The sequence below is a fragment of the Nicotiana tabacum genome, chromosome 17, assembly GCF_000715075.1.
Source record: "Nicotiana tabacum cultivar K326 chromosome 17, ASM71507v2, whole genome shotgun sequence".
NCBI classification, from domain to species: domain Eukaryota; kingdom Viridiplantae; phylum Streptophyta; class Magnoliopsida; order Solanales; family Solanaceae; genus Nicotiana; species Nicotiana tabacum.
Window position 1 is genome coordinate 92,225,161 of NC_134096.1, and position 144,179 is coordinate 92,369,339.

Below are 144,179 nucleotides of genomic sequence, written 5' to 3' on the forward strand. Positions count from 1 at the left end.
CTCTAGTTATCATCATGTATTTGAGCCTACTACTTATTCTCAGGAAACAACTATCCCTGAGTGGCAGAATGCTATGAGAAAAGAGTTTGAGGCATTGGAGACTAATGGCACTTGGGACATAGTTGAGTTACACAAGGGCAAGAAGCTAATTGGCTGCAAATGGGTATAAAATATTAAGTACAAAGCTGATGGGAGTAAAGAAAGATATAAAGCTAGACTTGTGGTAAGGGGTGATACACAAGTTGAAGGCCTAGATTTTCATGAAATCTTCTCACCTGTAGTTAAAATATTTACAGTTAAAACTTTAATTATTATAGCTATTAAAAGAAATTGGTCACTATTCCAACTAGATGTTAACAATGCTTTCTTGCATGGGGATTTAGATGAAGAAGTTTTTATGAAACTTCCACTTGGTCTTTCAGTATGTGATCTGCCCCCTGATTCTGCTTCCACTGCTTTGGTCTGTAAACTAAAAAGATCTTTGTATGGATTGAGACAAGCTTCGAAACAATGGTATGCCAAAGTGTCTCAATCTTTATCTTCTAGAGGCTATCAGCACTCCTTTAATGATTATTCTCTTTTCACCAAAGGTTCTAGTGATGCTTTGGTAATACTAGTGGTGTATGTTGATGACATTATCATCACTAGGGCAGATCTGTATGAGATTGCTGCTGTGAAAATCTTCCTCCATGATCAATTTAAAATTAAAGATTTAGAAAATCTTAACTATTTTTTGGGTATTTAAGTGTTTTATTCTGAGGGTGGGGTGTTGCTGCACCATAAAAAGTTTGTGCATGATCTTCTCAAAGAGTTTCATTCCTATGATTGTTCTTCAATGATATCTTCTCTTGATATGTATGACAAATTGCAGGCTGATCATGGTGATCCCCTGCCCAATCCTGAGACTTATAGGTGTTTGGTGGGTAAGCTCAATTTCTTAACCCACACCAGGCCTCACATTTGTTTTGTAGTGTAACATTTAAGCCAGTTTATGCAGAAGCCTTGCCTCTCTCACATGTAGGCTGGTTTACATTTGCTCAGGTATATCAAGGGTACTATTGATTTTGGGATCTTCTATAATAAGTCTTCTGATTTTTCTCTCAGTGTCTATTGTGATAGTGATTGGGGATCTTGCCCGGATAGTAGGAAGTCCATTAGTGGTTTTGCATTTTGTTAGGGGGATGTCTAGTAGCTAGGCTAGAAGTCAAAGAAATAATCTGTGGTATCCTTGTCCTCTGCTGAAGCTGAATATATGTCTATGAGTAAAGCCACTGCTGAAATTACTTGGGTTTGCAGGCTTCGTTCTGATTTTGGTGTTGTTTTCTATTCTCTTGTCAGTCTGTTTGTGATAACCAGGCAGTCATTCACATTGCTAAGAATCCTGTCTTCCATAAGCGCACCAAGCACATTGAATTGGACTGCCATTTTATTCGCACCCAATTGAATGAAAGTCTGCTTCAGCTGCTTCACACTTCCAGTGCTAATCAGCTCGCTGATATGTTCACTAAACCTTTGGGGGGAGCTATACATCATCTGCATCTTCACAAGTTGGGGGTTATTTTACCCTCCAACTTGCCGGGGGTGTTGAGATACAAGCAAACACAACAAATTAGCTACTTGGGCTTCTTTTTCTTTTTCTTTTTCTTTTTCTTGTTATTGGGCACACAAGTCCACAATGTAACTATGTATTTATATTAGGATATGTAATTAGTTGAGTGGACATATAAAAATACTGGGTCGGCCCATCTGTTAAAAAAAAGAGAGAAAACATTTTAATATCTTTGTACAGATTCCATCGGTCACTTTTCTCTCAATGCAAAACACATTGAAAAGCTAAAAACTTCCATTTTTCTCTGAGCTGCTTTACAACAAAATCTCAATAGTTTGTGGTTGAATCAAGTTTTAACAATTGTTTTACTATAATTTTGTAAAAAAATCATTTACACTGTCAATCGTAAAATAAGTCATTTTTTATAAGATGTTCACTAGTTTTCGCACCCAAATTAATCATCATATGCTTTTAATCAAACCCTAACCTAAACCAGCGAGCTGGTAGGTGCAAAATCTTTTTATCGCTAATTAAAGTGAAGGTGTACAAATATATTTGATTGTGTTGATATTTTTTTATATAAGTTTATTATGAACGTATTTTATCTGATCTTAGGATGATCATCTGATCTGCCGAGATTTAGGTAATCTTTCAATTTAGTAGGATTAAGATAAAGATTTTCATGATTTTAGGCCTAAATTGAAACGGAAAGAGTATTTTGAAGATACTGAAAGATCTTCAAAAAATATGAAAGCGTACATATAGAACAACGAAAGCAAAAGAGAATTGTTAGAGTTAAGACAATTTGGTTCTTTTTAAAATGATATAATTTCGTAAAATACTCCTCTAAACTTAATTTCAAAAGTACAATAAGTTCAACGCTAATAAGAATGTCCTTAAAGATAATTAAGGAAACAGTTGAAGAAGGAACAAATTCTAAATCTTTTTCCAACTAAATCAATCTTCGCAGAAAAGAAAATGACTCATCGTGAACTCTAAGCTGGCCGTTATATATAGGAAGCGCCCCTTGCTGAAAGATTATTCACCAATAATTAACCAGAGGAACAAAAAGAAACAGCATAAAAAAAATGTCTTGGGTCATTCGTACAGGTGTAAGCCTTACACTGATGAAGAGCAAGTGAAGGGTATACTCAAGAAATATGATAAGAATAGAGATGGTAAACTTAGCAAGCAAGAACTCAGGTTAGCTTTTAAAGAGATGGGTTTGCATTTTTGCCGTTGGAAAGCTGGAAAAGCCCTTCGTTTTGCAGATAAAAATGGTGATGGATATATTAACGAAGATGAGATTAGTGAGTTCGTCCAATATGCTTCCAAATGGGGTTTTAGGATTTCTTAGGCTTCTACGTTGTTTTTAGATCTGTATCTTCTTTTGTTGTCGTCCTCGTCGTCTTATTTTTTGTTTGAGAATCAAAGATACTTGTAGGGTCTTTTGGGAGTTTTATTAAGTATAAGTACTATGTAACTGCCATATGTCGTACATGTCTATGTTTCGCGTTTTCTATGTAAATTTTGTTCTTGTAGCCAAATGATATAAGCTATCTTCGACATTTTCTTCTCAGTTATCCCTACGAGCTTTCTTATCTCCTGTACAGGTGTGCTGAGGCGGATCTAAAAATTTAAGTTTATGAGTTTTTACAGAAATCTTAAGTTAATATACAATAATGGATTAACGGACTGGATTCTAATCTAATTATTCTTATATATTTAATGAATTTTTTCAATACAAATAACGAATCTAGACAAAAGTTACTTGAGTTCACGAGAACTTATAACTAATGCACTAAATTCCCCCTAAGGGTATGTAATATTGAAGTGGAGCTTTTATTTGAGATAGTTTGATCATGTCATACATAGATATTAGATGCGTCGATTTGTACTTGAGAAGGCCATGATGATTCAATTAGGTGTTAAAATGAGATGATGATTCAATTAGGTGTTAAAATGAGCTGAAGCAGATCACCTAAACTAATAGTTCTAAGCTCTCTCCGACTCCATGCAATGGTAAATCATGATCTTTGTCGCGCTTGAGGTTTCCAATATAATGAGTTACATTAAATACAAAAAGTAGGCATTATTGGAACATAAAATGATTAAGTAAATGATTACACACATCCACATATATTAAAAACAATTTTAGAAAGAGTTTAGCAGGGACAAGTCTTATTTAGGTGACCTTTTAGGGTAAGAAGCAATAATTATTACATTTGCTCCCTAAATCACTGCCCCAGGGCATAAAGTTTGACACGTCCACTATCTCAAGTTATTTTATCACCCTCTCACCTCCCTTTTCTATTCAAAGATTCTTGAGATTTTTTCCTCCAAAAATCGTCCAAACTATATGGTCTTGTTGTGACCCTTAATTACCCGTATGAAAAAGACTCATCAAAAGTTGAAATTCGAGGATTTTCAAATGTTGAAACTTGTTCAATATTGAGAATACTAACCAGTTTACAAAGTGGACGAGAAGGAGATTAAAGCAGTGTTAAACATATATTTGCATGTAATTGCCTACAATTTTGAATAATATAAATTCTCAGAATCATTCTCGGCTAGGCGTAGACTACTTTTAGGTTCAATTCACACTTATCTTAACACCAAAAGATACGCAAACGGATTGGGAAAGGGATAAGTTGTCTCTCTCTATGCTACGCTATTACGTGTATCATGCTTGTTTACCCTTTAAAATGGATAACAATTTAATTTATACATGGTTTTAAAGATATGTGAACTAATTCAATACAAGTGATTAATGACGTTAGATAAAGCAAATAAAAAATATAGTAAATAGCCAAACCAATGACGATAGTGAGTCCGAGCTCGGTTAAAGATTTAACAAGAAACATGCCATCGGTTCCGAGTTTGCACTTATGAAGAACTTATGAACAAAAACAATTACTTTGAATGAGTTTTAGAAACAAAGAGAACAGAAGTATATTGTCTTGGTATGTGTGTTAGAGTGTGTGTAATGAATAATTAGCTTTCCCTTTATATAGTAGGGGAGTTTTACCTTAGATAAAATCCTAAGAAAGGTAAAAATCTTCCTTATCGTTAGTCACTGATTTTTCGCCGATACGAGCCGAGATTCATGCTGTGATATCCGGTTGGGCACGGATATTACGGCCCTTTGTTAATCGTGTGCGGCTGTTTGGTAATGCTCTCTGAGGTCTCGAGACTCAAACCGAACCCGGGGGACGTGGTCTCGATGGCTCCGAGGGCAGATATTTTTCTCGGGCCCTTATACGGGAGGCTCCTGATGTGATTCTGATTCCTTACAGTCACGTCCTTACTCCATTTGCCTCACTGGAAATTGGGGTGTTCATTGGATTCGGTTTTACCCGTATACAATACTATACAATAGATGGTGACCTTATTGCTGTTTAGATGGAGTCGCGAGTCAGCAACAAACACGCACATGATTTTGTGCAAGTAGTATCAATCTATGGTATGTGTCTAGGGCGATGAGTACCAAGACTTCACTTAATTCCTCCCCCAAATGGTGTTTATTTTGAAACATTATCAAGAGATTTCTATCTATATTATATATGCATGTACATCCAACGAGTTATTTTAACGATTCCCATGTTCGTGGTTTGAAAAGAAGATTCCCATGCTTGGCCAGGAAATTTATTCGAACCTAATTAAGAGAAATTCAAAACAAGTTACATGCTCGTGCCCCGCAATAACTAATACAGCTAGCATTTTAGAACTACAATTTTGATTTTGGCATATATTGTATTATTTTAAACTAAAAAATTGTTATTCATGTACACACATATTTTCAAACAATTATTTTTATTATGGTGATATCTATATGGTTGCATTTTGTTCCCATTTATATTTTCCACCTATATATATGCCATCCCTTTGTTTGTTGCCATAGTCGTATGGATCATAAAATCATAGTATATCTTAAAGAGATTTTCATTTCCATATAAAATGTGACATCATGTATGATGACATCATCAGGCTTACATATTTCGGCCGATAAAACAAACATACTCCTCACTTTTACTCTAAAGAGAATTGCCTTTATTCCTGAACTATGTGTTGATTTTTGGTCCAAGGAGATCAATATTCATGAACATAACACTAGGGTTACACACGGTGACGGAGCCATGAATTTTATTGAGGAAAGTCAAAATATAAAAAAATAAATTTACCAAGAAGTCAAGGGGTGCCATTATATAATAGATATACATATTTTTTTAATTACCGAATTACACATTGTAATTTTTCGGTGAATGGGATGTCACTTGACACCTCTTTGGCACATGTGTCTCCGCCAGTGATTACACATTGCAATGATTATGAACCACGAATTTCATTCCGCTAGTCACCACTATTTTTTTTTAGGTTAAACTGTCAAATTTTATTTAACCAAGTATAAGTATTTATATCGCTAGCTCAATTAGACTCTAGAGCTAGACCCTATCTACTACCTATATAAAACAATATATCAAAAGAAGCATAGACCAAACATTTTTTTCTACTACTAAGAGTACCTAGCTTTTGTTATCTACCTTTACAATCAACTTAAACTAGCTAGGGAAACTATGTAGCCTTTCTAAATCTTTTTGCCATTTGAATTATGTCTGCCCCCAGATATGCATATCCAGTACAATATCTTTGATCCTCTGAGTGCAGGTTGCCATCTTTCCTTGAAAGCATCGGTGGTTCCTCTCTGCCCAGGTGTGGTAGACCACTGCTGCAAATAGAAACACTAGCATACCACCTGTGACTTTGCTGGTAGCCCTCCTTATTATCCATACAATCTTCTCATCACAGCTTCCTATCTGGTGTTTTTTTTCATATCCACTACAGTAATATAGCCTAGATAATTCTAGAGTAATCACATTCAAACATCATATATTCCATTGTCTCCTCATTGTTCATTCCAAATAATACATATTCACGTCGTACTGATATTTCCCATTTATGTAATTGATCAATATAGAGGCCTTGTCGCAATATAGAGCTACTTACTGCTGAATTTTTCTTGCTTATAGTATTTGGTCAAATCATCAATAGGTCTTTTTAGGATAAACCAGTCCCTAGTATCAAATATCTTCCTAATGAGCCAACAAGCCTGCTTAGGAGTATCCAGAGCCATAACATTTTGGTCTTTAATGTAGAAGCTATGGATCCATTGGATCCACAGAGTATCCTTATTTGTAGTTATAGCCCACAACAACTTACATATGGAAGCCTTATTCCAGGAGTAGATATCAAGAACATTTAGTTCACCTGCTGGCATTGGCATACAAATTGTATCCCAAGCTATCAATGCCCTCATAGATGGTTGACTGCTTCCTGTCTATAGAAAAGTTCTGCAGGTTGTTATAATTAATTTGCTAATCTTCTTTGGCAATAGAAACACATGCGCCCAGTATGCTTGCATTTCAAATACCACACTCTTAATTAGCTGAAATCGTCCACTATATGATAGAAATTTGGCTATCCAACAGTTATGTCTAGCAGTGATCTTCTCAATCAATGGCATCCATTTTTGTATAGACAGTTTTTTAGAAGACAAGGGCACTCCAAGATATTTAAATGGTAACTCTCCTAGTGTGAATTTCATTTCTTGTAGGATCATTTCTTTGAACTCCCTAGGAACGCCATCAATATACAAAGCACTCTTCTTCATATTATCCTTGAGACCTGAGACCTCACAGAAATGAGTAAACCTTTCCAGTAGCAAGCTAATAGAGATCTTGTCTGCTCTACAATATAAAATCAAATCGTCAGCAAAGCATATATGGGTTATGTTATTTTTGGATCATTTAAGATGGTAGTTAAAGTCTGGATTGTGCTTCAAACTCTTCCAAGACCTATTTAGATACTCCATCACCAATATAAATAGGTAGGGAAACATTGGGTCTCCCTTTCTTAGCCTTTTCTTTGCTTGGAATTTAGTAGTTAAGCCTCCATTCAATAACAATGACTAATTGACAGTAGTTACACACTCCATTATCAATTGAACAAACTTCACATACATTCCAAATTCTAGCAGTATCATCCTTAAGAAAGGCCACTCGACTGAATCATAAGCTTTCCTTATGTCTACTTTAATGCAACATCTTGGTGAGACCCCTTTTTGAGTATATCCCTTGACCAGTTTGTGTGCAATAATCATATTATCCAATATGTTCCTTCCTTCAATGAATGCTACTTGAGCAGGTCCCACAATGGAATCCACCACCATCTTTAATTTTGCTGTAATGATCTTTGAGATGAGCTTGTACAAAGTGGAGCAACATGCTATAGGTCTATATTCCTTAATAGATGTTGCGCTTGCAACTTTAGGTACTAACATTACTGTGGTACAATTGACACTTTTTAATAGCTTTCCATTTGTGAAAAACTCTTATATATCTTGTTTAACCTCTCCCCCAATAACCTTCTAGTATGCCTTAAAAAATTCAGCTAGAAATCTATCTATCCCTGGAGCCTTATCATTTGGCAAATATTTAAGGGCCTTGTCAATGTCGTCCTCTGTTACTTATGCATTGAGTAGTTGTTATTGTTCCTTGGTAAGACAATGACCACTTCTAGCTATACCAATATCAATACACGGGAGTTCAGTAGCTGAAGTGTCCAAGATTGTTTGAAAGAACCCTCTAAATTCTTGTTCTATCAATATTGGATCAGTCACTCTAAGCCCTAGGTCATTACATATAGATGCAATTTTGTTCCTAGATTGTTTGTCCTTCAAGTGAGCATGAAATAATTTAGTGTTCTGGTCACATGCTTTTATCCATATTGCTCTGGATCTCTACCTCAGTAACTGTTCATGTACTCTTTCTCATTTTTCAATCTGCATTAGCAACTCTTTTTCCTTCGCTATTAGTTGGATGTTGAATGGATCTTCATCAAGATTTTCTTGAGTATTATGCAGTTGCTCCCTGAGATGACTAATCATTTTTTCCAGTGAAGATATCTCTTTGTTCATTTGTTTTGTCTTATCTTTCAACCTTTGTAACTTCAGCCAAAGTGAGTACATGTTATTCCCCTATACTTGTTGATTCCACACCTCATGAATAACCCCTTCAAACTCCTTATGATTTAGTAGCACATTATATAGTCTAAAAGGTTTTGGTAGGTAGATTTTGTCTAAATCAGTGTTGATAATAATAGGAGAGTGGTCAAATACTCCTGCCATTTCAAAAGCATCCTCTAGGCTACTATAATGTGTATGCCAAGAAGCATTCCCCAAAGCCCAATCAATATTGCTATATATTCTACTCTCTACATCCCATTTATTACACCATGACAATTGACAACCCTTCCTATTCAATTGCCCCAATCAAATAGCCCTTATGCATTCTTGAAAGTCTACAAGTTCAGCTTGGTGCACAGGTTGCCCATTAATTCGATCATTGACAGACATCACATTGTTGAAGTCACCTATAACTAGCAAAGCCTCAAACATATTGCTATGTATTTGTCTGAGCTGCTCCCATAGGTCTTTTCTTCCATTTATTTTGTTCTTCCCATATACAAATGTTATGCAACATGAAAATTTTGATCCCTTATCGTTCACTTGACAGTGTATCAATTGAGTGGTTGCCAAAAGTATGTGTACATGCACCGTGTTTTCCTTTCAAAAGAGCCATATTCTCCCATTTTTACTTATAGTTTCATCTGAGTATACTTTCCAGTCTTTACAAAACTTTCTTCTAACTTTGCTAACACTCCTAGACTTTATCTTTATCTCAAGGTAGCCTAGTAGAGTGATTTTATGTTTTGGTAGAAAGGCCTTGAGTTCTTTCTACTTATAGGGCTTGTTCAACCCGTTTATATTCCAGGAGCTTATATCATGGTGGATTTTCCTCATTGAGGCTAATCCCTTCAGTCACCTTGTCAGGGCTGCTATCTTCTTGTATTCTCAATGGACTATATTTGTTTCGTTTCAGCATATTCTCTAAATCAGTTTTAGTTAAAGCTCATTTTTGTTGTGTATATCCTTCAGTTTTCATCTTTTGCTTCCCTTTAGAGTTTGGTTGTATCTCCATCTATTGCTCAGTAGTTGGCTCTATAATAGCTTGAGTTTCCTGTTGTTTCTGTAGTTGTTCAAGATTCTGCTCCTTCTACACCTGTGATTGCTCAGTAGCCAGTTTCACTCTCCACTGAACAACATGTTATTTTCTGTGTTATTCCTTAACTTCTTTCCCCTGCCTCTGCTGTTGTTTATCATTTTTCTCCAAGTTGCCATTGTTTTCAATGATTTCCTTTTGCTGCCTCACTCATTGAGCCTTCACACAATTCTCAGTATGTTTCCCTATTTGAAAACACCCTCACAAAAAGATGATTTTCATTCATAGTCCAATGTTTGTTCTCTATACTTGCCATCTACTTCTTTGCGCATTGTATCTAATAGCTCCTGCGATATATCCATTTCAACAATCATACGCGCATAGGAAATCCTATCCCCTGTGTTGTAAGTTTATCCGAACATATAGGTTTTTCTATGTAGCTGGCTATACGTCCAAAATTATCCTTTGTCTAGTATTAGATTGGTAATCCTCGGAATATAATCCATATTGGCACATTTCGAGTCAATTTTTTACTCATCTGGAAATGAGGCTCTCATTGCTTCAGTATCATAGGTCTATTATGATATGTATATAGACCTTGTTGTATAATTTTGTTCTTATCTGCCTCAGATCTAAATTTGAAGATAAAGTACCCAACATCAAGTAGGAATACATGTGGTGCAGTGATAAAATTTCACACACCATACACAAATTTTAGCATATCTTTGAAGGAGGGAGTTCCACCCAGCACATGCCCAATTAGTGCTTCTATTCATTTCTGGGTTTGCTCTACTACTTCAACCTGATTAAGTTGCACAATCTTCAATCCTTCCTTCTTTATTGGCAGATAGTATTCCAATTGCAACCCTTATTGCTGAGCTCGATTTTTACCACATCAGCTAAAGTCAGCTTTGGACAACTAGGGTTTGCTCGTTGCACTGAGAAAGTCAGTTTTCTTGCTGCTGTATTGACATCTACCTCTGCTGGTCTGGGATTCTTTTCTTCAATACATTTTAAAGCTTGCATGATTGTTGGTGCGCTTCCCAATCCAGTCATCTAGTGGACCGGTTGCATCTGACCTATCATTTGTGGTACTCCTGATTCCGGTGTTACCATTCTACCTTGTTCATCCGTTTCTGGTATTGTATACGGTGCAATTATCTGTGATTTTCGTCGGGCCATCTTCGTTATGCGTACATTAGCTCTCCCTGTTTAACGTGCGCCTTCAGAGCTTAGGTCATCGAAGGTCCCCCACACGTAATGTTTACTTCTCGCTAGTCACCACTGTTAGACTTCCTTTGACCTCATGATGTACTAGAAAGAATTATATCAGAAAATAAAGTATTAGTAGTTATTTAATCCTTTAATATTTCTAATTTTAGCTGTCTTATTAAATGTTACTCATTTTGCAAAAACATAATATATATTTAAAATCATTTATGTATTTAAGTAAAGCTAATTGTAAATGAACTTTAATTAATATTGTCATTTCGTAATTAGAAACTCAAAAATACTATTTATAAAAATTAGCCCAACACAATTATTTAATATTAAAAAATAATGCTTCTCTTCAAAAGTATTTTCCTGAATAACTTTTTGCATAAAAGAATTTTTCATAAATAAGCAGTTTTGAGAAGTTTTGCCAAGCATATATCTACATGGAGCAAATTTAAATTAACCGAGCCCAGAATTTTCGAATGGAATGCTTAAAAAGAAAAAAGAAAGACGAAGGCTAAGCTATTGGAAGTAGACTCAAAAACTCAACTGCATCCATCCACTAGCACAACTGTACAAGTTGGCAATATTTGTTACCGCAGGACACACGAAAAAGAGAACTACAAAATTCACCCACATATAGATTTTATCATATGTAACAATCTTGAAGGAAAAGAAGCATACGTTAAGTCACTATAATAAGTAATTAACTAGTCACTTCCTACAGCAAGCCCAGTCGTACCTTAACTAAATTTCTTTTGACTAATTACTTTTTGACCGGCGCTTTCTTTATCTTCTGTTATTCCTTCTTTTTTTAAAAATTAAAATTGTATGTACTAAATTGATGTAAAAAGTCCTTTAAATTATGAAATTTGTTAGATGGCCCCTTTTAGGTTCAGAAGTTTCAAAACTTCCCACTTAGTGGAATAAAATTGCAGGTGTCCCTTTGGGTAAAAAAAAAAAAATTATACTATCAAATTTATACTTGCTATCATTAAATCGTGGAGCCTTACCTATCATTCCACTTTGGCTGCCAAAGGCATAGAGTATTATTTAAAATAACCTCTAAAGTTAGCAACTTAGTAGTAGTGTTTTAAAAGGCATTTCTCGGACTCGTCCGGGACTCGCCCCTGGGCGGGGGCACTTGCAAAACACTCTGGGGCTCATGTATGGGGCTTAGTTCTGTGAGGCTTATGCCCCAAGCGCCCGACCGTGCGCCCTAAACACGTCTAATGCCCAACGCTCGGGGCTCGCCTAACAGTTCTAACGCAAATCATGTGTCGAATTTCCTAATTAATATCGTTGACCTTAAAAATTTTTTAACAAATTAATGATAAAATTTCTATTCATCAATAGAAATATGAAGATTCAGCATAACTCTAATAATGAGACATAGTATTGCGAATTTATATCTTCACTTGTTATTGGTCGTGTCTTAGTTCATTTGTCCCTCCTTGTTATACACTTTTATTAATTTGATATCTTAAACTAATTTATATTTATTCATGAAGGAGTAATATTTTAATTATCGTACTAATAAGATTTTATTAATTATTTACTTTTAGGAAGGTAAAATGTGGAGTTTGATCATTTTTTTAAAGAAATTATAAGTTTTTTATAAAGTTGCTGGCATTTTTTTTATAGAGTTTGATCTATTTATAGAGTTGCTGGCATTTTTTTAAATAATTAACGAAAAATTCAATCCGGAATAACCCATGACCCGCGACCCGGTCCGGTCAAGCCCGTTTTCTTTCCCGGATTATTTTAACTCCATTTTTTCGTAATATTTGAAACAACCATGGCTGTTTCTGAAAGCCGCTTCAAGGGGAATGAAAGTAAAGGCCCATTCTCTAAGCACCCATGAAACCAGACGGTGTTCATGGCTGAAACGAACACAACCGTGAGAACCAAAGATGGTTAAGGATTGATTGTGTGACTTATGTTGTCTAGGTATACAACAAAGCTCGACGGTTCAAAGATATCAAATCTACCGATTGACCGACTATATCCGATATAAGTTCACTACGGAAAGTTCAAAGGGAAACCTACTTATCCAGATACAATTAATTCTTGCATGTAAAACACATACGCATCCGTGCATTCCTTTATTTTATAGCCATTCCCCATTCATGTGGGGGATTGTTGGGATTTTAAGCCCTACAATCAATAAACTTTTAAAAGTACCCCTTGATCTATTAAGTAATCCAAAATCTTCCAAATTTCTTTTACTTAAATCACTTGTTGTTCTTCTTGGTCCACTATTTTAATTTCAAAAGTTACTATTAACGTGAATGCTAAAGTTACTAACTTATACAAATTATTCATAATTTTCTTTATTACCAATGCACCCATTTCTCTTTTTGTAATAAATAAAATTGGTTTAAAATTTTATTTATTTTTCAATCATATACACATCGTATTATTTAGTGGGTTTATTTATTGTGTATTATATGCAACTGATCATCATGTATGTACATGTATATTCAAATATATTTTGTCATTTCCTAGTTAGTATATAATTCGATCGACTAACTTAAGAGTGCAAAATGTATAGACATTTAATTAAAACAAAGTTGAATTAGACAATGTATAGCCTCCGAGGAACTTCAACCTCAATCACTAATACTTGCAAAGTCTCCATACATTTGGTGCAATGAATTCATTAAAATTGGGATGTTGTAAATAATTTTAGAATTAAGAAAATCTACATAATTTAGATTTTTTAATTTACTATACTTTGTTTATTCGGTTGTATTATTTAATATTTTTTTCTCTTATTTTTTTTCTCTAATTCAGAAAGCAGGTAAATGCCAATTATTTCAACAATAGTGGACCAAGAAGAACAACAAGTGATTTAAATAAAAATCATTTGGGAGATTTTGGATTACTTAACAGATCAAGGAGTATTTTTAAAAGTTTGATAATTTTAGGGGTAAATATGGCCCGATAATATAATAGAGGTTAAATATAGACAATATATAAAAGTTGAGGGGTATATTTGGCCCTTTTCCCTTTTATAAAACTGCACCTCCTACATTTAAAACTACTTGTTATAAAATATAACTCAAAGTAACAATATAGAACAAGAAAAAACAAGGTAAGAGATATATAGAGAAAGAGAGAAGAGAGTTTTATTTCTTCTTCAATTGTATATATTTTTCTATCTATTACAAGGTCTTTATATATGCCTGAAAAGTGAAGAAAATATGTTATTGAATATGTCATTTAACATAGAAAATATGTCATTAAGCATTTGAGATGAATATCATGGAGGAAGAGTAGACATCCACCATAATTTGATATTTCTTATAACACTCCCCCTTGGATGTCCATAGATAATGTGTCTCGTTAAAACCTTATTAGAAAAAAAAATCCTAGTGAAGGAAAAAGAGTACACATGTTTAGGAATACACTTTTGGTTGCCTCATTAAAAACCTTGCAAGGAAACTCCAGTGGGACAAAACCTTGTAAGGGAAAAAGAGTACACCGCGTATTAACTCCCCCTAATAAGAGAATCAATTCACATCCTTGAGCCTTCGCATCCCAATCTTGTACACTAGTTTCTTAAAGGTTGACGTTGGTAGAGATTTGGTGAACAAATCAGCCATATTATCACTTGAACGGATATGTTGCACACTGATATCACTATTCTTTTGAAGATCATGTGTGAAAAATAATTTTGGTAAAATGTGCTTTGTTCTATCTCCTTTTATGAATCATCCCTTCAATTGAGCTATGCATGTTGCATTGTCTTCATACAAAATTATGGGTAGTTTGTCACACTCTAAACCACATTTGTCTCGAATAAGGTGTATTACAGACCTCAACCATACATATTCTCGACTTGCTTCATGAATAACAATTATCTCAGCATGATTAGATGAAGTAGCCACGATTGATTGCTTAGTGGATCGCCAAGATATTGCAGTGCCTCCACATGTAAACACATAGCCTGTTTGAGATCGAGCCTTGTGTGGGTCAGATAAATACCCAGCATCGACATAACCAACAAAATCGGGACTGCAATCATTTCCATAAAATAAGCCCATATCGTTAGTCCCTTTTAGATACCGCAATATGTATTTGATTCCATTCTAATGTCTCCTTGTAGGAGCAGAGATACATTAGTGTACCAATTGAACTAAGATATAGTACTTCAGGACCAAGAAGCTCTTCATTCTTTTTTTGAGGTCGGAGCGAGTCCTTATTCACATCAACTGATCGAATAACCATTAGAGTATTTAATGGATGTGCTCCATCCATGTAAAACCGTTTCAATACCTTTTCTATGTAGGCAGATTGATGAAAAAAATATCCCGTTTGCCAAATTTTCAATTTTTAAACCGAGACATAATTTTGTCTTTTCGAGATCTTTTATCTCGAATTCCTTCTTTAAATAATAAATTGCCTTTTGGAGTTCTGTAGGAGTTCCAATAAGGTTTATGTCATCAACATTTACGGAAAGTACAACAAACTCCGATGTTGTTTTCTTTATAAAAACACATGGACAAATGGCATCATTTATATAACCTTCCTTTAATAAATATTTACTAAGGCGGTTATACCACATTCTTCCTGATTGCTTTAGACCATACAAAGATCTTTGCAATTTGATTGAAAACATTTCTCTGGACTTTGAATTATGTGCGTCAGGCATTTTAAATCCATCAGTAATTTTCATGTATATCTCATTATTTAGTGAGCCATAAAGGTAGGCTATAACCACATCCATTAAAAGCATGTCAAGCTTTTCATGGACAGTAAGAGATAACGGAACGTTATAGCATCCATAATAGGAGTATACGTCTCTTCATAATCGACACCAGGCCTTTGTGAAAATCTTTGTGTAACAAGGCGTGCCTTATATATTTGTACCTCATTTTTTTCATTCCTTTTACATACAAAGACCCATTTATAGCCAACAAGTTTAACACCATTAGGTGTTTGGACTACCGACCGAAAAACTTCACGTTTCGCAAGTGAATCCAACTCAGATTGGATTGCTTCTTGCCATTTTGGCCAATCACGTTTTTGTCGACATTCTCCAATGGATTGAGGTTGAAGATCCTCATTATCTTGCATAATGCTAGATGCATCATTATATGCAAATACATAATCCACAACTATATTCAATCGATTCAAATATGTCTCAATATCCATTGGGTTTATTGATAGTTCCTTATTTTCTTCAGTCTCAGGCTCATTGATTTCCTCATGATTTTCAGGATTGGTTAAATCATGGGTTTCTTTATGAGACTCGTTCGTAGTTTCATCTTGATAATTTATTTTTCTTTTTCTAGGATTTCGATCCTTAGAACCCAGCGGTCTGCCACGCTTTAGGCGTGCTTTTGACTAATTAGCTATGACACTAGATGATTGTCCAACAGGGACATCAATACGGATTAGAACATTCTCTGTAGGGATATGTGATTTCGTTATCCTATTCAGATCCGTAAATGCATCTGGCATTTGATTTGCTATTTTCTGCAAATGCATAATCATTTGCACCTCTTTTTCACAAATAGAGGCACGTGGATCAAGATGAGACAATGATGTATTTTCCACAAAATATCACGCTTGGTTTCACCAATTTCTCTCCCTTATTTTGGGAAAAATGTCTCATCGAATCGACAATCTGCAAATCGAGCAGTGAACAAATCTCCCGTTAATGTTTTAAGGTAGCGAATAATGAAGGGCAATTCAAACCCAACATATATTCCTAACCTTCTTTGGGGACCCATCTTGGTGCGATATGGCGGTGCTACATGCACATATACAGCGCATCCAAAAATATTTAGATGGGATATATTAGGTTAATGACCCAAAACTAATTACAACAGGGAATATTTATGATAATTTATAGGTCTGAGATGAATTAGCATTACTGTATGTGAAATGGCATGACCCCAAACTGAAGTGGGTAACTTGGTTTACATGAATAATGGTCTTGCTATCAATTGCAGACGTTTAATCAAAGATTCTGCAAGGCCATCTTGAGTGTGAACATGAGCTACAGAATGTTCAACTTTTATCTCAACTGATAAGCAATAATCATTAAATGCTTGGGATAAAAATTCAGTGGCATTATCAAGTCTATTAGACTTAATTGGATTATCGGGAAATTGTGTCCGTAATCGAATTATTTGTGCCATTAATTTTGCAAATATCAGGTTGCGAAATGACAATAGGCATACATGAGACCATCTAGAAGATGCATCTATTAAGACCATAAAATATATAAATGACCCACTAGGTGGGTGAATAGGTCCACAATATCCCCATGTATACATTCCAAAAATGCACGGGACTCAGTCCCAACCTTTGTTGGTGATGGTCTAATAATCAACTTTCCTTGATAACAAGAAGTGCAGAAAAATTCATTATTTAAAAGAATCTTTCAATTCTTTAATGGAAAAGATTCTTTAATGGATGCCCATTTGAGTTCTCTATAATTCGTCTCATCATAATTGATCCGGGATGTCCAATCGATCACGCCAAAGTACAAAAGTATTGGAATTAGTAACCTTTTGGTTTACGATAGAATGTGCCTCAATTGCACTAATTCTTATCCAATACATGCCAAAACATAAAGATGAGAACTTCTCAATAACCCTTTTATGGCCAGAGATATTCTTGGTAACGATAAGATATTAGAGATTATTCTCATCTATTGTCTCAATATGAAATCCATTTCGGCGGATATCTTTAAAACTCAACAAGTTCCTCTTGGAATTGGAGGAGAACATTACATTCTCTATGATAAGTATTGTTCCCTTAGGCAGAGTTATAGTATCTCTTCCAGAACCTAAAATTAATTTTGTACTACCATATATTCATCAACATCTATATGGCAAATATCTCTTTTAAAGAGAAAGTTATACCATTATGGTCATGGTCAAAATTAGATGCAAGATCTATTTCTTGCATTATTGTTGTCCTTTAATAATCATATTGCCAAAATATTTTGGCGTACAATAGGTACATGACCAATGACCATTCATGCCATAATAATGACATTATTTTCTTATTTCATCTCAAACCCCCTTCTCGAGGTGAGTGTGGTATATTTACTACCACTAGCACGTTCATATTCTTGCAAGAATGAATATGTATTCATAATGATTATCACATTATTTTCACATTCACTTCAGGAATGGAACATAATAATCCATGCGTTCTTTATAAAATCTCATGCCATATCAATGGCAAACATCACTTTCACAAAGTGAAGGATTATTTTGAGAGCCATTATTGTTCTCGTTACCATAATGATGACGATTATAATTTCGTCCATTACCACATCCACATCCATTCATACCTCCACGGTAACATCATGTCTTATTTTAGACTTATGGGACGGGTTTCCACTATTAGTGGTGATTGAGTTTAATTTGCATATGCGAACTTTCATTAACTGAACTCAATCAAATAAAAAGTATCAAGCAAATATAGAAAAACACATAATCAATTAAAATCTACATTTCTTTTGTGATAATTATCCCACTTTAAGATGGAAGAGATATGTGATAAAATAGAAACGAAAAATATGTGCTCTCTCAAAAGTCTTCACTTCGTGTTTCTTAATATTAACACATAGGAACATAATACTTGTTATAGGAAAAATATTTATCGTTCTTTACACCAAAAATTCTTACATAATTTGATGAACTTTCAAGCAAAACTTTTCCGTAAAGCAAGTTTCTTTATGTATGGAAACATAAATAGCAAAGTGTAAAAAAATTTGAAAACTAATTAGAAAAGGCAAACTGTGATGGCCAAATATATGCTGGCGTTATACACCTTATACCATCATCGTTCTTACCATATTATTAACATAAAGTGACGCTACCGGCACTGGACGCATCATAACAACTCAGTTGGCTAAAACTTTGTGTTGATAACGTGTTATAAAATATAACTCAAAGTAACAATATAGAACAAGGAAAAACAAGCTAAGAGATATATAGAGAAAGAGAGAAGAGATTCTTATTTCTTCTTTAATTGTGTGTATTTTCCTATCCATTACAAGGCCTTTATATAGGCATGAAAAGTGAAGAAAATATGTCATTAAACATAGAAAATATGTCATTGAATATGTCATTAAGTATTTGAGATGAATATCATGGAGGAAGAGTAGACATCCACCATAATTTGATATTTCTTATAACAAAAATTAACTTTGTTTTAATATTGACTAATATTTTTTAAATATATATATATATATATATATATATATATAGACACACTCCATCCTTTATCTTTTCATTTATTTTTTTGACTACCCTTAATGTTAGTATTCTTGCAAAACTACGATACCATATTTCTTTTTTAGCAAAAAATGAATTTATATAAAGACTAAGGTGCCAAAAGAGGTGCATCGTAAAAATTCGAATTACTTACTAAAGTACCTTATAAAACTAACTTCACCAAATCACCTTTTATCAGTATTTTCCAGTCACCCTCTAATATTAATTAGTTGTTTGTCTTTCACTTCGCCATAAGGCACATAAGAATGAAAAAGAGTACGAGAAAGGAGATAAAAATTAAAGAGTTGAATTTTTGGGATGTTTGATCGGAAGTGGACTTTTTGATATTGGGGTGGAATCCCGATTCCGGAAGTTGGAGTAGGTCCGTAATGTGGAATATGACTTGTGTGAAATATTTGGGGTCAACCGGACGTGATTTGATAGGTTTCAGCATTGATTGTTGAAGTTTGAAGTTTCATGTTCATTAAGTTTGAATTGGAGTGTGATTCGTGTTTGTGTTGCTATTTGATGTGATTTGAGGGCCCGACTAAGTTTGTACGATGTTTTAGGACTTGTTGATTTGTTTGGTTGAGGTACCTGGGGCCTCGGCTTGATTTCGGGTGGTTAACGGATCATTTGAAAATGTGTTGGATTGGCTGAAGTTGTTGCACCCGGTGTAATCGCACCTGCGCACATTGGGCCGCAGGTGCGGCACCACAGAAGCGAGCACATCGAGCCGCAGAAGTGATTATGGGCCTGTCCAGCTGAGACCGCAGAAGCAGTCAGAGTCTCGCAGAAGTGGTGAAAGGAGCACAGATGGGGGCGTGCAAAAGCGGCCCTTGATCGTAGAAGCGATTTTTGAGGAGTTGGAAAGTCGAGGAAAACGTGTTCTTGTTGATTGATTGAGCTTGGTTCGAGGTAAGTGGCTTGCCTAACCTTGTGTGAGGGAAATTACCTGACTCCAAAGGAAGATGGAAAGAAATATTACCCGAAGTCCGGTGGGCATACCATACAACTTTGAAGTCCAGTATCGGAGCCACCCCATTCTAATACCGGTCGGAGAGCCAAGTATTAGATTCTGATATTGTCACGACCCAATGTCATCTATAAGTCATGATGGTTCCCAACACTACAGGTAGGCAAGCCAACAAATAAATTAAATATATATCAATTATTTTCAAAATAAGTTTCTAAGTAATTGTTTTTTTTTTTAGAAATATTAAAAATATTTGAAAAGATACTCATTAACTTAAATCCAAAAAAATAATACAATTCCAAATTCTACCAATGTGTGTGCCAAGACCTGGTATCACAAGTGTATGAGCATCTAGTAGATTATACAAAACTCAAAATACTATCTGAAATAAAAATAAACAGAATAAAATACAAGAAGAGTCACTGGTAGCTTCAGAACAGCTCAGAAAGACAGCTCACTACTACGCCTCTGGATAACGTGGATGTGCAATGATAGGTCCTCCACTAGTACCTGTCTCAGATCCTGCACAAAAAGTGTAGCAAGTATAGTATGAGTACGTAAACAGCGTGTACCCAGTAAGTATCAAGCCTAATCTCGAAGTGGTGGAGACGAGATGGTCGACTTTGACACTCACTAAGGGTCAACAATATTAAATAGAATAAAACAGAATTTATTTAACTCAGCATCATTCACAAAGTCAACAATAATTTTATTTAATCTGCAGAAATAATTAAATTCCCTGAAATGCAATAATTTTCAATATATTAATTAGATTCCTTCAATTCCAATAAATTTTCAATTTATCAATTAGCTTTACAAGCTGCAATAAACTATCCAAGTATTGTGTAATTATTATTATTAGTCACGATTTCTGCCGAGGTCAAACGGCCCTATCCAGAGTGTCCTGTAAACTGTCGAGGGACGTGCGGCGCAATCCATAGATGCATCTATCCTGCCGAGAATGAACAATTTCTTTTAACAGTTCATTAATTTAAACAGAAAATTAATCATACACACACACACACACACACACACACACACACACACACACACACACACACACACACACACACACACACACACACACACACACACACACACACACACACATATATATATATATATATATATATATATATATATATATATATATATATATATATATATATATATATATCAAATTAATATTAATTAAACAAAGAATACAATGTACACAAGTAATTCATGCTTTGGGTCCTAAACTACCCGGACTTTAGCATTAATAGTAGCTACGCACGGACTCTCGTCACCTCGTGCGTACGTAGCCCCCACAATTAGCAACAATTATTACTTTAATTACCTATGGGGTAATTTTTCCCTCACAAGATTAGACAAGAGACTTACTCGTCTTGCTATAATTTAATCCACTAATAGGCCTTTTCCTCGATTATCCAACTTTTATTTGCTCGAATCTAACCAAAAATAATTCGATACAGTCACCAAAAATTATAGAATCAATTTCGTAAGAAAATACTACATTTTCAATAAACAAATCCGAAATTAATTAAAATTTCGTCTGTGGGGCCCATGTCTTGGAATCCAGTAAAAGTTATGAAATCCGATAACCTATTCAATTACGAGTCCAACCACACCATTTTCACTCAAATCCGACACTAAATCGATACCGAAATCTCGAATTTTCGTTTCTATGAGATTTCAAAATTTTCCTAAATTTCAATCTCAAAATACTAATTAAATAGTGAAAACAATGATATATTCGTGTATATTGACCAAATCCGAGTTAGAATCACTTACCCCATTGTCTTTCCTTGAAAATCTATCAAATATTGCCTCTCCTCAAGCTCCAGTTGGTCAAAAATGGCGAATGGGACGAATGCCCTCCTTTCTAATTCTGCCCAGGCAACCCTCGATCATGACCTCAATCCTCGGCCTCGATCGTGGTTTGATAATGGCCCTCGATCATGGCTTTGATCCTCGGCCTCGATCCATGACCTCGATTGTGGCTTCAATCATGGCCTCGATCTTCGGCTCGATCACAGCCCAGAATTTCCAGCAGAAGAGAAACATTGCAGCATCAGTTTTAAGTCCAACTTTTGATCCGTTAACCATCCGAAACTCACCCGAGGCCCTCGGGACCTCAACCAATTATACAAACAAGTCCTAAAATATCATACGAACTGATTTAAAACCTCAAATCACATAAAACGATGCTAGAACCATGAATTATGCTCCAATTCAAGCTTAATGAAACTTAAAATTACCAATTTCTACATTCGATGTCGAAACCTATCAAATCAAGTCCGGTTGACCTCAAATTTTGCACACAAGTCATAAATGACATAACGGAGCTATGAAAATATTTAGAGCTGGATTCCGACTCCGATATTAAAAAGTCAACTCTCCGGTGAAATTTCCAAACTTAAATTCCTATTTTAGCCATTTCAAGCCTAATTTAACTACACACTTCCAAATAAAATTCCGAACACGCTCCAAAGTCCAAAATACCATACAGAGCTGTTAGAATCGGCAAAATTCTATTCCGAGGTTGTTTTCTCAAAATGTTGACCGAAGTCAACTTGGCCTTTTAAAGCCAACTTAAGGAACCAAGTGTTCTGATTTCGACCCAAACACTTCCAAATCCCGAACCAACCATCCCGCAAGTCATAAATCATCAAAAGCACATACGAGAAGTTTTATTTTAGGGAACGGGGTTCGAAAAGTCAAAATGACCGGTTGGGTCATTACATTCTCCACCTCTTAAACAAACGTTCGTCCTCGAACGGGTTTAGAATTATACCTGAAGTGTTGAATAAGTGTGGATATCTGCTCCACATATTTTTCTCTTCCTCCCAAGTCACTTCCTCGACTGGTTGGCCCCTCCACTGGACCTTTACTGCAGAAATCCTCTTAGACCTCAACTGGCGAACCTGTTTATCAACAATGGCAAATGGTTCTTCTTCATAGCCCAAACTATTATCTAGCTGAACTGTGTTGAAGTCTAACACATGTGATAGGTCGGTACGATACTTCCGGAGCATAGATACATGGAAAACCGGATGAGCTCCCGATAGACTGAAGGCAATGCAAGCTCATAAGCAACCTCCCCAACTCATCTCAACACCTTAAATAGGGCTATAAACCTTGGGCTCAACTTGCCCTTCTTTCTGAATCTCATGATTCCCTTCATCGGCGAAACCTTCAACAGAACTTTTTCCCCCATCATAAAGGATAAATCACGCGCTTTCTGATCTGCGTAATTCTTCTGTCTAGATTGCGTTGTACCAAGTCGCTCTTGAATCAACTTTACCTTTTTCAAGGCATCCTTCACCAAATCAGTAACATATAACTTAGCCTTACTGGGCTCAACCCACCCGGTGGGCAAAAGACATCGCCGACCATATAAAGCCTCAAATGAAGCGATCTCGATGTTGGTTTGGTAACTGTTATTATAAGAAAACTCGACCAAAGGCAAGAAACGATCCTACTGACCTCCAAAGTCAATCATAGATTCCTTGAGCATATCCTACAAAATCTGAATTGTCCGCTCTGACTTCCCGTCAGTCTGCGGATGAAAAATTATGCTGAGCTCTACACGGGTCCCTAACTCACTCTGTACTGCTCCCCAAAAATGTGAAGTAAATTGAGGGCCTCTATCTGATATGATGGAAATTGGCACGCCGTGCAATCGAACTATCTCCTAAATATAAATCTGGGACAACCTCTCTGAAGTATACGTAGTCACAACTGGAATGAAGTGTGCTGACTAGGTCAACCTATCGACAATGACCCAAACTGCATCAAACTTCCGCAAGGTCCACGGCAACCCAACTACAAAGTCCATAGTAATGCGTTCCCATTTCCACTCTGGTATAGTCATCTGTTGAAGTAAGCCGCCTGGTCTCTAGTGCCCATATTTAACTTGCTGGCAATTTAGACACCTAGCTACATACTCAACTATGTCCTTTTTCATTTGTCGCCACCAATAATGCAGCCTCAGGTCACGATACATCTTTGTAGTACCTGATGAATAGAATACCGAGAAATGTGTGCCTCCTCTAGGATCTTTTTCCTAAGTCCATCCACATTAGGAACACATAGATTATCCTTGAGTCACAGAACACCATCTGCTCCAATAATAACTTCCTTGGCACCACCCCGTAGTATCATTTCTCGGAGAACCATTAAGTGTGGATCATCATACTAGCGAGCCTTGATTTGTTCAAATAGTGAAGACTGAGCTAAAACACATGCAAGAACTCTACTGGGCTCTAAAATATCCAGCCGCACAAGTTTGTTGGCCAAGGACTGAATATCCAAAGCGAATGGCCTCTCCTCTACTGAAATGAACACCAAACTACCCATAATCTCTGCCTTTCTACTCAAGGCGTCTACAATTACATTTGCTTTGCCCAGATGATATAGGATAGTAATATCATAATCTTTCAGTAAATCCATCCATCTGCGCTGCCTCAAATTTAGGTCCCTCTGCTTGAACAAATGCTACAAATTGCGATGATCAGTGTAAACTTCACAAGACACCCCATAAATATAATGCCTCCAAATCTTCAGAGCGTGAACAATCGCAGCGAATTCCAAATCATGTACCGGATAATTCTTCTCGTGGTGCTTCAGCTGACGTGAAGCATATGCAATAACTTGCCCTTCCTGCAGTAATACACAACCCAAGCCAACGTGTGAAGAGTCACAATACACTATATACATCCCTGAACCGGAAGGCAATACTAACACTCGTGTTGTAGTCAATGCTGTCTTGAGCTTCTGAAAGCTCACCTCACAATCATCGGACAATCGGAACGGAGTACCCTTCTGGGTTAATTTGGTCAAAGGTGCTGCAATAGATGATAAACATTCCACGAACCGATGATAATAACCTGCTAAACCCAGAAAACTCCTGATCTCAGTCGCCGAAGTGGGACGATGCCACTCCTGAATTGCCTCAATCTTTTTGGGATCAACCTTAATGCCCTCGCCCGATGCAATATGCCCCCAAAATGCTACAGACTCTAGCCAAAACTCACATTTAGAGAACTTAGCATATAGATTTTGTTCCCACAACATCTAAAGCACCACTCTTATATGCTCCTCGTGCTCCTCCTTACTGCGTGAGTAAATCAAGATGTCATCAATAAAGACAATGACAAACTAATCAATATATGGCCTGAATACCCTGTTCATCAAATCCATAAACGCTGTCAGGGCGTTAGTTAAACCAAAGGACATCACTAGAAACTCATAATAACCATATCTACTCCGAAAAGCAGTCTTCAGAACATCTGAATCCCGAATCTTCAACTGATGGTACCCCGACCTCAAGTCGATCATAGAGAACACCCTATCACCCTGCAACTGGTCAAATAGATCATCAATACATGACAACGGGTACTTGTTCTTAATAGTGACTTTGTTCAATTGGCAATAATTAATACACATCTGCATTGTTCCATCATTTTGCTTCGCAAATAATACCGGTGCACCCCAAGGTGATACACTCGGTCTGACGAACCCTTTGGCTAGTATTTTCTCAAGTTGTTCTTTCAATTCTTTCGGAGCCATGTGATACGATGGGATAGATATAGGCTGGGTATCTGGAGCCAAGTCAATACAGAAATCAATATCATGATCAGGTGGCATACTTGGAAGATCTGAAGGAAATACATCGGAGAAATCATGAATTAGAGGCACTGAATCAATAGCCATAGTCTCTGCAGTAATATCCCGAACATAGGCTAGATAATCCAAGCAACCCTTCTCAACCATGTGTTGAGACTTTATAAAAGAAATAACTTGATTAAATAAACTAACATACCAACCCTTTCACTCCACCTTAGGCAACGCTGACATAGCCAAGGTAACAGTCTTGGCATGACAATCTAGAATAGCATGATATGGAGATAACTAGTCCATGCCCAGAATAATTTCAAAGTCGGTCATCTCAAGCAGTAGAAGATCTGCTTTAGTTTCATAACCACAGAATGTAATAATACAAGATCGGTAGATCCGGTTCAGAATAACAGAATCGCCCACATGAGTGGACATATAAACAGGAGTACTCAAGGACTCATGAGAAACACCCAGGAATGAAGCAAATAGAGATAACATATATGAATACGTAGATCCTGGATCAAATAATATTGAGGCATCTTTTCCGCAAACAGAAATAATACTTGTAATCACGGCATCCAAGGCCTCTGCATCTTGTCTGATCGGAAAAGAATAGAACCGAGCTGGAGCACTAACTGGCTGGCCTCCACCTTACTGACCTCCACCTCTAGGACAACCCCTACCCACCTGTCCCCCACCTCTTGGTGGTCGGACAACTGGTGGAGCAACTGGTACGGTAATCATAGGTTGATGACCCTGCTTCACTAGTCTACCCCGATGTCTGGGGCAGAATATTTGTATGTGACTGGGATCCTCGCACTCGTAACAACTCTTCGATGCGATGGGTTGCTGACTAAGAGTCTGGCCCTGAGGAACTGAATACCCACTGGAAGGACCCTGAATAGCTAGTGGGCGATAAGAACTCTCTGGTATAGCACTGAGATAGGGTCGCACCAGAGCACCTCGAGAAGGCGGTAGTGCTGGATATGGGGTCCTACTGGACTGCCCTCTTACGAACTGACATTTTCCCCCAGACGGAGAACCTCTGAACTCTCCAAAATATCTAAACCGCTTATCTCTCATAACCTGCTCTCGTCTCCACTGATGTACACCCTTAATCCTTCGGGCTATCTCCGCGAGTAACTCATAAGAAGTACCCATCTCAACCTCTCGAGCCATAGTGGCATGAATGCCAGTATGTAAACCCGCAATAAACCTCTGCACTCTCTCTGCCTCGGTAGGAAGTATCATAAGTGCATTGCGAGATAACTCAGAGAACCTTGCCTCATAATCGGTCACTAGACCCTGCTGGAGCTGCTCAAACTGAAACCTCAACTCTTCCCTTTGACATTGTGGAATATACATGTCCATGAAACTACGGGTGAACCTATCCCATGTCATGGGAGGAGAATCTATTGGTCTGCTAAGAACATAAGACTGCCACCATCTACGGGCTCTGCCCTCTAGCTAAAAAGTAGCAAAGTCTACCCCATGAGACTCCAATATCCTCATGTTGTACAGTCTATCCTTGCACCGATCAATGAAATCCTGGGGATCCTCATGTCGTCACCCCAAAAAATAAGAGGATGTAGTCTAGTCCATCTGTCCAATAGTTTCTGCGGATCAGCGGCTACAGCTGGCCTGGGCTCAGGTGTAGCTGCTTCCACTGGCTGGGCTCCACCCACGGGTAGTGCACCCTGGGTCTGATATACAGCAACTGCCTGTCTATGAGCATGTGCGATAGGTGTCTGTGCTCTCCCGCCCGCCTGGGATGTGGTTGGGTCTGCCGAAAATAAACCTCCCTGAGTCATATTGTCCATGAACCGCAGCATACAACCCATAACATCCTGGAATCACGGTGTATATGTGAAATTCACCGGAGTTGGCTCTGCCACAGGCACCTTACCCTGTTCCTCAATAATGGGATTCTCTGCTGGACCCACTGGCGGCATAACTGGAACAGTCCTCGGGCGTCCTCGCCCTCTACTACTGGCTGGAGCCCTCTCTCGGCCTTTACCTTGGCCTCTAGCGACTGGGGGAGTAGCTTTTCCCTGGTCTGGAACCTCATTAGAGCATGTTCTCACCATCTATGAGAGAATAAGAGAAGGATATTTAGTGCTACATCAACTGAACGATGGAATATGAAGAAAGGTAGTTTCCTAACACCCTATAGCCTCGCAAAGATAAGTACAAATGTCTTCGTACCGATCCGCAAGACTCTATTACGCATGCTCATAACTTGTAAGACCTACGTGAACCTAATACTTTGATACTATGTTGTCACGACCCAATTTCACCTATAAGTCGTGATGGCGCCCAACACTACAGCTAGGCAAGCCAACAAATAAATTAAACATATATCAATTATTTTCAGAATACTTTTCTAAGTAATTTTATTATTTTTCTAGAAATATTAAAGATTTTTGAAAAGAAACTGATTAACTTAAATCCAAGAAAATTATACAATTCCAAATTCTATCAATGTGTGTGCCAAGACCTGGTGTCATAAGTGTTTGAGTATCTAGTAGATTATACAAAACTCAAAATAATGTATGAAATAAAAATAGACAAAATAAAATACAAGAAGAGGTACTGGTAGCTGCAGAACGGCTCAGAAAGCCAGCTCACCACTACGCTTCTGGATAACGTGGATGTGCAATGATAGGTCCTCCACTAGTGCCTGTCTCAGATCCTGCACAAAAAGTGCAACAAGTATAGTATGAGTACATAAACAACGTGTACCTAGTAAGTATCAAACCTAATCTCGAAGTGGTAGAGACGAGATGGTCGACTTTGACACTCACTAAGGGTCAACAATATTAAATAGAATAAAACAGAATTTATTTAACTCAATATGATTCACAAAGTCAACAATAATTTTATTTAATCATCAGAAATAATTAAATTCCCTCAAATGCAACCATTTTCAATATATTAATTAAATTTCTTCAATTCCAATAAATTTCCAATTTATCAATTAGCTTTATAAGCTGCAATAAACTATCCAAGTATCGTGTAATAATTATTATTAGGCACAATTTCTGTCGAGGTCGTACGGCCTGATCCAGAGTGTCGTGTACACTGCCGAGGGACGTGCGGCGTATTCCATAGATGCATCTATCCTGCCGAGGCGTTCGACCCGCTCCACAAGAAAGGAGAACATTTTTTATGTACCTCTGGGAGGAGAGTATATTCATTATAAGATAAATTCGAGAGGATGAACGATTTCTTTTAACAATTAATTAGTTTAAACAGAAAATTCAAGCATATGAGATTTCCATCATTTAATATTTTTTTATTTAACAATTCACAATATATAAATATATATATCAAAAAATATTAATTAAACAAAGAATAGAATTTGCACAAGTAATTTATGCTTTGAGTCCTAAACTACCCGGACTTTAGCATTAATAGTAGCTACGCACGGACTCTCGTCACCTCGTGCGTACGTAGCCCCCCACAATTAGCAATTAATATTAATTAAAAAAAGAATACAGTTTACACAAGTAATTCATGCTTTGAGTCCTAAACTACCCAGACTTTAGCATTAATAGTAGCTACGCACAGACTCTCGTCACCTCGTGCGTACGTAGACCCCGCAATTAGCAACAATTATTAAATATAGGGTAATTTTCCCCTCACAAGATTAGACAAGAGACTTACTCGTCTTGCTCCAATTTAGTCCAATAGTAGGCCTTTTCCTCGATTATACAACTTTGACTGGCTCGCATCTAACCAAAACTAATTCGATACAGTCACAAAAAATTATCGAATCAATTTCATAAGAAAATACTTCATTTTCAATAAAAACTCCGAAATTAATTAAAACTTCGTCTGTGGGGCCCACGTCTCGGAATCTGGAGAACATTACGAAATCCGACAACCCATTCAATTACGAGTCCAGCCATACTAGTTTTACTCAAATCCGACTCTAAATCGATACCGAAATCTCAAATTTTTATTTCTATGAGATTTCAAAAATTTCTCAAATTTCAATCTCAAAACACTAATTAAATGCTGAAAACAATGGTATATTCGTGTATATTGACCAAATCCAAGTTAGAGTCACTTACCCCAATGTCTTTCCTTGAAAATCTAACAAAAATCGCCTCTGCTCAAGCTCCAAATTTTCAAAAATGGCGAATTAGACGAATGCCCTCCTTTATAATTCTGCCCAGGCAGCCCTCGATCCACGGCCTCAATCGTGATTCGATCATGGCCCTCGATTATGGCCTCAAACCTCGGCCTCGATCGTGGATTCGATAAAGGACTCGATCCTCGACCTCGATCGTGGCTTCGATCATGGCCCTCGATTCTCTCTCTTCGTTCATGGCTCTCAAGCATGGGCCTTCGATGATGACCCTCGAGCCCTACCTTCGATCATAACCCTCGATCATGGCCTCGATTTTGGATATCGATCCTGGGCCTCTATCTTGGGCTCGATCACAATCCATAATTTCCAGCATAAGAGAAAAATTGTAGCAGCAGTTTTAAGTACAACTTTTGATCCGTTAGCCATCTGAAACTCACCTGAGGCCCTCGGGACCTCAACCAATTATAGCAACAAGTCCTAAAACATCATACAAACTTTTTTGAAACCTCAAATCACATAAAACGACGCTAAAACCATGAATTATGCTCCAATTCAAGCTTAATCAAACTTAAAATTTCCATCTTCTACATTCGATGTCGAAACCTATCAAATCAAGTCTGATTGATCTAAAATTTTGCATACAAGTCATAAATGACATAACGGAGCTATGAAAATTTTCGGAACTGGATTCCGACTCCGATATCAAAAAGTCAACTCCCAGGTCAAACTTCCAAACTTAAATTCCTATTTTAGCCATTTCAAGCCTAATTTAACTACGGACTTCCAAATAAAATTCTGAACGCACTCCTAAGTACAAAATCACCATACAGAGTTATTGGAATCGTCAAAATTCTATTACGAGGTCGTTTTCTCAAAATGTTGACTGAAGTCAACTTGGCCTTTTAAAGCCAAATTAAGGAACCAAGTGTTCCGAATTCAACCCAAACACTTCCAAATCCCGAACCAACCATCCCGCAAGTCATAAATTATTAAAAGCACATACGGGAAGTTTTACTTTAGGGAACGAGGTTCTAAAAGTCAAAATGACCAGTTGGGTCATTACAAATATGCAACAAAGGAACGAAATGACAAGGAAATGAATGCGAGTTTGGAACTGTTGGATGAAAGGCGCAAAGCCACCTTTGTACGGTTGGCTACCCAAAAGCAACAGATCAAGAGATATTACAATAAAAGGGCCAACCTTCGATACTTCAACGTTGGGGACTTAGTGATAATAAAGGTCACACTTAACACCAAAAACCCGAGCGAGGGAATGTTGGGACCAAACGGGGAAGGACCGTATCATATCATCAAAATCACCGAAAAAGGATCCTACAAGATCGGAACGATGAACAGTGAACAACTATTGAGCAATTAGAATATACCTCACCTAAAACGATATTACTTCTAAGGTACGACCCCATTCATTTTCTTTTATTTATATTTCGGATTAACACTTGCAGGTGACTGACAAGGAGCAGTACAAAGTTTTATGTCTGAAAGCACGCGTTGCACTCTTTTTCCCTTGAATCGGTTTTGTCCCAAATGGGTTTTCCAGCAAGATTTTTAACGAGGCAACAATGGATCGTGCTAACTTAGAATCAAAGAACGATCACAAATCGGTGTCGAATATCACATTAACAGTATCCGAAGCTTCTCTCTATGATCAACTTCGAATACTGGAGGGCATTACCCTCAGATACCGACTTTAGAAAGGAAATTACTTCGTGATTGAAGGGTCTTGATAGGTAGGATTTATTATAAGGGCCAAACGGTCAAATGAACCGTGCCCGCATAGGTTGCTCGAGCCCTATCATAAAGCATGTACATATTATGTATGACTGTTTTAAACAAGAATAAAGAGAAGTTTCTTTCTTGCAATCATCTTGTCTTATAAAATTTTCTTATTTACATTTCTTAAGGAATTCCCTACTTTAGATCCCCTAAAGGTAATGAGCCTAAGGACCGCTTTAACCTGAGATCGAACAATCACTTCTCACTTGGGGACTTCTGTCCGAAAACAAACTCGAACGGTCCAAGCTATTAGACCTCGGGAACATAAGACCTATTAGGCAACCCCCGAATTTTAAAGGAGATGGACATCCCCACTCGGGGACTGTTATCTTAGGCAAGCCATGATAACTCGGGAAAGCAAGCCCATTGGGCGACACCCGAACTAAAAGGCTATGGCCATATTAACACGGCTCGGAGATGTCTTAGATCCGTAATAAAAACAAGGCCTTCGAAAAGAAAATTTTCATAACCGGGTCTAAAGGCTACCCCCGGTGAACTTTAATCTTAACTACTTACTTTGGGAGGAAGTTTCCGGTAACACCGAACCCCCAAATGCATTAAAACAGAATAATGTAAAGGCAAGGTTTGTTTGAATCTTCGAACATAACCTAATTGTTTCGTGCTAAGGCATTTTGATCTTTGTGAATATAAATAAAAAATCAAAGGGAAAAATTCAAAAGCCGTGAAAGTGAAATAAAGCCCTATATATTTATACAAAATTATTTTTACAAATGGACAAATAGCCCAATGAAAATTTTACAAAGGGCGAACGGCCTCAACAAAAGTGCAAAAAACAAAAACATATAAAGGCCTAAGTAGTCTGGTCCTTATCGGGGACAGCGTCTCCACCCTCGGGATCCTCCCCGCCTTCGGACTCTCTTAAACCCTCGGAGTCATTATCCTCCTCGGGATAAGCCAACCTTTTAGCCTCAGCTTTGAGCTTCTTGGCGTTCTCGATCTCAGCTGATAGGTCGAAACCCCGAGCATGGATTTTCTCGAGGGCCTCCCTTCGAGATTGCCATTTTGCATGCTCGGTGATGTCTTTTGCTCGAACCTGAGCAGCCTCGGTATCGGCCTTATTGTAATGACCCAACCGGTCATTTTAACTTTAGAACCTCGTTCCCTAAAATAAAACTTCCCGTATGTGCTTTTAATAATTATTGACTTGCGTGGATGGTTGGTTCGGGATTCGGAAGTATTTGGGTTGAAATCGGGATACTTGGTTCCTTAAGTTAGCCTTTTGAGAAAATGAACCCTAAATCGATCATTTTGGACTTAACATTGGTTCCTTAACATTGGTTCCTTAATTGAACATCGGGACACTTGGTTCCTTAACATTTTGAGAAAATAAACCCAAAATCGGGATTTGACTATTTCAATAGCTCAGTATGGTAATTTTGGACTTAGGAGCGTGTTCGGAATTTTATTAGGAAGTCCGTAGTTAAATTAGGCTTGAAATGGCTAAAACAAGAATTTAAGTTTGGAAGTTTGACCGGGGAGTTGACTTTTTGATATCGGGGTCGTAATCTAGTTCCAAAAATTTTCATAGCTCCGTTATTTCATTTATGACTTGTGTGCAAAATTTGAGGTCAATCGTACTTGAATTGATAGGTTTCGGTACATAATGTAGATGTTGGAAATCTTAAGTTTCATTAAGCTTGAATTGGGGGATGATTCGTGGTTTTAGCGTTGTTTGGTGTGATTTGAGGGTTCGACTAAGTTCGTTTGATGTTTTTGGAATTGTTGGTATAATTGGTCGAGGTCCCGAGGGGCTCGGGTGAGTTTCGGACGACTAACAGATTACTTTTGGCCTTCGGAACACTGTTGATAACTGCTGGTATTTTCTTCTAGTATCCTTATACGCGATCGCGTAAGTTGGTCTGCGATCGCTTAGAGTAATTTAGGCAGAGGTGGATTTGTTCTACGTGATCGCGTGAATAGGGATTCTATCACTTAAGGTTAATTTGGGTAGCTGGAAATTTGTTCACTGCGATTGCGTGGACACATCCACGATTGCGTAGGATTGGCCAGTGTGTGTATCGCGATCGCGTGTCATTGTTTGCGATTGCGTAGGGCAAATTTGAGAGGAAGCTATGCCACGCGTTGTGCTACGCGATCGTGTGAAGAGGGATGCGATCGCATAGAGTCGGAACCTGGTGCATCGCGATCGCGTGGGACTTGATGCAATCGCGTAGGGTTAATGTTTGGGCAGAAACATTTCTGCTACGCGATCGCGTAGAAGAAATCACTGGGCGGAGAGTTTAAGCTCTGAAAATGGGACGATTCCATTTTTAATGATTTGGAGCTCGGATTTAGGCGATGTTTCGGAGATTTTCAGAGAAAACAACGGGGTAAGTGTTCATAACTCAATATTGGTTAAATTACACGAATCCATCACTATTTTTATCATTTAATTGGTGAATTGAGTTGGAAAAGTTTGAAACCCCTCTTGGATAGATTTGAGGGCCGAATTGTTATCGGAATTTAGTGATTTTTATATGGGTAGACTCGTGGTTGAGCGGGTGTTCATATTTCGTGACTTTCGTCGGATTCCGAGACATAGGTCCCACAGATGAATTTTTAATTAATTTCGAAATTTTTATTAAAAATGTAGTATTTTCTTATAAAACTGATTCCTATAATTTTTTGTGATTGTATCGAATTATTTTGGCTAGATTCGAGCCAGACAGAGTTGGATAATCATGAAAAGGGCCTTTTAGTGGATTAAATTGGAGCAAGACGAGGTAGGTCTCTTGTCTAATCTTGTGAGGGAGAAATTATCCCATATGGATTAAATTGAATAATTTTTGCTAATTGTGGGGGCTACGTACGCACGAGGTGACGAGAGTCCGTGCGTAGCTACAATTAATGCTAAAGTCCGGGTAGTTTAGGACTCAAAGCATGAATTACTTGTGTAAATTATATTATTTGTTTAATTAATATTATTTGATATATTTGAATATATTGTGAATTTTTAGATAAAGATATTAAAGGATGGAAATCGCATATGCTTGATTTTTGAATTGTTAGATAAAGATATTAAAGGATGAAAATCTCATATGCTTGATTTTCTGTTTAAATTAATTAATTGTCAAAAGAAATTGTTCTTCCTCCCGAATTTATCTTTTAATAAATATACTCTCCTTCCGGAGGCACATAAGAAAATGTCCTCTTTTCTTGTGGAGCGGGCCGAACGCCTCACAGGATAGATGCATCTATGGATCGTGCCGCATGTCCCTCGGCAGTGTACACGACACTCTGGATCGGGTCGTACGTCCCTGGCAGAAATCATGCTTAACAATAATAATTACACGATACTTTAATAGTTATGTCAGCTTGCGAACCTAATTGATAAATTGGAGAATCCTTAAAATTTAATGAATTATTATTCCTTCTTGTTAAGGAATTAATTGTTATTCCTATAAATGAGATTAATTGATAAATTGGAAATTATTTGAATTGAAGGAATTTAATTAATATATTGAGAATTGTTGCATTTGAAGGAATTTGATTATTATCGCTGGTTAAATATATTATTGTAAATTTTGTGAATCATGTTGATTTAGATATTCTAGTTGTATTTCAATTATTCATATTGACCCATAGTGAGTGTCAAAGTCGGCCATCTCGTCTCTACCACTTCGATATTAGGCTTGATACTTATTGGGTACACGTTGTTTACGTACTCATACTACACTTGCTGCACTTTTTGTTCAGGACCTGAGGCAAGTACTAGTGCGGGGCCTATCGTCTTACACCCATGTTATCCAGTGGCATAGTGGTGAGCTGCCTTTCTGAGCCGTTCTGCAGCTACTAGTGTCTCTCCTTGTATTTTTCATTCTGTCTATTTTTTTTTATTTCAGACAGTATTTGAGGTTTTGTATAATCTACTAGATGCTCATACACTTGTGACACCAGGTCTTGGCACACACATTGGTAGAATTTGGTATTTTATTATTTTTCTTGGTTTTAAATTTTATCAATATATGCTTAATTTATTAAGTTGGCTTGCCTAGCAGTAGTGTTGGGCGCCATCATGACATATATGTGAAATTGGCTCATGACACTTATAAACAGCCACCATCTCATCGGCATTGGCCTTAACTACTTTGGCCTCCGACTTGGCCGCTTCGAGCTCCGTGGCCAGATTTTCTCAATCAAAGATAGCTGAATTCAACTGGGACTGGAGCTCCTCGATCTTCTTGGCCTGCACCAAGGACTTCTCCTTTTATACCTTGGAGCTGGAATTCAGCCGAAGCCCAGTTGGGCCCAGGCGGTCTCCTTTTATGACGCCAGGCAGTCCATGTTCTTTTTCCATTCTTCGGCCTCAACCTTTACCGCATCTACCTCTTTCCGAAGCTGTATGATCTTATCGATCTTTTGCTGGACTTGCGGGTTCGGACCGTTATTCATCGTGACTGACTCGTCATCACTAACATAAAAAATTCTTCTTACATGCTCACCCAGGTAGGAATGCTCTTTTTGAGCCACCTCTAACTCAGCCTGGGGGCCCTTAGCCTTCCTTTTTCTTTGCTCACTCAGAAGTTTGTAAGCATATCTTTTCTTAGTGAGCCCTCGGATCTCGGCCTCGTACTGGTACAGTTCTTCCCGGTATCGGAGGAACGTTTCATGGTGGAGTACCGAAGCCTACAAACATAGAAGGAGGAGTTGCGATCATCTACAAAATAATCTAAGTACACACTAGAAATTATTATGAGGTATCTAAGGTTACCCGATTTAATGCATGTTAGGCTTTGTTGAATCAACAAGGCACTTCCACCTCGTTTATTTTGGCCTGATCCTCTTCGGTCACCAAGCACCGAAGGTAACTGGCCACCCCCACGGGGCCAGAAAGAACCCGGGCATCCTCCGGAAAGGACATAACGATTGACCTCTTTCGGTCAGGATTCAAACTCGGGGCTAGGAACTAATTGACTAGTATAAGGCTCGAGGCAGGTCCACTTGTCCTCGATGATGGACTCTTCTTCGGCACCAGTATATCACCCAACTCGGTGATGTCCTCCGTAGTGGTAGAGTCTACGCCATCAAAGAAGTTTGGAAAGGAGTCTACTACCCCTTGTGGCTCTTTGTTGGGTCGTTCCTTTAGTGCTTGAGCATCGGCGATCATAGACTCAATAAATAATGGCAAACCGGAGAGGTCTATCACTCCGGGTATTCTCTTCGGAGCACTATCTACTATCCGGGAAAAACATGTTACGATCTCGTTATTGGCCTTCTTAGCTCGAGGCAAAGTAGTCTTGCCTGCTTCTGGGTCTGAAGCTCTGCTCATTCTACACTTCTACACATTTTTGTGCAGATCTAGGTATTTCGAAGTCAGTTGATCATTAGCTAGTTGTGCTGACTGTTGCTGTGGAGACTCAAGGTAAACTTGCTGCTGCGTTCGCAGGCTTCGGAGTCACCTTCTGATTTGTATTCATACTGTTTACTTTGTTTCAAACAGTTGTATTTAGAAAATTTTGCAAACTCTGTAGAGCTTAAGATTTGTACTATCAGTTTTGAGAATTTTAAGAGATTTCTATTTAAGTTGTTAGATGTTATTTAAATAATGTTGGTGTTTCAATTAATGTTAGGCTTACCTAGTCTCTAAGACTAGGTGTCATCACGATACCAAACGGAGGGAAAATTGTATCGTGACACTTCCGAAATTGGATTCCGACCCCGATATCACAAAGTCCACTACCGGTCAAAATCTCCAAAAATTTGACTTTCGCCAATTCAAACCTAAATGAGCTACAGACCTCCAAAACACAATACGGACACGCCCATAAGTCCAAAATCACATAACGGATCTAACAGAACCGACGAAACTCCATTCCAGAGTCATCTTCATACAATTTCGACTACAGAATAAATCCTAAGACTTAGACTTCCTTTTACGGACTAAGTGTCCCAAAACACCCCCAAAACCAAAACAAAACCTCCCAACAAGTCACATACGCTGAAATAGATACGGGGAAAGCAGTAAATAGGGGATCGAGGCTATAATTCTCCAAACGACCGGTCGGGTGATTACAAGCTTGATTCCCTATTTATTGTTTTCTCCGTATCTTTTCTGCTTATGTGACCTGTAATGAGGTTGTGTTCTTGGTTTCAGAGTGTTTTGGGACACTTAATCCCTAAAACGGAAGGTTAAGTTCTAGAATTTTTACTGTATTTAGAACTATGTGAAGACAACTCTGGAATGGAGTTTTGACGGTTCCATTATCTTTGTTGGATGATTTTAGACTTAGAAGCGCGCCTAAATTTTGAATTGGAGATCTATAGATGAATTAGGCTTGAAATGGCGAAGTTCACTAGTCTAATAGCCTGTGCAATAGGATATACAAAATAATAGGAAACAAATAACAATAAGGGAAACAAGAACACCATTAATAACGCTCAACAATTTATGAATATAAGTACACCCAATTAAATCAAGTATTTCAGATAAATATCTTTCACATATAATTCCTTCAAATAAATATCTTCCAAATATTATTCCTTTAAATAAATCTCTCTCAAATATAATTTATTCAAATAAATACATTTCGAATGTAATTCTTTAAAATAAATATTTTTGAATAAAAATCCTTCCAAATAAATATTTTGAATATAATTCTTTCAATTAAAAAGTCACCATGTGACACTTCATTTCATAATCATACAACTACGGGTCTCAGCCCATTTTCATATTTTTCTTAAACACGGATCTCAGCCCACTTTCATATTTCCACGGCACTTCGTGCCTATAATTAAATCATCATATTTTCTCTGCACCTCGTGCCCTCATTTTATATCACAAGTGCACGCACAATTCACGTGCCAATATCATCATTATTTACGTACGGCACCTTGTGCCCACATTTCATTTTAGAAAGTTACTATAATGTATCAATTATTCTGAAACACATCAAACCCACTCTAGTGAATAATAAAAGTTACTTTTGTATTTATAGTCCTCAACGATGCCCAAAAATAAAAATGTCAGACACGGGCTCACATATTCAAATCTCCCAATAAGAATAAACATATAATAGGAGGACTCACCTCAATATTCAGATCCGAATCGAATTAAGGGAACTTATTCTTTTATAACAAAATCAGGATCGTACCTGTAACGACACCATCTGGTGTATTGGCCTCAGCCAAATCATAGCGATTATATCAACAGGTCGCCTCCACCTCTTATGCGCCCTCTACCCGCCTGTCCTCCACCCCTAACTGGTTGTGCACGTGGGGTAGTAGCTGTACTGGGGCCCATAGCCTGAGTGTTCTGATAAAATCCACCCCTCCCAAGTCTGGGACAATCTCTCATAATGTGCCTAGTGTCACCACACTCAAAGCAACCCCTCTTCTTGCGTGGCTATGGAAACTGTGCGGTATGGGTACTACGAGACCCATGAGCACCTTAAACACTATGCGAAGCCTGAAGTGCAAACTGAACTGGCTGACTCGCAAAACCTCTAACATGTCATACCCTGCTTCCAAAATAAGGACCAGTAGATCTCTCCAGTCTACGAGGCCTCCTCGCCTCCTTGCCCTATCTCTCCTGATCTTGCTTGTACTCTCTCTTATGGCCCCGCCTATCCACTCTCTCCTAATCCCATATACCCTCTACATGGTGAGCGATCCCTACTACCTGCTGAAATGATACATCTGACTCTAACTCCGGAGCCATGCTGAACCGAATATTATGCCTGAGTCCCTCAATATATCTACGAACACGCTCTCTAACTGTGGCAACAAAAACAGGGGCATGTCTGGCCAAATCACTGAATCTAATGACATACTCTGACACTGACATAGTGCCCTGGCGCAGTCGCTCAAACTCTGTGCACCATGCATCTCGAAGGAATTGAGGTACAAACTCTGTCAGGAACATCTCTCAAAACTGAACCCACGTAAGAGAAGCTAACTCGGATGGGCTACCCAGCTCATATGCCCTCCACCACTGATAAGCCGCTCCCCTGAGCTGGAACATAGTAAATACAACCCCGCTTATCTCCACAATACCTATAGTATGGAGAATGCGTTGACGCTCCTCCAGAAAATCATGTGCACTCTCTGAAGCCAAATCACTGAATGTAGGAGGGTCATATTTCTTGAATCTTGCAAGTCTAAGCTGCTCTTCCTCAGATGATGTTGCCCTGAACACGGGCTGAACTGGAACCACAGGCTGTGTTTCCATGACATGTGGAACCTGACCAACATGAACTCGCTGCTCTGGAGTGTGGGTGGCAGGAGTCTGGGTTCCTCCCCCGGTCTGTGAAATAACTGGTGCAACTAGAATCAACCCCAACTGAGTCAATGTACCAAACAAGCTCAGGAACTATGCTAAATTCTCCTGAAGTCCGGGGGTAATATCAGGCGCCTCTGGTACTAGCTCCCCAACTGGAACTACTGGCGGCTCTTCAACTGTTGCTCTGGTAGATGCTCTGGCTGCGACACTTACTCCTCGTCGGCCTTTGCCTCTGCCTCTAGCGATACCTGCTCTGGGAGCAGTGTCGTCGATAAATGCACCCGGTGTCCTCACCATCTATAAGAGAATGGAATGATAAAAGTTCAAACTCTGATATCAATAAACTCACACGATAGGAATGAAATAAGTGAGATTGTCTTAATAGTTCTGTAGCCTCTCAAAGATAAGTACAAACGTCTCTGTACCGATCCGCAAGACTATACTAAACTCGCTTATGACTCGTAGCACCTATGAAGCTAGAGATCTGATACCAAATTGTCACGACCCAATTTTCCCTCTGTTTGGTATCGTGATGGTACCTAGTCTTATGGACTAGGTAAGTCTAATATTAATTGAAACAACAACATTATTTAAATAACATCTAACAAGTTAAATAGAAATCACTTAAAATTCCCATAACCGGTAGTACAAGTCTTAAGCTCTACAGAGTTTGCAAAAATATTCTAAATACAACTGTTTGAAATAAACTAAACAGTATGAATACAAATTAGAAGGTGACTCCAAAGCCTGCGAATGCAGCAGCAGGTTTACCTTGAGTCTCCATAGCAACAGTCCGCACAGCTAGCTAATGATCATCTGACTTTGAAGTGTAGAATTAGCACACTACAGTGGTGGCCGGTAAGTATCAAGACTAACCTCAGTGGAGTAGAGACGAGGTACAGTCAAGACACTCACTAGTCTAATAGCCTGTGCAATAAGATATACAAAATAATAGGATCATGGAACGTAGGTACATTTACGGGTAAATCTATAGAGTTGGTGAAGATCCTCCAAAAGAGGAGGGTCAATATAGCGTGTGTCCAGGAGACAAGGTGGGTAGGGTCGAGGGAGAGGGAGGTGGACGGGGTATAAACTTTGGTACTCAGGAGTCCAGAAAGGTAAGAATGGAGTGGGTATCTTGGTGGATAGGAAACTTAGAGAGTCCGTAGTTGAGGTTAGACGAGTGAATGATAGATTGATGATTATTAAGTTGGTTGTTGGAGAATGCACCCTAAACATCGTTAGCGCCTATGCGCCGCATGTGGGTCTAGATGAGGAGGTTAAACGGCATTTCTGGGAAGGGTTAGATGAGATAGTGCGCCAGGTTCCGCCTGCTGAGAAGCTATTCATAGGAGGGGATTTCAATGGGCATATTGGGTTGACCGCAAGTGGTTATGGCGAGGTGCATGGAGGCCTCGGGTTTTGGGAGAGGAACGGAGGAGGTACATCGTTGTTGGACTTCACTAAGGCTTTTGGGTTGGTGATTGCGAACTCTAGATTTTGGAAGAGGGAGGGGCATTTGGTTACTTTTCAAAATGTGGTGGCGAAGACCCAAATTGACTATTTCCTCCTCAGGAGGTGTGACAGTGGGATATGCAAGGATTGCAAGGTGATTCCGGGTGAGATACTCACGACGCAGCATAGGCTCTTAGTGATGGACGTTGGTATTATGTTAAAGAGGAGGAAAAGGTCTACTCGAGGAAGACCGAGAATCAGGTGGGGAGCCTTAACTAAGGATAAAGCCCAAGCGTTGGAGGGGAGGTTGTCGGCTATGGGAGCTTGGAGGAGTAGTGGTGACGCGAGCACTATGTGGTCAGCGACAGCAGACTATATTAGGGAGGCTACGAGAGAGGTGTTAGGGGTCTCGACGGGCATATCTGGTGGGCACAAAGGAGACTGGTGGTGGAATGAAGTGGTCCAAGGTAAAGTGTAAGCAAAGAAGGCGGCGTACCTGAAGCTAGTGGGGAGCATAGGTGAGGAGGAGAGGCGAGTGTGCATGGAGAGGTATAAGGCAGCTAAGAAGGAGGCTAAGTTGGCAGTCACAGAGGCTAAGACTGCGGCTTATGGTCGTATGTACAAGGAACTGGGGGAAAAATGTGGGGAGAAGAAGTTATTCCGGCTGGCCAAGTTGAGAGAGAGGAAGGCTGGGGATTTGAACCAAGTAAGATGCATCAAGGATGAAGATGGTAGAGTATTGATGGAAGATGCCCAGATTAAGAGGAGATGGTAGACTTACTTTCATAAACTTCTGAATGAAGAAGGGGATCGGGATATTGTGCTAGGCGAATTGGAGCATTCCGAGAGTCTCCGTGAATTTGGGTACTGCAGGCGTATCGAGGTTGAGGAGGTCGTGGGAGCTATGCGTAAGATGAGTAGGGGCAGAGCGACCAGGCCAGAAGAGATTCCGGTGGAATTTTGGAAGTGTATGGGGAGAGCAGGTTTGGAGTGGTTGACTAGGTTGTTTAATATTATTTTTAAGGGGAAGAGGATGCCGGATGAGTGGAGGTGGAGTACGGTGGTTCCATTGTATAAGAACAAAGGTGATATCCAGAGTTGTAACAATTATAGGGGTATCAAATTACTGAGTCATACCATGAAAGTGTGGGAGAGGGTGGTTGAAGCGAGGGTGAGGATGACAGTGTCTGTATCCGACAACCAGTTCGGGTTCATGCTGGGTCGTTCGACTACAGAAGCTATACACCTTGTTAGAAGGTTGGTGGAACTATACAGAGAGAGGAAGAAGGATCTGCACATGGTGTTTATTGACCTAGAGAAAACGTATGACAAGGTTCCTAGAGAAATTCTCTAGAGATGCCTGGAGGCAAAAGGTGTGCCGGTTCCCTATATTATGGCGATTAAGGACATGTATGATGGGGCTAAGACTTGGGTTAGGACAGTAGGAGGTGACTCTGAGCATTTTCCGGTTGTAATGGGGTTACACCAAGGTTCTGCGCTCAGTCCGTTCTTATTAGCCTTGGTGATGGACGCGTTAACACTCCATATTCAAGGGGATGTGCTAGGGTGCATGCTATTCGCCGATGACATAGTTCTAATTGATGAGTCGCGAGTCGGTGTTAATGAGAGGCTGGAGGTTTGGAGACAGGCTCTTGATTCTAAGGGTTTCAAGATAATCAGGATGAAGACGGAATACCTGGAGTGTAAGTTCAGCGCTGAGCCAGGGGAAGAGGGCGTGGATGGGAGGCTTGATTCGCAGGTCATCTCGAGTAGAGGCAGCTTCAAGTACATTGGTTCGGTTATCCAGGGGGGATGGGGGATCGATGAGGATGTCACACACCGTATTGGGGTAGGATGGATGAAGTTGAGGTTAGCATCTCGAGTACTGTGTGACAAGAGAGTGCCATCGATACTCAAAGGTAAGTTTTATAAAGCGGTGGTTAGACCAGCCATGATGTATGGGGCTGAGTGTTGGTCCGTTAAGAACTCACATATCCAGAAGATGAAAGTAGCAGAAATGAGGATGTTGCGGTGGATGTGCGGGCACACTAGGATAGATAAGATTAGGAATGATGATATCCGGGAGAAGGTGCATGTGGCTCCCATTGATGACAAGATGCGGGAAGCGAGGCTTAGATGGTTCGGACATGTTCATAGGAGAAGCCCAGATGCTCCGGTATGGAGGTGTGAGCAGTTGGTTGTGGATGGAACGAGAAGAAGTAGAGGGCGACCTAAGAAGTATTGGGGAGAGGTGATCAGGCAGGATATGGCGAGGCTCCAGATTTCCGAGGACATGGCACTTGATAGGAAGATGTGGAGGTCGAGTATTAGGGTTGTGGGTTAGGAGGTAGTTGAGTCGTGCCTTACTTCGTACCATTGTGGGACTAGCCATGTAGGGTTTTTGTCTAAGATAGCTATTGGCAATGTTGTGGCTTACTATTTTGCTTTTCCGTGCATGTCCTATTTACTAGCTATCGCTTTTGCTTTGCATCTTTCTTCTAGATTTCATGGTGTTCCTATTTTTCTTATGATTGTTATGGTGATACTAATATTTACTAATATTGTCTCCCTTTGCTTTGCATCTTTCTTCTGGATTTCATGGTGTTCCTATTTATCCTATGATTGTTTTTGTGATACTAATATTATTTCCTTTTTGTCATTTTGTCTTTTTATTTTTTTTTAGCCGAGGATCTTTCGGAATCAGCCTCTCTACTCCTTCGGGGTAGGGGTAAGGTCTGCGTATACACAACCCTCCCCAGACCCCATTAGTGGGATTTTACTAGGTTGTTGTTGTTGTTGTTGTTGTAAATCTTTTTCAAATATAATTCCTTCAAATAAATATCTTTCAAATATTCTTCCTTTAAATAAATATCTCTCAAATATAGTTTATTCAAATAAATACCTTTCGAATGTAATTCTTTAAAATAAATTGTTTTAAATAAAAATCCTTCCAAATAAATATTTTGAATATAATTTTTTTAATTAAAATGTCACCATGTGACACTTCATTTCATAATCATACAACTACGAGTCTCAGCCCATTTTCATATTTTCACGGCACTTCGTGCCTATAATTAAATCATCATATTTTTCCGGCACCTCGTGCCCTCATTTCATATTACAACTGCACGGACAATTCATGTGCCAAATATCATTATCAATGCATATAAGATCCACACGATCAATTTATTTCTGATAAAGTAAGTTTGGGTGAGGAAAATAACATTTCAATTAAAATGAAGCACTGATAGTTGGTGATATGGATGTAAAACCTATAAGAACTAAAGCACACATCAATTTCTTTTATTCAAAATAACTTAACCTTGAAAACTAATAAAGACTAGAACCACAAATCCTCAGAGTCTCGTACAAGATCCAAAGCCAACACATTACAACAAGGGATACAAACACATAATAGAATCAAATATTATATCACAGAAGAACACAACAACTTACCTATCACAGAAATACAAAAATAACCGAAGACAAGTGCAACCATAGAAAATGTCAACAAAGGCACTCCGGAGATACTGTCTCGTAGTCCCAAAAGTAAATTTGCAACAGCAAAAATTCCCCCAGGCCATCACAAGTCATCACAATTCAATCCCCGACATAGCCCACCTTGTCTCGCCACGTGTGCAATAGTAAAGTGAATGTCTGCCTTGTCTCGCCACACGCGCACAATAATGTTCCCACCTTGTCTCACCACATGCGCAAACCCACATATAAATATATAGGCCGCCCTGTCACTCTGCATGTGCATAAATCAATAGTAATAATAGCACGGCAGAAACCTCGTGCAAACACCCGAACATAACTCCCACAATATAACGAGCCAAAATCACATATTGCACATCAAGTGCTCAGATATTACAACTTATCACAAATTGCACATCAAGTGCTCAAATATCACAACTTGCCACAAAAATCAACAATACCTTATTTTCCATAATAAGGAGCCCATGGCTTGACCATAATGTGCAAAAAATATCCAAAAGTGAACAACTCAATAAAATAATATTTCACATAAAAATTAAGGTGGCAATCACATCAAATCATCATGTAAAATTAGTTTCAACAAACAAGGATCTAGGCATGACAAATAGAGGATTTAATAAGTGCCAATAATTTCCAACTTAATACATAAGGGCGTCTACAGATCTTTAATCAATGAAATTTTCACATATAAACCAAGTACTCGTCACCTCGCGTACATGGTTTTTAATTACACAATTTGCACATAAGACTCAATGCCTAAGGGGAAATTCCCCCACTCGAGGTTAAGCAAGATATTTACCTTTTTGAAGTTATAACGATATTCCACAATCACCTTCTTTCATGAATTGACCTACGAATAGCTCAAATCTATCCAAATTAATTGCATAACTTCATTAAAGTTCATCGGAAACAGGATAATAATACGTCGACTTAAAATTTTATTCCAAAAAGTCAACAAAAGTAAACGTGGGGCCCGCCACTCGAAACTCGACAAACTTTTCATGAAATCCGAATACCCATTTCGATATGAGTTCAACCATACAAATTTTATAATTCCAATAACAACACGACCTCCAAATCTTGAATTTTCGTTTTTTGAAAGATTTTGTAAACAATCTTGATTTCTTCCATTTAAATCTGAATTAAATGATGAATATAATCATAGATTCATGAAATATAAACACTTTGGGACATATAAAACTTACCCCAACCAAGCTTGTGAAGAATCCCTCCAGAATCGCCCAAATCCGAGCTCCAAAAATTCCAAAACGAAAAGCCCGAAAATGACCATTTTTGGTTCTTATGATTCTGCCTTGTTTTGCACATGCGGTTACTATTTATGCACCTGCGGTATTGTTCATGCACATGCGGTACCGTTCACGCACATGCGGGTACTGTTCACGCACCTGCGAAAAAAATAGCAGCTACCCAGAAATTCCAGCAGCTTTTCTTCAAGTCCGAATTGATCCGTTAACCTTCCGAAATCCACCCGAGGCCCTCGTAACCTCAACCAAATAGACCAACACGTCCCAAAATACAATACGAACTTAGTCAAGGCTTTAAACCATGTCAAACAATGCCAAAATTATGAATCGCGCATCGAATCGAATTATAAGTTTTTCAAATCTTCCAACTACTATATTTTGCGCCGAAACATATCAAATCATTCCGGAATGACTTAAAATTTTGCACACAAGTCATAATTGACGTAATGAAGCTATTCCCATTTCTGGAATCAAAATCCGACCTCGTTATCAAAAATTCATCCTTCGGTAGGATTTTCCAAAATCATCTATTTTTTTTCAACTTTCGCCAAAATCTGTCGAATTGTCCTACGACTTCCAAATCTGAATCCGGACATACGTGTAAGTCCAAAATCACCATACAAATATATTGACACCATCAAAATTCTATTCCGAGGACGTTTGCTCAAAAGTCAACTCTCCGGTCAACTCTTTCCATTTTAAGCGTCTAAATAAGAATTGTTCTTTTAATTATATTCCAAATCTTCCGAAAATCAAACTCGACCACACCCGCGGGAAATAATACATATTGCGAAGCTGATCAAGGCCTTAAGTCACTGATCGGGTGTAAATTCTTAAAACGACAAGTCGGGTCGTTACAGGAAGTTGAAGTAGTTCTGTAATGTTAAATATGACTTGTGTGCAAACTTGGGGTCAATTGGACGTGGTTTGATATGTTTCGACATCAGTTGTAGAAATATAGAGTTTCAAGTTCATTAAGTTTGAATTGGAGGATGATTCATGTTTTTAGAATTGTTTGATATGATTTTAGGGCTCGACTAAGTCTATATGGTGATTTAGGACTAGTTGGTATATTTGATTGAGGCCCCGAGGGCCTCATGTGTGTTTCAGATGCTTAACAGACTGAGTTTTAGACTTATGCAATTGTTGAAGCTATCGAAGTTCTGGTGTTTTCGCACTTGCGGTGGGAAAATCGCAGGTGCAGGATCGCAAGTGCGGAGAGGCAAGCATAGAAGCGGAAATGAGAGGAGCTGATTGGGGTCGCATGTGCGAAGGAGGTGTCGCATCTGCGATGCCCGCAGAAGCATTCAACGACCAGCAGGAGCGGAAGAAGACCGCAGAAGCAGACATGGGTCAGTAGGTGTACGCACACGCAGGTGCGACCCTTTGATCGCAGAAGCGGACACTGAGTGTTTAAGTAGAATCCGCACCTGCAATGGGTATTCCGTAGGTGCGGTGATGCAGGTGCATTTCTTGGCCCGTAGGTGCGAAATCGCTTGGCAGAAAAGGGCTAAGTGCGAGGGTTTGATTTCATTCTCTATTTATGGACCTAGAGAGCTCTGATTGAGGCAAAATTTTGAGGGATTTTTAGAGGACGCTTGTGGGTAACGATTCTTAAATCTTTTATGGTCATATCTCGTTAATCTATAGTTGATTCCACCCTTTAATTAAGGATTTGAGTTGGATATTGGGTAAAAATGGTAGAAACTTCCTAGACTAAGTTTTTGAGATTTGGAAGGCGATTTGAGGTCGGATTTGAAAAATTCTTGTATGGTTGGACTCGTGAGTGAATGAGTGTTCTTATTTTATGACTTTTATCCGATTCCGAGACGTGATCCCGGGAAGACTTTTTGGGGCGATTTTCTAATTTCTCGCTTTAGCTTTGATTTCATTAACTATATTAGTTTCTTATAGTTATATTTATGATATGTAATTGATTTTGGCTAGATTTGGGCCATTCAAAGTCGGATATTCATGGAAAAAGCATTGTTACAGATTGATTTGAGCTTGGTTCATGGTAAGTGGCTTGCCTAACCTTGTGTGGGGGGAAATCCCCTTAGGATTTGCTGTTGTTATGATATGTGAGCGCCGTATACATGGGGTAACAAGTGCGTACACAAGCTATTTGTGGAAAACCCTGATTGGTTTTTTGTGTAATAGCATGTTTTCATATAATCTGAGTATACTAGCATGTGTAGTTATCCTGTTAGCCTAGAATAACATGCCTACATGTCCTAATTGCCTTTTGAACTCTTTGCAACATGTTTAGTAAGTCCTACTTCTTCCTTGACTTGTACTTAGTCTAAATTATAGGTTTCTTATTGTAACTGTTATATTCATTTGTTTTAGTTGCGTATTTATTTTGGGACTACAGGACGGTATCTCTGGAGATCCCCTAGCATATTTACTTTTGAGACTACGAGGCTATTCCTCAGGAGTTCTCCCTGCACATTTACTTTTGCGACTATGAGGCAGTTCCTCGGGAGTTCTCCTTGCATATTTACTTTTGAGACTACTAGTCGGTTCCTCGATAGTTCTCCCTACATATTTACTTTTGAGACTACGAGGCGGTACCTCGGGAGATCTCCTTGCATTTGTATTTTGGGACTATGAGATGGTATCTCGGGAGATCCCCTGCTGTTTATCCATGTGTTCTGCGTTGCTACTTTGCTATGTTCTCTTTGTTTAAATTCCAGTATCTTATTATATTGTTATATTATCCTGCTTATTTATTATATACCAGTGGGCCTAACTTGACCTCGTAACTACTCGACCGAGGTTAGGCTTGGCACTTACTGGGTACCAATTGTGGTGTACTCATAGTACTCTTCTACACATATTTTTGTGTGCAGATCCAGGTACTTCTTACCAGCCGCATTATCAGTGAGTCGAGATAGCTTTGGAGACTTCAAGGTACATCTGTCACATCCGAAGACCTCGGAGTCCCTTTCTACTCTTCCCCATGTCCATTATCTTTTTATTTTTTTTGTTAGACTCTAATATATAGAGATACTAGGTTTCCTTCTATAGTTTGTGATTCACGATGTTTCGAGTTTTGGGAAGCTGTGTACGTCTAGTGTTTTGGTTATTATATATGCCGAACGACATTATTAGTGGTTACACGGTATCTAATGCAGTTAGCTATTTAGTTTTGCTTCAACTATTGATATTTCCGCAATCTGTTAGGCTTACCTAGTCATAAAGACTAGGTTCTGTCACCACATGTCTCGTAGGGATGTTTAGGTCGTGATAGATCTATTACTCTCAAAACGACTAGCCGAGTCGTTATAGTGACTGGGTGTCAATGCTAGAAAACTGTCAAAATCCGTCCAAACCATACCGATCGAAATTGGTAGGAAATGAAAACCGACCGCAATTAGTCGGAAAGAGTGTAATTTGATCGCAAAAGTTAAAGAACCAATTTCAATTAAACATACCGACCACTATCAGTCAATAAATATGGTCCCATAATATCGAAATACTATAGCATCTGACACAAATCACATTTCCGACCGTAATCGGTCGGAATATGGTCAACATTTAACCAAACGCTTGTCAAACTTGGCTATTATGTACTAAAGAAATGTTCAAATTAAATAAGCTCCTCATTTCCGACTCATTTCGGTCGGAAATTAAACTTTTCCCGCCTATGTTCTCTTTTATTTTTCCATAAAAAATATAATTTTTTTAAAAAGATTTGATAAAGTTTCCGACCGATATCGGTCGGTATTAATGGTCAAACGTAGTCGAACATTTATAGATTATTGTTATCTATAATCTACATATATTTAACATCATAGCATATCAGATATAACGACTACATCAATTAAACTCGATCAATTATATATATAATGTTTATCACCCGTGTGCTTTCGTATAAATTATACTTCATATCTGTATATGTGTAATGGATTCTAATAGAGTGTATGAATTTATTTCATTTATGATAATTTACATTTACATACATATGACTTGCGTTGATGATTTATTCTCAACTATTCATACTTGAATGAATATATATATATATATATATATATATATATATATATATATATATATATATATATATATATATATATATATATATATATATATATATATATATATATATACATACATAATTAATTATATATTATATAGTACCTATAATTAATGTTGGAGCGATCGAGTCTAAGTATCGGCTATAACACATTTAAAAACAAAATGTATAGTGCTATAAGATGTAGTGCTATATTAAAATTTAAGTTGTAGCAACAACAACATATACTCGATCAAATCACACAATTGTGAGTGTGTGTGTGTGTGTGTATATATATATATATATATATATATATATATATATATATATATATATATTCTTAACGGGTTAACGGATTATCCGTTAAGAAAATTGAATAATCCGCCCCCAAACCGATAAGCCGTTAATAAAAAAATTTCAATCCGTTCCCCGTCCGTTAAACCGTTAAACCGATACCAATAAGCCATTAAGCTTCGGTTTCAGTTCGGTTTTCGGTTTCGGTTTGGTTTTGAACACCCCTAAGTACATGAGCATCTAATATGATTACAAGTCTGGAAAATACGGTCTATAATAGTCTGAGACCAAATACTGTAAACAAGTAGATAGGAAAGGAGAGACAAGGTATGCGAAACATGACTGCTACCTCAGAATCTCCGGAAAATCAACTGCACGAAAGGATCAACACCCGCTATGTCCGGGAACACCTGGATCTGCACACGAAGTGCAGGGTGTAGTATGAGTACAACCAACTCAGCAAGTAACAATAATGAATAAGGAATTGAATATAGTGACGAGCTACGCTGTTATAGTTCATTTTCAGTAATTCCAGCAATGAATAGACATGCTTTGAAATCCATCATTTTAAGTCAAATCAATTCTATACAGTTCAAGTTCATGTATTCCGGATATAAAATCTTTCAAAAAATTTTACAACAATGACAGATAGCAACTAAGTGCAACAACAAATGAAAAACATGTACAGCCTCTCAAGACAACAATCATTCACTGGGCTCCCAGCCCTCAGCACTCACACTCAATGGGTACCCGCGCTCACTGGGGGTGTATAGACTTCGGGGGGGAGGGGGGGTTCCTTTCAGCCCAAGCACTATAATCCGCACGGACAACTCACGTGCCATAGTATCCTTACCTCACCGATCAGCCATCGGCCTTACTTAAGTCCTCAAACTCCCTAGTCTCCCGGCTCTCGGAAATCACAAAGATCAGCCCAAACAAAGATAACATAGTGTATCAACAAAATCAAGAAAGACTGAGGTATGATACGCAAGTAAAATCATGACTGAGTACAAGACAACAATTAGCAAATAATTCAACAAGTACGCGACCTTTGCGGGTCCCAACAGTACTATCACATAGCCTAAGCATGATTTCTAACATGATTTACAATCAAATTTCTTCAATACATAGAGAGCATATAGCTAACAACAAGTTATTCAACTTTACAGTTTTCATGGGACGGACCAAGTCACAATCCCCTCGGTGCACACGCCCACATGCCCATCACCTAGTATGTGCGTCACCTCCAAAATAATCACATGTACCCTCAGGACCAGATTTTAAACTGTTACTTACCTCAAACCGTGAAATTCTTTATTCTGCAATGTTTTTTCCTCCTGAATTGGCCTCCAAATGCCTCAAATCTAGCCACAAATAATTCGATTCAGTCAATAAAATTTATTGGAATTAATTTCATAAGAAAATACTAATTTTTCATAAAAATCCGAAAATTAGCTCAAAAATGGCCACGTCTCGGAAACCGACAAAAGTTACAAAATCAGAAAGCCCATTCCACCACGAGTTTACCCATACTAATTTTACCAAAATCTGACCTCAACTCGACCTCCAAATCATCAAATCTTATTTCCAAATTTCTAAGTTCAAATCTCCGATTTACACCTCAAAAACATGTAATCTAGTCGGATTATTCGATGATAATTCAATATTATGGAGTAGAAATGATCACAAGGGACTTACCTCAAGTTTTCCTTGAAAATCTATCAAAAATCGCCTCTCCTCAAGCTCCAATTTGTCAAAAATGGCGAATGGGATGAATTCCCCTGCTTTATAATTCTGCCCAGACAACCCTCGGTACTGCCTCGATCTTGGCCTTCGATCATGGTCCTTGATCCTGACTTCGATCATGGCCCTCGACCCTGTCTTTGATCATGGCTTCGATCCTGGGCACGATTCTGGGCTCGATTCTGGGAGATTCTGGGCTCGATTGTGGGAGAAGGAATTTCCAGCCGAAGGAAATTGCAGCAGCTATTTTAGTCCAACTTTTGATCCGTTAACCATTCGAAACTCACCCGAGCCCCTCGGGACCTCAACCAAATATACCAACAAGTCCTAAAATATCATACGAACTTAATCGAGTCTTCAAATCACATCCAACAATACTAAAAACATGAATCACACATAGATTCAAGCCTAATAAACTTTGAATCTTTCCATTTCTACAAACAACGCCGAAACCTATCAAATCGCGTCCGATTGATCTCAAATTTTGCACACAAGTCATAAATGACATAACATAGGTATTCAAATTTTCAGAATCAGATTTTGACCCCGATATCAAAAAGTCAACTCCCCGGTCAAACTTCTCAAAAATTCAACTTTCGGCATTTCAAGCCTAATTCCTCTACGGACCTCCAAAAGAATTTCCGAACACGCTCCTAAGTCCAAAATTACCATACGGAGCTATTGGAATCATCAAAATTCAAATCCGAGGTTGTTTATACACAAATCCACATCTAGGCAACTTTTTCATCTTAAAATTTTTAATTATGAGACTAAGTGTCTCATTTCACTCCGAATTCCTTCCGGACCCGAACAACTAACCCGATAAGTCATAAATCAATTGTAAGGCATAAATTGAGAAGTAAATAGGGAAAACGAGGTTATAATACTAAAAACGACCGGGCAGGTTGTTGCAAGTATGGGTGAAAATAGTTATTTTGGAATCAAGACGGAGAGTGAGGTGCATAAGATTCGATAAAATCGACTGAGTTTACAAAAGGTCTGTCTTGTAGCAAGATGTAGTGAAAATGTGTAAGGAATTTGGGAAAACTCCAAACACGAAAGTTGTAGCCCTTTAGAATAACGTTCCAACTATATATTATGGAGCCCGAACGGATCTCTTTGCAAAATGTTATGTGTGTTTTACAGAGCAGTGCACAGTATGCACGCCCAGGTGCGCTCCCGGAGGGTCCCGTGCGCGGCCGCGCACTTGTGGCAGTGCTACTGCCATTCTGCGTGTTCAGGTGCACGTTTGGGCCTTTAGGTGTGTGTGGGGGGGGGGGCGCACCCGGGGGTTATTTTTAAACCCCTACTTCGTCCTCCACACCCCAAAACACAAAATTTTGTTGTAGAAAGGGAAGGTCTCAAGAACCTAACTCCACAAAGGTTCCTCCACCATCCAAGGTAAGTTCTAATGATGATTCTAAGTTTATTTCAATTCCCCAACACCTTATTAACATGGGTCAACCCTCCAAATCATTAGATATTTTATTGGGGCATCAGTATTGAGAGAAGAAACCCTAGAACTCGAATTCAAGAGGATTGAACTTCAAAAAGGTAATGTCTTCACCCTCTAATTGATTACACCATTGGATTAATGATTATAAACTCTATGTTCATGAGATATGAGTTGATGAGTTTGATAGAAAAGCATGAACAAATTATAGGTTTGGTTTGTTGATTTTTGATTATTGGTTAAGGGTGTTGTTTATCTTATGGGTGAAGAAGAATGATATTGATTATAAGAAACTTGAGATTTTAGAATTTATCTAGGAGCAAGAGAATGGCTTGTTGGGTGTAGAAACACCATTAATGAGGGCTATGAAGCTTTATGCCTACCAAGTATTTGATAAAATGCCTAAGTGACCAAAACATGAGTATTATTGCTAATATAGAATCCTTTTGACTTGTATTGATATAGATTAAAGTTGAAAGGGTTGGCGAATATTGTATTACGCTCAAGAGCAAGAAGTTAAGGTATGTGAGGCTCACTCTCTATGTTTGGGAATGTTAATGATTCTCCCTACACTACGTTTCTTTTACGACGTTACTAATTGCCTCAGAAATATAATTAAGCCTAGTTCCCTAAATAGTTACAGAACCTCTATTCTCGAGCTTCATAATTCGTTCATGACTTTCATTCCGAACGTTGTGAGCTCAAGGCGTAATAAATATAGACTTGTGTTTAACTCCCATGAGTCTCAGTCTAGATTACCAGCATGTCATAAATAGTTGAAGCATAAGTTCTCATAATCAGTTCATGAATACATGTCTTAGTTCAGTTCTATTCAGCATTCAAGTATCATGTAACTCAATATGGTTTAGTATTTTAGTATCATGTATTACAGTACGATTCTCAGTTCCTATTTTTAAATCCCTGGATGTTGAACACCTGTATTTGGGCCCGAGGCCGCAGTTTATGCTCTATGCATGTTTGGGCCTGAGGCCACAGTTTATGCTTTATGCATGTTTGGGCCTGAGGCCGCAGTTTGTGCACATATATATTGGGCCTGAGGCCGTAGTTTATTTATTAAGATAAACATGTTGTTCATCATTTAGAAGAGGGAGTATTCATATCCTTACTTCCTTTGTTTAGTTCAGTTATTAGTTATCATTTCGCTTTCAATAGTTATCATTTCAGTTATCAATTATCAATTCTCAGTTATCAGCTTAGTTTCAGTTTCAGCATTTATAATTCTTTCTTTCAGTTACTTTACATACCAGTACAATTCAAATGTACTGACGTCCCTTTTGCCCGGGGCCTACATCTAATGATGCAGGTAATGATTTACAGGTTGACGATTCAGAGCACTAGGATTCTCGTATCAGCTATTTGGTGAGCCCTAGTTCTTTCAGGGCATTATCACTACCTTACAGTCTTTAGCATTTTTCAGACAGTCAGTGTTTGCAGTACTTCATTAGAGGCTTCATAGACTAGAGTAACAGTTAGACAGAGTCACAAGCTTTTTATGTTAAGCAATGGTGACTACAGATATGTTTTGTACTTGTATTAGTGTTTCCACACTTTGATTTATATCATTCAAAATTTCAGTATATCAACATGTGTTAGTTTATCTTCCACATTCAGTATGTTATGATATCACATGTTGATTCAGCCATCCAGTTGGTTCGCTTGGTCACATGTAGTCAGGCACCGAGTGCCGTGTTACGTCCAAGCCCAGGTTCGGGGCGTGACATTTATATCTAGTTAGCTGTATAATATTAAATTTTAATTCTAATTCTAATTCTTTATGTGTAATTCTTCATAATATTTAAAACAATTGAGGATATTTTAGTAAACTTGTCAGTTACAGTACAATACGATACAATCAAACCAAATAGCAGAATGTTATTTGACAACACCAAATAATACAATCTATTCAAATGTTGTATTCATAAAACGATACAATACAATATGATACATTATAAAACAATAGGGTAACAATGATCCAAACCGAGTGTTAGGTCCCCAAAAAAATTCAATTATGGATTTTATGATTGTATTTCATTTAGACCTCAAATTGAGGTCGGATTCTGAAACTAATTATATAATCAGGATCGGGGGTGAATGGAAAATGAAATTTGGCCCGAACCTCAGGTTTTGACCAAGCGGGCCTGGGGTCGATTTTTGACTTTTGGGGAACAGTGTGGAAATCCTAAATTTATGCATTGTAATTGATTCCTTTAGCAATACTTGACATTATCGAGTCAATTGTGGTTAGATACGAGTGGTTCGGATACGGATTATAGGGGAAAGGCTCTGGTAGAGCTTTGAGTCGACTTTTGGAGCGAGGTAAGTGTCGTGGTTAACCTTGACTTGAGTGATTAGGACTTGTTTGCCTATTTCTTACTTGTTTAAATGTTGGATACAACGTATATGTGAGGTGACGAGTACTTATACGTTGTTATTGGGTTAAAGCATGCTGGTGGGACTTGTTCTTGTAATTTATCTCTTTCTTTGATCCTGATATCTAGGGGTGTACAAACCAAACCGATAACCCGCACCAACCCGAAAATCCGAGTCAACCCGGAAAAAAAAACCCGACTAGTGATTTGGTTTGACTTGATTTGGTTTTGAAAAATAAAATCCGACCATAATAGGGTTGGTTTGGTATTAACTAAAAAAAGTCAAACCGAAACCAAACCAACCCGACATTACATGTATACATATTTTATATATTAGATATATAAAAATATTTATTAGAATGTAAGTTATAAATATTTCTTAATTTTTTTATAATTTATGTATTTAGCATAATATTTTAAGTTGGGTTTATAGCCCATGTAAATGTTTATTTTTGTCTGGCCCATAAAAAAAATAATTGAGCCCAAACCAAAACCTAGTCCTAAAGCAGAACTAGACTAGTCCTAATTCCTAAAGCTGTTCTAAAACTCTTAAACAATTAAAATCACTTTGTCTCTTCTCTAAAAGCAAGAAACCCTATCGTTTCCATTCCAAAACCCCCCAATTAGCTCAAACCAAATCATCTCAAACTCTATCAACTCTCTTTTGCTCTCATCGGTAAGGCTCTTTCCTTTCTCATTTTACATATTTTCTTTTAGCGGCATACATACGCCTTGCTTTTTTCCAATTAACTAAGGATTTTTTTTCCGATTAGCGAGTTTTTTTGTAAATCTATTATATTCCTCCTTATTGTCGAATTCATTTATTTATTTTGTTTCTCTTAGATGATTAACATGAGTAATTGGCTGTTACTTAAAAAATTATTTAAACTTTTTTACTTATATTTTGAATCATTTGGTTAAATAATATGGACTATGTAAAATTAAGAGTGATGTATTTCTTACATTGTTATCATAAATCTGAAAACTATCATCAACGAGAAGCAAGACATAAATGAAATTGTCTTTGCATCTGTCATTTGCTGTCATAATGCGAAGGTAAAGTCCATGAGTTAAATAGTAAGTGAATATGTTATTTTTGTAGGAACTCTTTCTAAGAATGGAAGCTGCAACTTCTGGAGCAAATGCGGATGTGGTTGTCAATAATCCTTCGCCAGTGGCAGCTCAACAACAAAGTAAAGACACTCCTCATCGATGCACTCCTCCTAAGAAGCAAAAAAGAACGACTCCATCAGAAATTTCTAAATCTGGAAATAGTGGCAGAGAGACGTCCGAGATTTGGAATCACTTCTTCAAATTTCATTATGCCTTTAATTATTTACAAATATTTTAGGTATTGCAAAAATTATCCTAACAGAAAGGATAAAACTGCAACATATCTCCCAAAGACTGGAAGTGAGGTCATTATGCCTTTACAAGTATTTTGGAAACATCCTCCTTTGGTTGTAATGTCTACTAAGATGCCCAACTTCTTAGAGTTTAATATATTTTCTTTTTGTTTATTTTTTAGAACTCTTGGGTATAATGTCTACTCTTAAAAAGTTGGTAATAATTCTTATGTAAAGTGTAATATGATATGCTGTTTATATTTTTGGTATTTTTTCGTTGGCAGAAGAAATATTAGTTGGAAAGCTCAATTATCTTTGGAAAAGGAGGGATGATTGATTAAAGTTTCTATTAGAACTGAAATTGAAACCATACAACCTATTTACTAACATAGTTGAGCTAAATGCTAAAAAATAAAAATATGGTTGTTATTGGTAAAATTATATTTAGGACTATAGAAATATTTAGAGCACAAGTTTATCGAAAAAAATTCAAAAAACCTGAGAAAACCCGATATTGAAAAACCCGACTTTTGTTGGTTTGGTTTGGTCTATAGATTTAAAAATCTGATACAATTGGTTTAGTCTGGTAATTGCAAAATCCGAACCAACCCGACTTATGTACACCCCTACTGATATCCATGCTTAGACTAGTTAATTGATAAATGGATCATTTTTTCCGTACTTATGAGCTATCTGTGATAATTGAGTATTGTTTCTGAAGTTGAGATCGGTATTGTGGAACTATTGTTGAAGTAAGACTTGATATTGCTTATTCCATCTCCCTATTTTTATATGTTCATTGTTCCATGGTAAGGGAGAGTGTTAATGCATGAAGGTTGATGCCATGCCGTATTTGAGTGTTAATGCACGAAGGATGATGCCGTGCCGCATTTGAGAGTTAATGCACGAAGGGTGATATCGTGCCGTATCTATTAATTCATTATGAAATTGAGGGTAAAAGCACGAAGGGTGATGTCGTGCCGTATTTTTCATTTTATGTTGAAGGAGAGTAAAAGCACGAAGGGTGATGCCGTGCCATTATTTTTGTTTCATAGTGATGATGAGAGTAAAAGCACAAAGGATGATGTCATGCAGTTTTATTCATTATGTTTGTTCATTTTGTTGGTTGAAGGTTTATTGATTGTTTCTTATTATCATTCCCTGTTGTAGTTATCGTATCTTGTACCCCTTTCGCATGTCCCCTCCCAATTGTACTTGTTAATTCTCTGTCTGCTGTTATTTTGTACGTATATTTTCGTTTGTACAGGTTTATTTATGTGGGTGTCCTGTCATAGTCTCGTCACTACCTCGTCGAGGTTACGCTCGACACTTATGGAGTACATTGGGTCGATTGTACTCATACTACATTCTGTACTTCTTGTGCAGATTTTGGTACTGGTCCCAGCTATCCGTGAGGCGTACCAGCTCGGATTGGCATTTGGAGACTCGAGGTAGATCTGCTGGCGTCCGCAGACCTTGAAGTCCCCTTCCATTTCCCCTATTTACTTTTTTTTTCATTCGAGACAGTTGTATTTATTTCAAACCCTATTTTTGTAGAGATTCTAGAAACTCGTGAACTTGTGACTCCAGATCCGGGTTGTACTTAGATATTATTGGTTTTATGTCATTTATATTCCGTTTTAGTTTCTCTTCGGCTTAATTGGTCTTACTTAATTGAATTGATTAAAAATTGGCTTAAAGATCCTCTAACGTTGGCTTGCCTAGCAAGTGAAATGTTAGGCGTCATCACCACCCCGAAGGTGGAAATTTTGGGTCGTGACAATTTACCACTTTTAATTTATTGAAACTTTTTTTTATTTAATACATTTTTTTAAATTACTATGTAAAATATTCTAATATTTAAAATTTTAAAATCAATTAAAATTGTACCTTATATAAATTCTTGACTTCTTTGAATTATGTACCAAAATATCTTCCATGCTAATTTTCTAATATTTATGACTCTAAAATTAACTAAAATTTTATTTATCAAATCAAAAACGATTATCAACTAAAATTTCTGTGAGTTATAAGATCTAATAACACCGATAAACATAGGTCCATCAACTGATATCACTTAAACTTTCATATGGTAAGTAAAACTGTCACTTATCAACAACAAATTCGTGATGAAGTCCTAATATTAAAATTTTAATATACTAATTTATTTATTAGAAAATATTAACTCAATATTAGTCATTTTTAAATTTCACATTCTTACTTTATCAATTTTCTTGTAGGTGTTAGAAGGTCAACCTCTTCATTCTCAAATCTCAAAAAAAAAAAAAGATTTAATATTTTAATTTATATAATTTGAAAAATCTTTGAAAAATCGTGATAAAAATATGTTTGTGTTGCTTATTTTGTTTTCATTATTACATCACAAAAATAACAATAATCATCATTAAGTATATCTTCTGATGTTATTAGAAACCACAATAGCTAGATTCATCGTTTTCAAAAACTTACATTTTTTCTTTAGTGTTTCTATTTTAAAACTAAATTACATTGTTTGATAATAGTCTATAATTTTTTTAAGTTGTGTATTTATTGATATAGGGTAAACGTGCAAAGCGCATATCCTAAGACTAGTCTATTAAATTAAGGAAAGTTTTTGCCTAGATCTTTGGAGAAGATATTATCTTATCTTTAACTTCAAAATTTTTGTTTTAAAATTTTTTAAAATCTATTTGAAAATGTTTTGTAGCTCTTATGTAGCAAAATATTTCGGGATCAACATCCATAAAAATGAAAAGATTGGATCAAAACTCTATAGAATTTTGGTAAGATCCTCGTATTGTTAGAACATATTGTTCATACCAAGAGCCGCTCCATAAAATTTGTGGCCTAAAGCCAAATTTTAATAAGAGACTTTGCACTTTTTTTTATTAGTATACACATACATATGCTGGAAAAAAATTGTTGTTGCCATTTTTTTCATACTTGTTATTTGAAATATAACATTCTTAAATTATAAAGCATTTAACTTCACATAATAGTATTATTATTTATATTATTAATAGGTAACTTAAATAAATAAGATGTTGGGCAGGTATTTTAAATATGTTACCTTTGATATTGTTGTAAAAAAATATATTTACTAATATGAAGAAAGTAATTTAAGTGATAGTTCTAAAATATTTTTAGTATTAAGTATAGACAATCTTTCTTTCTTTCTTTCTTTTGTCCAAGTTTTTTTGTACTTTTTTTTTTTTTGCAAACTTTAATATTGAATAACTTGAAATAAAATCATAAAATCTATTATTGAAAAATCAAAGCTTTACTAGTATCCTACTTGAGCCACATGTCCACCCCTGGTATTCTTAATCGAATTTTATAGAGTCTCAGTTAAGATAGCACAACAATTAGTAAATGTGTTATTTAGTTACCAAATGTGAATGAAGTTGATTGAACATCACGTTCATGGGCCATTTAGTTAACACATTCTGCGCTTTGAAGCCTTAAATACCTCATTTTAGCTTTCATCGATTTACGTGCACAGTCAGGGTATTTTTTCTAGAAAGCTTTTATGTTAAAAACTGAGAAAATATAAAATTTTTGCCTTAAGATCCATTTGAGTTGATTTCGGTCAACGTTTTGAGCAAACGGACCCGGATTCATGTTTTGATGATCCCGATAGGTCCGTATCGTGATTTGGGACTTGGACGTATGCCCGGAATTGAATTCGGAAGTCCCTAACTCGAGTTATCGCACTTTGTTGAAATTTAAAATTTAAAGGCTTAATGATTTTGAAATGTTTGACAAATATTTGACTTTTTGAATATCGGGTCCGTATATTTGTTCTGGAATCCGGTATAGGTCCAATACTATATTTATGACTTGTCTGTCAAATTTGGTGAGAAATAGAGTTGGTTTGACATGATTCGAACGTCCGATTGTGAAAATAAAAGTTTCAAAGTTTTCTTGAAAATTTTATTCGATTTGGTGTTCAATTCGTAATTCTAGGTGTTATTTTGGTGATTTGATAGCGCGAGCAAGTTCGTATGATGATTTTAGACTTGTGTGCATGTTTGGTTTGGATCCCCGAGGGCTCGGGTGAGTTTCAAATAGACTACATAATGGTTTGGACTTAGAAAACTCAGTTGCTTCTGCAATTTCTGGTAACCGGTATCTAATCTCGCAATTGCGAGATCATTGTTCGCATTTGTGAACATTCTCCAATCCCGACATGCTCGCATTTGCGAAGAGTACCTGGGTCAGCATGAGTTCGCATTTACGATCAAGAGGTTGCAATTGCGGGGAGGCTAGAGTTCGCATTTGCGAACAATACTTCGCATTTGCAAAGTGGGGCTGGGGCAGGCTTGGTCGCATTTGCGATCAATTTGGTCGCAAATGCGGAAGATCAATGTTCACATTTGCGAACAAGTCATAGCAAATGCGATGAAAGCAGAGATGTGAAGGTCTTCGCATTTGCGATTGATTCTTCGCATTTGCAGGGTTCGCATTTGCCAACCCCAGGTCGCAAATACGATATCTGCAACTGATCAAAATGGGACTTAGACGGGATTTTGGTTCATTCTCTCAAATTTTCAAAACAAGAAACCCTAGAGGCGATTTTTCAATGAACCTTTCTTCCCCAAATCATTGGTAAGTGATTCTAAACTAGTTTCTTTCAACCTTTCACTACATTTCCTAAGATTTCAACCAAAAATCTTGTGTTTCCATGGTGGAAATTGGGGGTTTTGGGTAGAATTAGGGATTTTTGTAAAATGGGGATTTAGACCTCAAATTGAGGTCAGATTCCAAAGCAAATTATATAACCGGGCTCGTGAGTGAATGGGTGTTTATATTTTGTGACTTTTATCCGATTCCGAGATGTGGGCCCAGGGAGGCTTTTTGGAACGATTTTCTAATTTCTTGCTTTAGCTTTGATTTCATAAATTAGATTAGTTTCTTATAGTTGTATTTATGGTATGTAATTGATTCTGGCTAGATTTGGGCCATTAGGAGTCGGATATTCGTGGAAAGGCATTGTTACCAATTGATTGAGCTTGGTTCGAGGTAAGTGGCTTGCCTAACCTTGTGTGGGGGAAATCTCCTTAGGATTTGGTACTGTTGTGATATGTGAGTGCCGTGTACGTGAGGTGACGAGTACGTACACGAGCTATTTATTGTAAAACCCGATTTATTTTACTGATTAGCAACTTATTTTTCCTTTAATTTGAGTTATACCGTTTAAATGAGTATTAGTCTGTTTTCATTCTTAATTGAGATATTCCAGTATCGCATGTCTACGTGCTTACTCTGTGAAGCATGCCTAGTTGATTTCTTGATTTTCCTTGTTCTTTATTAGTATAACTGTAGAAATCCTGTTGTTAACTGTTGTATTTATCGGTTTGAGCTGTGTGTCTACTTTTGAGACTACAAGGCGTTTCTTAGGGAGTTTTCCCTGCACATTTACTTTTGATACTACGAGGCGGTTCCTCGAGAGTTCTCTTTGCACATTTACTTTTGAGACTACGAGGCGGTTCCTCGGGGAGTTCTTCCTGCACATTTACTTTTGAGACTACGAGGCGGTACCTCGGGAGTTCTCCCTGTATATTTACTTTTGAGACTACGAGGCGGTACCTCGGCAGTTCTCCCTGTATATTTACTTTTGAGACTACTTGTCACGACCCAAGATCCCGCCACAGGCGTAGTGATGACACTTAGTCTCTAAGACTAGGTAAGCCGATTTTATAACAATCCAAGCCATTTTTTTTATATATAAACTAACAGCGGAAATAATTACAAATATAACAACCTCCCAAGACTGGTAATACTGAGTCACGAACTCTAACTGAATATATGAAATGATCTCAAGGATCGAATACTCAATACTGTTTGATTAATAACTAACAGTACAATAAAATAAAAAGACTTCAAGGGACTGCGACGACTAAGCAGCTCTACCTTGAATATTACACCCTGTGCATCGCAAGGTGACGTAATGAATATGAGATTTGTTAATCATGATTTAAATGATTTTAAAGTCATAATATAGCTATATATGATGTTTGGATAGAAAATATGAAGTTTGGGAAAAATCGGATTAAAGTCACAGAAAAACCGACTAAGGATTTGCTTTGTAACAAAGCTTTTTGAAAAATAAATTTTGTGTGCTATATGAGGTCTTTTTGGTACATATTATATATCAAATTGAAGGTTTCGGAATGTAGTTTCCAACTCTATTAACCGTTAATTCATACGATATCCGGATAAAGAGATATAAGCATCGGAAAATGGGCGAATGAGAGGGTGTCAAGCTAGCACCTCTTTGACTTTTTAAAAGTTGATATATATGTCTTAACTCGTCTCTCTCTTCATTTTTACAAAGAACCCGACCAGAGAACACCATAAAACTTATCCTTGAGCTGTCTAATAGTGTTTCAAAGAAGATTATCATCCCGGGCACGGAATCAAGAAGCGATAACATTAAAATGATCCCTACGACGTAAGTATCGCTATATCACCTCTCTTTTTATTTGTACTTTGAATTTTGGAAGGTAATTCATAGTTAAGAAAACATGTACTTTCTGTATTTAAGTGTTGAAATATCAAGAAATGTTGATAAATTCGTTTCCTAATAGTTAGAACTCACGGGACGGTGATCGGAAGCCGTGAGTTCGAGTTATTTGACTTATAGTGGACTGTTTTGTGGGCTATTTCGTGTTGCCTTTGGGCTGTATATTGTTATACTGTTTAATGGAGTTTTGGAGGACAAATGGTGTGGAGAAACATCACATAATGATGGAATGGTGGGCTGGTCGTTCGTCGTTACATTTTTTAAGTTGTTTGACACTACTTTGGTTGTCGTTTTATGTATGAAGGGAATAGGGTGTGTGGGCTATTTTGTTGTATATTGTGATGGAGATAAGGTTAGAAAATTATGCTTACATGTTGTTATTGTTGTGTTCTTGTTGTTGGTATATGGTATTGGAGGAGGGCCTAGTTACAGGGGAGATGCTCCCCAAATTTACGTAAACGAGCTACTAGTTTAAGTTGCGGACTTAGCCTTTACTCAGCACTGATTTTGAATCTCCTTATAATGTGGTAGATTGAATTGAGTTGTTTGAAGAATTTCTTGGATGATATTAAGGACTCAACAGAGTTAAGGTATGTTAAGGCTATCCCTTCTTTCTTTTTGGTATGATCCATATGATGCAACGAAAAAAGCAAACACGCAACTTTGACAAATGATTTTATTCCTAAAAGTACTAGGGTTGCCTATGTTCTTGATTTCCCATGTGTCCGATTATTCTATTGTATGTTCATGGGTCTGAGAAAATACATAAGTTGATAAAGTTTATTTCATGATATTAACCGAAGGCATATTGATCTTATGATATTCCGAGAGATCTTACTGACTTACTTCATTATGCATTGCATTCATTTATATATGTACATTGACCCATGAACATATGGCGTTATATACGTGTATATTATATGTATATGGGATACTGAAAAGGTTATGGCGTTATATATGTACCACCACCTGATCAGCTGGTATACGTTGATGATTTTGCCCACAGTGGCTGAGATGATATGATGGGATGCCCTCAGAGGCTTGATGATGTTATGTACGCATGTACCTATACATGGTATGGCATTTATACGCACATGCATGACATTATAAATTTTCATGATTCACAGAGCTATTTAGAATTTCAGGTTGAGTTCTTTACTCCATATTTCTTTTGTGTCTTTTATATACTATTGTCATGCCTTACATACTCGGTACTTTATTTGTACTGACGTCCTTTTTTCCTGGGGACGCTGTGTTTCATGACCACAGGTACCGATAGATAGGTTGAGAGTTCTCCTAGTAGGCTATCAGCTCAGCAGAAGGTGTTTGTACACTCCACTTACTCCGGAGTTGCCTATTTGGTTAGTGTGATTTGAATATGTATTGTTTGGTATGGCGGGGCTCTATCCCGACCTTTATGATATTTATGTACTCTTAGAGGCTTGTAGACAAATGTCATGAATACGGATACTGGTATGGCCTTATAGGCCAGTACGTCATATGTATAAGTCGGTATATCAAGTTGGGTCACCCTATATTGAGTATTTCCTCATGTTTTATTCTACTTATCTCACGACAGCCTCTCCGGCTCAATTACCTATAATAGTATGATACGAAAGATACGTTATGTTGGTACTCGTTTGAGTAAGGTACCGGGTGCCCATCATGGCCCATCGGTTTGGGTCGTGACAGAAGTGGTATCAGAGCAGTTCTGTCCTAGGGAGTCTACAAGCCGTGTCTAGTAGAGTTTTGTTTATGGATGTATTGTGCACCACACTTATAAGCAGGAGGCTACATGACATTTAGGACTGCCACTCTTTCTTCTTACTCTAGATCGTGTGGTAGAGCTCAGCTGTAAGAAATTCAAATTCCTAAATTCTATTTTATTTATTATACAATGACATCTACATCCAGAAAGACAGTTGGTAAGAGATTGAATGTGGTTGTGGAAGAGTTGAGTCATAGGAACTCGATTTTGCATCATACTTATGATGAGTAAATGTAAGGCCTTAAGTAGATATGTGTATACTACGATGCGTGAGCCTCTTGATAAGGATCCCTAAGGCATGAATATCTATCTACCCCTATGGTAAAAATCAACGAGAGAATCAGAAGGTAGATACAAGTTTCAACAAGTAAAAGAAGCTAGGTGAAGAAGGATACGAGGTACCCAGTTAGTGAAGATTATTTGTATTTACAATTCAGGCAGAGAAATATAAGCATTCTGAGTTACTTTCAACAATAACAAAGATATATTCACTTGACAATACCCATTTCAGTTATGCCCTGTGGGAGCTAACAGATATAATTTAAGAGAAGGATGAGATATCAGCATCCAGCTGGGGTTAGAGTAACCCAAAATTGTGGATGGATTGTTATCATTAGCTCACCTTTCCGAGGGATATTGCAAACGTGGTAATGGTTCACCTTGTGAGACACCCAGATAGTACACTCTAGAATAGTACACTCAGATATGAATACTAGAATGTTCAGAAATTTTAGAAGATTGGCATTGGAATCCTAGAAGGGATAAATATTTACCTTTGTATGGCTCTCGTCCCTAGTAAAGAGATAGTGTTAGGCGACCCGAAGAGCCAGTGAGTTGAATCAAGGGGGGATAAAAGTGAAAGAATATTTTGAAGAAGTTTTCATAATAAGGTGATAGACAGAAATATTAGCAGGAGAATAAGAAGAAAGTAAATGAAGCAGTATGAGTAAGATGTGATAAATGGATGATAATGGTAAATCAAAATATGACATGACTACAGATTCTATAGTCAAGTGAAGGAAAAGACAAGAAGTTATAGGACTTGAGACAATAAAAGAGTATAAGCCATAAAGCCATGTCCCCATTTCGAGAAATGAGTTGGTGACTCATACGTGATTACCAGAAGGAAAAGTTAGACCCCCAGAGTAATAGAAATTACTATGGGCTAGTGAATAAGATAAACTAAACATGAATTCGGGACCAAAGGATTTGATAATAGTTGATATCGTGATAATAGTCTCTATTGTTCATAATTGATGCATCATATCATTGTTGTTTGGCTGATTTCATGATTTCTGAGAGCCCGAGAGACTGGAGAGATTTATGACTGAGTGAGGCCGAGGGCCTGATTATGAGATATTATTATAGCACGTGAGTTGTCCATGCAGCACGTGAGATGTCCGTGCTGATCTAGATATTTTACTATAGTACGTGAGTTGTCCGTGCAACACGTGAGTTATCCGTGCGGATCCAGATATTAATACTATAGTACGTGAGTTGTCCGTGCAGCACGTGAGTTGTTCGTGTGGATTATAGCGCTTGGGCTGTAGGAGCCCCTCCGGAGTCTGTACACCCCTAGTGAGTGCGGGTACCCGTTGAGTGTGAGTGTTGAGGGCTGGGAGCTCAGTGAGTGATTGTTGTCCTGAGAGGCTGTACTTGCTTTTCATTTGTTGTTGCACTTATTTGCTATCTTTCATTGTTATAAAATTTTCTGAAAGATTTTATATTCGGATTACATGAGCTTGAGCTGTATAAAACTGATTTGACTTAAACTGCTGGAATTGAAAGCATGTCTACTCTCTGCTGAAATTACTGAAAATGAACTGTAACTGTATAGCTCGTCACTATCTTCAGTTCCCTATTTATTATTGTTACTTGCTGAGTTGGTTGTACTCATACTACACCCTGCACTTCGTGTGTAGATCCAGGTGTTCTCGAACATAGCGGGTGTTGTTTCTCTCGTACAGTTGATTTTTCGGAGATTCAGAGGTAGTTGCCGTGTTTTGCAGACCTTGTCTCTCCTTCTCTATCTCCTTGTTTATTGTATTTGGTCTTAGACTATTATAGACCGTATTTTCCAGACTTGTATTCACATTAGATGCTCATGTACTCAGTGACACCAGGTTTTGGGGAGTGTTTGTATCAGTATTTGTGGGATTTTGTATTGTATTTAAATATTATATTTTTGTCAAACTTAAAGGAAATTGGGGGTTATTGATGTTATCGGCTTGCCTACTATTGAGATAGGTGCCATCACGACATGTCATATTTTTGGTCGTAACAAGTTGGTATCAGAGCTCTAGGTTACATAGGTCTCATGAGTCAAAAGCAGGTTTAGTAGAGTCTTGCGAATCGGTACGGAGATGTCTGTACTTATCTTCGAGAGGCTGCCGAACCCTTAGGAAAATTTCACTTTCTTATATTCTATCATGCAGAATTGATTCAGCTTAAAAAATAACTCTTTGAATTCCTTCCACGCATTTCGTATGCGCATATGAGCATTCGGTATCAATTGTGCATCGCCAGCTTGTGATTCTATGAATGAGGTTCAAGATGTATATTCTGTGTTTTGGTGATGGGCCAATTTGGAGGACTAGAGACAAGGTTTAGACCGCGGCTTAGGCTCGGTAGCTTCAGTTGTAACCTGTACATTTGGACTCATATGTCCGGTAATGTCCCTACGAGTAAAATTTATGGCTCGATGAGCGATGGAATGGCTTTATGATGCGTATGATGTAACTGCGGGATGTGTTAAGACGATTTAAATGTGACGAGAACTGTTTCCTTGAAATGTAAAGGAATTCCATTGGGTGCTTTATTTTCGTTTTGATGTGACGTACAATCTTGAGTGTGAATATTTTGAAAGAGCTTTCACGTTGTTAAATTTTGGGGCAAATTAAATTCTCGTGTCCGGTTAATGAGTTTGGACTCAGAAAGATTAAGTGATTTCATAGTAATTGTGGTTGCGAAAAGGTATAACAAGATGCCAATTTGAGACTAAGCAGGTGGGTTATCTCCTGCGCAGTAATCTATGTAGGTGTGTTCCTTATGATGTGAATAGAGAGTTTCTTTTCTACCAACGGGGCGTATGTGTTGAGATTTGAATATGAATCGGGTTGAGAAAGTTGACTTGATTGTCGTGAGAATAAATGCTAACTTAGCGGATGATTGAGGTATTTTATGGTGGGTGTTGCATAAGCTTGAGAAGAATTTTCGGTGAACTAACTGCAGTATTATGGCAGTAATGAAGTATGGGTATTATGAGTTATCGAGTGTTTTGTTCTATGGCTTTGAGCCAAGTGAGGAGTCTGCTATTGACAATTCAATATCATGGATATATGTTAAATTTTAGTTTTGTTTTGCGGCATACTTGTGGGTTAGTTATGACTTACAGAGATGGAGTTCGAGGATGACTCAGGTAAGTAAATTCATGTATACGGGTTACATTGAACTTTATGAAAATATGAAAATTATGGAATGATTAAGTTGTTATTTTGAAGGATGTAGTGTGCACGAAGTATGAATTCGATTGGTCATGTTAAAGCAGGGTTACTTCTTTAAGTGTTGATCGTGCTAAAGGAGCACATGTCTTTCGGCCCGTTTGGGGCGGAGTAAATTAGATTTGAGCAGAGTGGATGACTGTCGAGAGGGTTCTAATGGATTCAAAATGTATGTGGAAATTGAAATTTTTTTGAATTTGTATATCACTAGAATCAGTTACTTACATTGGATGGTATCGGGATGTGTGGTAATTCTGTTTGACTATGGATTCTACATTTCAGTATAAGAAAGGAAAGAAAAATAAATTTAAATTCGTATAAGGTATTTTCAGAGTGAGTGTTACAGTTGTGGTATTTATGGAGGTGCTTAAGAAGAATACAATGGCTTATGGGCCTTAGGGCAGTGTAGTTTTATGTTAGGATGTCTTGTAGTGAGCTTTGGGTAAAGTAGTGGTGTTCTGACAAGGAGAAATGGCAACTTGAGGATAATCCAGAAGAAGCTCGGAGAAAATAGGATAAATGGGTAACATGCTGGATCAATATGGTAATGGTATGCTCGGTTCTTTTAGTTCTTATGATGAGATAAGGCTTTACAGGTGTTTTGTGGCCTTACTCTCGGACTTGGCAACCTGTGTGGCTTGGTCGAGTTAGAGGAATTCAGTTCTGATAGCTTGGTTATGTGCAAATAGATTTCAAAGTGTTCATGATGGTTTCTACCATGGTTTGAACCGGATATTTTCTACCGGTATGGGGAATATGTTGTGTATTGTGATTTCTTCCTGGAAAGAAGCAAGAGAGAGGTTTCTAACTAATATGGTATGTAATTTGCTGGTGACGCAGAGTTTATAATGAGATTCTCATGCCTTTCACATGATAGATGTGATATGTTGTGCCGGATTTAGATTTACATGTACAAGGTGGCAGTTCATTCTTGAAAGGAAGATCACGAATTTTGGACAGAATTGTCAGTTTTAGATATTTAGATGAATGTTATAACTGCTCGATAATCCCTGAGAAGAGTGCGCATTTCAAAAGGCGCATTGTGTTTTGACTTACGGATGTTCATTGGTATTGCAGTACTCACATGGTTGATAGACTGTTGATATTCAAATTATTGCCATGTGGCACGGAAGAATTATGAAAGTATTCCTCATGGGAAGATCGTGAATGAAAGGTGTGTTAGTTATTCTAGTGCTGGAGTTGGGATCAGTTACGGTCATTCATGTGTTCGATGAATTTGGTGACTGGGAGTTCTCAGAAGTATATTGTTTCGGATTGCGACCTATTTGAGGTGAGTATTTTCTTTAAACTCAATGGAGGCACTAGTTGCGTTAATTATTTGTGATAGCTACGCGCTATAAGTGTGCATATATGTGAGGTTTGAGCCAATGTGCGAGCATCAGGGCAAGTATTCATACTCGAAAGAATGCTTAGGCTATGATATCCTAGAGTTGACTGTTAAGCGTAAAGTTATAACGTTTCTCATGTTCATAACTTTGTTGAAAACTATCTGGGCTACATTTGAGATTACAAAGAGGCTAATTTCCCTGAATAAACGGGGTAGTTACTATTTTTGCATTAAATTGCCGATTTGACGTGTGATAGCAGACTTTGCACCTGCTTACACTATGGCATGTTATTTATACCAGTCCAGGAGCATGAGAATCTTATTTCATTATCATATACAAGTGTACTTATTTAATTTCTCCTGTATGATATGCTGGGACTGGAGGCCTGTGACTATGCTGGGCGATTCATATTATTGGCACGTGAGTCGTCCGTGCCATGCGTGGGAATTTTATTTCTATGAGAATTTATCTGATTTATTAATTTCCTTCCTCTACAATTGTGCATATGCGCCTACGGTTATCCTCTTCACGAAATTTAAGGAGTTGGTTGTAACATTGCGGTTGTAATGGTGCTTGTTGAACTTGCAATACGGTTCTCTTCCTTGAGACATCTCCCATATTTGGGTACACAGATTACGCAGTTGTGGCTTGAGTGATATTGATGTGGCGTGTCTATGGGATAGTTGTGTTTAATAATATAAGGTCATTAGACCTAGAATGGGTACTATCAGGTTTGATTACGGTATATTCGGGAGGATAAGATTGAAAGTCGGCTTAGAAAGTGATTATGGTTATGGTTGAGGCGAGAGAGCTCCATGACTTGTTGCTTTGATAAGGGGTCATGAGATTTCTGCATGTTTCTTTTATTATCAGCAGTGTACGAAGGTTTTTGGAACGAGGGTTGGCTTGATATGAGGTTTTATACTCGTACTTGGTTGGTTTTGAGTAGTTAATATGATCAGAAATGATGTTACGAGTATGCGAGTTATGTAGAATGTTATGCGATTATATCTGAGATTATGGTTGTGGCTGGATACAGCTTGTTCAATCTTATACAATGTGTAACTTGAAAAGAATTCTGGATGTTAGAAATTTGGCTCCACGATTTTTAGGCTAATGTTTAAATTAATGATTTTCAGTTATGTTGTGTGGTCAGGACTATATAGAATAGGGTGATGTGAGATCACCCCCGTGTATGTGCGTGGTAAGTTGGAATAGAGATTTGAAGGTTAAGAACAACTCTTGGCACGTTCGAGGACGAACGTATGTTTAAGTGGGGGAGATTGTAATGACCCGACTGGTCGTTTTGAGCATTTACGCTCCTTTAAACTATTTGAAGTCTTGAATAACTTCCTACGAGGAATTATGACTTGTTTGAGTTGTTGGTTTGGTTTTAAGGTATTTCGGAGTTAGCTTGGAAGAATGAATTTTCATATTGGAAGCTTAAGTTGAAATAGTTCACCGGATATTGACTTATGTATAAATGACCTCAGAATTTAATTATAATGATTCCAATACCTCTGTATGGTGATTTTGGACTTAGGAGCGTGTCCGGAAAATTATTTGGAGGTCCGTAGTGGAATTAGGCTTGAAATGCCGAAAGTTGAATTTTGGAACATTTGACCGGGGGGTTGACTTTTTGATATCAAGGTCGGAATCCGATTCTAAAAATTGGAATAGCTTCGTTATGTCATTTATGACTTGTGTGCAAAATTTGAAGTCATTCCGGATTGATTTGATGTATTTTGGCACAAGATATAGAATTTGAAAGTTCAAAGTTCATTAAGCTTGAATTGAGGTGCGATTCATGGTTTTAGCGTTGTTTGATGTGATTCGAGGCTTCGACTAAGTTCGTATTATATTTCAGGACTTGTTGGTATAATTGGTTGAGGTCCCGAGGGGCTCGGGTGAGTTTCGGGGTGGTTTCGGACCATTTCTAGGTCATTTTTAATTTTTGGTTTCTGCCTACAGAGGTGTGCATCACGATCTCGAACATTTGGTCGCGTTCACGAAGAGCAAACAGTTGTTTGGGGCCCTGTGAATTGCGATCGCGGAAGCTCTTTCACGATCTCGTAGAACAAAATCTATGTTGCACTGACCCAACTTTGGAAGCTTATATCTCGCAATATATAAGGAATTTGGGATGATCCAAAAATAAAAGTTCTAGCCCTTGATGTCTAGTTTTCCTAAAGGTAAACCATTTGTCATTTGGAGTTGTGTACAAAAAGTTATGATAGATACACTATAGGCTGTCTGGGAAGAGTTTGGAAATCTCTGTTGCAAAGGGCTGATTTTGGAAGCTTATATCTAGCAATCTATAAGGAATTGGGAGATGAGAAACAAATGAAAGTTATAGTCCTTGGTGTCTAGTTTTTAGAAAGTTAAACCATTTACAATTTGGAGTTTTGTACAAAGAGTTATGACCATTATATTAGAGGTTGTCTGGAAGAGTTGGGAAGTTTGTTCTTCGCGATTGGTTTTCCGCGATCGCGTAGAGCAATTTTGGGGCTGAAAAAGTTTGTGCTTCGCGATCGCGAAGAGTAAATACCTGGGCAGTAGCTATATTTCGAGGTTTTAGCCATTTTAAACATATTTGGAGCTATGAAGCTCGGATTGAAGCGGTGTTTGAGGCGATTTTCACCATATGGATTGGGGTAAGTGTTCTATATCCGAAAGTGATTATACTTCATGATTATATGGTTATATTCATCATTTATTTCGGATTTAAATGGAAGAAATCAAGATTTTTGCAAAAATCTTCCAAAAATAAAAATTTAAGATTTAGAGGTCGAACTCGTATCGGAATGGGTGTTCGGATTTTATAAATTTTGTCGGGTTCCGAGACATGATTTTTAAGCTAAATTTCAAATTTTTATGGAAAATTAGTATTTTCTTATGGAATTAATTCCAATAAATTTTATTGACCTAATCGAATTATTTGTGGCTAGATTCGAGGCATTTGGAGGCTAATTCACGAGGAAAAGACATTGCAGAGTAAAGAATTTCACGGTTTGAGGTAAGTAACAGTTTTAAATCTAGTCCTGAGGGTATGAAACCCCAAATTTTTGTGCCATGAGATTATTTTGGAGGTGACGCACATGCTAGGTGACATGCGTGTGGGCGTGCACCGAGAGGATTGTGACTTGGTCCGTCCTGTAGAAACTCTAAAGTTAAATAACTTATTGTTAGCTATGTGCTCTTTATGTGTTTTGGAAATTTGACTGTAATTCATGTTAGAAACCATGTTTAGGCTATATGTTGGTACTGTTGGGACCCACAGAGGTCGTGTACATGTTGAATTATCTGTTAAATTATTGTTTTGTACTCAATCATAGTTTACTTGTTTATTTTATCTCGGTCTCTATTGTTCATTATTGATGCATCATATCATTGTTGTTGGGTTGATTTCATGATTTCTGAGAGCCCGAGAGACTGGAGAGATTTATGACTGAGTGAGGCCGAGGGCCTGATTGTAAGATATTATTATAGCACGTGAGTTGTCCGTGCAGATCCAGATATTTTACTATAGCACGTGAGTTGTCCGTGCAGCACGTGAGTTGTCCGTGCGGATTATAACGCTTAGGCTGTAGGAGCCCCTCCGGAGTGTGTACACCCCCAGTGAGCGCGAGTACCCATTGAGTGTGAGTGTTAAGGGCTGGGAGCTTAGTGAATGACTGTTGTCCTGAGAGGCTGTACTTATTTTTCATTTGTTATTGCACTTAGTTTCTATCTGTCATTATTGTGAAATTCTCTAAAAGTTTTTATATCCGGATTACATGAACTTGAACTGTAAAAAATTGATTTGACTTAAACTGCTGGAATTGAAAGCATGTCTACTTTCTGGTGGAATTACGGAAAATGAACTGTAATTGTGTAGCTCGTCACTATCTTTAGTTCCCTATTTATTATTGTTACTTGCTGAGTTGGTTGTACTCATACTACACTCTGCACTTCGTGAGCAGATCCAGGTGTTTTCGGACATAGCAGGTGTTGATTCTCTCGTACAGTTAATTTTTCGGAGATTCAGAGGTAGTTGTCGTATTTCGCAGACACTTCCTGTATTCCTCTTATTAGACTCTGGTGTATAGAGATACTATTTTCCTTCTGTAGCTTGTGACTTATGATGTTTCGGGTTTTGGGAAGACTGTGTATTTATAGAGTATTGGTTATTGTACATGCCGAGCGGCATTGTTACTAGTTATTCAGTTATCCAGTGCTGTTACTTGCCAAGTTTTACTTTCGTTTTGTTATTTTTCGCAATTTGTTAGGCATACCTAGTCGTAGAGATTAGGTGCCGTCACGACATTATACGGAGAGAGTTTGGGTCGTGACAGCCAGTGATCTATAAATAATTATTGATCATTAATCAGGGCGGCTCAACGGAACTGGTGGCTTAAAACTAAAATATATTAACAACTTGTTTGGATGGTTGTTATGTACCATTTTATAATGTATCGTACAATATTGTATTGTATTGTATTGTACTGTACCATTTTAATGTATACAATATTCGGATTGGTTGTATTATTTGCCTTCGTTTCATGATGTCATGACCAACAATATGAACAATAAACTAGCAATATTATAAAGAAAAAGTAAGGAACAAGGTAATCTATATTATATTAAAAGCACGAAGGCCCTTAGCGAAATATCGTTCGTCTTTTTTTTTACTCCTTTAAAATAGAGTTCACACTAGACAAAATAGTCATTTAATTATCTTCCTATATATAGTATTAATCATTCAATTTACTTTCCTAATATTTAAAAATACTCATTTAATTAGTTTCCTATTTAGGACCTTGATTTAGAAAAGTGAAAAATACATTTCTAAAATTCCTACCATAAATAAATGAGAAAAGCTACGTTTTAGAGAAGGAACTAAAATGTCTTCAATTCCTAAAATCATAAGTTAATTAAAAGAAAATATATATTTCAAGAAGGAATCAAATTATTTTAAATTCTAATTTTTCCTATACATAAATAGAAAAGGACAATACATTAAAAGGAAACTCTTAACTACTTTTGTTATGGGTAAATTTCGGCAACTTTGTCAAACAAAAACGTAGAATCCTTTTTTCCTTCTTTTTTTTTTTAACTTTTATATTTACATGTTAAATTTTGAAATGTTATATTTTTACTTTGATCTATATATATAATTATGTAATTCATAAATATAATTATTTAGGAAGGGATTAGGTGGAATGAGTTCTTTTAGAGTATTCCTACTTTCTCATGTGGTGCATAAGTTAGAACTAAATGAAAATCTTTGATATGAGAATAAACATAAGATTTAAAAAAGGAATTAAATTGGGAGTGTCTGACTGACGACCTACGAAGATTACTGAAACACATATAGGTTTACCTAGATTATAGAAGTGTATGGGGTACATGCAGAATAAATTTGTTCTTTTTGTATATATTTTTATTGATTAACACGATAGACACGTGCAACGCACGTACACTAAAAACTAGTATTATTATATAAAAAGATAGAGTAAATGTAACGATCCGACTTATCGATTTGAGTTATTACTCTCATTTCTGCTATTTAAAGTCTTGAATAGCATCAAATGATGTATTATGACTTGTGTGCAAAATTTGAGGTAAATCGGACTTGATTTGCTACGTTCGGCATCTAACCTAGGATAGTTCGACATCGATTCTTCAAGAATATGTGGTATCACATTAAGCAAATGAGATCCAAGTTTGGTTTTGATTAAAGCATTAGATCCGTATTGAAATTTTATAGCAAAAAGAATCGTCAAATTTGGACATCGTATGAGAGAGTTATGTCCATTTCCATGCCGGGAACGATTTTCCGTCGCCGTCAGCGCCCAGGATAGCGTGGGGCGCTAGCCCTGGCACTGGGATGTTTAAAGGTACTGAAAATAGCGCCGCAGGCAGCGCCCCACGCCACTTGTGGTGTCCGAAATAGTTGAGACCCTATAAACGGGGGTTTTCTACCATTTTTTACAAAAATAGAGTTGGGGAGCTCGGTTTGGGCGATTTTCACGGGTAAACATTGGGGTAAGTGTTCCTTATCCTATATTAAATATATTTCATGATTCCATACTCATTTACATCATGAATCCGTTAATTTATGGAAGAAAAATCAGATTTTTTGTAAAATCTTTCAAAAATGTAAAATAAAGATTTGAAGGTCAATTTGATATCGGAATTTGATAAAATTGGTATGGGTGGACTCATAATTGAATGGGTTATCGGATTTTGTGAGTTTCGTCAGATTTCGAGACGTGGGCCCCACGAGCGATTTTTGAGTTAAATTTCGAATTTTGTTGGAAAATTAGTATTTTCATATGAAATTAATTCCTACGATTCGTGTTGAGTATATTGAATTGTTTGTGACTAGATTTGAAGCTTTCAGACACAAATTCGCGAGGAAAAGGTTTATTGGATTCTTGAAATTGGTTGCGAAACGAGGTAAGTATCTTGCCTAACCTTGAGTGGGGGAATTACCCCTTAGGCATTGAGTCTTATGTGGAAATTGTGTAATTGAAAACTATGTACGCGAGGTGACGAATACGTATTTGATTTATATGTGCAAATTATATCGGTTGAAATTCGTAGATGCCCTTATGTATTAAATTAGAAAATTATTGGAACTTCGTAAATCCTTGATTTGTTATGCCTCATTCCTTGTTTGTCGAATTTGTATTTTATATGATAATTTGGTGTTATTGTCACTTGAATTTTTATGTGAATTCGGTGTGTTGTTGATTTGATATTTCTTGGAAATAATCACACTATGGATTTTCATCTGCAAATAAGTTTAAATTGAGGCATTTATATATTTATGAAAAAGTTGGATTAAAGAAGGCGTTGTCCTGTGATGAGTTATTTTCCCATCCTTGTGGTTATTTTTGAGATTTTATATACATTGTGTTAAGCCTTGGACTATTTGTTGTGAAATTAATTGACTTTATTATACCTTTAGAATGGTTGTGGCCTACGGGCAATTTGTAAATACTAGTTGATGATGTTGTGCTGTTGTGATAATATTCTGTGTGAATTGTTGTGTGATTTGGGTTACTGTTGTGCGACATATAAAGGTGGCATTCCATTGTTGACATTATGCGGGCATAAGGGTGGTATTTCACTATTGTTATGTGTGTTGGGATATTGTTTGGGCGGAGCGATAAGAGTGGCTATAGGAGAGATAAGAGTGGCTATATGAGCGATAAGGGTGGCTATTGATATTGTCAGGGCGGAGGGATAAGGGAGGCTATTATAGGAGTGATAAGGGTGGCTATAGGAGAGATAATGGTGGCTTTTGTCAGGGATGATGTGTGATGATGTGGGGTTATTGTGTTGGTAATTTTTATGTGATGTTGTGATTTTCCTTGTGTTCATTTTTATACTTTGTGAAATTTATCTTGTTGTTGGTAAATTGATAATAGTCTGATCTATGTTGAAATTAGGAGCCTGTGATTATTGCCAGGCGAATTATGAAATAAAATGTGGGCACGAGGTGCCGTGAGTAAATAATGATGATATTGGTACGTGAACTGTCCGTGCAGTTGTGATATGAAATGTGGGCACGAGGTGCCGTGAGTAAATAATGCTGATATTGGCACGTGAACTGTCCGTGCAGTTGTGATATGAAATGTGGGTACGAGGTGCCGTGAGTAAATAATGATGATATTGGCACGTGAATTGTCCGTGCAGTTGTGATATGAAATGTGGGCACGAGGTTCCGTGGTTAAATGAATGATGATATTTGGCACGTGAGTTGTCCGTGCGGTTGTGATAGAGAAATTGGCAAGAGGTGCCGTGGAAATATAAAAGTGGGCTGAGACCCGTATTTTATGATATTGAAATGCTTTGTCACATGGTGACTTTTATTCGAAAGAGATTTAGTTGAAAGAATTTTATTTGAAAAATATTTATTTGAAGGAATTATATTTGAAAGAGATTGAAAGAGATTTATTTGAAAGTATTATATCCTGAAGATTAATATTTGAAAAATATATAGGCGAAAGATTTATATTGGAAGGACTTGATTAATTGGTTGTACTTGTATTCATTATTTGTTGCACAATATTTATGGTGTTCTTGTCGCCCTGCTGTGTATATCACGGGTTGATTATTGTTGCCATCATTGTTATTTGTTTCCTATTATTTTTGTATACTATATTGCATAGGTTATTAGACTGGTGAGTGTCTCGACGGTACCTCGTCACTACTCCACTGAGGTTAGTCTTGATACTTACTGGGTACCGACCGTGGTGTACTCATACTACACTTTTGCATATTTTTGTGCAGAGCCAGGTATTGGAGCTATCGGACTCGGACAGAGTTAAAGTGTGATCGCAAGGATTCAAGGTAGAGCTGCTTGGTTGTCGCAGTCCCTTGAAGTCTTTCCATTTTATCGTACTGTTAATTATTAATCAAATAGTATTGAGTATTCGATCCTTGAGATCATTCCATGTATTCAATTAGAGTTCGTGACTCAGTATTACCAGTCTTGGGAGGTTGTTATATTTGTTTCCGCTTTTGGTTTAAAAATAAAATGGCTCGAAATGTAATTGTAATCGGCTTACCTAGTCTTAGAGACTAAGTGTCATCACGACGCCTGTGGTGGGATTTTTGGGTCGTGACAAGTTGGTATCAGAGCTCTAGGTTCATAGGTTTTACGAGTCACGAACGAGTCTAGTAGAGTCTTGCGGATCGGTATGGAGATGTATGTACTTATCTTCGAGAGGCTACAAAACTGTTAGGATATGTCCACTTCTTCCATTCCTGTCGTGCGGAATTTGTTGATCTTGGAATTTGAGCCTTTGTATCTCTATTCTCTCATAGATGGTGAGGACACGTTCTACCGGGTCAACTAACCAGGCACCCGTGCATTTTTCTAGGGCCGCAAGAGGCAGAGGCCGAGGAAGGGCACGTGCCACGACTAGAGCACCTGTTAGAACAACAGTTGAGGAGCCGCCAGTAGCTCCAGTTGGGGGACAGGTACCAGAAGCACATGTTGTTACCCTCGGACTTCAGGAGACTTTAGCACAGTTCATGAGTATGTTTGGTATATTAACTTAGGCAGGATTGATCTCTGTTGCACCAAATATTTCGCAGATTGGGGGAGTAGCTCAGACTCCTACCACGACTCCAGAGGAGCAGGTTCACATTGGTCAGGTTGCGGATGTAGTACCGGTACAACCTGTTATTCTGGTTCAGCCTAAGGTCAAGCCAGGGGCATCAGAAGAAGGACAAAAGAGACTTGAGATGCTTAAGAGGTATAGTCCACCAACTTTCAGTGGCACAACTTCAGAGGATGCCCAATGATTTCTAGAAAAGTGTCACTACATTCTCCGCACCATGGGTATTGTAGAAGTGAGCGGAGTTGCCTTTACTACATTTCAGCTGTCATGCGCAGCGTATCAGTGGTGGCAAGTTTATGAAAAAGGTAGACCAGTCGATGCAATACCACCAACGTGGGCTCAAATTTCGGAAATGTTTTTGAAAGAGTTTGTTCCCAGACTCTCCGAGATGCGTGGCGCATAGAGTTTGAATGGTTGCGTCAGGGCACTATGACAGTGTCAGAATATGCTATCAGGTTCAGTGAATTAGCTATCATGCACCTATCTTGGTTCCTACAGTTAGAGAGCGAGTCCGCAGATTCATTGAGGGTCTCAATTATGATCTTAAAATGTGCATGGCTCGAGAGTTGCAAACTGATACTCCATTTCAGCAAGTAGTGGAGATTGCGACGAGGATTGAGGGTGTTCTAAGTGAGGAAAGGGTGTTTAAGGAGACCAAAAGGTCTCGAAGCTCTGGAGGGTTCAGTGGATTTTACTCTTCAGCTATGACACATTATGGCGGAGGTTCGAGTAGTCGGCCAGCTCAGTCTGCACATCAGATTACTCGAGGGTGCTCCAGTAAGTTCTTATAGTGCACCACCGACACAAAATTCTTACAATGATTATTCCAGTTATCCAGTACAGACTCAGTATGAGCAGCCACGACCTCAGAGGGGTTATTATGAGTGTGGTGATACTAGGCATATCATGAGAGATTGTCCCAGACTTGGGAGAGGGGGATTTCATCAGAACACTCAAGCTATGGGCCCCAATACAGTTACTACCCCACGTACATAGCCAGTTAGAGGTGGAGGACAGGCTGGTAGAGGGCGCCCTAGAGGGGGAGGCCCAGCCCATTGATATAATTGCTATGGTGTGGCTGAGGCCACTACACCAGATGGTGTCATTACAGGTATGATCCTAATTTATTATAAAAGAATGTTTTTCCTTAATTTGATTCGGTTCTGAATATTGAGGCGAGTCCTCCTATTATGCTCCGCTTATGGTGAGCTTCATAATTTTGTGACCTACTTATATGTTGATCCCTGTCGGGAGATTCGATGATGTTAGCATGTGTCTATCATTTTTATTTTGTACACTATTGAGGACTATAAGTCCAAAAGTGACTTTCTATTACTCTCTACAATGGGTTTTGATGTGATTTCGGAATAATTAATTTCAATTTTATGAATTATATGCCCTATTGGTATGGGGGTTCATTATGTGTTGTGAAAATAGTTTACGAAATTTATTGAAAAGAAGAAAGAGAGGAAATTGAAAATTTCGGTTGGCACAATATGAAAAATACTTGTGATTCGGAGTTGAGGACGAGATCCTTGCATTTTTTATGGTGTAAAATATTTAAACTGGGCTACAAGCCGCGGTGAAAGTTATATAAGGACGAGGTCCTTGTGGTGAAAAATTTATGAGTATAAATTCTCCCTTTGTGAAATTTAAATTGTACTATAGTACTTATAGGGAGTCATGCCTGTTAGGCTTATTTGAAAATTCTTGTATGAATTTCTCTGTGCATAATTTGCCATATTCGTGTTGTAATTATTGAGTTTTAGCCTACGAGGTGAGTGCCCAGGTGGCGTTAAATATGACTTGTTAATTTGGGTAAATAATTATGAGGTCTTCATGCCTCGTGTCTCGTTGTTAGTAAAGTGGAGGTTTAAAACGAGATTTTGTTAACATGAGGTTAATTGGTGATGTTGTAATCGATTATGAATAACTATTAAGACCAGAGATTTGGTGATGGGCATACATATGATGTGCTTCATGTCCTGATATCATTATGATAATAATATGCTTGTAATGCTGAGATTAGTGTTATTGATATATACATTGTGGTACTTTGTTGGGTTATGGATGTGTTGTTAGGAGTTATTTTGGTGTTACTCTAGCAGGTGGATATGCCCAATTACAGGGGAGACTCTGCCGAAATTTCTGAAAAATTTGGGAGTTAGTAAAATTTGGGGGATTGAGACGTGCGAAAGAAGAGATAAGTTATATTATGTGTTTGAGGGCGGACTCTACTTCTCACTCAATGGCGAATGATCCTAAGTGGGGGAGAATGTAACACCCCGGAAAAATTTTGAAGTACCTCAACACTATCAAGAAAGTTGATGTGTGCATAGGCACGAGTTGCTATAGCCAGTTGAGACTAATATCGTGCGCTGATGTAAAAATCAGGTCTTTTGAAAATGTTTGGAGTGTAAGAAATTTAGTCTTAAAATTTATAAATATGGATAAAAGGAATAATCTCAGTTGAGATGGTGTTGTTGGGCTTATATCGAATAGGGTGATGTGGGATCACCCCCGGGTATGTGCGCGGTAAGATGGAATAGTGATTTGATGGCTTGGAAAATAACTCTTGGCACGTTTGAGGACGAACGTATGTTTAAGTAGGGGAGAATGTAACGACCCAACTTATCGATTTGAGTTATTACTCTCCTTTCTACTATTTGAAGTCTTGAATAGCTTCAAATAATGTATTATGACTTGTGTGCAAAATTTGAGGTCAATCGGACTTGATTTGCTATGTTTCGGCATCGAACCTACGATATTTCGACATCGACTCTTCAAGAATACATGGTATCATATTAACCAAATGAGCTCTAAATTTGGTTTTGATTAAAGCATTATACCCGTATTGAAATTTTGGAGCCATAGCAAAAAGAATCGTCGAATTCAGACATCGTATGAGAGAGTTATGCTCATTTCCGTGTCGGGAACGATTTTCCATCACCGTCAGTGCCTAGGGTAGCGTGGGGCACTAGCCTTGGCATTGGTATGTTTAAAGGTACTGGAAATAGCACCACAGGCAGCGCCTCACGCCACCTGTGGCGCCCGAAACAGCTGAGACCCTATAAACGGGGATTTTCTACCATTTTTTACAAAAATAGAGTTGGGGAGCTCGGTTTGGGCAATTTTCATGGGTAAATATTGGGGTAAGTCAAAAATGTAAAATGAAGATTTGAAGCTCAATCTGATATCAGAATTTGATAAAATTGGTATGGGTGGACTCGTAATTAAATGGGTTGTCGGATTTTGTGAGTTTCGTTGGATTCCGAGACGTGAGCCCCACAGACGATTTTTGAGTTAAATTTCGGATTTTGTTGGAAAATTAGTATTTTTGAATTAATTCCTACGATTCGTGTTGATATATTGAATTTTTTGTGACTAGATTTGAAGCTTTCGGATACGAATTCACGAGGCAAAGGTTTATTGGAATCTTGAAATTGGTTGCGAAACGAGGTAAGTATCTTGCCTAACCTTGAGTGGAGGAATTACCCCTTAGGCATTGAGTCTTATGTGGAAATTGTGTAACTGAAAACTATGTACGCGAGGTGACGAGTACGTACTTGGTTTATATGTGCAAATTATATCGGTTGAAATTTGTAGATGCTCTTATGTATTAAATTGGAAAATTATTGGAACTTAGTAAATATTTGATTTGTCATGCCTCATTCCTTGTTTGTCGAATCTGTATTTTATATGATAATTTGGTGTTATTGTCACTTGAATTTTTATGTGAATTCCGTGTGTTGTTGATTTGATATTTCTTGGAAATAATCACATTATGGATTTTCATCTGCAAATAAGTTTAAATTGAGGCATTTATATATTTATGAAAAAGTTGGATTAAAGAAGGCGTTGTCCTGTGATGAGTTATTTTTCCATCCTTGTGGTTATTTTTGAGATTTTATATACATTGTGTTGAGCCGTGGATTATCTATTGTGAAATTAATTGACTTTATTATACCTTTGGAATGGTTGTGGCCTACGGGCAATTTGTAAATACGAGTTGATGATGTTGTGCTGTTGTGATAATATTCTGTGTGAATTGTTGTGTGATTTGGGTTACTGTTATGCGGCGTATAAGGGTGCAATTGTCACGACCCAAAAGTAACCCCCTGTCATGATGGCACCTATCGTGGAACTAGGCAAGCCGACTCATTTCCAAAACAAAACGATATTTTCATTTCAAAGATAATTTCAAGGTTATTTAACATAAAAACCTTCATTTAAAGAGTTCAAATCAAAGAAAAACAGAAGTGCGGAAAAGAAAAGCCCGACATCGGGGTGTCACTAGTCATGAGCATCTACTATAATCTGTCTAACAATATCAAGGCTAACTCAGCCTGGAAGAATAGCTAAATACTACTAGAGGAAGATAAGAGGGAGAAGAGCAGGGGCTGCGATCGCCAAACAGCTAACTTGCTATCTCCAAGAAAATCTGCAACCAGAACACTCAATAACCGCTACCGTGTCCAGCCACACCTGGATATACACACAAGGTGCAGGGAGTAATGTGAGTATGCCAACTCAGTAAGTAACAACAATAAATAAAGACTGAGCAGTAGTGACGAGCAATAAAGCATATAATGTTCATATCAGGAAATCTCAGTAAAATACCACATGCTCTTAAAAATTAGGATTTGAATCAAACATCTCGTTTAAACCCAGTTCCAATAAAAATCATTTTTATTTTCCAATAGTTTTTCAAACAAAGGCTCAATGCAAAGGTGAGCAAAAATGATGAAATCATAAACAGCCACTCGGCCAGACCTCATAGTCACTCGTGCCACTCGGGCATACCTCACAATCACTCTTGCCACTCGGGCATACCTCACAATCACTCTTTCCTCCCAGTCACTCAGCACTCGGCACTCGCACTCAGTAGGTACCTGCGCTCACTGGGGGTATGTACAGACTCCGGAGGGGCTCCTTCAGCCCAAGCGCTATAATCTGCCACAACTCACGTGCGATAATAATAAAGTATGCTGCAGGCGGGCAGCCCCGATCCACACTCATCCTCACAAATCAGGCCCTCGGCCTCACTTAGTCATAGGTAACTCAAGCCTCTCGGGCATTTCAGTAAAACAGGGCATTCGGCCCAAAATATTTATATGCATCAAAATAGAGTCATAAAACTGAGTTATGCGGTAAATAAGTATAAACATAACTGAGTATAGATTTTCAATCGAAAACAATGAGAGGATGGTAAGAAACAGCTCATAAGGGTCCAAACAGCATTGGCACAAGTCCCAAACATGGCATTCATCCCAATTTACAGAAATGTTTTCTAAAACATATAAGTATCAAATGGTTTCAACAAAGTATGCAACTTTATAGTTGCTACGGGACGGAACAAGTCACAAATCCCCAACAGTGCACGCCCACACGCCCGTCACCTAGCATGTGCGTCACTAAAAATAGTAGAATGATACAAAATCCGGGGTTTGATACCCTCAGGACTAGATTTACAATCGCTACTTACCTCAAACCGGTCAAATCTCTACCCCGCAATGCTCTTGCCTCTGGACTCGGCCTCCAAATGCTCCATATCTATTCACAATCAGTATAATACCATCAATATACGCTAATGGAATGAATTCCACAAGAAAAGCTTCAAAATTAAACCAAAACCCGAAATTGGCTTAAAATTTGCCTATGGGGCCCACATCTCGGAACCCGACAAAAGTTACAAAATCCGAAAGCCCATTCAACCACGAGTCTACCCATACCAATTTTACCAAAATCCGACCTCAACTCGACCCTCAAATCTACAAATCTAATTTCCAAATTTCTAAGTTTCAATCTCTGATTTACGCCTCAAAATCATATAATCTAGTCGGATTACTCGATGATAATTCAATATTATGGAGTAGAAATGATCACAAGGGACTTACCTCAAGTTTTACTTGAAAATATATCAAAAATCGCCTCTCCCCAACCTCCAATTTGTCAAAAATGGCAAATGGGACGAAGCCCCCGTTTTTATAATTCTGCCCAGACATCCTCGGTTCTGCCTCGATCTTGGCCTTCAATCGAGGTCTTCGATCCTGGTTCTCGGTTATGTCTTCTTCCCAGCCTTCGACCGTGACCCTCGACCCTGGGCTCGATCGTGCCTTCGATCGTGACCCTCGACCCTGGGCTCGATCATGCCTTCGATCATGACCCTCGAGTCTGGGCCCGATCATGCCTTCGACCGTGACCCTCGACCCTGGGCTCGATCGTGGCCCTCGACCTTGAGCTCGATCATGCCTTCGACCGTGACCCTCAACCCTGGGCTCGATCGTGGCCCTCGACCTTGAGCTCGATCTGGGCTTCGATAGTGGCTATCGACCTTGAGCTCGATCTGGGCTCGATTCTGGGCAGAAGCAATTTCCAACAGAAGGAAATTGCAGTAGCTGTTCTAGTTCAATTTTTGATCCGTTAACCATCCGAAACTCACCTGAGGCCCTCGGGACCTCAACCAAATATACCAACAAGTCCTAAAACATCATACGAACTTAGTCGAATCCTCAAATCACCTCAAACAATGCTAAAACCATGAATTACACCCTAATTCAAGCCTAATGAACTTTGAAATTTCTAATTTCTACAAACAACTCCGGAACCTATCAAATCACGTCCGATTGACCTCAAATTTTGCACACAAGTCCTAAATGACATAATAGAGGTATTCCAATTTTTCGAATCAGATTCCGACCCTGATATCAAAAAGTCAACCCCCCGGTCAAACTTCTCAAAAATAAAAACTTTTGGCATTTCAAGCCTAATTCCTCTACGGACTTCCAAATAATATTCCGAACACGCTCCTAAGCCCAAAATCACCATACGGAGCTATTGGAATCATCAAAATTCAAATCCGAGGTCGTTTACATATAGGTCCATATCCGGTCCACTTTTCTAACTTAAAATTTCAATTATGACACTAAGTGTCTCATTTCACCCCGAGTTCCTTCCGGACTCGAACCAACTAACCCGATATAATATAATATAGCTGAATAACACAAAAAGAAATAGGAATGGGGAAAATAGGGTTATAACTCTCGAAACGACCGGCCGGGTCGTTACATCCTCCCGCTCTTAAACATCTGTTCGTCCTCGAACGGGTCTAGAAACATATCTGGAGTCTCAAATAGGCATGGATATCTGCTCCGCATCTCCCGCTCGGTCTCCCAAGTGGCCTCCTCCACAGGCTAACCTCTCCATTGCACCTTCACTGAAGCTATATCCTTTGACCTCAACCTTCAAACCTGCCGATCCAAAATAGCCACCGGCTCCACATCATAAGTTATATCACCCTCTAACTGAACCGTGCTGAAATCCAAAACATGGGACGGATCTCCAATATACTTTCGGAGCATGGAAACATGAAACACTGGATGCACACTCGACAAGCTGGGTGGCAAGGCAAGCTTATAAGCCACTTCTCCTATCCTCTGAAGCACCTCAAAAGGCCCAATGAACCGGGGGCTCAACTTTCCCCTCTTCCCAAACCTCATAACACCCTTCATGGGTGATACCTTCAGCAAAACCTTCTCCCCAACCATAAAAGATACATCACGGACCTTCCTATCCGCGTAGCTCTTCTGCCTAGACTGCGTCGTGCGAAGCCGCTCCTGAATCAATTTCACCTTATCTAATGCGTCCTGGACTAAGTCTGTACCTAAGAGCTTAGCCTCACCCGGCTCAAACCATCCAACCGGAGATCTACACCTCCTCCCATACAAAGCCTCGTGCGGAGCCATCTGAATACTCGACTGATAACTGTTGTTATACGCAAACTCCGTGAGTGGCAGAAACTGGTCCCATGAACCCCCAAAATCAATGACACAAGCACGCAACATGTCCTCCAATATCTGAATAGTGCGTTTGGACTGCCCGTCCGTCTGAGGGTAAAAATTTGTGCTTAACTCAACCTGAGTACCCAACTCTCGCTGCACGGCCCTCCAAAACTGCGATGTGAACTGAGTACCCCTATCTGAAATGATGGAAATTGGGACACCATGCAGGCGAACGATCTCTCGAATGTAAATTTTAGCCAACCGCTCTGAAGAGTAAGTAGTACCAATTGGAATGAAGTGCGCGGACTTGGTCAGCCGATCCATAATAACCCAAATAGCATCGAACTTCCTCGAAGACCGTGGGAGCCCAACTACAAAGTCCATAGTGATCCGCTCCCACTTCTACTCTAGGATCTCCAACCTCTGAAGCAAGCCACCTGGTCTCTGATGCTCATACTTAACCTGTTGACAGTTTAGACACCGAGCCACAAACCCAACTATATCCTTCTTCATCCGCCTCCACCAATAGTGCTGCCTCAAATCCTGGTACATCTTCGCGGCACCCAGATGGATGGAATACCGCGAGCTGTGGGCCTCTTCAAGAATCAGCTCTCGAAGCCCATCTACATTAGGCACACATATCCGACCCTGCATTCTCAGCACCCCGTCATCACCAATATTCACATCCCTAGCATCACCTCTCCGAACCCTATCCTGAAGAACGAGCAAGTGAGGGTCATCATACTGACGCTCCCTGATACGGTCATAAAGAGAAGACCTGGAGACCACACAAGCCAATACCCGACTAGGCTCCGAAATATCCAATCTGACAAGCTGGCCTGCAAAGGTCTGAACATCTAATGCCAAAGGTCTCTCTGCTGCTGGAAGATAGGCTAAACTCCCCAAACTCTCTGTCCGGTGACTCAAAGCATCGGCCACCACATTGGCCTTCCCCGGATGGTACAAGATAGTGATATCATAGTCCTTAAGAAGCTCCAACCATCTCCGCTGATGCAAATTAAGATCCTTCTTCTTTAACAGATACTGCAAACTCCGGTGATCAGTATAGATCTCACAATGAACCCCATACAAATAATGACGCCAAATCTTCAAGGCGTGAACAATGGCTGCTAACTCAAGATCATGGATAGGATAGTTCTTCTCATGGGTCTTCAACTGGCGCGAGGCATAGGCAATCACCCTACCCTCCTGCATCAAAACACAACCAATGCCTATCCTTGAGGCATCACAATACACGGTGTAAGAACCTGAAGCTGATGGCAAAACTAACACTGGAGCCGTGGTCAAAGCAGTCTTGAGCTTCTGAAAGCTCTCCTCACATTCATCCGACCACCTGAATGGAGCACCCTTTTGGGTCAATTTGGTCAAGGGCGATGCAATCACTTGATCACTTCCTTCTTTACTACTTCCTTCATATTCGGGTTCAGCCATCGTTGATGCTCCCTGGAAGGTTTGTGCCCCTCTTCCAGAAGAATTTTGTGCATGCAAAAGGCTAGGCTGATACCCTTTATGTCTGCCATAGTCCAACCAATGGCAGTCTTACATTCTTGCAATATCTGCAATAGTTGCTCTGCCTGCACAACTAGCAAACCAAATGATATAATAACAGGCAAAGTAGAATTAGGCCCCAAGAAAGCGTACCTGAGGTGGGCTAGAAGCGGTTTCAAGTCCAGCTGGGTGGCTCCTCTATTGATGGTTTTGCAGGTGGTGTTGCTCTTTCTTCTAAGTGTAGGGGCTCGAACTGAGGTTAGCATCAATACCTGGCTCTGCACAAAATGTGCAGAAGTGTAGTATGAGTACACCACGGTCGGTACCCAGTAAGTATCAAGACTAACCTCGATGGAGTAGTGATGACGTAAAGTCAAGACACTCACTAATCAATTAACTTGTGCAGTGTAGCAGTATATAATAATAATAATAATAATAATAATAATAATAATAATAATAATAATAATAATAATAATAATAATAATAATAATAATAATAATAATAATAATAATAATAATAATAATAATAATAATAATAATAATAATAATAATAATAATAATAATAATAATAATAATAATAATAATAATAATAAATGGCAATGATGACAACAAGAATAAATAAATGATATAAACAACAATGCAATAACAACACCATAAATATTGCTCAAACGAATAAGGAACACAAATACAACCAATCAATCAAGTCCATCAAATATACATTTTCCAATGTAAGTACTTCAAGTATAAATCTTTCAAATATAAGTTTTTCAATAAAAATTCTTAGAATATAACCTTGTCAAATAAATATATATTTCGAATATACTCCCTTCAAATAAATTTTTTCAACTATAATTCTTTCAAATAGTATTTTTGGATTATAATTCCTTCAAATATAAGTCACCGTGTGATACCTCATTTCATAATCATAAAAATACGGGTCTCAACCCACTTCCATATTTCCACGGCACCTCGTGCCCATATTTCTATCACAACTGCACAGACAACTCACGTGCCAATAATATCAATGTATATAAGATCCGCATGATCAATTTATTTCCACTAAAGTTAGTTTACAATTTTTAAATCAAGTAAGAAATCAACAAAGAAATAAATTTATTTTAGAAATTATTTGGGTGAAGAAAATAACATTGTACCTAAATTAAAGCATCAGATAAACTACTGATTTGGATGTAAAACTATTTAATGTAAAACATAATAATAATTTTTTTTATTTAAATCAACTCAATCAAAGAAAATTAGTAAGAAAAACCAGAAATATACTTTTTCAGAGTCTCGTGCTAAAAAGTCAAAGCCAACACAATACAACTAGAAGCACAAAACACATAATAATAAAGTCAACTAGTACATCACGGAAGAAGACAAGAATTTACATATTAAATTAAACAAAATCACCCAAGACAAGAACATAAATAAAGACATATCAACAGGGCACTCCTGAGGTACCGCCTCATAGTCCCAAATCATATATAAATTCACAATATCTCATTTCCTTATATCACCACGGGAGCCTTCATATTTAATTTTAAAGAAATCATTTTTCCCAAAATAGCATCCCGTGTTTTAGCCACCCTTATCACACCGCATGACTTCTAGTAGTTCCCCTACTAGCCACGCGTTTCAAGCCACCCTTATCTCACCGCATGCGTTTCAACACCCTGACCTTATATTACCGCATGACTTCTAGTAGTTCCCCTACTAGCCACGCGTTTCAAACCACCCTTATCTCACCGCATGCGTATCAATATCACAATATTTCATAAATCGCACCTCAAGTGCCCAAATATCACAACATAATACAACTTGCACCTCAAGTGACCAAATATTACAATATATCACAAATTGCACATCAAGTGCTCAAATATTACAACATATCACAAATTGCACATCAAGTGCTCAAATCTTACAACATATTACAAATTGCACATCAAGTGCTCAAATATTACAACATATCACAAATTGCACATCCAGTGCTCAAATATTACAACATATCACAAATTGCACATCAAGTGCTCAAATATTACAACTTTCCACAGAAATCAACAATACATTATTTTTCCACAATAAGGAGCCCACGACTCGATCATAATGTGTACAACATCTTAACAAAATGTTCGGGAGTGAACAACTCAACCGAATAATATTTCACAATTTGACACTTTGCCTCAATATGATTCATGGCCTTTTTAATTCAATACCAAATTTTCAACAATGTGAATTGAAAAGTAATTCATCAAGGAACAACAACTCTTTTAAATCACAACTTCAAGAAATAAATAGATTTATTCATCTTATTAACTAAATTTTCCATTTAAATTATCTATAGGTAAAATCAATAATGAAAGTGTTTTCCATAAAAATGGCAACTCAAACAAACACAGAGTTCACGTAAAAGTCAAGTGACAATCACACCAAATTATCATATAAAAACAACCTCGGCAAACAAGGAATGGGGCATGACAAATAAGGGATTTAATAAGTGATAGTAGGCTATATTTATGCAATTTAGACACTACTTACACTCTAATTTAGCTGCACTTTATTGATATTTGAATACTAAAAGATAACAAAATGCTCTAATTAAGAATTTGATGCTTTGCAGGAACTACTCCGAGCTAGGAGGGAGCTAACGAGTGTTTTGGAGTCAACATGGAGTATGCAAGGCCAATCGAAGGTTAGCCCGGTCGAAAAAGAGCGAGAAAAGCAAGCAAGACGACCCCTCCAGGTGCGCGATCGCGAATTAGTCCGCGAACTCAAGGCAGTGAGGCAGTGGAAATCCGCGGCCGTATTCGCGGTCGAATCCGCGGCCGTGGACGGGCGAACGAAAGCCAAACACACAGGGTTAATTATGTAATTTCCTAGGCGACTAACCTAAACTCGCCCAGAAGTGAGAGATAGCTGATTTTAGAAGATTTTAGAGGCAAGAACGAGGGAGAGAAGACGGATAATTTCCTAAGAGTTTTCATCTTCTTTTTCATACTTCTATTTGTTGATTATGAATTATTTTAGTGATTTGTTTTCCATTAGTATGAGTAGCTAAATCATTTATCTAGGGTTGATGGAACCAATTGTTGGATGAAGTCTTGACTCTATTTTGTTATAATTGAGCCGTGTTTGTTCTATGATTGTTCAACTACGTATTGTATTGTGGTTAATTGGAAGGGCCCTCGATTAATCGTGTCTAGTTACCTTGTGTTACTGGAGAAAAAACACTTGGTTAGATTGTTGTTGAAAAATACCTCTTTTGGGTAAGTTAAGAGATTAATTACTTGAATTTAAAAGTGGGGTTAGAAATAACGAAGCTTTGGTGGTATAATTCTGAGTTGCATAAATTGTTAACTAGAGTAGTTCGAGAGAATGCTTCTAGTAAATTATCGTAATTGATCGAGAGGTAATTACGGTAGCCCAGAACTCATAATCCTCATAGAGTGTTACGGCGAGATTATAGCTAAAGAGTTAAGAATTAATCCGGCAATTGGGGAAATCAATAGCCCTAGATCCTTTTACCCTTGAATTCAATTTTAGTCTTGATTATTGCTAATTTTATTGTCATTTTTCCTTAGCTAAATAAATTCCATTGATTATTTATAAACCTCTTGTATCCGGAAGTTGTCTGAGCTTATCATTAGCATTATTTAAAGTTGTGGTAAATAGATTAGTTCCCTGTGGGATTTGACTCCGGACTTGGACCGAGTTATATTTGCAGCGACCGCTTAGTCCTTTTTACAAGGCATAGTTGGGCGAGATCAAATTTTGGCGTCGTTGCCGGGGAACTAACGGTGTTATTTATTACAACTTAGAAGAATTTCTAGAATTCTTAGTTTAGATCAATTTCTTACGGTGTTTCAAATTTTTCCATTGAAATTCTCACGTTTGAATTCTCCTGTGACTCAGGTGTATGCCTAGAAGCTCTTCGAGGACCGGTGAACTTTTTGAAGGACTCTCAGACCCCACGAAAGCATTCAGGGCATTAAATCGAGCCAACAAGAAGAACAAACAGTTACAACAAAAACAGACACTCGAAATTGAAATGGACAACGTGGACGATGTCAACGAAAATAATCAGAATAATCGGGTTGACCCAAACAATAGAGTGGTGGCACCTCTTGTGCCAGAAGCTGCTCTTTATGATTGGGCACAACCAACTGCTGATAACTTAGCCACCGCCATTGTTGTACCTCAGATACAAACGGAGACATTCCAGATCACCAACAACATGCTGCATCTGTTGCAAAATAAGGGACTGTTCTCCGGGTCATACATTGAAGACCCACAACAACATCTAAAGAATTTCCTATCAATATGTGTGACCCAAAGACAGTCGAATGTGATTCCTGAAGCCATCAAGCTATTACTGTTTCCATTCTCTGTGACTGAAGAGGCTCAAACTTGGCTGAATTCACTCCCAATAAACTCCATTGCCACTTGGGAAGAATTAGTCAAACAGTTCTTAAACAAGTTTTATCCTCCCAACAAGACTGCAAGGCAGATTGATGAGATATTGCAGTTCATGCAGAAACCAGCTGAGACCTTGCAAGAAACCTGGGAGAGGTTCAAGGGTATACTAGTGAAGTGTCCACACCATGGCATTCCAGATCAGATGTTGGGACAGAGATTCTACATGGGTTTAGCAGATAGTTTGAAGGCCAATGTAGATGCTTCAGCTGGGGGTGAATTTTTGAGCAAGACATTCATAGAGTGCAAGATTCTTCTTGACAAGATGGCTCAAAATTCAGGCTGGATGGCTAGAGGTACGACACTTACACCAATAGTGCATTTTGTTGCTCTTGACCCAAAAAATTCTCATGCAGAGAACATAGCCACTCTCATGACTCAGATGAGCATACTGACAAAGAAAATTGATGAGATGGGTAAAAAGCAAGTGCACATTGTTGATACAACGAATGTAGGATTGTGCACTCCTTGCATAAACCAGTCATATGTGTGCTTCAGAGAAGACATGAATTATGTCAATAATTTTGGAGGTCAGAGGCAAGGTGGGCAACAATGGGGACCATCACCAAACCAGCAGTACAGACCCAACCTGCCACAACACAACCCCAATTCTGGAGGCATACGACCACAAGGTCAAGTTGTGCCTTATCAAAGGCAGCAGGGCTATAATCAACAGTACCAGCAATAATTGGCCTACCAACCACCTTATCAACAACAGGAAAACAACATGGTAGAAATTAGGGATATGCTGCAACAACTCATTGGAACAAATGGTAAGATGCAAGAAAAGTTAGTATCACATGATTCAATAATCAAAGGCATTGAAACTCAACTAGGACAACTGTCTATGGCCTTGAACAATCGCCCCCAAGGAACATTGCCTGCAGATATAAATATTAACCTAAAGGAATAGAACCCAAATCAGCTAATGGCAGTGAGTATCAGGAATGGAATAGATTTACACAGAGAGCAAGAAGTTGCTCAATTTACGAGAGAGACTACGCCAACTATGCCAGTTACATTAGAGGCAGATAAGTCAGCAGAGCTCACCGAGGTTGTAATTGAACAAGCACAGGTTGACAAGGGTAAGGAGAAGGACGGTGAACAAGTCTCAGAACAGGTGGCACCTCTTGTGCCAGAAGCTTCCAACAAAGAAAAAACATCAAGTAGTGGACAAAGGTTGACTCTTGCACCATTCCCTCAGAGATTGGCAAAACAAAAGAAAGATGATCAATATAGGAAATTCATGGAAATGCTTCGACAGATTCAATTGAATATTCCACTGATGGATGCTTTGAGGGAAATGCCAGGGTATGCAAAAATGATGAAGGACCTGATGTCACGGAAATTTGACTTCCAGGACATATCCACTGTAACTCTGACACAGACATGCAGCGCGGTAGTGACAAGACCTATGGCCCAAAAGGTGTCTGATCCAGGTAGCTTCACTATCCCATGCACTATTGGGAGTTATGCTTTTGCCAAAGCATTGTGTGACTTGGGAGCCAGCATAAACTTGATGCCCTTGGCAATCTATACAAAACTGGGCATTGGCAGAGCTAGACCGACCTCAATGTTGTTGCAACTGGCCGATCACATAGTCAAAAGACCAACATGAATTCTTGATGATGTGCTTGTGAAAGTGGGGAAATTTGTATTTCCTGCAGACTTTGTTATTCTTGACTGTCAGGTGGATGAAGAGATACCCATCATTCTGGGAAGGCCATTCTTAGCCACTGGGAGAGCATTAATTGATTGTGAGACTGGAGAGATGAAAATGAGGTTGAACAATGAAGAAATAATATTCAACATTCAACAATCCATGAGGAGACCCAGTGTATTTGCAAACTGCTCATACGAGAGTACACCAGGATGTCGTCAATGAATACAACGACGAATGAGTCCAAATAGGGCTGGAATACACTGTTCATCAGATGCATGAACGCTGCTGGGGCATTGGTCAGCCCAAAAGACATCACCATAAACTCATAATGGCCATATCGGGTTCTGAAAGCTGTCTTGAGAATATCTGAATCCCGAATCTTTAGCTGGTGATAACCGGACCTCAAATCAATCTTGGAGAATACCCTCGCTCCCTGAAGCTGGTCGAATAAATCATCAATGCGAGGCAAATGATACTTGTTCTTGATTGTGACCTTGTTCAACTGCCTGTAATCAATACACATTCTCATGGAACCATCCTTCTTTTTCACAAATAGAACCGGTGCACCCCAAGGTGACACACTAGGCCGAATAAACCCCTTATCAAGGAGTTCCTAAAGTTGTTCTTTCAATTCCTTCAACTCCGCCGGTGCCATACGATACGGTGGAATAGAAATGGGCTGAGTGCCCGGCACCAAATCAATACCAAAGTCAATATCCCTGTCAGGCGGCATGCCCGGTAGGTCTGCAGGAAACACATCCGAAAAATCACGTACCACCGGAATAGAATAAATGACAGGAGTCTCTGCACTAACATCCCTCACAAAAGCCAAATAAGATAGGCAACCCTTCTCAACCATGCGCTGAGCCTTCAAATATGAAATCACCCTACTTGGTACATAATCTATAGAACCGCTCCACTCAACCCTCGGAATTCCCGGCATAGCCAACGTCACCGTCTTAGCATGACAATCTAGAACAGCATGACATGGAGATAACCAATCCATGCCTAATATCACATCAAAGTCAACCATACTGAGCAACAATAGATCTACTCGGCTCTCCAGACCCCCAATAGTCACCCCACATGACCAATATACGCAGTCCACAATAATAGTATCGCCCACAGGAGTAGATACATGTACAGATGAAACTAAGGACTCACAGGGCATATCCAGAAAATGGGCAAAATACGAGAAAACATATGAATACGTGGAACCAGGATCAAATAATACTGAGGCATCTCTGTGAAAAACTGAGACAATACCTGTAATCACAGCATCTGAAGCAATAGCATCTGGTCTGGTAGGGAGAGCATAGAAACGGGCCTGACCACCCCCTGATCTGCCTCCCCCTCTAGGGCGACCCCTAGCTGACTGACCTCCACCCCGAGCTGACTGGAGGATGGTGAGGTAGCTGGGGCTGTAGTCGGAGGCTGACTCCTCTGCTGAGATAGACCTCCATGACGACGAGGACACTGCCTCCAGATATGCCCAAGCTCCCCACACTCAAAACAACTCCCTGGTGCTGGCGGCGAAAACTAAAGGGAACCCCTAGCACCGGGATGACTAGTAGAAGAACCTGGCATGGAAGAGCCCTAAACAGGTGGAGCACGGGACAAACTCTGAACTGGAAGGGCACTAAGTGATGAGTGGCCCTGATGAGAACTGTGAGAACTATGGCCAGATGATGCACCCCGATGAAATGGCCGAGCTGACTGAGCCTGTCTGAAATGACGACCTCTACCGTGCTGGAATTGACCCCCAAGAGGAGCACCGCTGAATCCACTCTGACCACGAAGGCCTCTTGGCCTCCCACTCAACCCTCTCCTGACCGCGAACCATCTCAATCTGCCGAGCAATGTCGACAACCTCATCAAAGGTAGCACCCGAAACTCGCTCCCTGGTTATGAGCAACTGTTGCTGATAAGTGAGGCCATCAATAAACCTCATGATCCTCTCTCTGTCCGTGGGAACCAACCAGATAGCATGATGGGCCAACTCAGAGAACCACATCTCATACTGCATCACAGACATATCACCCTGGCCTAGCCGCTCAAACTGTCTACGCAGCTCCTCTCTGCGGGATCAAGGCACGAACTTTTCCAAAAAGACCACGGAGAATTGCTGCCAAGTAAGGGGTGTTGCGCCAACTGGCCTATGCCTCTCGTAAGTCTCCCACCATCTGAGTGCAGCCCCAGAAAACTGAAAGGTAGTGAACGAGACCCCACAAGTCTCCAAAATACCAGCAGTACGGAGTATCCTCTGACACCTGTCCAAAAAGTCCTGAGCGTCCTCTCTCTCTGTGCCACTGAAAGGTGGTGGCTGAAGTCTCCCAAACCTCTCCAACCCACACTGATCATTCTCAGGCATAGCAGGAAACACATAATCCTGAGCAACAGCAACCGGATGAGCTGGTGGTGCCTCTGGTGTCTGAAGTCCCTGAATAACCTGCTCGGGTGTGCGAGCAATGGGAGTCTGAGTGCTGCCCCTAGCCTGAGAAGTGGTTGCAGCCGTCGAAATAGAGACCGCCTAAGCAATGCCAGTACACACTATCAGAATCTGAGCTAAGGCCTCCTGAAGGCCTGGAATCACAATAGGCACATGTGGTGCCTGAGCTGGTGCATCAACAACTGGAACTTGGTCCTGATCTGGGACAACCGGTGGATCTGTAGGTACTGCCCCAACTGTTGTACGGGCTGCACCTCTGCCCCTACCACGGCCTCTACCGCGGCCTCGGCCTCTCGCAGCCTTGGCTGGTGGTACTGGTAGCTGGCCCTCCCGAGTCCTCACCATCTATGAGAGAATGAAACAACAGATGTTTAGTTACTAGAATCAACAGATTCGCACGACAAGAATTCAAGAATATGGAGTTTCCTAAAGGTTCTGCAGCCTCCTGAAGATAAGTACAGACGTCTCTGTACTGATCCGCAAGACTCTACTAAACCCGCTCATGACTCGTGAGACCTATGTAACCTAGGCTCTGATACCAAACTGTCACGACCCAAAAGTAATCCCCCTGTCATGATGGCGCCTATCGTGGAACTAGGCAAGCCGACTCATTTCCAAAACAAAACGATATTTTCATTTCAAAGATAATTTCAAGGTTAATTAACATAAAAACCTCCATTTAAAGAGTTCAAATCAAAGAAAAATAGAAGTGCGGAAAAGAAAAGCCCGACATCGGGGTGTCACTAGTCATGAGCATCTACTATAATCTGTCTAACAATATCAAGGCTAACTCAGCCTGGAAGAATAGCTAAATACTACTAGAGGAAGATAAGAGGGAGAAGAGCAGGGGCTGCGATCGCCAAACAGCTACCTTGCTATCTCCAAGAAAATCTGCAACCAGAACACTCAATAACCGCTACCGTGTCCAGCCACACCTGGATCTGCACACAAGGTGCAGGGAGTAACGTGAGTACGCCAACTCAGTAAGTAACAACAATAAATAAAGACTGAGCAGTAGTGACGAGCAATAAAGCATATAACGTTCATATCAGGAAATCTCAGTAAAATACCACATGCTCTTAAAAATCAGGATTTGAATCAAACATCTCGTTTAAACCCAGTTCCAATAAAAATCATTTTTTTATTTTCCAATAGTTTTTCAAACAAAGGCTCAATGCAAAGGTGAGCAAAAATGATGAAATCATAAACAGCCACTCGGGCAGACCTCACAGTCACTCGTGCCACTCGGGCATACCTCACAATCACTCTTGCCACTCGGGCATACCTCACAATCACTCTTGCCACTCGGGCATACCTCACAATCACTCTTGCCTCCCAGTCACTCAGCACTCGGCACTCGCACTCAGTAGGTACCTGCGCTCACTGGGGGTGTGTACAGACTCCGGAGGGGCTCCTTCAGCCCAAGCGCTATAATCTGCACAGACAACTCACGTGCTATAATAATAAAGTATGCTGCAGGCGGGCAGCCCCGATCCACACTCATCCTCACAATCAGGCCCTCGGCCGATATCAAACATAAATATGCTGCAGGCGGGCTGCCCCACAGGGTATTCGGCCCAAAATATTTATATGCATCAAAATAGAGTCATAAAACTGAGTTGTGCGGTAAACAATGAGAGGATGGTAAGAAACATCCCATAAGGGTCCAATCAGCATTGGCACAAGGCCCAAACATGGCATTCAGCCCAATTTACAAAAATGTTTTCTAAAACATATAAGTATCAAATGGTTTCAACAAAGTATGCAACTTTACAGTTGCTACGGGACGGACCAAGTCACAAATCCCCAACAGTGCACGCCTACACGCCCGTCACCTAGCATGTGCATCACTAAAAATAGTAGAATGATACAAAATCCGGGGTTTCATACCCTCAGGACTATATTTACAATCGCTACTTACCTCAAACCGATCAAATCTCTACCCCGCAATGCTCTTGCCTCTGGAATCGGACTCCAAATGCTCCAAATCTATTCACAATCAGTATAATACCATCAATATATGCTAATGGAATGAATTCCACAAGAAAAGCTTCAAAATTAGACCAAAACCCGAAATTGGCTCAAAATTCGCCTGTGGGGCCCACATCTCGGAACCCAACAAAAGTTACAAAATCCGAAAGCCCATTCAACCACGAGTCTACCCATACCAATTTTACCAAAATCCGACCTCAACTCGACCCTCAAATCTACAAATCTAATTTGCAAATTTCTAAGTTTCAATCTCTGATTTACTCCTCAAAATCATGTAATCTAGTCGGATTACTTGATGATAATTCAATATTATGGAGTAGAAATGATCACAAGGGACTTACCTCAAGTTTTCCTTGAAAATATATCAAAAATCGCCTCTCCCCAAGCTCCAATTTGTCAAAAATGGTAAATGGGAAGAAGCCCCCGTTTTTATAATTCTACCCAAACATCCTCGGTTCTGCCTCGATCTTGGCCTTCGATCGAGGTCCTCGATCCTGGTTCTCGGTTATGTCTTCTTCCCAGCCTTCGACCGTGACCCTCGACCCTGGGCTTGATTGTGCCTTCGATCGTGACCCTCGACCCTGGGCTCGATCATGCCTTCGATCGTGACCCTCGACTCTGGGCCCGATCATGCCTTCGACCGTGACCCTCGACCCTGGGCTCGATCGTGGCCCTCGACCTTGAGCTCGATCATGCCTTCCACCGTGACCCTCAACCTTGGGCTCGATCATGGCCCTCAACCTTGAGCTCGATCTGGGCTTCGATCTTGGCCATTGACCCTGAGCTCGATCTGGGCTCGATTCTGGGCAGAAGCAATTTCCAACAGAAGGAAATTGCAGCAGCTGTTCTAGTTCAATTTTTGATCCGTTAACCATCCGAAACTCACCCGAGGCCCTCGGAATCTCAACCAAATATACCAACAAGTCCTAAAACATCATACGAACTTAGTCGAATCCTCAAATCACCTCAAACAACGCTAAAACCATGAATTAAACACCAATTCAAGCCTAATGAACTTTGAAATTTCTAATTTCTACAAACAACTTCGGAACCTAACAAATCACATCCGATTGACCTCAAATTTTGCACACAAGTCCTAAATGACATAACAGAGGTATTCCAATTTTTCGAATCAGATTCCGACCCCGATATCAAAAAGTCAACCCCCCGGTCAAACTTCTCAAAAATAAAAACTTTCGGCATTTCAAGCCTAATTCCTCTACGGACTTCCAAATAATATTCCGGACATGTTCCTAAGCCCAAAATCATCATACGGAGCTATTCGAATAATCAAAATTCAAATTCGAGGTCGTTTACATATAGGTCCATATCCGGTCCACTTTTCTAACTTAAAATTTCAATTATGAGACTAAGTGTCTCATTTCACCCCGAGTTCCTTTCGAACTCGAACCAACTAACCCGATATAACATAATATAGATGAATAACACAAAAAGAAGTAGGAATGGGGAAAACATGATTATAACTCTCGAAACGACCGACCGGGTCGTTACAGCCATTCCATTGATGACATTATGCGGGCATAAGGGTGGCATTTCACTGTTGTTATGTGTGTTGGGATATTGTCTGGGCGGAGCAATAGGGGTGGATATAGGAGAGATAAGGGTGGCTATAGGAGCGATAAGGGTGGCTATTGATATTGTCAGGGCGGACGGATAAGGGAGGCTATTATAGGAGTGATAAGGGTGGCTATTGATATTGTCAAGGCAGAGGGATAAGGGAGGCTATTATAGGAGTGATAAGGGTAGCTATTGTCAAGGATGATATGTGATGATGTGGGCTTATTGCGTTGGTAGTTTTCATGTGATGTTGTGATTTTCCTTGTGTTTATTTTTATACCTTGTGCAATTTGTCTTGTTGTTGGTAAATTGATGATAGTCTAATCTATGTTGAAATTGGGAGCCTGTGGTTATTGCCAGGCGGATTATGAAATAAAATGTGGGCACGAGGTGCCGTGAGTAAATAATGATGATATTAGCACGTGAAATGTCCGTGCAGTTGTGATATGAAATGTGGGCACGGGGTGCCGTGAGTAAATAATGATGATATTGGTACGTGAACTGTTCGTGCAGTTATGATATAAAATATGGGTACGAGGTACCGTGAGTAAATAATGATGATATTTGCACGTGAATTGTCCGTGCAGTTGTGATATGAAATGTGGGCACGAGATGTCGTGGTTAAATGAATGATGATATTTGGCACGTGAGTTGTCCGTGCGGTTGTGATAGAAAAATTGGCACGAGGTGCCGTAAAAATATAAAAGTGGGCTGAGACCCGTATTTTATGATTTTGAAATATTGTGTCACATGGTCACTTTTATTCGAAAGAGATTTATCTAAAAGAATTTTAATTGAAAATATTTATTTGAAGGAATTATATTTGAAAGAGATTTATTTAAATGTATTATATCCTGAAGATTTCTATTTGAAAAATATATAGGCGAAAGATATATATTGGAAGGACTTGATTAATTGGTTGTACTTGTATTCATTATTTCTTGCACAATATTTATGGTGTTCTTGTCGCCCTGATGTGTACATCACTGGTTGATTATTATTGCCATCATTATTATTTGCTTCCTATTATTTTTGTATACTATATAGGTTATTAGACTGGTGAGTATCTCGACTGTACCTCGTCACTACTCCACTGAGGTTAGTCTTGATACTTACTGGGTACCGACCGTGGTGTACTCATACTACACTTTTACATATTTTTATGCAGAGCCAGGTATTGGAGCTATCGGACTCGGACAGAGTTAAAGTGTGATCGCAAGGATTCAAGGTAGAGCTGCTTGGTCGTCGTAGTCCCTTGAAGTCTTTCCATTTTATTGTACTGTTAATTATTAATCAAATAGTATTGAGTATTTGATCCTTGAGATCATTTCATATATTCAGTTAGAGTTCGTGACTCAGTATTACCAGTCTTGGGAGGTTGTTATATTTGTTTCCGCTTTTGGTTTCAAAAAATATGGCTCGAAATATAATTGTAATCGGCTTACCTAGTCTTAGAGACTAAGTGCCATCACGACGCCTGTGATGGAATTTTTGGGTCGTGACAGTAAAGGATAAAATAGGATTATTTAAGAATAAATGGGCTAGATGAGAGGCAAAAATAAGATAACAGCGAGATCACGCCAAATCGATCGATCATTCCATAAAGTGGCATTTGTCGTTACCTAATGACATATTTAATAATGCGATACAATAAAGTTTAAGTGACAGTAAAAATAAATATTGTATTTAAAGTAACAATACGATACAATACAATAGGTTGCTAAAAGACCGAGAAATTTCTTTTATAAAATTCATATAATATTGAGACCATAAAAAAAGTTTACATGGCTTTGATCTAGTGGTGAGAGAGCAACGTATAATGTGTGGCATTAGGTGCACGTCATATGGTATTGAACTCTCCCATATACAAAAATATAACATTTAGTGAAAATGGTAAAAGGGTTGAGCCTATTATCCATCGTTAATTTCTTGAACCTTACTACCCTTATCTCGGGAAATTCTTAGTTAAAAAAAGTAAGACACAAAAAAATAATCAAATGCATTTCATGTATTTCATTTTTTCCCCATATATGACATCATAATACATGTAGTAAAAACAACCTTACTCATTGCATATTTCAGAATAAAGTTAAACATACATATTGCACTCCATATAATTTGATTACGACATCTTAATAATTCAAATTATAACGAATATTTAAAACAAGATAATCAAGAAATGGTACATGGGAGTCCCTACCTTTATCTATTTTGGTTTGGAATAAAAGGGTGAATCCTTTATTGAGTATGAAACGGAAAAGGAAAAAAAAAACTCAGGAAAGACCTCAAGTCCTTATTTTAGCTTATATGGGAGAATTTTACAAATCTATAAAAGGTTATGAGAGCCTTTATTTTTCTTCATTCTACCTTTTTGTGTTTTCTAAAATATTGTTGTTACGCCATGGAAGATGACCAAGCTTCGATCCCATGCATTGAGGACGATGATGCTACACCTTACACACGCATATGCATTAAAGCCAAATTTTAATAAGAGATATTATACTTTTTTTATTATATACATATACACACGCATATGCAGAAAACAGTTAGTGTTGCATTTTTTTCATGCTTATTATTTATAATATAACATTCTTAAATGATATAGCCTTTTAACTTCACATAGTAGTAGTATTATTCATATTAGTAAGAGGTAACTTAAATAAATACGATGTTAGACATGTATTTTCAATATGTTACCTTTGATATTGTTGTAAAAAAATATATTTACTAATATGAAGATTTAAGCAATTTAATTCAAAGTTCTAAAATATTTTTTGTGTTAAAGAGTAGACTTTCTTTCTTTCTTTCTTTTGTCCAAGGCTTTTTGTATTATTATTTTTTTTCAAACTTTATCTAATTTGTAAAAACCCTCAATTCTTCATAAGTCCCTAATTTTCTACTATGGAAGAACAAAAATTAGGGCTAAAAATTAATGGGTGATGTTAGAAATGGAAGAAAATGAGTTAAAGTATTACAAACCTGGTATTGAGTTTTCCCTTCAAGATCGCCTCTAGGCCGAGCTCTAATGAAGAGTTTATGAAAAATGAAAGAAATCATGTTTTGGGACTGTTTTAAATCACTAGCGTCACGTGTTCATCGTGCTCGCATGAAACCTGACGCGTTCACGAAGAACATGGCCTAACTGGCTTACGCGATCGTGAGTCCACCCACGCGTTCGCTAAGGCTGCTCCCCCTGGCCTTCGCGTTCGCGAGTCACTGCTCGCGTTCGCGTAGAAGAAACAATGATTCCCCCTTCCCAGGTCACAAGCCTACGCGTTCGCGGGAAGTTGGTCGCGTTCGCGAAGGGTAAGGGCCCCATTGCTCTGCGTTCGCGATGAAGAAAATACCACCCATCTAGTTCACTCTTCGCGTTCGCGGGAGTGCCTTCACGAACGCGAAAAAGGGAACACCAGAAACCATCAGAAGTTAAGAAAAAACAAATTTTTCAAATAACTAAGGTCCATAGGCTGTTCGAAACTCACTCGAGCCCTCGGGGCTCCAAACAAAATATGCACACAAATCCAAAAACCTGATACGAACTCGTTCGCGCGATCAAAATACCAAAATAATACCTAGAACTACGAATCGGACACCAAATCACATGAAATTTTCAATAAAACTTTAGAACTTTTATTTTAACAACAGGACATCCGAATCATGTCAAATCACTTCCGTTTTGCACCAAAATTTGCAGACAAGTCATAAATATCGTAATAGGCCTATACCAAGTTCCGGAACCAAAATTCGGACCCGCTATCAACAAAGTCAAACATCAGTTCAATTTATAAATTCTTTAAATCTTTAAACTTCAAATTTTTAACAAATTGCGATAACTCAAGTTAGGAACCTCCGAATTCGATTTCGGGCATACGCCCAAGTTCCAAATCACGATACGGACCCACCGGAACCATCAAGTCCCAAATATTAACCGAATTCAACTCAAATAAATTTTTAAGGTAAAAGTTTATATTTTATCAATTTTTAACATAAAAGCCTTCTAAAAAAATATTCGGACTGAGCACGCAAATCGAAAAATACTTAAAGGAGCTATCGGAGACTTCGAAACATAGATTTAAGGTTGAAATCTCTAGATGGCCTATCGGGTCATCACATAAATTCATAGATAGAATTTAGAATCCGAAATATTAGTTTATTCACTTTTTCTAAATAATGGTAGTATCCTATTCAAAGTCTTTCTCTTGCTTACTTTTTAATTTTTAGATGGATGATTACAATGGGAGTAAACTTTGATTACCCATGTTAATGTTGATTTAGTTAATGTGTTATATATGTCTATGATGGCTAAAGTCTTAACCTTAGGACTTCTTATTTAGTTCAATAAGAAAATATTTAATAACCAATATTTTGAAGAATTTAAATATTCTAATATTTAGGAAAGTACTTAAATTATAATTTTGTCTAATATAAAAACTATTTTAAAAGGGTAAAAAAAGCGAACGATATTTCACTAAAGGTCTTTGTATTTTTAATATAGTATAGATAATAAAATAGAAATGGATAAGATAGTACATGATTATGTTATTTATTCGATTTAAATAGCTTATCCTATTTGATATATATCATGCACTTTTGATCCTTAGATCATGATAAAATCTAATTTTAGTCATTACAATATTTCACTAAGCATATCTAACCTTGAATTTATGCAAAAGCGCATTTTTTATTCCTTTACATATAAAAAATGCAATATTTAGATCATCTTGAAAACTACATTACCATCAAATATGGATTATCAATACAAATCTAACATAATCCATAAGTAATTTAGTGGTTTAGCATTTAATATTACGTTGCATTTAGTGAAAATTTAGAAGTACAAGGATGAGAACATGTCACGACCCAAAATCCCACCACAGGCGTCGTGATGGCACCTAGTCTCTAAGACTAGGTAAGCCGATTTCCATTACATTTCGAAGCCTTTTGTTTTTGAATATGAATTGAATAGGTAATCAAAACCAACAGCGGAATAAATACGAATATAACAACCTCCCAAGACTGGTAGTACTGAGTCACGAACTCTAACTGAATACATGAAATGATCTCAAGGATCGAATACTCAATACTGTTTGAATAATAAATAATAGTACAATATAATAGAAAGACTCCAAGGAACTGCGACGACCAAACAGCTCTACCTTGAACCCTTGCGATCCCACTCTAACTCTTTCCGAGTCTGATATCTCCAATACCTAGCTCTGCACAAAAATGTGCAGAAGTATAGTATTAGTACACCACAATCGGTACCCAGTAAGTATCAAGACTAACCTCAGTGGAGTAGAGACGAGGTACAATCAAGACACTCACTAGTCTAATAACCTATGCAATATAGTATACAAAATAATAGGAAACAAATAACAATGAGAGCAACACAAATCAACCAATGATATGCCCGACATGGCAACAAGAACACTATTAATATTGCTCAACAAATAATAAATACAAGTACACCCAAGTAATTCAAGTTCTTCAAATAAATATCTTTCACATATATTTCTTCCAAATAACTCTCTTTCAAATATAATTTCCTCATATAAATATCTTTCAAATATAATTCTTTCAATAAATCTTTTTCAAATATAACTTCCTCAAATAAATATATTTCAAATATAATTCTTTCAATAAATATTTTTCAAATATAATTTCCTCAAATAAATATATTTCACATACAATTCCTTCAAATACTACTTTTTGAATAAAAATCCTTCCAATTAAATATTTTGAATATAATTCTTTCCATTAAAAGTCACCATGTGACACCTCATTTCGTAATCATAAAAATACGGGTCTCAGCCCTTTTCATATTTTTCATGGCAATTCGTACTCATAATTAAATCATCATATTTTTCCGGCACCTCGTGCCCATTTTTCATATCACATCTGCACGGACAGTTCACGTGCCAATATTATCATTATTTAGTCACGGCACTTCGTACCCACATTTCTTTTCATAATCTGACTGACAATAGTCACAGGCTCTCAATTTCAACATAAATCAGACTATTATCAATTTACCAACAACAAGACAAATTGCACAAGGTTTAAAAATAAACACAAAAAAATCACAACATCACATAAAACCACCAATGCAACCACTCCACATCATGACATATCATCCCTGACAATAGCCACCCTTATCTCTCCTATAACCACCCTTATCACTCCTATAATAGCCACCCTTATCCCTCTGCCCTGACAATATTAATAGTCATCCTTATCTCTCCTATTGCCACCCTTATCTCTCCTATAGCCATCCTTATCGCTCTACCCAGATAATATTCCAGCAAACACAACAACAGTAAAATGCCACCCTTATACCCACATAATATCAACAGTGAAATGGCACCCTTATATCCTCAAAAACAACAACTCACACAACACAACAATTTACACGAAAAATTATGACGGCAATATAACAAAATTAATTCATATCACAATTTGCCCAATGGCCACAATCAATTCCAAGGACATAATAAAACCAATTAATTTCACAAAAAATAGCTCAAGGCTCCACACAATGTATATAAAACCTCAAAATCAATCAACAGAGATAGAAAATAATCAGCATAGGGCAATGCCTTCATTAATCCAAATTTAGATAATTATATTAACACTTCTTCTTACTTGTTTAATTAATTATTTACATAGGAAAAATTCATAATGAAATTAAATTCCAAGAATATCAATCCATCAAACTCACGGAATTCACATAAATATATCGGTAACATTCACATCAAATCGTCATATAAAACAAATTCAATAAATGCGAATTGAGGCATGGCAACCAGACGATTAAATAAATGCCAACAAATATTCAATTTACTACACAATATGTCTAAGACTTTAACCCAATATATTTTGCACATATAAGCCCGAGTACGTACTTGTCACCTCCCGTACACAGCTTTTCACATTTCACAAACGGCACATAAGACTCGATGCCTAAGAGGTATTTCTCCCACTCGAGGTTAGGCAAGACACCTACCTTTTTGAATTGACCTCCGGACAACTCAAATCTATCCAAATTAATTGTATAACTTCACTAAAATTTATCGAAAACAATTCCGTATTATAAAATGTCGACTTGAAAATTTATTCTAAAAAATCAATAAAAGTCAACGTGGGACCCGCCTCTCGGAACCCGACAAAAATTACATGAAATTCGAATACCCATTCCGATACGAGTTCAACCATACCCATTTTGTCGAATTCCAATAACAAATCGACCTCCAAATCTTACATTTGCGTTTTTGGAAGATTTTGCAAAAATCTTGATTTCTTCCATTTAAATATGAATTAAACGATGCATATAACCATAGATTCATGAAATATAATCACTTTAGGATCTAGAGCACTTACCCAAGTCAAAGTCTTGAAGAAGTTCTCCAAAATCGCCCAAAAACTGAGCTCCAAAATCCCAATCGAAAATGGCAAAATGACCATTTTTGGTCCTTAAACGTTTCTGCCCAGTCTCGCACCTGCGGACGAGTTGCTGCATCCGCGGAGCTGCTTTTGCGAACCAAAATCCGCTTCTGCGAAAGTCCACTGACTAGAGTCCCTCGCACCTGTGGAGTTTTCTTCGCTTCTGCGCAATCGCAGAAGCGATGACCAATTGCGCATCTGCGAAGCTTCTCGCTTCTGCGCTCCATGTACCGCATCTGCGGTCACGCATGTGCGGGAAATTCTTCGCACCTACGACCATTGCCCAGGCCTATTCCTTTTGCTTCTGCAACCTCAACCTCGCTTCTGTGATAGCGCATCTGCGATCAATTTCATCGCAGATGCGATGACACCAGTGGCAGATATCCAGCAGTTCTTTCAAGTCCAAAAATCCAGCCGTTAACCTTCCGAAATCCTCCTGAGGCCCTCGAGACCTTAACCAATTATACCAACACGTTCAAAAATACAATATGAACTTAGTCAAGGCTTCAAACCATGTCAAACAACGCCGAAATTTTGAATCGCGCATCGAATCGAATTATAAGTTTTCAAATCTTCCAACTTCTATATTATGCGCCGAAATGTATCAAATCAATCCGGAATGACTTCAAATTTTTCACATAAGTCATAAATGATGTAATGGAGCTATTCTCATTTCCGGAATCGAAATCCGACCTCGTTATCAAAAATTCACCCTTCGGTCGGACTTTCCAATATCTTCTATTTTCCAACTTTCGCCAAATGCTTCGAATTATCCAACGGACTTCCAAATCCAAATCCGAACATACACCTAAATCCAAAAATCATCATACAAAGCTATTGCCATCATCAAAATTTCATTCTCGGGTCGTTTGCTCAAAAGTCAACTCTTCGGTCAATTCTTTCCATTTAAGCTTCTAAATAAGAATTGTTCTTTTAATTTAATTCCGAATCTCCCGAAAATCAAACTCGACCACACACGCGGTTCATAATACATATTACGAAGTTGCTTGAGACCTTAAGTCACTGAACGGGACGTTAATTCTTAAAATGATAAGTCGGGTCGTTACATTCTCAACCTCTTGAACAAACATTCGTCCTCGAACGTGCTAAGAATTATTCTGAGGTTACCAAATTGATTATTTTACTTTTACACATATACTCATGGTTGATCCCACGTTACCGTATTTGAGATAAGCTCGACAACACCGTCTCAGTTGAGATTATTTCTTTGATTTACACTTATAAGCCTTAAAACTAATTTCTTACACTCCAAATATTTTCAAAAGGCCTGATTTTCACATCAACGCACGGTATTAGTCTCAACTGGATATATCCACTCGTGTCTATACACACATCAACTTTCTTGATAGTGTTGAAGTACTTCGAAATTATTCCGGGGTGTTACATTCTCCCCAGCTTAGGATCATTCGCCCTCAAATACATAACATAACTTATCTCTTCTTTTGCACGTCTCAATCCCCCAAATTTTTACTAACTCTCAAATTTTGCAGAAATTTCGGCAAAGTTTCCCCTGTAAATGGGTCTATCCGCCTGCCAGAGTAACACCAAAATAATACCCAACAACACATCCACAACCCAACAAAGCACCACAATGTATATATCAATAACACTAATCTCAGCATTACATGCACCACATGATAATAATGATATCAGGACATGAAGCACATCATATGTATGCCCATCACCACATCTCTGGTCTTAATAGTTGTTCATAATCGATTACAACATCGCAAATTAACCTCATATTAACCAAAACCTCATTTCGAATTTTCACAATACTTACAGCAAAATATGAGGCATGAAGACCTCATAACTATTTACCTGACTTAACGAGTCACAATTAACGCCATCTGGGCACTCATCTCGTAGGCTAAAACTCAATAACTACGGCACAATTATGGCACAGAAATACATAAAAGAATTATCACATAAGCCTATCAGGCATGACTCCCTATTAGTACTATAGTACAAATTAAACTTCATAAAGGGAGAATTTAAACTCATAAATATTTCTCCTTCAACGACCTCGTCCTTATATAACTTCCACTGCGGCTTGTAGCCCGGTTTAAACATTTCACATCATATAAAAATGCGAGGATCTCGTCCTCAACTCTGAATCACAAGTATTTTGCACATTGTGCCAACTAAAATTTTAATTTCCTTTCTTTCTTCTTTTCAATAAATTTTGTAAAGATTTTTCATAACACATAATGAACCCTCATACCGATAGGGCATATAATTCATAAAATTAGAATCAATTATTCCGAAACACATCAAACCCACTGTAATGAATAATAAAAATTACTTTTGGACTTATAGCCCTCAATGGTTCCCAAAAATAAAAATGACAGGCACGGTCTCACATCTTCAAATCTCCCAACAGGGATAAGTGGGTCACAAAATTACGAAGCTCGCCTGTAACGACCCGGCCGGTCATTTTGAGTTTTAAGACCCCGCTTTCCCCTTTACTGCTCAAATTATACTTTACAGTTATTGTGTGAAATGTTGGGATAATTAGTTCGGGTCCGGTGAGGTTTTGGAATGAATTGGAATATTTAGTTCAAAGGTTTAAAACTTAAGTTAAAATAGTGACCGGATATCGACTTATGTGTAAACGACCTCGGAATTTAATTTTGATGATTCCAATAGCTCCGTATGGTAATTTTGGACTTAGGAGCATGTCCAAAAATTATTTGGAGGTCCGTAGTGGAATTAGGCTTGAAATGCCGAAAGTTGAATTTTTAGAAAGTTTGACCGGGGAGTTGACTTTTTGATTTCGGGATCAGAATCCGATTCTGGAAATTGGAATAGGTCTGTAATATGAAATTTGACTGTTGCACAAAATTTTAGGTCAATCGGACGTGAAATGATAGGTTCCGGAGTCATTTGTAGAAACTAGAAATTTTAAAGTTCATTAGGCTTGAATTGGGGTGTAATTCATGGTTTTAGCATTGTTTGAGGTGATTTGAGGGTTAGACTAAGTCTGTATGATGATTTAGGACTTGTTGGTATATTTGGTTGAGGTCCCGAGGGGCTCGGGTGAGTTTTGGATGGTTAACGGATCATTTTTGGCCTTGGTGAGATTGCTGATATCTGTTGCTGCATTTTTCGGATTTTCTCTTTCGCATTCGCGAGTGGGCCCTCGCATTCGCGAAGAGGAATTTGTGGCAGGCAGGATTTACTCTTTGCATTCACGAGGAGGTCTCGCATTCGCGAAGAGAAGCTGGGTTGTACATCGCGTTCGCGTATGGGGTATCGCGTTCGCGAAGGGAAACATAGTGGGCTTGGGTTTTCGCCTTCGCGTTCGCGAAGAAGGGCTCCGTTAAGCATCGCGTTTGCGAGCATTGTCTCGCGTTTGCGAAGAGCAAATATTGGGAAGTACATTTTGTGCTTCGCGAATGCGGGGGACCTATCGCGTTCGCGAAGAAGAGAAGTCTGGACATAAAGTTTAAGTTCAGAAAATGGGACTTCGTCCCATTTTCCATTTTTAACGATTTGGAGCTCGGATTGAGGCGATGTTTGGGAGATTTTCAGAGGAAACAATGGGTTAAGTGTTATTAACTCAATATTGATTAAATTACCCGAATCTATGGTTGTTTTTAGCATTTAATTGGTGAATTAAGTTGGAAAAATTTATGAAAACCCTCTTAGTTTAATTTGGAGATTTGAGGGTCGAGTTGATGTCGGATTTGAGTAAAATTTATATGGTTGGACTCGTGGTTGAATGGGTGTTAATATTTTGTAACTTTTGTTGGATTCCGAGATGTGGGCCCCACGAGTGATTTTTGGGGCGTAATTTCGGATTTTGTGGAAATATTAGTATTTTGATATGGAATTAATTCCTATAAAATTTGTGGGCTGAATCAAATTAATTGTGACTAGATTCGAGCTGTTTGGAAGTTGATACCCGCAGAGTGGAATTGCTGGAGCATTGCTTAACTTGCTCAACATTGGATTTGGCTTGTTCGAGGTAAGTAACTCTTCTAATCTTGGAGTTGAGGGTATGGACCCTGAATATATGTATTTTTCGAATTATTGGTAGGTGACGGGCGTGCACTATAGAAATTGTGACATAATTGTTTATGTGTAATTTTATGGTTAAATAATCTTGACATTTTCCATGCGGTTTTATGTGTTAAAGAAATTGAGCTGAAAGGTATATTAGAAATCATGTTGAGGCCATGTGCCAGTATTATTGGGACCCTCAGAGGTCGTATTGCTGTGAATTATTGTGTTAAATTAAAAATTCATACTCAGTCATATTTATTTCATTGCATATCATAACTCAGTTTTATGACTCTATTTTGATGCATATAAATATTTTGGGCCGAATGCCCTGTTTTACTGAGATGCCCGAGTGGCTTGAGAGGTTTATGACTGAGTGAGGCCGAGGGCCTGATTTATGTTGCATATTTATGGGATCGGGCTGCACGCCGCAGCATGTTGCATATTTATGGGATCGGCCTGCATGCTGCAGCATGTTTGATATCGGCTGAGGGCCTGATTTGTGAAGATGAGTGTGGATCGGGGCTGCCCGCCTGCAGCATATTTATGACTGAATGAGGCCGAGGGCCTGATTTTTGAGGATGAGTGTGGATCGGGGCTGCCCGCCTGCAGCATACTTTATTATTATAGCACGTGAGTTGTCCGTGCAGCACGTGAGTTGTCCGTACAGATTATAGCGCTTGGGCTATAGGAGCCCCTCCGGAGTCTATACACACCCCCAGTGAGCGCAGGTACCTACTGAGTGCGAGTGCCGAGTGCTGAGTGACTGGGAGGCATGAGTGATTGTGAGGTATGCCCGAGTGGCAAGAGTGATTGGGAGGTATGCCCGAGTGGCACGAGTGACTATGAGGTTTTTCCCGAGGGGCTGTATATGAGTGATGTTCTGCCCGAGGGGCTTTTTATGATCTTATCATTGAGTTGCATTGCATTGGCATGAACACATGACATACATGCATAGAGATGTATTTCCTCGTGCTGTACTGCATCACATCATTCATGATTTTTCACACATTGTTGACAGATGGGCATAGTGATGCATTTGTTTTTACACGGGTTATCTGGAAGGAAAATAAAATATATTATTTATTATTGAGAATATTTTTGGAGAAATTTATTGTTTTCAAACTATTTATATTATTGGAAACTTCGGCAAACGATTTGGGTTTTCACTGAGGTATTTGAAATGAAGAACTATAATTTTTTTTGAAATCATTATTTGGCTGAGTATTTTATCCCTGAGTTACTTCTGGTATTATTTGCTTTATGTTGTTATGGATTGTTGTGGACTGTTGGTTTTGGACCCGACTTGATGGAATCTCGTTACTACTTTCAACCTACGGCTAGGTTTGTTACTTACTCAGTACATGGGGTCGGTTGTACTGATACTACACTTCTGCACATTGCGTGCGGATGTTGGTTGTTGTTGTTGCTGTGCTCAATGGTTGCGGGACTTGAAGATGTACCTGCGTTCCTGTCGTAGCTGCCTTTTGTTCAGGGTAGCCTTAGATTTATAAAAGCTCTGTTTATGTATTATTCAAATATGTATTATTTCATTATTTCATTTCCGCTTTGTATATTTTATTCTTAGAAGCTCATGATTTGTACTACCAGTTCTTGGGGAATGTATAAGGTTAAGATAATTATTTACTTAAATTTCTTTAATAATTGTTATTGGAATTGGATAGTTGAAAGTTGGCTTACCTAGCGGGTTGGGTTAGGTGCCATCACGACTAGTTGGATTTTGGGTCGTGACAAGGTGGTATCAGAGCTCTAGGTTCATAGGTTCTACAAGTCATGAGCAAGTGTCCAGTAGAGTCTTGCGAATCGGTATGATGACGTCCATACTTATCTTCGAGAGGCTACAGGGCATTTAGGATATATACTTCCCATTTTTCTTTCCTTATCGTGCGAGATTGATTCAGCTTGAGATATGAACTCTTTGAATTCCTTCCACGTATTCGTATGCGCACACGAGCGCTCAGTATCAGTTGTGCATCGCTGGCTTATGATTCCATGAACGAAGTTCGAGATGAGTATTCTATGTATGGGTGAAGGGGCCAGTCTGGAGGACTTGAGGCCAAGTTTAGATCGCAGCTTAAGCTCGATAGCTTGGTTGTAACTTGTACAATTGGACTCATATGTCCGGTAGTGACCCTACAGTGGAATTTGTGGCTCGATGAGCGGTGGAATGGAGGTATGATGGGTATGTTGTGACCGCGGGATGTGTTAAGACGATTTGAATATGACGAAAAGTGTTTCCTTGAAATGTAAAGAAATGGCCATGGGATGCTTGATTTTCGTTTTAATGTGACGCACAGTCTCGAGTATGAATGTTTTGAAGGATCTTTTATACTGTTAAATTTTGGGGTAAATTAAATTCTCATGTCTGGGTAATGAGTTTGGACACAGATTGACTAAGTGATTGCATAGTAATTGTGACTGCGAAAAGATATAACAAGATACCAGATTGAGGCTAAGCAGGTGGATTATCCCTTGCGGAGTAATCTATGTAGGAGTATTTCTTATGATGTGAGTGGAGAGTTTCTTTTCTGCCGACGAGGTATATGGGTGGAGATTTGAATTTGAATCTGGCGGATAAAGTTGACTCGAGTGTCAAGAGAATAAATTCGAGCTTAGTGGATGATTGAGGTATTTTATGGTTGGCGTTGTATGAGCTTGAGAATGATTTTTTGTTGAACCGACTACGGTATTATGAAAGTAATAGAGTATGGATATTACGAGTTATCTAGTGTTTAAATTTATGGCTTTGAGCCAAGTAGGGGATTCTGTTATTGACAATTTGATTTCATGGTTAGGTGTTAAATTTTAATTTTGGTCTGAGCCATACTTGTGGGTTAGCTATGACTTGCAGAAGTTGAGATCGAGGATGACTCGAATAAGAAAATTTCTGGTTAAGGATTATATTTCACGTATGAGTAAATAAAATTCGCGGGATGAGTGAGTTGTTATTGGTGAATGATGTAGTATGCACGGAGTATGAATTTGATATGTGGTGTTAAAGTAGAGTTACTTCTTTGAGTGTTGTGGTGCTAATGAGGCACGTGTCTTTTGGCCCATTTGGGTGGTGCAATTAGATTTGAGCAAAGTGGGTGACTCCCGAGAAGATTCCAGTGGGTTTGAGAATTATATATAGCAATTGAAAATGTTTTCGGACTTGTGTATGGATTCTACATTTTGTGTAAGGAAGGTAAGAAGAACAATTTCAAATTCACATAATGTATTCTCAGAGTGAGTGTTGTAGTTGTGGTATTTTTGAAGGTGCTTAAGAAGAATACAGTTACTTATGGGTCGTAGAGCGTTGTGGTTCTATGCTAATGTTTGTGGGGTAAGTTGTGGTTAAAGATCATGGTATTTTAGCAAGAAGAAGTATCAATCTGAAGACAAATTCGGAAGGGACTTGGAGAAATAGGACAGCTTGGTAGTAGGTTGGATCAGTATGGTAATGGATATGATCGGTTCTTTGAGTGCTTATGATGTGGGGGTTTTCTACAGGTGCTTTGTGGCAATACACCTGGACTTGGCGACCTGCGTGGCTTGGTCGAGTTAGAGGAATTTAGTTTTAAGGGCTTGATTATGTGCAAATGGATTCCAAAGTATTCTTGATGGTTTCTACCGGTGTGGAGAACGTGTTGTGTATTGTGATTTCCTCCTGGAAAGAAGCAAGAGAAAGGTTTCTAACTAAAATGGTATGTAAATTATTGGTGACTCAAAGTAGATAATAAGATTCTTGTGCTTTTCACATGATGGCAAGATAGATGTTATTTGTTGTACGAAAGCTAGATTTTCATGTACAAGGTGGCAGTACAGTCTTGAAGAGAAGGTAACGAATGTTGGACAACATGGACGGTTTCAAATAACTAGATAAATACTATTACTACTTGGTGTTGTATGAGAAAGGGGCAGACTTCAGAAGGCGCATTGTATTTTTATTTACGGAGTTATAAATTAGTATTGCGGTACTCACATGGTTGATAGACTGCTGATATTCAAATTTTATCAATTGGAACGAAAGAACTTTTAAAGTATTTCTCGTGGGATGATCGTGTATGAGAGAGTTATTAGGCATTCGGGCGGTGGAGATGGAATCAAATATGCTGATTCGCGTGTTCTATGGATTTGGAGTTCTCAGGAGCGGATTGTTTCATGGTTGTGGACTGTGAAGTTGTGGCCGAAGCTAGCCATATGATAGAATGTGTTATGATTCAGTCATTATGGATTTTCGGAAGAATTTTTATCTATTTGTGGATAACCCGAGTTGATTTGGGGGTCCATAGGTAGGCCCAATTAAGATGTGTATTCTACACCGAGCCGGAATGGTTGGCTACATACTGCTATTATTGAGGGATGTGTCATTTGGTTGATGTTGAACTTATTCATGTTCTCAAATGATCTGGGAGTTATTCCTTTATGCTACGAGGAGTTGTGATTCATTGGTTATGTGCATAGATGGTGCGGTTCTATTTGAGCTTTATAGCGGAATTTGAGTGTGATGAGTAATTGGGTATTGCATGATCGATAGCGTAATGGTTATTACCTTTCAGGTTTTTGTGTGGTATTTTTGTCATTTGCCTCTCCGTCGTTATTAAATTGGAGCAGGGTGGCTCGGAGTATATAATATGAACCTCGTGTTAGAATCGAGTGATGGTTCTACGGTGTATGATGAATTTTTAGCATTTCGTTGTGGAAGTACTTGTTAATCTGGCAGGCAGTTCTCTCATTTGAGTCATTTTCCATGACTGGGTACATTTGAATTGTTGCATGTTAGTGCACGGATGGCACGAGTTGTGGCTCCGAGTTATATTGGTGCGGTATGTCTGTGGAGTAGTTATGTTTAGTAATATAAGGTCATTGGACCTAGAATGGGTACTATCAGGTTTAATTTCGGTATATTCAGGAGTATAATATTGAAAGTCGGCTCAGAAAGTAATTATGGTTCCGGTTGGGGCAAGAGATCTCCATGATTTGTTGGTCTGATAAAGGGTTACGAGATTCTACGTGTTTCTTTTATTATCAACAGTGTACGAAGGTTTTGGGATGAGGTTTGGTTCGATATGGGTTTAATACTAGTATGCGGTTGGTTTTGGAGTAGTCACTGCGATCAGGAATGGTACTACGAGCATGCGAGTTGTGTAATATGCTGGGTGATTATATCTGTGGTTATAGTTATAGATCGATGCAGCTTATTCAGACTTATACAGTGTGTAAATGTAAGATTCGTGTCTTGAAAGAAATTTTAAAGGTTGGAAATTAAACTCCAAGGTTTATGGGCTAAGGTTAAATTAATGATTTTCAGTTGCATTGTGTAGTCAAGCCTATGTGGGATAGGGTGACGTGCGTTCACCCCCGGGTACGTGTGTGGTAAGATGGAACAGTGATTTGATTGCTTGGAAACAACTCTTGGCACGTTCGAGGACGAACGTATGTTTAAGTGGGGGAGAATGTAACGACCCGGCTGGTCGTTTTGAGTATTACAACCCCGCTTCCCCCTTTAATGCTCAAATTGTACTTTACACTTGTTGTGTGAATTGCTGGGGTAATTGATTCGGTCCGGTGAGGTTTTGGAATGAATTGGAACATTTAGTTTCAAGGTTTAAAGCTTAAGTTAAAATAGTGATCGGATGCCGACTTATGTGTAAACGACCTCGGAATTTAATTCTGATGATTCCAATAGCTCCGTATGGTGATTTTGGACTTAGGAGAGTGTCCGGAAAATTATTTGGAGGTCCGTAGTGGAATTAGGCTTGAAATGCCGAAAGTTGAATTTTTGAGAAGTTTGACCGGGGAGTTGACTTTTTAATATCGGGGTCGGAATCCGATTCTGGAAATTGGAATAGGTCCATAATGTGAAATGTGACTGTTGCGCAAATTTGAGGTCAATCGGACGTGAAATGATAGGTTCCGAAGTCGTTTGTAGAAATTAGAAATTTCAAAGTCTATTAGGCTTGAATTGGGGTGTAATTCATGATTTTAGCGTTGTTTGAGGTGATTTGAGGGTTCGACTAAGTCCGTATGATGATTTAGGACTTATTGGTATATTTGGTTGAGGTCCCGAGGGGCTCGGGTGAGTTTTGGATGGTTAACGGATCATTTTTGGCCTTGGTGAGATTGCTGATATCTGTTGCTGCATTTTTCAAATTTTCTCTTTTGCGTTCGCGAGTGGGCCCTCGCGTTCGCGAAGAGGAATTTGTGGCAGGTAGGATTTACTCTTCGCATTTGCGAGGAGGTCTCGCGTTCACGAAGAGAAGCTGGGTTGTGCATCGCGTTCGCGTATGGGTATCGCGTTCGCGAAGGGAAACATAGTGGGCTTGGGTTTTTGCCTTCGCATTCGCGAAGGGAACTCGCGTTTGCGAAGAAGGGCTCCGTTAAGCATCGCGTTTGCGAGCAGTGTCTCGTGTTCGCGAAGAGCAAATGTTAACGATTTGGAGCTCGAATTGAGGCGATGTTTGGGAGATTTTCAGAGGAAACAACGGGGTAAGTGTTCTTAACTCAATATTGATTAAATTACCCAAATCCATGGTTGTTTTTAGCATTTAATTGGTGAATTAAGTTGGAAAAATTTGTGAAAACCCTCTTGGTTTAATTTAGAGATTTGAGGGTCGAGTTGATGTCGGATTTGAGTAAAATTTATATGGTTGGACTCGTGGTGGAATGGGTGTTAGTATTATGTAACTTTCGTCGGATTCCGAGGCGTGGGCCCTACGAGTGATTTTTGGAGCGTAATTTCGAATTTTATAGAAATATTAGTATTTTGATATGGAATTAATTTCTATAAAATTTGTGTGCTGAATCAAATTAATTGTGACTAGATTCGAGCCGTTTGGAAGTTGATACACGCAGAGTGGAATTGCTGGAGCATTGCTTAACTTGCTCGACATTGGATTTGGCTTGTTCGAGATAAGTAACTCTTCTAATCTTGGAGTTGAGGGTATGAACCCTGAATATATGTATTTTGTGAATTGTTGATAGGTACGCACATGCTAGGTGACGGGCGTGTGGGCGTGCACTATAGAAATTGTAACGTAATTGTTTATGTGGAATTTTATAGTTAAATAATCTTGACATTTTTCATGCGGTTTTATGTGTTAAAGAAATTGAGCTGAAAAGTATATTAGAAATCATGTTGAGGCCATGTGCTAGTATTATTGGGACCCTCAGAGGTCATATTGCTGTGAATTATTGTGTTAAATTGAAAATTCATACTCAGTCATATTCATTTCATTCCATATCATAACTCGGTTTTATGACTCTATTTTGATGCATATAAATGTTTTGGGTCGAATGCCCTGTTTTACTGAAATGCCCGAGTGGCTTGAGAGGTTTATGACAGAGTGAGGCCGAGGGCCTGATTTATGTTGCATATTTATGGGATCGGGCTGCACGCCGCAGCATGTTACATATTTATGGGATCGGGCTGCATGCCGTAGCATGTTTGATATCGGATGAAGGCCTGATTTGTGAGGATGAGTGTGGATCGGGGTTGCCCGCCTGCAGCATATTTATGACTGAGTGAGGCCGAGGGCCTGATTTGTGAGGATGAGTGTGGATCGGGGCTGCCCACCTGTAGCATACTTTATTATTATAGCACGTGAGTTGTCCGTGCAGATTATAGCGTTTGGGCTGTAGGAGCCCCTCCGGAGTCTGTACACACCCCCAGTGAGCGCAAGTACCTACTGAGTGCGAGTGTCGAATGCCGAGTGCTGAGTGACTCGGAGGCATGAGTGATTATGAGGTATGCCTGAGTGGCAAGAGTGATTAGGAGGTATGCCCGAGTGGCAAGAGTGATTGTGAGGTATGCCCGAGTGGCACGAGTGACTGTGAGGATTTGCCCGAGGGCTGTTTATGATCTTATCATTGAGTTGCATTGCATTGGCATGCACACATGACATACATGCATAGAGATGTATTTTCTCGTGCTGTACTGCATCACATCATTCATGATTTTTCACACATTGCTGGCAGATGGGCATAGTGATGCATTTGTTTTTACACGGGTTATCCGGAAGGAAAATAAAATATATTATTTATTATTGAGAATATTTTTGAAAAATTTATTGTTTTCAAACTATTTATATTATTGGAAACTTCGGCAAACGATTTAGGTTTTCACTAAGGTATTTGAAAGGTAGAACTATAATTTTTTTTGAAATCATTATTTGGCTGAGTATTTTATCCCTGAGTTACTTCTGGTATTATTTGCTTTATGTTGTTATGGATTGTTGTGGACTATTGGTTTTGGACCCGACTTGGTGGAAGCTCGTCACTACTTTCAACCTACGGCTAGGTTTGTTACTTACTCAGTACATGGGGTCGATTGTACTGATACTACACTTCTGCACATTGCGTGCAGATGTTGGCTGCTGTTGTTACTGTGCTCAATGGTTGCGGGACTTGATGATGTACTTGTGTTCCTATTTTAGCTGCCTTTTGTTCAGGGTAGCCTTAGATTTATAAAAGCTCTGTTTATGTATTATTCAAATAGACTATGTATTATTTTATTTCCGCTTTATATATTCTATTCTTAGAAGCTCATGATTTGTACTGCCAGTTCTTGGGGAATGTATAAGGTTAAGATAATTATTTACTTAAATTTCTTTAATAATTGTTATTGGAATTGGATAGTTGAAAGTTGGCTTACCTAGCGGGTTGGGTTAGGTGCCATCACGACTAGTTGGATTTTGGGTCGTGACAAGGTGGTATCAGAGCTCTAGGTTCATAGGTTCTACAAGTCATGAGCAAGTGTCCAGTAGAGTCTTGCGAATCGGTATGATGACGTCCATACTTATCTTCGAGAGGCTACAGGGCATTTAGGATATATACTTCCCATTTTTCTTTCCTTATCGTGATTCAGCTTGACTGGTTGTGCACATGGGGTAGTAGCTGCACTGGGCCCATAGTCTGAGTGTTCTGATAAAATCCACCCCTCCCAAGTCTGGGACAATCTCTCATGATGTGCCTAGTATCACTACACTCATAACAACCCCTCTGAGGTCACGGTTGCTCGTACTAAGTCTGTTCCAGATAACTAGAATAATCATTATAGGAATCTCATGCCGGTGGTGAATTGTAAGAACTTACTGGAGCACTCTGAGTAATCTGATGTGCGGACTGAGCTGGCCGACTGCTCGAGCCTCCGCTATAATGGGTCCTAGCTGAAGAGTAAAATCCATTGAACCCTCTAGTTCTTCGAGACCTTTTGGCCTCCTTAGACTCCCTTTCCTCGCCTAAAACACCCTCAATCTTCCTTGCAATCTCCACTACTTGTTAAAATGGAGTATCAGTTTGCAACTCTCGAGCCATACATATTTTAATATCATAATCAAGCCCCCCAATGAATCTGTGGACCCGTTCTCTAACTATAGGAACCAAGATAGGTGCATAAAGGGCTAACTTACTGAACCTGATAGCATATTCTGACATTGTCATAGTGCCCAGATGCAACCGTTCAACCTCTGTGCGCCACGCATCTCGGAGAGTCTGGGGAACAAACTCTTTCAAGAACATTTCTGAAAATTGAGCCCAAGTTGGTGTTGTTATTTCGACTGGTCTACCTTCTTCATAGATTTTCCACCACTGATACGTTGTGCCTAACAGTTGAAATGTAGTAAAGGCAACTCCGCTCACTTCCACAATACCCATGGTGCGGAGAATATGGTGACAATTTTCTAGAAATTCTTGGGCATCCTCTGTAGTTGTGCCACAGAAAGTAGGTGGACTATACCTCTTAAACCTCTCAAGTCTCTTTTGTTCTTCTTCTGATGCCTCTGGCCTGACCTCAGGCTGAACCGAAATAATAGGTTGTACCGGTACTACACCCAGAACCTGACCAACATGAACCTGCTCCTCTGGAGTCGTGGTAGGAGTCTAAGCTACTCCCCCAATCTGTGAAATATTTGGTGCAACAGAGATCAATCCCGCCTGAGTTAATGTACCAAACATACTCGGGAACTGTGCTAAAGTCTCATGAAGTCCGGGGGTAACAACATGTGTTTCTGGTACTTGTCCCCCGACTGGAGCTATTGGCGGTTCCTCAACTGTTGTTTCGATAGGTGCTCTAGTCGCGGCACGTGCCCTTCCTCGACCTCTACCTCGGCCCCGACCTCTTGCAACCCTAGCAGTATGTGCGAATGCCTGTTCAACTAACCTGGTAGCACGTGTCCTCACCATCTATGAGAGAATAGAGATACAAAGCCTCAAATTCCAAATTCAACAAATTCTGCACGACAGGAATGAAAGAAGTGGAAATTTTCTAACAGTTTTGTAGCCTCTCGCAGATAAGTACAGACGTATCCGTACCGATCCGCAAGACTCTACTAGACTCATTCGTGACTCGTAGAACCTATGAACCTAGAGCTCTGATACCAACTTGTCACGACCCAAAATTCCACCACAGGCGTCGTGATGGCACCTAGTCTCTAAGACTAGGTAAGCCGATTTCCATTACATTTCGAAGCCATTTGTTTTTGAATATGAATTGAATAGGTAATCAAAACCAACAGCGGAACAAATATGAATATAAAAACCTCCCAAGACTGGTAGTACTGAGTCACGAATTCTAAGTGAATACATGAAATGATCTCAAGGATCGAATACTCAATACTATTTGAATAATAAATAACAGCATAATATAATGGAAAGGCTCCAAGGAACTGCGACGATCAAGCAGCTCTACCTTGAATCCTTGCGATCCCACTCTAACTATGTCCGAGTCTGATATCTCCAATACCTGGCTCTGCACAAAAATATACAAAAGTGTAGTATGAGTACACCACAGTCGGTATCCAGTAAGTATCAAGACTAACCTCAATGGAGTAGAGACGAGATACAGTCAAGACACTCACTAGTCTAATAACCTGTGCAATATAGTATACAAAATAATAGGAAATAAATAACAATGAGAGCAACACAAATCAGCCAATGATATGCCCGGCATGGCAACAAGAACACTATTAATATTGCTCAACAAATAATAAATACAAGTACACCCAAGTAAATCAAGTTCTTCAAATAAATAACTTTCACATATAATTCTTCCAAATAACTCTCTTTCAAATATAATTTCCTCAAATAACTCTCTTTCAAATATAATTCTTTCAATAAATCTTTTTCAAATATAATTTCCTCAAATAAATATCTTTCACATACAATTCCTTCAAATACTAATTTTTGAATAAAAATCCTTCCAATTAAATATTTTGAATATAATTCTTTCCATTAAAAGTCACCATGTGACACCTCATTTCATAATCATAAAAATACAGGTCTCAGCCCTTTTTATATTTTTCACGGCAACTCGTGCCCATTTTCATATCACATACGCACGGACAGTTCACGTGCCAATATCATCATTATTTAATCATGACACCTTGTACCCACATTTCTTTTCATAATCCGACTGACAATAGCAACATGCTCCCAATTTCAACATAAATCAGACTATTATCAATTTACCAACAACAAGACAAATTGCACAAGGTTTAAAAATAAACACAAAAAAAATCACAACATCACATAAAATTACCAATGCAACCACACCACATCATCACATATCATCCCTGACAATAGCCAACCTTATCTCTCCTATAGCCACCCTTATCACTCCTAAAATAGCCACCATTATCCCTCCGCCCTGACAATATCAATAGCCACCCTTATCTCTCCTATAACCACCCTTATCTCTCCTATAGCCGCCCTTATCGCTCCACCCAGACAATATTCCAACAAACACAATAACATTAAAATGCCACCCTTATACCCACATAATATCAACAGTGGAATTCCACCCTTATATCCTCAAAATAACAACTCACACAACACAACAATTTACACGAAAAATTATCACGGCAACATAACAAAATCAATTCATATCACAATTTGCTCAATGGCCACAATCAATTCCAAGGATATAATAAAACCAATTAATTTCACAACAAATAGCCCAAGGCTCCACACAATGTATATAAAACCTCAAAATCAATCAACAAAGATAGAAAATAATTAGCATAGGGCAATGCCTTCATTAATCCAAATTTAGATAATTATATTAACACTTCTTCTTACTTGTTTAATTAATTATTTGCATAGGGATAATTCATAATGAAATTAAATTCCAAAAATATCAATCCATCAAACTCACGTAATTCACATAAATATATCGGTAACATTCACATCAAATCGTCATATAAAACAAATTCAATAAATACGAATTGAGGCATGGCAACCAGATGATTAAATAAATGCCAACAATTATCCAATTTACTACACAATATGCCTAAGACTTTAACCCAATATATTTTGCACATATAAGCTCGAGTACGTACTCATCACCTCACGTACACAGCTTTTCACATTTCACAAACGGCATATAAAACTCGATGCCGAAGGGGTATTTTCCCCACTCGAGGTTAGGCATGACACTTACCTTTTTGAAGTTAGGCCGATATTTCAAAATAGACTTCTTTCTTGAATTGACCTCCGGACAACTCAAATCTATCCAAATTAATTGTATAACTTCATTAAAATTCATCGAAAACAATTCCGGATAATAAAACGTTGACTTGAAAATTTATTCTAAAAATTCAACAAAAGTCAACGTGGGACCCGCCTCTCGGAACCCGACATAAATTTCATGAAATCCGAATACCCATTCCGATAGTTCAACCATACCAATTTTGTCGAATTCCAATAACAAATCGACCTCCAAATCTTAAATTTGCGTTTTTGGAAGATTTTGCAAAAATCTTGATTTCTTCCAATTAAATCCGAATTAAACGATGAATATAACCATAGATTCATGAAATATAGTCACTTTAGGATCTAGAACACTTACCCAAGTCAAATTCTTGAAGAACTTCTCCAAAATCGCCCAAAAACCGAGCTCCAAAATCCCAATCGAAAATGGCGAAATGACCATTTTTGATCCTTAAATGTTTTTGCCTAGTTTCGCACCTGCGGACGAGTTGCCGCATCCGCGGAACCGCTTTTGCGAACCAAAATCTGCTTCTGCGGAAGTCCACTGACCAGAGGCCCTCGTACATGCAGAGTTCTCTTCGCTTCTGCGCAATCACAGAAGTGATGACCAATTGCGCATCTACTAAGCTTCTCGCTTCTGCGCTCCATGTACCGCATCTGCGGTCATGCAGGTGCGGGAAATTCTTCGCACCTGTGACCACTGCCCAGGCCTATTCCTTTCACTTCTGCGACCTTAAACTCGCTTCTGCGATAGCGCATCTGCGATCAATTTCATCGCAGATGCGATGACACCAGTGGCAGATTTCTAGCAGTTCTTTCAAGTCCAAAAATCCATCTGTTAACCTTCCGAAATCCTTCCGAGGCCCTCGGGGCCTTAACCAATTATACCAACACATCCAAAAATACAAAATGAACTTATTCGAGGCTTCAAACCATGTCAAACAACGCCGAAATTTCGAATCGCGCATCGAATCGAATTATAAACTTTCAAATCTTCCAACTTCTACATTACGCGCCGAAATGTATCAAATCAATCCGGAATGACTTCTAATTTTGCACACAAGTCATAAATGGTATAATGGAGATATTTCCATTTCTGGAATCAAAATCTTACCTCGTTATCAAAAATTCACCCTTCGGTCAGACTTTCCAAAATCTTCTATTTTTTTACTTTTGCCAAAATGCTTTGAATTGTCCTACGAACATCCAAATCCGAACATACACCTAAATCTGAAATCATCATACAAAGCTATTTCCATCTTCAAAATTCTATTCCGGGGTCGTTTGCTCAAAAGTCAACTCTCCGGTCAACTCTTTCCATTTAAGCTTCTAAATAAGAATTGTTCTTTTAATTTAATTCCGAATCTTCCAAAAATCAAACTCGACCACACCCTGCGAGTCATAATACATATTATGAAGCTGCTCGAGACCTTAAGTCACTGAACGGGGCGTTAATTCTTAAAACGACAAGTCGAGTCGTTATAGAACATGTTGTCATCTAAAGTCTAAACATGTCAAGTTTAACCAAACAATACCAGTATGAAGCAATGCATTTAAGCGATGTACTTTGATTGTAAAGGATAATCCACATATTAAAAAAAACATAAAATAGTTTTCAAAGTAGGAATACTGTGAAAGTATTTTTTGGTAATAACTGTGAAATTACCATTAACAAACAACTTTCCAATACACCTAGAGAGCACTTAGGAATATAACCACCTTCTAGAAAGGGTGCTATATTTCGCTAAGCCTCAGATAATCAAATACTAATTACAAATTCTTATAATCAATCCCTGGAAACTATTAGCTCTTCTCCTATGTTGTATGTCTTCTACTCTAATTCTTATTTCCTTTTGTATCTGTGATATTACACGATTTGTATGTACATCAGTGTTCCTAAAGATCTTCCAATTTCGCGTTTGCTAGATCTGATAAATCATGGTTCCCCATACTGCAGCAACTATCTCTTTCTTCTTCTGCTTCCAATGCCTGCTTTTAATCCACTAGATACTTTGTTGAATATTCATCCAAGGTAACTTGATCCCCATCCAATTGGACAGACCTTCTCTTACTTCTCTAGCCCATGTACACTCTACAAATAGGTGCTTCTGAGTCTCCAATCTCCTTTGATCACATAGTTATGCAATCGAGTCATTCTTTCTTTGGTTAGCAACTTGTCTTGGTTAGCTAACCAAACACAAAATATGTGCTTAGGTTGCATCACTTTGTTCCACACCAAATTTGCCTCCTGCAATCTTACATGTGGTCCTAGTAGTGCATTGTAGCTCCTTGTTGATGAGTACTCTCCATTCTCTGTCACATAGTTCCTATTATTGCACCATTGTGTCATCACTTCTTTTAATGAATTTAATTTCCTCCAGTACCAGCTACTATCAGTAGGAGGGTTGTGATTCCAAATGCTTCATGTATATCCCATGCACCCACTTTACCCACAATACATCTTTCTTTCTTGCCAATTGCTAGAGTAGTTTTCCTATAGTAGCTATATTCCAGTTCCTACACCCTTTGATGTTTATCCCACCATACTTCTTAGGAGTACACATTGTGTCCCAAGTTACTAATGTAAGTTTCCTGTGATCTTCAATACTACCCCAAAGATAATCCCTACATATTTTGTCCACCTCTTTCAGAACACTCTGAGGTAGGATGAACACAGCTCCCCAAAAGTTATATATTGAGAACAATACAACATTTATAATTTGTAACCTCCCTGCATATGATAGGCATCTTGAGTAGGCATTCCTAACCCTATTAGTTATCTTCCCCACTAGTTCATGCCATTCCATTTTTACTCCACGTTTTGGAAGAGAGGGGTAGTCCAAGGTACTTAATAGGAAGAGTCCATGTAGTAAATTCTTTTCTAGCTAGTATTTGTTCTTGTGTAGCATCATCAATTCCTGCCATATAAATATTAGTCTTCTCAATATTTGCAACTAAACCTGTGGTGTTGCTAAAATGGTTTATGGCCTCCATCACTCTAGCAATGGACTTTAGATCACCTTTACAGAAAATCATCAAATTATCTGAAAAGATCAGATGAGTTAACTTGAGAGCCTTACACATTGGGTGGCATGTGAAATCTGTAAGCTCACTCATTTTCTTAAGTGTTCTAGATAAGTACTCCATGACTAAGACAAATAGTAGTGGGGATATTGGGTCCCCTTGTCTCAGTCCTCTTCTCCCTTCAAAATACCCAACACTTTCTCCATTAACCTTCACCATAAATTTAGTGGTGGTAATACATGTCATGACTAGTTGTATGAAAGTCTCAGGGAACCCATATCCAATCAGTGCTTCAGCTATGAACTCCCAACTCACCATGTCGCATGCATTCCTTAAATCTATCTTTATTAAACATCTTGGTGATGTTTTCCTGTTATAGTGTCTCATAAGATCATGGCATATAAGTACATTGTGTACCAAGGATCTCCCTTCCACAAATGCTGCCTGATTTGGTGCTACCAGATAGTTCAAAGCTTGTTTCAATCTCTTGTATATTACTTTGGATATACACTTGTACAAGATATTACAACAAGATATTGTTCTAAATTGACTGGCATATTGTGGGCTTGGTACTTTAGGTATCAATGTTATCATTTTTGCATTCAACTGCACTAGTAACTTCCCATTGTTTAGAAATTGGAATACTGCAATGGTTACATCCTTCCCTACAATCCTCCATGTCTTTTTGAAAAAGTCACTCCATATCCATCAGGGCATGGGCTCTTGTTGCTGTCAATACTAAATATAGCATCCCTCACATATTTTCTTGTGTATGGTTGTATCACGTTCATCTGTTGTACTGTTGATAGCATATGCCCATTCCTCAGAATTCTTCTTATTGTTGTTGTTCTGTCTACTGCTTTCTTCCCTAATAATTCTTTATAATAGTCTACAAAGATCATGGCTATCTCTTTTGGTTCTGTGTGTATCACATCATTGCCATCCCTCAATTGTATAACAGCCTCTTGAAATTTTTTGTGTTTAATTACTGAAAAAAAATATCTTGAATTGTCATCTCCAATCCTTATCCATGTTGCTTTGCTTCATTGCTGCAGGAAGCTTTCTGCCATGTAGGAAGACCTTCTGAACTTCTGGTATTATGCTCTTTCCTTTCTCTATAGATCCTGATCTATGGGGGTTATGTGTAACTCTCTTTGTATCTGCTCTAACTGTGTTCTGTCCTCCTCTACTTCTGCTAGGATATCCCTAAAATGGTGTTTGTTTAGTTCCTTCAATCCTTGCTTCAAAGCTTTTAGTTTCTTCACTACATGATACATATCACATCTATGCACCTGCAGTTGCCATGCTGTCTCAACTTTCTCCAAGAAATCTAGATGGCTTGCCCATATATTGCAGTATCTGAAAGGTCTGCTTGTATTTTGTTTTGTGTGTAATTGTTCTACCTTAATTGGACAATGATCGCTTATGCCCTCTGGTAGATATCTAGCTCCATATGCAGGCATTTGGTTCAGCCAATCATTATTGATGAACACCCAGTCAATTTTAGAGTACACTCTATTTCCTCTCTGTCTATCATTCCATGTGAATCTACTCCCTGTGGTAGGTAATTCCATCAGACCACTAGACTCCACACAGTGCTGGAAATCTATTACATCCCTCTTTGTCACTGGTTTCCTCCAATTCGATCCTCCATATTAAGGACTGCAATAAAGTCACATATTGTGATCCAAGGATCTTGATTCCCCATACTGATTCTATTCAAATAGTTCCATAGCTCTCTCCTTTCATCATTTGTATTGTATGCATATACCACAATCAGTCTAACCATTATATTGTTAGTTTTATTAGTCACCTTGCATGTGATGGCCTGTGCATTACCATATTCATATTGCACTAGATATTGATTTGGTCTCCAAATCACCCAAATTATACCATTGTAGTGATGCTCTAAGTTTGTAACATAGCTTCACCAATGGAATAGTTTATCAGCTAGTTGTTTTATCCTTCCCTTCTTTATTTTTGTTTCTACTAAACCTACAATTCCTACACACTTCTCTTTTGCAGAGGAGTTGGACCTCCTTCTGCTGATCCGCAAGACTCTACTAAACTCGCTCATGATTCATGAGACCTATGTAACCTAGGCTCTGATACCAATCTGTCACGACCCAAACTAACCTCTGTCGTGATGGCGCCTATCGTGGAACTAGGCAAGCCGACTCATTTCCAAAATAAACCGATATTTTCATTTCAAAGATAATCTCAAGGTTATTTAACATAAAACCTCCATTTAAAGAGTTCAAATCAAAGAAAAACAGAATTGCGGAAAAGAAAAGCCCGACATTGGGGTGTCACGTCATAAGCATCTACTACAATCTGTCTAACAATATCAAGGCTAACTCAGCCTGGAAAATAGCTAAATACAACTAGAGGAAGATAAGAGGGAGAAGAGCAGGGGTTGTGATCGCCAAACAACTACCTTGCTATCTCCAAGAAAAATCTGCAACCAGAACACTCAATAACTGCTACCGTGTCCAGCTATACCTGAATCTACACACAAGGTGTAGGGAGTAACGTGAGTACGCAAACTCAGTAAGTAACAACAATAAATAAAGACTGAGCAGTAGTGACGAGCAATAAAGCATATAACATTCATTTCATGAAATCTCAGTAAAGTACAACATGCTTTAAAAATCAGTGTTTGAATTGAATCATCTCGTTTAAACCCGGTTCCAGTAAAAATTATTTAAAGATATTCTTCCAACAGTTTTTCAAACAAAGGCTCAATACAAAGGTGAGCAAAAATGATTAAATCATAAACAGCCCCTCGGGCATAACATCACTCATATACAACTACTCGAGCAAACTTCACAGTCACTCTTGCCACTCGGGCATACCTCACAATAACTCTTGCCACTCGGGCATACCTCACAATCACTCTTGCCACTCCGGCATACCTCACAATCGCTCATGCCTCCCAGTCACTCAGCACTCGGCACTCACACTCAGTAGGTACATGCACTCACTGGGGGTGTGTACAGACTCCGGAGGGGCTCCTTCAGCCCAAGCGCTATAATCTGCACGGACAACTCACGTTTCAAAATAATAAAGTATGCTACATGTGGGCAGCCCCGATCCACACTCATCCTCACAAATCAGGCCCTCGGCCTCACTCAGTCATAAACCTCTCAAGCCACTCGGGCACCTCAGTAAAACAGGGCATTCAGCCCAAAACATTTATATTCATCAAAATAGAGTCATAAAACTGAGTTATGCGGTAAACAAGTATAAACATGACTGAGTATAGATTTTTAATCGAAAACAATGAGAGGGTGGTAAAAAACAGCCCCTAAGGGTCCAAACAGCATTGGCACAAGGCCCAAACATGGCATTCAGCCCAATTTACAGAAATTTTTTCTAAAACATATAAGTATCAAATGGTTTCAACAAAGTATGCAACTTTATAGTTGCTACGGGACGGACCAAGTCACAAATCCTCAACAGTGCACGCCCACACGCCTGTCACCTAGCATGTGCGTCACTTCAAAATAGTAGAATGATACGAAATCCGGGGTTTCATACCCTCAGGACTAGATTTACAATCGTTAATTACCTCAAACCGCGAAATTTGTATTCTGCAATGTCCTTTTCTCGTGAATTGGTCTCCAAACGCCTCGAATCTGGTCATAAATAATTCGTTTCAGTCAATAAAATTCATTGGAATTAATTCCACAAGATAATAATGATTTTTCATAAAAATCCAAAAATTAGCTCAAAAAATCATCTCGGAACTCGACAAAAGTTATAAAATCCGGAAACCCATTCAACCACGAGTCTAACCATACCAATTTTACAAAAATCTGACCCCAACTCGACCCTCAAATCTACAATTTAAACCAAGAGGGTTTTCAAATTTTTCCCAACTCAATTCACCAATTAAATGATAAAAACAACTATGGATTCGGGTAATTTAACCAATATTGAGTTAAGAACACTTACCCCGTTGTTTCCTCTAAAAATCACCCAAAATCGCCTCACTTTTCCTCTTAAACTCACTGCCCAGACTTTTCTTCTTCGCGAACGCATTCAGTGCCTCGCGTTTGCGAAGCACAAAATAACTCCTGTCCAAATTCCTCCTTCGTGAACGCGACATCACCATCGCGTTCGTGAAGCACAAAATGCCTCTGCCTCAATGCCTTCTACGCGAATGCGATGCTTCGTTTCCCCCTCACTACGTGAACGCGACACCCCCTTATGCGAACTCATAGATCAATTGTCTGAGGGGGTCTTCGGCTGCTTCCTCTCTTCTTCGCGAACGCATAACATCTCTCGCGTTCGCGATGCACACCCAGCCCACCCTTCGCGAACCCGTTCTTCTCTTCGCGAACGCGAAGAGCAAATATTTCCAGTCTCCCAATTCCTCTTCATGAACGCAAGGCTCCAATCGCGAACGCGATGAAGGAAACCAGATGGTGCATCAGAAAAATTCCAGCAAAGTTCCAAGTCCAAAATCCAACCTTTTAACTATCCAAAACTCACCCGAGCCCCTCGGGACCTCAACCAAAAATACCAACAAGTTCTAAAACATCATACGGACTTAGTCGAACCCTCAAATCACCTCAAACAACTCTAAAACCATGAATTACACCCCAATTCAAGCCGAATGAACTTTGAAATTTCTAATTTCTACAAATGACTCTGGAACCTATCAAATCACGTCCGATTGACCTAAAATTTTGCACACAAGTCATAAATAACATAACAGATGTATTCCAATTTTCAGAATTGGATTCCGACCCCGATATCAAAAAGTCAACCCCCCGGTCAAACTTCTCAAAAATTAAACTTTCGGTATTTCAAGCCTAATTCCTCTACGAACTTTCAAATAATATTTCGAATGCGCTCCTAAACCCAAACTCACTATACGGAGCTATTGGAATCATCAAAATTCAAATCTGAGGTCGTTTATATATAGGTCCATATCCGGTCCACTTTTCTAACTTAAATTTTTCAATTATGAGACTAAGTGTCTCATTTCACTCCGAGTTCCTTCCGGACCCGAACCAACTAACCCAATATAACATAATATAGTTGAATAACACAAAACGAAGTAGAAATAGGGAAAATGAGGCTATAACTCTCTAAACGACCGGCCGGGTCGTTACATCCCCCCCTCTTAAACATCCGTTCGTCCTCGAACGGGTCTAGAAACATACCTGGAGTCTCGAATAGGCATGGATATCTGCTCCGCATCTCCCGCTCGGTCTCCCAGGTGGCCTCCTTCACAGGCTGACCTCTCCATTACACCTTCACTGAAGCTATATCCTTTGACCTCAACCTTCGAACCTGCTGATCCAAAATAGCCACCGGCTCCATATCATAAGTCATATCACCCTCCAACTGAACCGTGCTGAAATCCAAAACATAGGACGGATCTCCAATATACTTCCGGAGCATTGAAACATGAAACACTAGATGCACATTCAACAAGCTGGGTGGCAAGGCAAGCTTATAAGCCACCTCCCCTATTCTCTGAAGCACCTCAAAAGGCCCAATGAACTGGGGGCTCAACTTGCCCCTCTTCCCAAACCTCATAACACCCTTCATGGGTGATACCTTCAGCAAACCCTTCTCCCCAATAATAAAAGACACATCACGGACCTTCCTATCCGTCTAGCTCTTCTTCCTAGACTGCGTCGTGTGAAGCCGCTTCCGAATCAATTTCACGTTATCTAATGCGTCCTAGACCAAGTCTATATCTAAGAGCCTAGCCTTACCCGGCTCAAACCATCCAACCGGAGATCTACACCTCCTCCCATATAAAGCCTCGTACGGAGCCATCTGAATACTCGACTGATAACTGTTGTTATATGCAAACTCCGTGAGTGGCAGAAACTGGTCCCATGAACCCCCATAGTCAATGACACAAGCACGCAACATGTCCTCCAATATCTGAATAGTGCGCTCGGACTGCTCTTCCGTCTGAGGGTGAAAAGTTATGCTCAACTCAACCTGAGTACCCAACTCTCGCTGCACGGCCCTCCAAAACTTTGATGTGAACTGAGTACCCCTATCTGAAATGATGGAAACTGGGACACCATGCAGGCGAACGATCTCTCGGATGTAAATCTCAGCCAACCGCTCTGAAAAGTAAGTAGTACCAACTAGAATGAAGTGCGCAAACTTGGTCACCCAATCCACAATAACCTAAATAGCGTCGTACTTCCTCGAAGTTTGTGGGAGCCCAACTACAAAGTCCATAGTGATCCGCTCCCACTTCCACTATGGGATCTTTAATCTCTGGTGCTCATACTTAACCTGCTGACAGTTTAGACACCGAGCCACAAACCCAACTATATCCTTCTTCATCCACCTCCACCAATAGTGCTGCCTCAAATCCTGGTACATCTTCACGGCACCCGGATGGATGGAATACCGCGAGCTGTGGGCCTCCTCAAAAATCAACTCTCGAAGCCCATCTATATTAGGCACACATATCCGGCCCTACATTCTCAGCACGCTATCATCACCAATAGTCACATCCCTAGCATCACTTCTCCGAACCCCGTCCTGAAGAACGAGCAAGTGAGGGTCATCATACTGACACTCCCTGATACGGTCATAAAGAGAAAACCTGGAGACCACACAAGCCAATATCTGACTAGGCTCCGAAATATCCAATCTGACAAGCTGGCCCACTAAGGCCTGAACATCCAATGCCAAAAGGTCTCTCTGCTGCTGGAAGATATGCTAAACTCCCCAAACTCTTTGTCCGACGACTCAAAGCATCGGCCACCATATTGGCCTTCCCCGGATGGTACAAAATAGTGATATCATAGTCCTTAAGAAGCTCCAACCATCTCTGCTGATGCAAATTAAGATCCTTCTGCTTTAACAGATACTGCAGACTTCGGTGATCAGTATAGATCTCACAATGAACCCCATACAAATAATGACGCCAAATCTTCAAGGCGTGAACAATGGCTGCTAACTCAAGACCATGGAGAGGATAGTTCTTCTCATGGGTCTTCAACTGGCGTGAGGCATATGTGATCACCCTACCCTTCTGCATCAAAACACAACTAATGCCTATCCTCGAGGCATCGCAATATACGGTGTAAGAACCTAAAGCTGATGGCAGAACCAACACTGGAGCTGTGGTCAAAGCAGTCTTGAGCTTCTGAAAGCTCTCCTTACACTCATCCGACTACCTGAATGGAACACCCTTTTGGGTCAATTTGGTCAAGGGTGATGCAATAGATGAAAATCCCTCCACAAAGCGACGATAGTAACCCGCCAAACCAAGAAATCTCCCAATCTCCGTGGCTGAGGACGGTCTAGGGCAACTTTGCACCGCCTCTATATTCTTCGGATCCACCTGAATACCCTCACTGGACACCACGTGCCCCAGGAATGCTACTGAACTGAGCCAAAACTCACATTTGGAGAACTTTGCATAAAGCTTCTCCTCCCTCAATTTCTGTAATACAATCCTCAGATGCTGAGCGTGCTCCTCCTGGCTATGAGAGTATACCAGAATGTCATCAATGAATACAACAACGAATGAGTCCAAATAGGGTTGGAATACACTGTTCATCAAATGCATGAACACTGTTGGGGCATTGGTCAGCCCAAAAAGACATCACCAAGAACTCATAATGGCCATATCGGGTCCTGAAAGCTGTTTTAAGAATATCTAAATCCCGAATCTTCAGCTGGTGATAACCGGACCTCAAATCAATCTTGGAGAACACCCTCGCTCCCTGAAGCTATTCAAATAAATCATCAATATGAGGCAAAGGATACTTATTCTTGACTGTGACCTTGTTCAACTGCCTGTAATCAATACACATTCTTATGGAACCATCCTTCTTCTTCACAAATAGAATCGGTGCACCCCAAGATGACACACTAGGACGAATAAACCCCTTATCAAGGAGTTCCTGAAGTTATTCTTTTAATTCTTTCAACTCCGACGGTGCCATACGATACGGTGGAATAGAAATGGGCAGAGTGCCCGGCACCAAATCAATACCAAAGTCAATATCCTTGTCATGCGGCATGCCCGGTAGGCAACCCTCGGAATACCTGACAGAATCAATGACAGGAGTCTCTGCACTAACATCCCTCACAAAAGCCAAATAAGATAGGCAACCCTTCTCAACCATGCGATGAGCCTTCAAATATGAAACCACCCTACTTGGTACATAATCTACATAACCGCTCCACTCAACCCTCGGAATACCCGACATAGCCAACGTCATCGTCTTAGCGTGACAATCTAGAACAACATGACATGGAGATAAACAATCTATACCCAATATCACATCAAAGTCAACCATACTGAGCAACAATAGATCCACTCGGGTCTCCAGACCCCCAATAGTCACCACACATGACCGATATACGCGGTCCACAATAATAGCATCGCCCACAAGAGTAGATACATGTACAGATGAAACTAAGGACTCACGGGGCATATCCAAAAAATGGGCGAAATACGAGAAAACATATGAATACGTGGAACCAGGGTCAAATAATACCGAGGCATCTCTGTGAAAAACTGAGAGAATACCTGTAATCACAGCATCTGAAGCAATAGCATCTGGTCTGGCAGGGAGAGCATAGAAATGGGCTTGACCACCCCCTGATCTGCCTCCCCCTCTAGGGCGACCCCTAGCTGACTGACCTCCACCCCGAGCTGACTGGGCGGATGGTGAGGTAGCTGGTGCTGTAGTCGGAGGCTGACTCCTCTGCTGAGATAGACCTCCATGACGACGAGGACACTGCCTCCACATATGCCCAAGCTCCCCACACTCAAAACAACTCCCTGGTGCTGGCGGCGGAAACTGAAGGGAACCCCTAGCACCGGGATGACTGGTAGAAGAACCTGGCATGGAAGAGCCCTGAACAGGTGGAGCACGGGATGAACTCTGAATTGGAAGGGCACTAAGTGATGAGTGGACCTGATGAGAACTGTGAGAACCATGGCCAGATGATGCACCCCGATGAAATGGCCGAGCTGACTAAGCCTGTCTGAAAAGACGACCTCTACCGTGCTGGAACTGACCCCCAAAAGTAGCACCGCTGAATCCACCCTGACCACGAGGCCTCTTGGCCTCCAACTCAACCCTCTCCTGACCGTGAACCATCTCAATCTACCGAGCAATGTCGACAACCTCATCAAAGGTAGCACCCGAAACCCGCTCCCTGGTCATGAGCAACTGTAGCTGATAAGTGAGGCCATCAATAAACCTCATGATCCTCTCTCTGTCCGTGGGAACCAACCGGATAGCATGACGGGCCAACTCAAAGAATCGCATCTCATATTATGGCATAGACATATCGCCCTAGCGAAGCCGCTCAAACTATCTGCGCAGCTCCTCTCTGCGGGATCGAGGCACGAACTTCTCCAAAAAGACCACGGAGAACTGCTGCCAAGTAAGGGGTGTTGCGCCAACAGGCCTACACCTCTCGTAAGTCTCCCACCATCTGAGTGCAAACCCATAAAACTGAAAGGTAGTGAATGAGACCCCACAAGTCTCCAAAATACCATCAGTACGGAGTATCCTCTGAGACTTGTCCAAAAAGTCCTGAGCATCCTCTCTCTGTGTGCCACTGAAAGGTGGTGCCGAAGTCTCCCAAACCTTTCCAACCTACGCTGATCATCCTCAGGCATAGCAGGAACCACATAATCCTAAGCAATAGCAACCGGCTGGGCTGGTGGTGCCTCTGGTGTCTGAAGTCCCTAAATAACCTACTCGGGTGTGCGAGCGACGGGAGTCTAAGTGCCTCCCCCTGGCCTGAGAACTGGCTGCGGCCGTCAAAATAGAGACCGTCTGAGCAAGGCCAGTACATGCTGTCAGAATCTGAGCTAGGGCCTCCTGAAGGCCTGGAATCACAATAGGAATAGGTGGTGCCTGAGCTGGTGCATCAACAACTGGAACTTGTTCCTGATCTGGGACAACCGGTGGATCTGCAGGTACTGCCCCAACTGTTGTACGGGTTGCACCTCTGCCCCTACCACGGCCTCTACCGCGGCCTCGACCTTTCGTGGCCCTGGCTGGTGGTACTGGTGGCTGGCCCTCCTAACCGGTAGCACAAGTCCTCACCATCTGTGAGAGAATGAAACAACAGATGTTTAGTTACTAGAATCAACAAATTCGCACGACAAGAATTCAAGAATGTGAAGTTTCCTAAAGGTTCTGCAGCCTCCTGAAGATAAGTACAGACGTCTCTGTACCGATCCTCAAGACTCTACTAAACCCGCTCATGACTCGTGAGACCTATGTAACCTAGGCTCTGATACCAATCTGTCACGACCCAAACTAACCTCTGTCGTGATGGCGCCTATTGTGGAACTAGGCAAGCTGACTCATTTCCAAAACAAACCAATATTTTCATTTCAAAGATAATCTCAAGGTTATTTAACATAAAACCTCCATTTAAAGAGTTCGAATCAAAGAAAAATAGAAGTGCAGAAAAGAAAAGCCCGACATCGGGGTGTCACTAGTCATGAGCATCTACTACAATCTGACTAACAATATCAAGGCCAACTCAGCCTGGAAAATAGCTAAATACAACTAGAGGAAGATAAGAGGGAGAAGATTAGGGGTTGTGATCTCCAAACAGCTACCTTGCTATCTCCAAAAAAATCTGCAACCAGAACACTCAATAACTGCTACCGTGTCCAGCTACACCTGAATCTGCACACAAGGTGCAGGGAGTAACGTGAGTACGCCAACTCAGTAAGTAACAACAATAAATAAAGACTGAGCAGTAGTGACGAGTAATAAAGCATATAACGTTCATGTCATGAAATCTCAGTAAAGTACAACATGCTTTAAAAATCAGTGTTTGAATCGAATCATCTCGTTTAAACCCGGTTCCAGTAAAAATCATTTATAGATATTTTTCCAACAGTTTTCAAACAAAGGCTCAATGCAAAGGTGAGCAAAAATGATGAAATCATAAATAGCCCCTCGGGCATAACATCACTCATATACAGCCACTCGGGCAAACCTCACAGTCACTCTTGCCACTCGGGCATACCTCACAATCACTCTTGCCACTCGGGTATACCTCACCATCACTCTTGCCACTCCGGCATACCTCACAATCGCCCATGCCTCCCAGTCACTCAGCACTCGCACTCAGAAGGTACCTGCGCTTACTTGGGATGTGTACAGACTACGAAGGGGCTCCTTCATCTCAAGCGCTATAATCTGCACGGACAACTCACGTGCCAAAATAATAAAAGTATGATGCAGGAGGGCAGCCCCGATCCACACTCATCCTCACAAATCAGGCCCTCGGCCTCACTCAGTCATAAACCTTTCAAGCCACTCGGTCATCTTAGTAAAACAGGGCATTCGGCCCAAAACATTTATATTCATCAAAATAGAGTCATAAAACTGAGTTATGCGGTAAACAAGTATAAACATGACTGAGTATAGATTTTCAATCGAAAACAATGAGAGGATGGTAAGAAACAGCCACTAAGGGTCCAAAAAGCATTGGCGCAAGGCCCAAACATGGAATTCAACCCAATTTACAGAAATTCTTTCTAAAACATATAAGTATCAAATGGTTTCAACAAAGTATGCAACTTTACAGTTGCTACGGGACGGACCAAGTTACAAATCCCCAACAGTGCACGCCCACACGCCTGTTACCTAGCATGTGCGTCACTTCAAAATAGTAGAATGATACGAAATTCAGGGTTTCATACCCTCAAGACTAGATTTACAATCGTTACTTACCTCAAACCGCGAAATTCTTATTCTGCAATGTCCTTTCCTCGTGAATTGGTCTCCAAACGCCTCGAATCTGGTCATAAATAATTCGTTTCAGTCAATAAAATTCATTGGAATTAATTCCATAAGATAATAATAATTTTCCATAAAAATCCAAAAATTAGCTCAAAAAATCGCACGTGGGGCCCACGTCTCGGAACTTGACAAAAGTTACAAAATACGGAAACCCATTCAACCACGAGTCTAACCATACCAATTTTACAAAAATACGACCCCAACTCGACCCTCAAATCTTCAATTTAAACCAAGAGGGTTTTCAAATTTTTCCCAACTCAATTCATCAATTAAATGATAAAAACAATCATGGATTCAGGTAATTTAACCAATATTGAGTTAAGAACACTTACCCTGTTGTTTCCTCTGAAAATCACCCAAAATAGCTTCAATTCCGAGCTCCAAATCGCCAAAAACTTAAACTCACTGCCTAGACTTTTCTTCTTCGCGAACGTGATCAGTGCCTCGCGTTCGCGAAGCACAAAATAACTCCCGTCCAAATTCTTCCTTCGCAAACGCGACATCACCCTCGTGTTCGCGAAGCACAAAATGCCTCTACCTTAATGCCTTCTACGCGAACGCATTCAACCCATCGCGAACGCGATTCTTCATTTCCCCCTCACTACGCGAACGCGACACCCCCTACGCGAACGCGTAGATCAATTACCTGGGGGTCTTCGGCTGCTTCCTCTCTTCTTCGCAAATGCGTAACACCTCCCGCGTTCGCGATGCACACCCAGCCCACCCTTCGCAAACGCGTGCTTCTCTTCGCGAACGTGAAGAGCAAATATTGCCAGTCTCCCAGTTCCTCTTCACGAACGCGAGGCTCCACTCGCGAACACGATGAAGGAAACCAGATGGTGCATCAGAAAAATTCCAGTAGAGTTCCAAGTCCAAAATCCAACCTGTTAACCATTCAAAACTCACCCGAGCCCATCGGGACCTCAACCAAATATACCAACAAGTTCAAAAACATCATACAGACTTGGTCAAATTTCATGGAATTGTATAGTTGAATAATCTGTTGATATACGTACATTCTCTACATGTTAGAGAAAATTGAGCTGAGACTCGTATTAAAAATCATGCTTTGGTATATGTTGTTATTGTTGGTACCCACCGGGGTCATTTCTATGATTGAATTATATGATCAAAAATTATAATTTCACACCCAGTCTTGTTCATTCATTTCATATCATATCTCAGTCTCTGTTGCTATTTATTGAGGCATCATATCATTGTTGTTGGGCTGCTTATCATAATTTTTGAGAGCCCGAGATATTGGAGAGGTTGATGACTGAGTGAGGTCGAAGGCCTAATTGTGAGGATATTTATGGGATCGGGCGGCACGCCACAGCATGTTTTGTTGATTTATGCCATGATTGGCTTGATATAGCGCTTGTGATGAAGGCGCCCCTCCAGAGTTTGTACATACCCCCAGTGAGCGCATGTACCTACTGAGTGCGAGTGTCGAGTGCGAGTGCCGAGTGATGAGTGACTATGAAGAATGAGTGACTGTGAGGAAAGAGTGACTATGAGGTTGGAGTGAACTAGAGGACTAAGTGACTGCTACTCTGAAAGGATGTATTGATTTCATTATTTGCTGCATTTCATTTGTCATATATCACTATTTTGGAAATTTCGGAAAAATATTATTTTTTGTTTCGGTCAAACTTGATATGAAATTTCAGTGAAAGCTTAAGTGTTGAACTTGAGAGCATGCCTACTCTTTTATATTGGAAAGAACTGTATTTGGACTTAGCTGAGAAGCTCGTCACTACTTTCAGTTCTTTATTTATTATTGTTACTTACTGAGTTGGTTGTACTCATACTACACCCTGCACTTTGTGTGCAGATCCAGGTGATCCCGGATATGGTGAGTGTTGATTCTCTCGCATGGTTGATTTTTCGGAGATTCAGAGGTTGGTGTCGTGTTTCGCAGACCTTGTCTCTCCTTCCATATCTCTTGTTTACTGTATTTGGTCCTAGACTATTATAGACCATGTTTTCTAGGCTTGTAATGTTTAGATGCTCATGTACTCAGTGATACGAAGTTTTGGAACTGTTTGTATAGGAATTTGCTAGATTTTTGGTATTGTATTAAACATTATGTTTTCAAACTTAAAAGAAATCGTGGGTTATTGATGTTGTCGGCTTGCCTAGTACTGAGATAAGCGCTATCACGACAGGTTAGGATTTTAGGTCATGACAAGTTGGTATCAGAGCCTAGGTTACATAGGTCTCACGAGTCATGAGTAGGTTTAGTAGAGTCTTACGGATCGGTACGGAGACATCTGTACTTATCTTTGAGAGGCTGCCGAACCCTTAGCAAAATTTCACTTTCGTGTATTATATCGTGCAGAATTGATTCAGCTTGAAACATAACTCTTTGAATTCCTTCCACACATTCGTGTGCACATGTGAACGCTCAGTATCAGCTGTGTATCATTGGCTTGTGATTCCATGAACGAGGTTCGAGATAAGTATTTTGTGTTTTGTTGATGGGCCAGTATGGAGGACTTGAGGCCGGAGTTAGACCGTAGCTTAAGCTCGGTAGTTTTGGTTATGAGAACCTGTGCAATTGGACTTATGCGATCGGTAGTATTCCTATGAATGGAATTTATAGCTCAATGAGCGGTTGAATGACTATATGATAAGTATGATGTGAATGCGGGACGTGTTCAGATGGGTTGAATGAGACAAATAAATTTTACTTGTGACTCAAGAGTTTGCTATTAGGTACTTGATTCCTGTTTTGATGTGACGTACAATCTTGAGTTGTGAGCAGAGACGGATCTATGAATTGAAGCTTATGGGTTCCTACCGTAATTTTAAATTAATATGTAATAATACCTGGGTTCATAATTAGATATTTACAAATATTTAGTGAATTTCTTAATATAAATACAGAGTTTACGCAAAAGTTACCGGGTTCCTGGGAACCCGTAGCCAATGCTCTAGGTCCGCCCCTGGTTGTGAGTGCGTTGAGGGATCTGTCATACTGTTTAATTGTGGAGCGAAGTAGATTTTCATGTCGTGTTGATGAGTTCAAACTCTGTGGCTACGAAAGGGTATAGCAATATGCCAATTTGAGGCTAAGTAGGTGGGTTATCTCATGCGGAGTAATCTACGTAAGTGTGTTCCTTATAATGTTGAGTGGAGAGTTTCTTTTCTACCAGCTAGGCATATGTGTTGAGATTTGAATTTGAATACTGTTGAGAAAGTTGACTTGACTGTCACGAGAATAAATGCGAACTTAGCGGATGATTGAGGTATTTTTATGGTGGGTGTTGCGTAAGCTTGAGAAGAATTTTTGTTGAACGAACTGCAGTATTATGACAGTAATAAAGTATGGGTATTGTGAGTTATGGAGTGTTTTGTTGTATGGCTTTGAGCCAAGTGGGGGAGCCTGCTATTGACAATTCAATTTCATGGATATATGTTAAATTTTAGTTTTGGTCTGAGGCATACTTGTGGGTTAGTTATGACTTGCAGAGGTGGAGATCGAGGATGACACAGGTAAGGAAATTCCTGGATACGGGTTACATTGCACTTTATGAAAATATATAAATTTTAGAATGATTAAGTTGTTAATTTGAAGGATGTGGTGCGTACGAAGTATGAATTTGATTAGTCGTGTTAAGGCAAGGTTACTTCTTGGAGTGTTGAGTGTGCTAAAGGAGCACGTGTCTTTTGGACCGTTTGGGCGGTGCAATTTGAATTTAAGCAAAGTGGGTGACGCTCGACAGGGTTCTAATGGATTCTACATTTCAATATAAGAAAGGAATGAGAAACAATTTTAAATTCGCATAAGGTCCTTCAGAGTGGGTGTCTCGGTTGTGGTACTTTGTGGTGCTTAAGAAGAATACAATGGCTTATGGGCCTTAGGGCAGTGTAGTTGTATATTAGGATGCCTTGTAGTGAGCTTTGGGTAAGGATGGTAGTGTTCTGAAACGGAGAAGTGTCAACTTGAGGGTAATTATGATGTGGTGAAGCTCTACAGATATTTTGGCGGTAATATTCTTGGGTTTGATGACCTGCGTGGCTTGGTTGAATTAGAGGAATTTAGTTCTGATAGCTTAATTAGGTGCAAATGGATTTCAAAGTGTTCTTGATGGTTCCTACCATGGTTTGAACTGGATATTTTATACCGTGTGGAGAACGTGTTGTGTATTGTGATTTCCTCCTGGAAGGAAGCAAGAGGAAGGTTTCTAAATGACCGGGTATGTAATTTGCTAGTTACCCAGAGTTGATAACGAGATTCTTGTGCTTGTCACATGATGGCATGATATATGTGGTGTGTTGTGCGAGATTAAGATTTACATGTACAAGGTGGCAGTTCAGTCTTAAAAGGAAGATCACGATTTATGGACAAAATGGTCAATTTCAGATGTTTAGACGAATGTTATAGCTGCTCGGTAATCCTTGAGAAGGGTGCGCTTTTCAGTAGGCACATTGTGTTTTGACTTA

The 144,179-nt window shown here is 39.0% G+C and overlaps 1 non-coding gene across 1 annotated transcript; it reads right to left on the reverse strand.

The window, feature by feature from the left end:
* Window positions 1-93,308: 93,308 nt before the first annotated feature.
* LOC142172193 (small nucleolar RNA R71) lies at window positions 93,309-93,415 on the reverse strand. The gene has a single exon (XR_012701569.1). It is a non-coding gene; the product is annotated as a small nucleolar RNA R71 (small nucleolar RNA).
* Between the last annotated feature and the right edge of the window lie 50,764 nt (window positions 93,416-144,179).